General features: G+C 36.2%; 16 protein-coding genes, 1 long non-coding RNA gene and 3 pseudogenes across 21 annotated transcripts in view; 10 read left to right on the top strand and 10 right to left on the bottom strand.

The window, feature by feature from the left end:
* The window catches only part of LOC141825185 (SNAP25 homologous protein SNAP32-like), a 4,034-nt gene extending 1,130 nt beyond the window's left edge, over positions 1-2,904 (top strand). For both annotated transcript variants that reach the window (XM_074712571.1, XM_074712572.1), the window contains exons 2-6: positions 410-903; positions 1,277-1,370; positions 1,470-1,594; positions 1,676-1,773; positions 2,541-2,904. In XM_074712571.1, the coding sequence (XP_074568672.1) occupies positions 433-903; positions 1,277-1,370; positions 1,470-1,594; positions 1,676-1,773; positions 2,541-2,640 (888 nt within the window). In that variant the 5' untranslated portion in view covers positions 410-432 and the 3' untranslated portion in view covers positions 2,641-2,904. The remainder of the gene's footprint in view (positions 1-409; positions 904-1,276; positions 1,371-1,469; positions 1,595-1,675; positions 1,774-2,540) is intronic.
* A 7,525-nt stretch (positions 2,905-10,429) lies between these two features.
* Positions 10,430-12,027, top strand: LOC141823875 (auxin-induced protein 22D-like; annotated as a pseudogene).
* Positions 12,028-15,235: 3,208 nt separating this feature from the next.
* Positions 15,236-16,004, bottom strand: LOC141823874 (auxin-responsive protein IAA31-like; annotated as a pseudogene).
* A 1,498-nt stretch (positions 16,005-17,502) lies between these two features.
* Positions 17,503-19,493, bottom strand: LOC141824204 (putative N-acetyltransferase HLS1). Its single transcript, XM_074711445.1, has 3 exons — positions 19,050-19,493; positions 18,776-18,963; positions 17,503-18,692 (listed from the first exon to the last, which is right to left on the bottom strand). The coding sequence occupies exons 1-3, from the start codon at positions 19,263-19,265 to the stop codon at positions 17,822-17,824; spliced, it is 1,275 nt and encodes a 424-aa protein (XP_074567546.1). The 5' UTR covers positions 19,266-19,493; the 3' UTR covers positions 17,503-17,821.
* Positions 19,494-26,562: 7,069 nt separating this feature from the next.
* LOC141823873 (protein FAR1-RELATED SEQUENCE 5-like) lies at positions 26,563-29,981 on the top strand. The gene is made up of 7 exons (XM_074711079.1): positions 26,563-28,761; positions 28,855-28,918; positions 29,006-29,128; positions 29,210-29,252; positions 29,584-29,659; positions 29,715-29,830; positions 29,908-29,981. The coding sequence occupies exons 1-7, from the start codon at positions 26,597-26,599 to the stop codon at positions 29,979-29,981; spliced, it is 2,661 nt and encodes an 886-aa protein (XP_074567180.1). The 5' UTR covers positions 26,563-26,596.
* Positions 29,982-55,212: 25,231 nt separating this feature from the next.
* LOC141825397 (transcription factor bHLH122-like) lies at positions 55,213-56,122 on the top strand. The gene has a single exon (XM_074712780.1). It carries the CDS (start codon positions 55,368-55,370, stop codon positions 56,004-56,006), a length of 639 nt encoding a protein of 212 aa, XP_074568881.1. The 5' UTR covers positions 55,213-55,367; the 3' UTR covers positions 56,007-56,122.
* A 1,472-nt stretch (positions 56,123-57,594) lies between these two features.
* On the bottom strand, positions 57,595-61,041 carry LOC141823872 (mitochondrial phosphate carrier protein 3, mitochondrial-like; annotated as a pseudogene).
* A 7,471-nt stretch (positions 61,042-68,512) lies between these two features.
* Positions 68,513-70,020, top strand: LOC141825018 (uncharacterized). Its single transcript, XM_074712381.1, has 2 exons — positions 68,513-68,609; positions 68,689-70,020. Exon 2 carries the CDS (start codon positions 68,689-68,691, stop codon positions 69,817-69,819), a length of 1,131 nt encoding a protein of 376 aa, XP_074568482.1. The 5' UTR covers positions 68,513-68,609; the 3' UTR covers positions 69,820-70,020.
* A 2,166-nt stretch (positions 70,021-72,186) lies between these two features.
* Positions 72,187-74,189, top strand: LOC141825557 (protein ASPARTIC PROTEASE IN GUARD CELL 1-like). The gene is made up of 2 exons (XM_074712937.1): positions 72,187-73,735; positions 73,896-74,189. Exon 1 carries the CDS (start codon positions 72,204-72,206, stop codon positions 73,731-73,733), a length of 1,530 nt encoding a protein of 509 aa, XP_074569038.1. The 5' UTR covers positions 72,187-72,203; the 3' UTR covers positions 73,734-73,735; positions 73,896-74,189.
* Positions 74,190-75,759: 1,570 nt separating this feature from the next.
* Positions 75,760-81,017, top strand: LOC141823245 (uncharacterized). The gene is made up of 9 exons (XM_074710506.1): positions 75,760-76,059; positions 76,161-76,404; positions 76,548-76,717; positions 76,940-77,082; positions 77,256-77,433; positions 77,535-78,108; positions 78,318-78,430; positions 80,301-80,544; positions 80,649-81,017. Exons 1-9 carry the CDS (start codon positions 75,854-75,856, stop codon positions 80,871-80,873), a joined length of 2,097 nt encoding a protein of 698 aa, XP_074566607.1. The 5' UTR covers positions 75,760-75,853; the 3' UTR covers positions 80,874-81,017.
* A 446-nt stretch (positions 81,018-81,463) lies between these two features.
* Positions 81,464-82,681, top strand: LOC141825263 (uncharacterized). The gene is made up of 3 exons (XR_012601492.1): positions 81,464-81,583; positions 82,197-82,337; positions 82,591-82,681. It is a non-coding gene; the product is annotated as an uncharacterized LOC141825263 (long non-coding RNA).
* On the bottom strand, positions 82,423-83,631 carry LOC141825262 (uncharacterized). Its single transcript, XM_074712651.1, has 3 exons — positions 83,484-83,631; positions 83,322-83,397; positions 82,423-83,251 (listed from the first exon to the last, which is right to left on the bottom strand). The coding sequence occupies exons 1-3, from the start codon at positions 83,520-83,522 to the stop codon at positions 82,575-82,577; spliced, it is 792 nt and encodes a 263-aa protein (XP_074568752.1). The 5' UTR covers positions 83,523-83,631; the 3' UTR covers positions 82,423-82,574.
* A 2,826-nt stretch (positions 83,632-86,457) lies between these two features.
* On the top strand, positions 86,458-89,159 carry LOC141823246 (alpha-1,3-arabinosyltransferase XAT3-like). The gene is made up of 6 exons (XM_074710507.1): positions 86,458-86,693; positions 86,779-86,814; positions 86,907-87,005; positions 87,176-87,271; positions 87,393-87,557; positions 87,761-89,159. Exons 1-6 carry the CDS (start codon positions 86,558-86,560, stop codon positions 88,924-88,926), a joined length of 1,698 nt encoding a protein of 565 aa, XP_074566608.1. The 5' UTR covers positions 86,458-86,557; the 3' UTR covers positions 88,927-89,159.
* Positions 89,160-91,488: 2,329 nt separating this feature from the next.
* Positions 91,489-93,463, bottom strand: LOC141824328 (auxin-induced protein 5NG4-like). 2 transcript variants are annotated; one of them, XM_074711591.1, is made up of 7 exons: positions 93,220-93,459; positions 93,058-93,120; positions 92,822-92,938; positions 92,519-92,756; positions 92,143-92,284; positions 91,895-92,046; positions 91,489-91,817 (listed from the first exon to the last, which is right to left on the bottom strand). In XM_074711591.1, the coding sequence occupies exons 1-6, from the start codon at positions 93,411-93,413 to the stop codon at positions 91,916-91,918; spliced, it is 885 nt and encodes a 294-aa protein (XP_074567692.1). In that variant the 5' UTR covers positions 93,414-93,459; the 3' UTR covers positions 91,489-91,817; positions 91,895-91,915. The 2 variants fall into 2 exon arrangements, with proteins under 2 accessions (XP_074567692.1, XP_074567693.1); XM_074711592.1 differs by having other exon boundaries at positions 91,492-91,817; positions 92,126-92,284; positions 93,220-93,463.
* Positions 93,464-96,088: 2,625 nt separating this feature from the next.
* Positions 96,089-98,079, bottom strand: LOC141825538 (auxin-induced protein 5NG4-like). Its single transcript, XM_074712917.1, has 7 exons — positions 97,845-98,079; positions 97,692-97,754; positions 97,456-97,572; positions 97,153-97,390; positions 96,776-96,934; positions 96,537-96,688; positions 96,089-96,459 (listed from the first exon to the last, which is right to left on the bottom strand). Exons 1-7 carry the CDS (start codon positions 98,036-98,038, stop codon positions 96,327-96,329), a joined length of 1,056 nt encoding a protein of 351 aa, XP_074569018.1. The 5' UTR covers positions 98,039-98,079; the 3' UTR covers positions 96,089-96,326.
* A 1,639-nt stretch (positions 98,080-99,718) lies between these two features.
* LOC141825539 (16.9 kDa class I heat shock protein 3-like) lies at positions 99,719-100,419 on the bottom strand. Its single transcript, XM_074712918.1, has one exon. It carries the CDS (start codon positions 100,373-100,375, stop codon positions 99,902-99,904), a length of 474 nt encoding a protein of 157 aa, XP_074569019.1. The 5' UTR covers positions 100,376-100,419; the 3' UTR covers positions 99,719-99,901.
* Positions 100,420-100,982: 563 nt separating this feature from the next.
* On the top strand, positions 100,983-120,585 carry LOC141825537 (UPF0613 protein PB24D3.06c). 2 transcript variants are annotated; one of them, XM_074712916.1, is made up of 9 exons: positions 100,983-101,311; positions 111,830-111,906; positions 112,750-112,855; positions 114,578-114,670; positions 114,753-114,818; positions 116,190-116,335; positions 117,800-117,908; positions 120,151-120,215; positions 120,310-120,585. In XM_074712916.1, the coding sequence occupies exons 1-9, from the start codon at positions 101,102-101,104 to the stop codon at positions 120,455-120,457; spliced, it is 1,020 nt and encodes a 339-aa protein (XP_074569017.1). In that variant the 5' UTR covers positions 100,983-101,101; the 3' UTR covers positions 120,458-120,585. The 2 variants fall into 2 exon arrangements, with proteins under 2 accessions (XP_074569017.1, XP_074569015.1); XM_074712914.1 differs by lacking the exon at positions 100,983-101,311 and adding an exon at positions 110,355-110,656.
* LOC141825536 (auxin-induced protein 5NG4-like) lies at positions 104,377-106,333 on the bottom strand. The gene is made up of 7 exons (XM_074712913.1): positions 106,112-106,333; positions 105,964-106,026; positions 105,729-105,845; positions 105,426-105,663; positions 105,029-105,187; positions 104,791-104,942; positions 104,377-104,713 (listed from the first exon to the last, which is right to left on the bottom strand). The coding sequence occupies exons 1-7, from the start codon at positions 106,303-106,305 to the stop codon at positions 104,581-104,583; spliced, it is 1,056 nt and encodes a 351-aa protein (XP_074569014.1). The 5' UTR covers positions 106,306-106,333; the 3' UTR covers positions 104,377-104,580.
* LOC141824394 (16.9 kDa class I heat shock protein 3-like) lies at positions 109,251-109,971 on the bottom strand. The gene has a single exon (XM_074711677.1). It carries the CDS (start codon positions 109,931-109,933, stop codon positions 109,460-109,462), a length of 474 nt encoding a protein of 157 aa, XP_074567778.1. The 5' UTR covers positions 109,934-109,971; the 3' UTR covers positions 109,251-109,459.
* A 13,805-nt stretch (positions 120,586-134,390) lies between the features above and the next one.
* On the bottom strand, positions 134,391-141,007 carry LOC141824880 (uncharacterized). 2 transcript variants are annotated; one of them, XM_074712214.1, is made up of 4 exons: positions 140,968-141,007; positions 139,453-139,673; positions 137,354-138,137; positions 134,391-136,559 (listed from the first exon to the last, which is right to left on the bottom strand). In XM_074712214.1, exons 2-4 carry the CDS (start codon positions 139,669-139,671, stop codon positions 134,593-134,595), a joined length of 2,970 nt encoding a protein of 989 aa, XP_074568315.1. In that variant the 5' UTR covers positions 139,672-139,673; positions 140,968-141,007; the 3' UTR covers positions 134,391-134,592. The 2 variants fall into 2 exon arrangements, with proteins under 2 accessions (XP_074568315.1, XP_074568317.1); XM_074712216.1 differs by lacking the exon at positions 140,968-141,007 and having other exon boundaries at positions 139,453-139,720.
* Between the last annotated feature and the right edge of the window lie 747 nt (positions 141,008-141,754).

The raw sequence follows: 141,754 nt of genomic DNA, 5'->3' as shown, positions 1-141,754 counted from the left end.
ACCTGAAGGCCATTCATTCGAGGCTAATCCTAGTTGATTATGATGTTGTTAATATTAACAATACTTGTGCTTAGCTATCTGATATGATACTTCTTACTGTAGTTTGTTCTGTCTCATTGAGCATAACTTCTATACCTCTGACAATCTACATATTTGAGAATTAGATGGTTTTGATTATTTGTCCTGTTGTTTTTTGAGGATTGTTAAGCAATTGATTTGCTCCCTAATGTTAAGTTACATATTATCAATTAGCTAGGTTTTATTTTCTAATGGTTACTAGAGAAGACATGCAACTTTGACTCTACTTTAAGCAAACTTGGTTGAAGTAATGTTCAGCCTATCATTTTTTTTTCGAAAAATAAAAAGTATTATTAAGTTTGTAATATGCTGATATCTTTGTGATTTTCAGTTAATAAGTGGTTCCACATTAAGATGAGCAACAGAAGAACTCCCTGGAGCAACAAACAACAGCATGTAAAGCCAGGACTTTCTAGATCAACCCTTTTTGATTCTGTTTCTGACTCAGAACTTGAGGTAAACAGCGTGCCTGCTAAACCCTCCTCAGCCTCTGTGGTCAGCGCGGCCAAATTTAACAGCAATCAATTTACGTATGACAAAGATGAAGGACAAGGGGCATCGTACATGGGATTTTCAGTTGAAAGAAACAAATACAAGAATGACTTTCGTGATTCTGGGGGTATTGAGAATCAATCGGTGCAGGAACTTGAAAATTATGCTATGTACAAGGCAGAAGAAACAACGAGTAAACTAAATGGCTGTCTAAAAATAGCTGAAGAGATTAGAGAAGATGCTTCAAAGACTCTTGTTACCTTGCATCAACAAGGTGAGCAAATTACAAGGACCCATCAAAGTGCTGCTGACATTGACCATGATCTTAGTAGGGTATGCTTCTTTGTCAAATTTCTCTCCATTTCATTTTTAGTTTAAATAATTTTGATTATGGTAGTTTGTCGATAAAATTGAGTGTTAAGATAAAGATTTTTTGGTAATGTTATTTTTTCTAGCAGAAATTTCTCAGCACAACTTGAACTTTATCTTCCTTTTAACATTTACATGAAATTCGAAATCCTTGTAGTCAAACAATATGATATAGCACTATGAGGATTGTTCATATCTTCAAAGTGCTCTTGGAGTAAACTAGGACACTCCAAGCTTATAATCGCAATCTAAATTTTTGTGTATAGATGCTTAAGGATTGATCTTCTATCTCCTGATATGCATATCCCCCTTGACTAATTGGTGCATGGTCATTCAGGGTGAGAAACTTTTGGGAAATCTTGGGGGCTTGTTTTCTAAGACATGGAAGCCGAAGAAAGGCCGTGAAATAAAAGGACCTCTTCTAACAAGAGGTAACTTGAAACAATTTTTTGGTAGACTGCAAAACAAATCAGGGCAAGTTATTTCTCTATTGATTACTCATCCCATTCTTGACCTGTCAAATACTGTAGATGATTCTTTTATAAAAAGGAGTAGCCATCTGGAACAGAGACAAAAATTGGGATTATCAGGTCCTCGTCCCCGGTCAGAACCTCGACATTTTGCTGAGCCTACATCTGCACTTGAGAAAGTGGAGGTACATGTTATACTATTAGTAACATAAGTATGATATCTCATTGGATAGTGACAGTCTGTTAGGTTTATTGATTATCAACAGGTTGAGAAAGCAAAGCAAGATGATACGCTAGATGATATAAGCAACTTGCTCGGAGAGTTGAAGAATATGGCTCTCGACATGGGTTCTGAGATTGAGAGGTTAGTTGAACCTTTGCTTTCAGAGGTTTCTTAAATTGCACTATATGGCATTAGATCTTTTATATATTGGTTTTGTTGTGTATTTTCTGTTCAAGCTATGTTACTCAAACTCATCTATCCTCATTTTGTATACATTGGTGTTTGAGCTATGTTACTCAAACCCATCTACCTTCTCTGCCCTTCTCAGATATTCTAACACTGACACTCCCAAACACGCATTGACACTTAGATGATCGATTGTAGAGGGGTTTAACAAAATGAGATGTCAAATATTCAAATTCATGTTTATATATCTGATTTTCGTACCTGAGTTTGGGTAACATAGGTTGCAAGCCTCAACTATTAACTGCAGAGATTTCCACAGTGAATTAGTTAGTTTATATTTATGTACACCTTGGTGGGAGCAATTAGGATCCTCTCCTTCTCACATTTTACTTTCGTTAGCATTTATAAATCGGGATCAACATCGATAAAGGTGATGAACTAACTCCGATATCATGCTAAAAGCTAAGAGGGAGCTGAATTTAATCCAAAAGGTGGAGACCTCTAACTAAAACATATTTTAAGAACTCATCTGGGTGATGTAGGACTTATCCTCTCATTTGAATATTTGTATTATGTAATGATCATGCTGTATCATTTCAGTTTGGAAACTGATAATTTATATGACAGAAAACTACTTAAACTTTGAATACAAAATGATGTGAAGATGAGGAGCACTAAAATCTTATATTACAATCAATAGTGAAACATTCTGTGTGTTGCAGGCAGACTGTGGCTTTGGATGCAATGCAGGATGATGTGGAAACAGTGCGTACCAGAGTTAAAGATGCAAACATTAGGGGGCGCCGACTACTCGGTAAATAAATTGAATCGTTTACTGAAAGATTCATGTAGTGGTGTCACTTTTGAGTTCATGTTCATGTGTAGTGTGATTCCTGACTTCATAGAATTGAATGTTATAGCGAAACAAGTCTACTGTTTTACTGTCGATGATGTAGTTCGATTCACTTGTGCACTAGTAAAGGATCCTAGCCAACACGTAAGTAGGATTAAGTCCCTTGTAATTTGCTGGCTACAATAAGAGCCAATGAACTCACATGATTTGATTTACTCATTTGGTTCGACCAACTCATTCGGTCTATCCACTCTCATCGGCAATCTAGTCCATCTTATTTTATCGACTCTGTTTACTTCTTGCTTTTACTTTATAGGCTCATCTAGTTCATCATATTCAACCAACCTAATCTACTCAATCAATAAGCTTGCCTGTCTTCCCACTGGTCTATCTAATTTACTCATTTTATTTCTTGCTTTTATTTTTAAATGATAACTAGATTAGTAATATCAAACTTACGAAAAGTGCAATGAAATTTTACCACTTAAATTATGAGATTATGGCATCAATGGAATAAGTCATTCATCAAAATGATTCATTTCATCTCAATTATCCATTATAGAAAGAAAATCACAGAAGAAATATTTCGTTTTTATTCATTTGGTACCAAATGCACCATTAGAGCTTCATTAGTCTCTGAACTCTGCCATATGATCATTCACCACAGGTTAATAGAGATTTCAGTGCCATGTTATGCTTGTATGTAGTTTATGTTTTGACATGAGATACATGCACTAAGATTTTTAATAGGTCTGGTAATTTTTTTCATGTTTATTCAATATACACAACTTAAATGAAATAATAGAAACACTGAACACAAACTATATATATATATATATATATATATATATATATATATATATATTAATATATATAATTCATTAATATTTATGAATAAATATTATGAATTATTCATGAAATATATCCATTAATAAAATCAAACTTGTAAATAGATAAAGAAATTCTCAAAACAAATAAATTTGTAATATCTAACTCACTAATCAAATTTGAAAATATAAAAATTTCAAACAATCTAAGAGTTAAAATTTTCAAAGCTAAAAAAAAAAAAAAAAAAACACAACAACACCTTGAACATCTACTTTAATGGTTTAGTTCATTTTAAACTTGACTTGGTTTGATTCAGTTAGTTTATCATACAAGCTTGAACACAAAGTTTGACTTGGCTTATTTCCGGTCCTAAATTTCAAGATCTAGCAAATGGAACACAAGTTTGCCCTACCCATTTAATCAAGGAGCATTTTAAAACAAAGATAGGGTATAGAACCTTATTAGATTATTGAATTGAACAATATTTCAAACTGAAGACAGAAGATAAAGAAAAACTCATTCAGTATTGTCTGCAAAACACAACCAACAACAGGTTATGTAAATAGTTTGTAGGTATAGCTTATGTTCAAGTTCTAATCAATGCTGCAATAAAAGATAGAATCTGCCACCCAGTGGCTCCACACGGTCGGTTCCACGACCATCTGTGAGGAGGTAAATCGAAAAGTTACAGGTTCAAGTTCTAATCAAGGTACACTAATAGTTGGTTTGATATGACATTTAATGTGCCTTTCTTGATTGCTAGAAAGCCAAGTGATGCCATCAAAGAGGATGGTTGGATAAAACCTGCCAAAACCAGAATTCTCAAATATTAAGTCCATGAAATGTCAAAACTACAATTTGAGTATGCATTCATTCATAAAGCATTAAAAAAAATTAAGTTGTTTGAACTTGCAAACCTGCTAAAATTGAGATCTTACTCAGAAGCAAGGTTTCAAAAAATGAATGTATGCAGTATGTAATTGAGCCACAACACAATTATTAGAACAAATATATAATTGCATATGTGCTCTAACATTTTGACCATGATATATAACATGTTAATGAGTTTGTCTCAACTATTTGAGTTTTGACTGCATAAATCTTATCCTTACACTGATTCCTACAAGAATCTGCATCATTAATAATTTACTAACAAATACAACTCTTATAATAATAGAATCTGTTGGTTATCTTATCCATACCATGCCAAGCTATTTTTTATTATTTCATCATTTATTGGAGCAACACTTAGTAAAATAATCTAAGAAATCAATATGACAAATAGGTCAACTTGTGCTGTTGAATGACACAAGGTGTGTATCACAATCTTGATAAACTTGCAATAAAACATAAAACTGTTTCAAAAACCAAACTTCACAAGATCCAAATCATCCTATTTAAATTTTATTGTGCAAAAGAAAAAAAATTGATACATTATCTTGTTTGGAATTCCTGGTACAACAATCATGATCACCTAAGTTTTTTGCACTGGTCTTATAAGACAACAATTCTTGGTTTGGTGGGCTTCTAACAAAGACTTCCAACAGTTATAAATTATCATGCAATGCAAATAATTCTTTGTTTTCCCTGAAAGTAGGAACCATAAACATGAGTGGGCTTAAATAGTAAAGAATTTACTTCACAGTTGTTGTAAAAGAATCCTTGCAGAAAACTTGGCATTCTTATTATGTTATGTTATTTCCAACAGATATTGTGTGGACTGATAAAAGTGTAACTAAATTTATTTAGAAGCTCAGATTGTGGAGTAAAACCTTTAGAAACCATATGTTTTAGGATAAGTGAGATCAAAACTGGATATATGAAATGCAACTTTAGGTTTTCAGTAATAAGAAAAGAATTGATGGAATACTTAGGATGGATAGACATGAATTCTCTACAAGTAAACTTTTAGGTATCACAGATCTATATTGGATGCCAAAAGGAATATTGATGAATATATTATAAATTAATATAGTAGAGATGAAGATGTTGGGATGGACGTGTGAAATTTCTTTAAAATATAAATACCAATATACAAGTGCAATTAGGAGTAGCCCTAATAGTTGATTAAATGTAAGAAAACAATGTTGAAATAGTATAAACATGTTCAAAGAAGATCAATAGAATCTAAATGTCTAATAATTAGAAAAGTTGAATCTATTAGAGTGGAAGATGCAAGGGGTAGAGGGAGAAGAAAGAAACACTATTCAATACAATGAAAAAAAAATGATCTCATTAGTTTAACATTACCTGTCATGCAATCCTTGGAGAGAGCTCAACGGATAAATTTCATAGAGATGAGCTCAAAATAGATGGGAAAGACACTGCTTGATCAACATAGACATGAAAGCAAGAGGGAACCAAACATGTGGATGAAAAGATAAAACATGATACAAATTTGCTTCTTGAGACACTCACACCCACTTCTGTTATGAAATTCCGATAGCAGTCAAGTGGGTTCAAAACAAACAAAAAATAAAGTAAAAATCAATGCCATACAATTATCTCTGACTATGACATACAAAGGCGCAGTTTTCATACATAAAAGAAGTTAAATGCATGAACTATAGATTACTAATGTTGGACAGGATAGTGATTATCCTACAGATAATATTGATTCCGTTGATCGACTGCAAACATTAAAAATCAATCGTCTAATATTTATTGATTCAAAAGAATATCTGAAAATAGAAAAATAAATGACACTGTTAAAAATATTATTAAAATCAAAACTTCTCTTACATGAACTAAATACTTGTTTAAATAGATCTAAAATTCTGAGATGTAAAGAAAAGAAAAAAAAAATCCTAATCGAGAGACCAAATCTTAACGAACTTCAAATCTTAAAATTCCAAAAGAAACTCAAAATAAAAATAAAATATAAATAAAAATAAAATATAAAAATTACCAAAAACACTCTAAATATAAAAAAACTTAAAAATTACTAAAAAATACGACTAATAAAAAATAGTAATAAAAATTTTTGGATCCTCCTGTATCAGTCACCTTATGTTGAAAAAAAACTCATCCTCGAATTTAAAGTAGTGTTAGGTGGTCACTAAAGAGGAAAATCAACTGACATTAATTCGACAAAATCCATGTCATTTCCATTGTCATTGCGTCCGCTACTTGTCGTAGCTTCAAGATAGGCAAAGCGACGTGCTCCTCAAGCTCCTTGATTGTTGCAACGATTTGCAACCACCAGCCTGAGCTCTTCATACAGTGATGCACAACGAGTACCGTCACTACACATGCAACTGTAGCACTCACCACCGTTTTTGTCATCACCTCCCTTCCCATGATTACTAGAGGTCGTCCTAGCGGATCCGACGAGCCACTACCCACCTCCTAAGCAACCCAACGACTGAGGCTTGGAACTCACCTTTCAAGATCCTTATGCAGAATGTCAAAAAAGAAATTGGAGCAGCTACAGTAGCTAAAGCTGGCAATTTAATTGACATGAAATTTGAGAAAAAAATTTGACAACATATATGTATTGAAGAGGGGGGATATTGTTGAAGAGATAGTTAGTTTCCCTTGATTTCTTTTGTCTATAAGAATGCCTTCATTCAAATCACAATCATCTACTATTTTTTAGTTCCATTAGTTGAAACCTCTATTTGTATCTTCTCATGTCCTTCTAATATAATCAAAATATCTGTATTTTTTATGTCCTTGGATAAATCTGTTTGTTGTGATATCATGTTTATTGAAGCTAAATTATTTGAATAGTCAATAAAGTTTGGACAAGGCTTGGTACTTTCTTTGAAGGAGAAGTCTCTTGTGTAACGGAAGCACCGACACCTCCAGAAGCATTAGCAAGGGCATGATTGAGCAACTTGCCAACATCAGTGTTGAGATAAAGAATTGGATCACTGACTATTTCATCGATAACTTCATCATCGTCGTATATTAGATCACCAAATATTTTGATTTTGTCGTCTTTTCTGTTGCCTCTTGTGATCGGACGATCGAGAGAGTAGGACTGATCATACTCGATGTTGTTGAGACCCGCATCTTTATGGTTATCTTCGTCGTTGTAAGAGGAAGGGGGATGTAGAGGCGCTGCGGAACTAGCGTTCTCTTAAAGTTGTAGGTGGCGAGTGGTTGATCCCGAATCCCTCAAAACCAAACTTGCGCTTTTTCATCTCTACTCGATTGAAAATTAAAGAGTTTTCAAAAGAGGAATAAAAAAACTTACAACCTTTACGATCTTGTGCCGCTAGACATTGGGATAACTTTGTGACTTGTCTTTGTAGATCTTGAAGTATCTCGTCTCGAGTGCTATGATTATGGTGCGAGGTTTCCTCAGCTAGAACATGTCTGTCACGACTACGACCATGACCACGACGACGATCCATCGGATCTGAGAGCTCTGATACCGACTAACGCCGAGAGAGATAGCGATTATTCTGCGGACAATATTGATTCCGTTGATCGACTATGAACACTGAAAATCAATCGTCTAAAATCTATTGATTTAAAACATACCAAGAGATAGAAAAATAAACGGCACTGTCAAAAATATTATTAAAATCAAAACTTCTCTCTTACATCAATTAATACTTAAATAGATCAAAAACTCTAAGACGTAAAGAAAGAAAAAAATCCTAATAAAAGGACAAAATCTTAATGGGCTTTAAATCTTAAACTTCCTAAATAAACTAAAAAAATAAAAAAGGATAAATATAAAAGATAGAAATTATTAAAAATATTCTAAATACTAAAAAATTTAAAAATTATCAAAAAAATAAGAATGATAAAAAATAGTAATAAAAATCTTTAGATCCTCATACTTCAGTTGATACCAACTGACATCAGGAGGGATAACGATTATCCTACAGGCGATATTGATGTCGTTGATCAACTGAACCTATTAATTCAAAAGAATACCAGGAGATAGAAAAATAAACGTAATTGTCAAAAATATTATTAAAATCAAAACTTCTCTCTTACATCAACTAAATACTTGTTTAAATAGATCCAAAATCCTAAGATGTAAAGAAAGAAAAAAAATCCTAATAGAAGGACAAAATCTTAATGGACTTCAAATTTTAAAATTCCTAAACAAATTCAAAATAAAAATAAAATAAAATAAATATAAAAGATAAAAATTATCAAAAATACTCTAAATACTAAAAAACTTAAAATTTTCAAAAAAATAAGAATTATCAATAATAATAATAATAATATTCGGATCCTCCTACAACATTACCCAACATAAAAGGCCTATCTTTGAACTAGGTACATCACATACTCCTTGCCTCCATGACGCTCTTAACCTTCAGGCAATATTGATCCATTGATTGACTACGAATATCAAAAATAAATCGTCCAAAATTTATTGATTCAAAAGAATATTAGAAAATAGAAAAATAAATGACACTGTCAAAAATATTATTAAAACCGAAACTTCTCTTTTATAGCAACTAAATACTTGTTTAAATAGATCCAAAATTCTAAGATATAAAGAAAAGAAAAAACTAAATCTTAAAATTCCTAAATAGACTCAAAATAAAATAAAAATAAATAAAAAGATAGAAATTACTAAAATTATTCTAAATATAAAAAAACTTAAAAATTATAAAAAAATAAGAATGATTAAAAATAGTAATAAAAATCTTTGAATCCTCTTACATCATTTACCTAGCACAAAAGGCCTACCTTCGGACCAGGTACATCACAGGCTCCTTGCCTCCATGACGCTCTTAACCTTGGGAGCGTAGAGAGAGTACACTGTCACCTGCCTCTTCGCAACCTCTAGTTGAAAGTTTCCATTAGCGAAGGCTGCGCTGATAGGCGACTGACAATGGGTACGAAAGCCCGCAGTTGTCGCATAGCCCGTTGACTATCCGCCTCGTAGCATACTCTCGAATGTTGTATTGACGAACTTCCTCGTCGTGCAGAGGAGGGAACAGAATAGCACAACAACACCTCAGAAGCGACAGAGATAATGCCATCGTCGCTAGACTGAAGCAGAGCATGAAACCCTTGGAATACCTGAGAAAAATAAATAAATAAATTGTAATTTCCTTAAAAACACCTTTATTATTATCCCTAAGCCCTTAGGGGGCTTTGGTTGGGGTTATCGTTGATAACCTTAGTAGGTTATTAACGAAAGCCTTATTTGATTTAGATACTGCCACGTCAACAATTGAGGATATAACCTGAAATTAGAGATGTCAAACTAATTAACCCATGGTAGGGCTGGCCAATCTACCAAAAATCTGTCATATACGAAGCAGGGCAGGCTGGCCCACCAAGTTGGCGGATTGAAAAATCTCCAACCCAACCCAAGACAGATAGTAGGTTAGGCAGGTCAACCTACGAGTCTGTCAAAAAATAAGAAAGTATAGAAACTATTAAAAATAAGTTTGGATTACAGTTTAACTGGATCAAGTTGAAAATTTTAAGTTTGGATTACGATTTAGACGGGTTAAGCCCACTAGTCCATATAGTTTCCTATTTTAATTTTAAATTTTAAAGAAAAAAAATTTTCTCAACTTACAGACCAACCAAATCTCACCATGGGCCGACCCATGTGGGTTGCGAGCCTAGGCGGGTTGACCCATTTGAACCCATCTTAAAATGGGTTAATAAAATTTTAACTCAACCCGCTTAAATTGTTTAGCAAATGGGCCAACCCGACATGCCTAATACAAATTGACGACTCTACCCGGAATCGAAAAACCTCGGAAGCCTAGGTTTTCCATGATTTCGGGGTTAATAATAAGTTTGTTCAAAATTATCCTTTGTAGCTCACCGTGCATGAGGAGACGACGATGGCGAGCAACGACGATGACTAGCAGACAACGATCGTGGAGCAATAGCGGAGATTGCAGAGCAACGACAGAGATAGCTTGCGGAGGAGGCGACATCAACAATCGTACGGGTGAGGGAGCAACGATGACATAGGTGAGAATCAACACAATGAGAAGAGAGAATCAGCACAGTGAGAAGAGGCAGAGAATCGACACAGTGAGTGAATAAAAGAATTAAGTTTTTAATTATGTTTTAAAACATATATAAATTTATTTTAAATTTTAAAAATTATAAATCAATTATATTTATTTATTATATATACTATCAACTTATTAATTAATATTATTAATTTAATTTATTTAAAAAATAATCAAATATCAAATTGAACCAGGGTTAATATAATAAATTAGGTTATAACATTACCTATGTTGGATCAAATAATATTAGGTTATGTTTTATTTAATATTATATTTTATTCTCCATAACTTTGGTTATATAATTACTTGATAATCATATAACTAAGGTTATATATGATAACTTAAACCAAACACATCCTTACTTTAATACCTCATTGAGAAATGGGTCAAGTAAATTTTGTGTTGGGCTCAATAAGAATTTGACATTTTATCGAACCGCGTACTTAAATTTATATATTACCCAAAATGCGTACCTCATTTTTAAATTGACCAAATCACATATCTCTTTCTCATAATACCCCTCTTCCTTGTCAATGTTCATTTGAACAAAAAAAAAAAAACTCTGAAGCGCTTTATTTTTTTTTTATTAAAAAGATTAATCTCTCAGTGCTCCTCCTTCATCTATGTCTTGATGAGTTTCCTCCATCGTCCCCTTGACCTTTGCTTAGAGGCGCAAAAAGACATGACAAGTCGGCGATAATTTGAGATCAAGGTCAGAGCTTTAGATCGATTCATAGTGGGCTCTGGGTTAGTGGTGTTTCTGATTGAGATTTGGAAGAAAGCGAACGACATAGAAGCCGAGCTATGACTTGGTTTATCGGGCTCCGATGAGTCTGAAAAGCCGATCACAAGGGGCGAAAAATGAACGCTTCAAGAGGATAAGACTGACTTCGTTGATTATTCGCCAGATGGCAATTCCGGTCGCAAGAGTGTCGATGTGTCCTTGGTAGCGAAGTAAATTTTTTGTTTTGGATCAAAGATGTGAAGTTTGTCTGTTTTAGGTGGTTCTATTTTTTTTGATCGGTAGTTGTTTGATGAAATGCCAAAGCGCAATTAAAGGTGGAGATGGAGGCGGACGCCGCTTAGTTGTTTGTGAAGGTTAGCATGGATGGGGCTCTTTACTTAAGGAAGATTGACCTCAAGGTTTACAAGGGGTACAAGGAGCTTAGGGAGGCCTTTGATAGCATATTCAAATGATTTTTCCTAGGTAAGCAAGCATGACTTAATTGTTGCTACCATCGTAAACTGATATGTGTTTGTATTTCTTAATAATTATTATTGTAAATGATTGATTATCACATCTCTTTTAGGAAAAGTATCAAGAATAGAAGGTTGCAATGGATGTGAATATGCCATCACTTACAAAGACAAAGATGGTGACTAGATGTTGATTGGAGATATTCTTTTGGAGTGAGTGTCATGCACTAACTTGTGTATGTTTGAGGAACTATTATTTTTTCTTGTGAATTAATAGAAATATCTTTAATTGCTATTTGTAGAATATTTATATCTTCTTGTAAAAGACTAAAGATAATGAAAGGATATGAAGCAAGAGGTCTGAAATTATGACAACAAGAAGTCAATCAGTCGTACAAAGAGATACAAATAAAACTTAAATGTTTACTTTATGAAACTAATTGTATTGTCCAAGTTCATAGGCATTGAACAGAGAAAGGAAAGATTGGAAGTGGATTTTAGATCACCTTATCATCCCTATTCAGATAAGAAGTTAAAAATATGAAGGGAAAAATTACAAGACAATATGATAAACGTTGTACTTGAGATCTATTGTTGTTTGTCTATTGTAAATTGATATTTGGTATGTTATAAAATGATTTTATTTTTTTATTTGAGAAATATTTTATCTTAATCTATATTGGTATTAAATTCTTATTGTAAATTGATATTTGAGAAACTATCAGACGAGTACTTTTATAAAATTATCTTGATTTTGTCATTTTAATAAATTTATTTGTGATGTCGATCAGTGAGTATGACCGTCATGATCCTAATAATGAGCTTTTGATATCATTTCACATGTTTGAATTAACTTGAAAAAATCATTGCTCTCAATATAATGTATCACATTATTATTTGAGGGCATATATATTTTCAAGAGCATTAGACGAGTATATATGTCTTTGTTTGAAATCATTCCGATTTCTCTAGGTCCATTAGTCACTTGTAGATGAAACTAGCTGATGGACCTTTGTTATTCAAAAAATTAAAAATTTAATATCTTTGAAAAAATGAAACTCTAAGGAAATCATTTGTGGTATCGGTTAGTGAGTATGATCGTTGTGACCTTTATAATGCACTTTTAACATTATTTATCATGCTAGAATCAAGTTTAAAAAATCATTGCTCTCAATATAGTGTATCACAATGGTGTTTGATGGCATGAATGTAATAAGGAGAATACATAGAACTTTGTTTGGAGTGAATCAAACATCTCTAGGTTTATCAGTCACTTTTGGGATGAAATTGATTGATGGACCTAGGATATTCTAAAAATTAAAAATTAAATTTTTATCCAACATAGGAGTCTCATGAACTCATTTGTGGTGTTGGATAGTGAATATCGCTGTCTTACCATTTACAATGAGCTTTCAACATCATTTCTTAAGGCGAGAATGAGTTTAAAAAAATTAAGTTTAATACAGTGTATCACAATGATATTTGACGGTATGAGTGTAATAAGGATATTAAGACGAGCATATAAGACTTTGTTTGGAGTGAATCAAACATCTCTAGATCCATCAACCACTTTTGGAATGAAATTGACTAATGGACCTAGGACATTCGAAAACGTATCAATATGCCTTCATCTCTATGTCATTTTGTGCTGCTGATCTTCAAAAGATCAACATTATAATCTTATACAAATATGAATATTAAATCTTAAAGTTTGAGAGATCATAACATTTGACTCGGGTTGAATCATGGGATATACATATATTAAATCGAAGATCTTTGAATGAGCTTCGATTTGATATATTCTGCAACACATTATTACTGGTTTTCAGCAAATATGAATGTTAAACTCTAAACTTTGAAAGAGCATAACTTGTGACTCAGGTTGAATCATAAGACGTACAATATATCAAATCGAAGCTTGTTTAGAGATCTTTGATTGGATATATTGTACATTCTATGATGCAACCCGAGTCAAAAGTTATGACCTTTCAAAGTTTTGGGTTTAACATTTATATTTATAGAAGATTGTGTTGCTCTACAAATATGAATGTTAAATCCTAAATTTTGAGATGTTATAATTTTTGTCTCAGGCTGAACCATTAGATGTACAATATATCAAATCAAGATCTCTGAATGAACTTCGATTTGATATATTGTGTGCCCCATGATTCAACCCTAGTCAAAAGGTATGTTCTCTCAAAGTTTAAGATTTAACATTTATAGAAGACTGTGTTGTTGATCTTTTGAAGACCAGCAACATAGAATGACCTAGAGATGAAGGCAGATTGATATGTTTTCAAATGCCTTAGATCCATCGATCGATTTTGTCTCAAAAGTGGCTGATGGACCTAGAGATATATGAATCACTCCAAATAAAGTCCTATATGCTCGACTCAGTATCCTTATTACACTGATGCCATCGAATACCATCACGATACATTAAACCTAGTTTTTTTTAAACTCGTTCTCACCTTGAGATATGATGTCGAAAGCTCATTGTAAATAGTAAGACAATGATACTCACTATCCAACTCCACAAATGAGTTCATGAGACTCCCCTATGTCGGACAAAATTAAAATTTTAAATGTTAGAATGTCCTAGGTCCATTAGTCGATTTCGTCCCAAAAGTGACTGATAGACCTAGAGATATTCGATTCACTCCAAACAAAGTCCTATGTGCTCAGCTCAGTCTTATTACAGTCATGCCATCAAATACCATCGCGACATACTAAGTATGATAAATGATGTCAAAAGTGCATTATAAGGGTTACGACGATCATACTCATTTATCGACATCATAAATGATTTCCTTGGATTTTCATTTTTTGAAGATATTAAATTTTTAATTTTTTGAATAGCAAATGTCTATCAGTTAGTTTCATCTAAAAGTGACTGATAAACCTAGAGCATTTGAAATAATTTCAAATGAACACCTATATATTGTCTAATTCTCTTAAATATATCCATGCCTTTAAATAACAATGTGATACACTATATTGAGAGTAGTGATTTTTTTAACTCAATTTAAATATGAGAAATGATATCAAAAACTCATTATTAGGGTCAAACAATCATACTCACTAATCGATATTACAAATGAGTTCATTAATATATCAAAACCATGACCATTTTACAAAAGTACTTATCTAATAGTTTCTCAAATATCAATTTACAATAAGAATTCAATATCAACATAGATTAAGATAAAATATTTCTCAAATAAAAGAACAAGATCATTTTATAACATACCAAATATCAATTTACAATAGATAAACAATAATAGATCTCAAGTTGATAGTTTCTTTATCTTTCACACAACAATAACTCATCTTATATACAACATGCATGATATTCTCAGTTAAATCCATGCTTGAATAATGTTTAACATCTTGTTTTGTAATTTTTATTTTTATATTTTTAACTTCTTGTCTGAATAGGGATGATAAAGTGATATAAAATCCACTTCCAATTTTTTTTGTTCTCTGTTTAGTGTTTATGAACTTGGACAAAATAATTAGTTTCATGAAATAAACACTCAAATTTCATTTGTATCTCTTTGTACAACTGATTGACTTCTTACTATTTTGATTCCAAGTCTCTTGTTTCAAATCCTTTCATTATTTTTAGTCTTTTACAAGAATATATAAATATTCTATAAATAGCAATTAAAGAGATTCCTGTTAATTCACAAGAAAAATAAATAGTTCATCAAACACACACAAGTTAGTGCATGACACTCACTCCAAAGGAACATCTCCAACCAACATCAAGTCATCATCTTTGTCTTTGTAAGTGATGACATATTTCACATTCATAACAACCTTCTTTTCTTGATACTTCTCTTACAAGAGATGTGAGAATCAATAATTTACAACAATAATTATTGAGAAATACAAATACATATCAGTTTATGATGGTAGTAACAATTAAGTCATGTTTGCTTACTTAGAGAAAATTATTTGAACATGCTATCCAAAGCCTCCCTAAGTTCCTTTACCCCTTGTAAACCTTGAGGTTAATCTTCCTCAAGTAAGGAGCCTCATCCATGCTAACCTTCACAAACAATCAGGCATCGTCCGCTTCAATTGCGCCTTGATATTTCATCAAACAACTATCAATCAAAAAAATAGAACCACCCTTAAACATATAAAGTTCACATCTATGATCCGAAATAAAAAATTTACTTCGCCACTAAGGACACACTGACACTCTCGTGATCGGAGTCGCCCTTTAGTGAAGAATCGACGAAATTGGGCTCATCCTCTAGAAGAGCTCATTTTTCGTCCCTCGTGACTGACTTCTCTGATGCATCGGAGCCCGACGGACCAAGCCGGAGCTTGGCTTTCATGTTGTTCGCTTTCTTTCAAATCTCGATCAGAAACACCACTGACCCAAAGCCCATCATGAATCGATCTAAAGCTCTAACTTTGATTCAAATTGTCACCGACTTGCCGTATCTCTTTGCGCTGTTGGGTAGAGGCGAAGAAGACAATGGAGGAAACTTATCGAGATGGAGATGAAGGAGGGGGCTGAGAGATTAGGTTTTTCTAGCAAAAAAAAATAAAGCGCTTCAGAGTCTTTTTTTTTTATTTGGATGAACAATGAAAAGGAAGAGAGGCATTATGGAAAAAAAAAATACATGATTTGGTCAATTTGAAAATGGGATATGCATTTTGGGTAATATACAAAAACCAAGTACATGGTTCAATAAAATACTAAAAGAATTTATTTATATTAGTTTAATATATACAAAATTAATTAATTAAATCAATTTAAATAATACATATGCTTAATTTGTTAATATTTATAAATAAAGATTATAAATTATTCGTAAATAATATTCATAAATAAAACTTATGAATTATGTTTGACAACAACTCTCTTATCAAACTTGTATATAAATAAAATTTTCTTAAAAACAAACAAACAAGTTTATAACATCAAACTCCAACTAACAAATTTAAAATGTAAAAATTTTAAACAATCAAATAAATTCAAATTAAGAGCTCGATAACATTTAAATGAATCAAATTTTAAGTCAAATTCAAACTAAGCTTAGCTCGGAAATAAGAAACCAAATCAAGCTTGAACAACTATTCCAATGACATAATTTATTTTTAACTCGACTTGGTTTGACTCGATTATTTTGTCAAACTAGTTTGAAATTTAGCTCGACTTGGCTTATTTATGGCCCTAAATGTGATGTTAGAGGATCTAGGGAGGTTGAGAAAAGAATTAGCAAACAAGAAGTGGAGTGATTCAACCTTGGTCAAAGTCAATGGAGGGAAAGTAAGGTTAGAGAAGGTATGGAAAAGGATAGTGAATAGTTTTGAGGAAAGTGATGAGTAGTGATTACATGAGAGTGAGGAGGATGAGAAGCTTGTCGATGAGGTGAGGTGAGAGTTAGCAAAGCATAGAAGTCAAGGGTTAGTAACTTATGTAGCGATAGAGGAGGCTCAAATAGTTTGAGCAAGCAAAGGCTATAGGGGGCCATGCGAAGCATAGGGAAGGAAGGAGCTCCAACAAATGTGGTGAGGTAAAAGATGATAACATGAATCATGTGAACAAAATATGGTAGAGGAAGAAGAAGAAGAGGACATTTGTAATGACCATCGAAAGAAGGGCATCAAGATGACCTTGGCACTTGTTGCATATCTATAATATCTTAATTTGTGGTCACTTGTAGATATTTATCATTCGCAAAAAGATATCCTAAAATCTCTTCAATTGAAGAGTTGCCAACTTACATATCGGTATCCATATAATCTAAAGGCAAATGATTCTTGGTCGCATACCGAAATATACATACAAAAAGAAATACCACCATCAATCGCAAAGAACAAAGCGGCCACAAGAAATATGTAGATATCATGTTAAATTCCTTGTTACAAAAAGAGAAGAAAAAAGAAGAGGAGAAATTACAAGGGTTCAAGACCTCACAGTAGATAACAAAAGGACAAGTTATAGTTCTTTCATATCTTTCTTCTTTTGCTTTCATGGATTGCCTGCCATCTCTCTCTTTCTCTCTCTCCTTCCCAACCGTTACAAGGAAATCTAAAGGGAGAAAGGAAAAAAAGGACATAAAAAGCGTTATGTAAAAGGTCGTTTCGTGTCGCTTTACATAACGGATATCCCGTGACGCGGGTCCACCGTTACGTTATGGGATTAGAATTCGCGGGGGTCGACGAAGATGGACGGCGGCGGGGGAGCCTTGGTCCAGTCGCCGAGGGTTCCGCCGTCGCCGTACTCGCCGGCGAGGCGCTTGAGGCACCAGAGATCCTCGGCGCAGGAGAGGCGGCGCCAGTGGGGGATCTTGTGGCGGAGGGGGTCGCAGGCGGCCACCTCGGCGGCGACGACTCGGCAGCCGGCGTCGCGGCGGGCCATGTTATGCGCGTGGCGGAAGAGGGAGCGGGTGAGGTCGGGCGCCGCAGGGCCCTCTCCGCCGAGGCCGTAGACGAGGTAGAGGCCGAAGGGGCGGAAGAGGTCCGGCACCGACGGGATGCGGAGCCACGGGAGGGCCCGGTCGACGGCGCGGGTCGCCTGCGCCAGCGCTTGCCGCCACCGAGCCGCCCCGCGGACTTCCAGCCGGAACAGCGCCTTGGAGTTCCACACGCTCGCCACCGCCCACGACGGCGGCGGCGCGGCGAGGAAGGCCTCTGCTCCCTGCCACCGCCCCGCCGCGGCGCAGCCGGCCGGGACCGCGAGGAAGGTGCCGAGCGACAGGGGATTGCGGAGCACGGCGTCGATGTCGCGAGGGAAGAACTCGGTGCCGGCGAACCGGCTGCGGTAGAGCACCTCGGCGTCGGCCCTGGGGAGGAGGAGGACGACGGAGGCGCCGGGGAGCGGAATGCGGTGGGCGAACACGGGTTGCACGAGGATGGCCGGCGTGCGAAACTTGGTGTACCCGCACCGTCCGGTGAACAACTGGATCGACGCCTCATTGTCCTTCTCCGTTGCCATGTACGCGTACTCCGCCCCCTTCTCCTCGCACCACTCCTCCATTCTCTCCACCAATTTCAGCCCAATCCCCTTACGCCTAACGGAATCAATCCAACGACACGCAAAATTACTTCCAAAACCATTCGAATCATGGAGGAGACGAACAGGCGTGAGAGATACCGGTGAAAGGGGGAGACGCGGAGGCCGAGGAGGTAAGCGACCTTGGCGTAAATGGGAACAGGGGAAGCGCCAGCGGGATCGCCGGCGGCGAGACGAGGCTTTTTGGTGCCGCAAGTTACGATTTTGACGCAGCCGCGAATGATGCCTACGATTGCTCTGTTCTCCTGGCCGATTGCGATCTCCGCCACCTGCAGAAACATTTAGAACCCGATCAGAGAGAGTAAAACGGGGGGAGAAGAAGAAGAAGAAGAAGAAGAAGGGGAGGAGGACGAACGAGCATGAGGAATGACGGCGAGTGGCGGACGCGGCAGAGAGGGTCTCCGAGGAGGTCGGTGAAGAGGGACATGCCGCCGCCGTCGCTTGGCCCGACCTCGCACATGCGCTCCAAGTTCTCCACCGCTTCACGGTCGCGATCCGCCTCGTACTCCCTGATCAGCACCACGCCGGCCGCTCTCTCCTCCTCCACCGACGGCGCCACCACCACCACCATCTCTGCCCAATACGGCGTAATCCAAAGCTAAAATTTGCTGTCGTCTCCGGGAGCGGAAGGAAGAGAAGAAAGAAGGGATGCGTAACGCCAGTACGTAGGTGAGAGTGAGCTAAGCTTGTGAATCGTATGCCAGCCTCGGCCTCTGCATCCGCCGCCATTTATAGGCGAAGGGAGGGAGGAGAAGAGGAGAGATACAAAGATAGGTTGATAATGGAAATGAAAATGGCGGCGGCGGCGGTGGCTGCGCGATCGTGGGCCACTTCTTGCACAGCTACTTTTTTAAATTACCACCACCACCACCACCACGATCATGGTGATCGTAATCGTAATCATAATCATGCTCAATTGCTCATAGTAACGATTCTACAAGAAAAATCTCACTATCAATTTTTTTTTCTATAATTCAAATATTTAAAATTTCACCGGATTAATTCTAAATATAAATAATTTTTTTTAAATTCACACTCACTCAAACATCAATTTCTAAAATATTAAAGAATCTATCTCTAAAATTAATAAAAAATTTAAGTATCTGAATTATATAAAAAAAAAGAGACTATTTAGTTCTCCTCCTACCCCTGCACTCTATCAGTGGGGTAACTTTGCCCCCTAATTTAATGATCCTTTTAATCTTTTATTTTTACTTTATCACTCAACGTTTAGATAATTATCTTTTACTCCTTTGATTTTGGATACAATTCCAAAATAAATTAATTTTTTAATTATTAGAGGTAGAATGAAATTTAATAAAAGTTGATGGTATTATAATGTGAGAAATTTTAAAAGAATTAAGAAGCGATTTTTTTGAAAAATAATAAAAATAAAAAGTTAACTTTCTCTCATGAGATTTCATGGCTAAAAATCAAAAGAACTTAATTTATTGTCATTTTCATTAAAAATGTATATCAAAATAATGCCCTATTGTATTTTTTATTTCAAAAATATCTTTATAATAGTGTTGTTGTAGATCATATTTATTATAAAGTATTAAAGTATATCAATTTTTTCCTTTTTTGGTTCAATTTAGTTAAATATTATTATAAATCTACCATCTAAGTGCTAATTCGATTACATCCGTAAAGACTCAATTTAGTTAAACATGAAGTAACTTGTAGTCATTCAAAATTGCTCCAACTTCATCAAAAATTATAACAGATTGAGTATTATTATATAAAAATATTTTTTTTAGAAATTTAGTTAAAATTATTCAAAATTAATTAAGATCATTTCAACATATTACTTTACTATTGTTGTAATAGTTATGCTATCTACTACAATATTATTAAAGTGATTTTAACTAAATTAGAATAATTTTATTCTATGTTGTATTAATTATGACTATAGTTGTTATAACAATATTAGAATAAGAATATTTTTGAATGAAAACTTTAATAAGGTATTGTTTAATAAGAGACCCTTTTTTGATTTTAGACTAAATTTAATAAATCTTTTCCCAACACTTTCTATAGATTTGAAAAAAAATTATATGTGAGACACATTTGAAAACTAAATAATATTTTTAAAAAATAGGGCAAAATGAAAATTTTCTTTGATAATATTACTTTTAATGAAATTGACGATTAAGAAAAGGAAGTAATATGCCATAAAAGGTGTTATCGAACACTTGAGATGTGAGAACAGGCCACATATATAGAGTGTTCATCACATGAAATGTGAGGTGATAATTAACGGTCTACTCTTGATCATAGGGCACTCGATGGGCTTGTGATTGTGATGTTTATTATTATTATTATTATTTAATTTAAATATCTAGCTCTTTCTATTTGATTAATTTTAAAAGTGAACGGTCTGACTTCACAAAATGCTACCTAGATAAATTCAAGAAGTGAAGGTGGGTTCTGACAGGTAAATCTGAGAACCCTCATTGTATGGGAATCATCCTTGTCTCTTACCACTGCACATATGTTTAGTGATTGAATGAACACAGGAGAGATAGAACAATATATTAAGTGAGAGTCGATAAAACAAGATAGTTATATTAATTTCAATGATTTTCTTTTTTTAGGAATAATATTCCTTTAGTTGGAAGCCAAATTTTAATTTAACTAACCTCATCCATTTATTTTTCTAAGAAGATCTATACTTATACTAAGAAGTGTAGGGTACAAAATACCCTAGAAAAATTCAAAGGAATTCAAAAACTAGTAGCTAGCTCGCAACCATAATACATTATATTCCTCAACAATCTAGAGGAGAACTTAATAGAAGAACTAGGAGTCATTGTGGATGCAAAATACTAGAAGTGAATGCGTCTTTAGGGGACAAAACCACTAGATATTTTTCACACCCGAGAGATCATCCAAAGAGGGTGACTCCAAATCAACAAGCAACGAGAATCTAATCGTAAGACCATAAAATTATGGCCTTGAGATACTGTTTTGAACTCTATAAATCAAAAGGAGAAATTCAAGTTTGTCCTTTACTTTCCAATTTGCCATTCTCGAATCTCCAATTTGACACAAGAGGAAGTCAAGAGTAAACTCAACTTCAAGGCCCCTCTTAAAACATGAAGACTGAATGGACTCCACCAAGAGTTCATTTGATGTCACCTTTGCTCAACCAAGAGAACCGACCAAATACAATGTCAACTTTGATTTGGAATTTGAGAAGGTTGGAGGTAGTTTAAGAGTAAAATAAAAGTAGTTAGAACAACTTTAGGATGGGTATCACCAAGCAAGGGGACCGTCAATCTGAATATGCTCACCAAGCCGAAGTCTTGATCATAACCACATTAGGACTATGATTACATCCAACAGTCTTCGTCTTGATCATAACCACATAATTAGGGCTATGATTACATAAAATAAGCTTCGATAAGGTTTGATCATCATGCTCACCAAGTCAAGGTGTAATCTTACTTGATCTTGATTGTGCTAAGTAGTAAGTATGCAACTTGATTGGGCCAAATATAGGGCTCAATTGGATGAATTTAAAACTTAATTACCTTAATTTTGATTAAAAAAATAAAATACAAATTATGACATTATTATATGCCGAATTATGATTTTCTCCCAACATATTATTTTTTCTTCCTTTTGAATTCCCTTTTTTAAAATCCTTCTTTTCTTCTTAATGTTTTATCATAGGAAATAAATTCATTTTATTCCAAACTAATGCAATAATCTCCCAAATTTTAGAAAATAAATTTCACTCCTTTGAAACTCACTACTTCTACTCGATCATCCATCATATAAATATTGTGTGTGAGTAATTAAACAAATAGAATTCAATTTTTGTAGTGCCTATACTTGATTAAACAAGAACATATTATACTTGATTAAACAAGAACATATTATATATAGGAGTAAACTCAAGGTTTTTGTGATTAGCTTTCTTCAACAAATATAAGAAACTTACAATTGGAGGAACATCTCGTCTCATCCATAAAATCTCGAAAATGTTTCCATGTTTCCCATTTAAGTATTTAGATTAGGTCAAAGCAAATTTTTATTTATTTATTTTTGTTGAACATCTAGTTTGATTGAATTTCCATCATCAATTATTTAATCAAGTGAATTTACAAATCTTTGAAGTGATTTAGTGAACTCCTCTTGGTTCCTTCAAGATAAAAAAAATATCTTTATTTATTTTTTGGTGATCCATATATATATTCAATTTCATAGCAGACAGTCCAACGTTATAAATTTTTCAAACTTCTCAAGTAAATGTCTCTAGGTAAAATTTAAACTTTTGTTACCTAGGAAATCTGTCCTACCTCTTACCATCATACTATAGTTCCAGGGGCAAGAAGAATCTGATTAGGACAAAGGGAAATAGGGAATATACATCAACTATTTGATATCCACATTTCCCCGCATGTAGGCCATCTATTAAAATCTTTACATTAATTACAAGGACCAGATCCATCAAACCATCAAATGAAATGAGCAGTGTTGTTGTTTAATGTGGCAACTAATTCTCACCAAACAGTTAATATGATGATCCCTTAGCTCACTATTGACATTCCATGCCAACATTCATGTTTAATATTTACAACTAATCCACTACAACTTATAATCCGTCATCCCAACGTTCCCACATACGGTCGGCCTCACAATTATCTATGAGGAGGTAAATCGAGAAATTATAGTTGGCCACTACGACAGAGGACATTATCTCGGTTTTATTGAGATTCAACCCTTGTCCACTTCAACAACTCTATCTCGCAATAACTAATTCAACCATACCTGAGGAGCTATACCTAATCTAAATATTAGAGAGAGAGAGAGTTATTTGCTAATTAGTTACTTGTCAAACTTAATTGCTAAAATTTATGTTGGACTAGCATGATTAAGAGGAGCTTGATCTATACATATAATAGTTGATAGAGCAACTACATGGATTATATTATAGATTTCTTCGAAATAACACTCCTTTTTAAAAAAGCATCTAAATAACGTTTCCGCATATTTCATATTCCAAATAATGAATAAAGTGCTCTAACCTGATCAAAATTATTACATATATGAAACGTGTTTATATTAAAATAATCTTTATTAATTTGGTCAAATTGTTAAAACTTTGATCAAAATTATTTTAATTTGATTAAAATCACTTTAAACTTATTATAGTAACTATATGCTAATATGTGACATACCTAAGGTTCAAATTTCACTCGGAACATATTACATCTAGGGAGTTTGAAAAACTTATGACATTAGACCATCTATTAAGACCAATCAACTCTTTCCGATGTACTTTGATGGCTAGTGGGAAACTTCCATGTGGTCGGACTGATTACTTTCAAAATTAGTCGGATCATAAGATCTAGATATCTTGATTACAAAAAAAAACTATTGGACAATATTTATCAGATATAATAAAAAGTTACATAATAAAATTGTTGAATATTAAACTCACATTATCAGCAAGATGACCTTGACGTTCTAAACTCACATTGTCAAATTAGGTGCTTGGGAAAGCTGAACTACTAAGTGTTTGAGCCACCCGAGTGTTGAGTATCCGAGTTAGCCAAGTGGGCCAAGTTGCTAAGTGCCTGAATTGATCGAGTGCCCAAAATAGGAATGCTTTGCAAGTAGAGCTCCCATCTCAAGCCAACGTTTTCGTGCTAACTCGTTATTGAGAAGTTCTTGAGTTCAATCTCCCTTATTGGTGTAAGCATTTGAAGAAGTCAACATCCTTAAAGAAATTCCTGTAACTTCTTCTTGCTTTATTTTCGTTCTTATTGAGTTGTAATTATACTATAAAAAGGTTTCTCCGCTTTCGATTTTGGTCTAAAAAAGAGAAGATTTAGTAGAAGTAGATAATTCGAAGTGGACCCTTAGATTAGTCATCTAAGGTGAATACCAAATAAAATCAACATATTAATTTGTGTGTATTATGATATATCTTCGCTTTAAGTTTTCGCTATATCAAATCTCAACGACTAAGTGATTTGAACTATTCAATCCCTTCTACTTCGCAGCTTCTAACAAAATTAACTCAGCATCTTTAAAAAAAAAAACTTTAGGAGATAAATTTTAGGATTATATATATATATATATATATATATATATATATATATATATATAAATTTGATATACTACGCGCCGTGCCTATGCGATTCCGTCCGCGACTTCTCCCACCCACGCCCACTGCCGCCGCGATTTCATCGCCGTTCGGTCATCTCCGGCCGCCGGACCGGGCCCGATCGACGCGCCACTCGCCGGCGCATTGACCGGCATCGGTCCGGCGGCCGGAGATGGTCGGACGGCGATGAATTTGGCCGGAATCCGAGACCACAGTGACTGGCACGGATTCCGGCCAAATCACGATCGGAATCCGGCCATATATATATATATATATATATATATATACAGGAGCTCTATCCTGAGCACCGGTTCCTGCGCACCCCTGAGCACCGCTGACGTGGCTTTTCCACGTGGATATTTCGCCTGCGCGTCTTCGCCTCTTTCTTCGCGTGCGTGGACAAATCCGCGATTTTCAACTCCGCGCGCTGCCGAAGCCGAACCTAGGTTTCTCTCCCACGATCGCCGAAGCTCTCCTTCGCCTTAGGGTTTCCTCTCCCCTCTGCGCCGAAGCTGTTCCAGATCACCCTCTCGCCCAGCCGTCGCAACTCCGCGCGCTCGCCGAAACTAGGGTTTCCTCTCCCCTCTGCGCTCCACTCCCATTTTCAACTCTGTTCCAGATCTCCACTCCCCTCTTCTTCCTCGACAAAGGTTTTCGCCGGCCCTCTTCTTCCTCGCCAAAGGGTTTCGCCGGCCCTCTTCTTCATCTGCCACCACCAGCAAGGGCTTCGCCGGCCCTCTTCTTCCTCGCCAAAGGGTTTCGCCGGCCCTCTTCTTCATCTGCCACCACCAGCAAGGGCTTCGCCGGCCCTCTTCTTCCTCGCCAAAGGGTTTCGCCGGCCCTCTTCTTCATCTGCCACCACCAGCAAGGGCTTCACCGGCCCTCTTCTTCCTCGCCAAAGGGTTTCGCCGGTCCATCTCCAATTCTTCCTCTGCCCCAGTGTTCCGACCAGATCCACGACGCCTAAGAAGGTTTGTTGATCTACTCTTCATTTTCCCTACATCAATGTACACTTAATCATCACCTTGCTTGCAGCTACCGAGATCTCGATGCTCCGGAGGACGAAGTGACTGTTATGGATTACAGGAGCTTGTAGGACACTAAAACTTAGGAACACCCTATCGGCCATCTCTTCCGGTAAGATTCCTGTAACCCTGTATCCGTACCAATGTTTTATTGTAAACCCTGTAATTCGTAACAAGCTTTTCTTGTGACAAGCTCATTTGATCATCAACTATTTTCTCACAAAATCAGTACAACCATAATTGGCTCTTCAAACTGAATTCGTATTTCATGCTGAAGTTTCCTGCTCATTTTCATGTCGCTTCAAACTTAAATTTTTACTGGGTTGACATTATTGTTATTTCTTTAAGTTACAAGAAGTTATACGATTTCTGTTTGGGTTGCCTCTTCTAGATTGCTTGCTCAATTTAATTCGTTGTTTAGTAGGGAAGAAACAAAATTGTGGAATGAAATTTTAACATCAAGGCTCCTTTACTTGGGAAGAAAGCAAAGGAGATAGAAACCTGAAAAAAATGAGTGTTTATCCTGTCTTGATTGCACGCAAAAATTTATTTTTATGTTGTACACTTATTTTTGTCTGACTTGCTATTTTAACTGGCAGAATTGTCTATTATAATTAAGAGCTAGGTTACTTCTGTAGTTGTGTTGGAGTACTCACCTTTAGCATATAATGACCTGATTACAATAACCTATACAGGAATTGTTGCTGACACAATATTTAGTAGCTTCACTTATTCTAAATTTGATAATCCTCGGCAATGGAGGGAAATGACGGTGATAATCAGATATATATTCCCCAAGTTGTTGATGATCGGAAGCCCAAAGTTGGTATGGAATTCTCATCTATAGAGGAAGCATTTATGTTTTATAACCAATATGCAAGAGAAGCTGGTTTTAGTGCAAGGATGAGCACTAGCAAAAAAAATCAGATTACAAATGAAGTTGTCTATAAAAAATTTGTTTGTTTTAAAGAAGGTCAAACAGATAAAATGAGGGCAACTAGAGATGTCAAATGTGATCACCCAATTACAGAACGAGCCCGCAGTGATATTAGAACTGGTTGTAAGTCACACATCTCACTTGTAAAAGAACAAACAGGACCTAATTGGGTTATCAGTAACATCATGGAAAGTCATAATCATACCCTCTCGACTCCTTCAAAAGTGCATTTGCTTCGCTCACATCGTCATATATCAACAGCAAAGAAAGCATTGAGTAAACAATTTTCTGAGGCTAATTTGCCTACTTCTCAACAAATGCGAATATTTGAGATAGAATACGGAGGGCCCGAGCGGGTTGGTTGTACAGAAAAAGATCTTAGAAACTATGACCAACAACTAAGAGATGAGCTAAAGGGTATTGATGCTGAAACATTAATAGAGTTTTTTGCAGCTGAGAAGGAAAAAAATTCAACTTTTTTCTTTGATTATGAGACTGATTCAGAAAACAGATTTAGTAGGTGTTTTTGGGCTGATCATGTATCGAGGAGGGCTAACATTGTATTTGGTGATGTTGTTGTATTTGATACGACATATAACACCAACAAATATGGGTTGATTTTTGCACCATTTGTTGGAGTTAATCATCATCATCAGACAATTGTTTTTGGTTGTGGTTTTCTAAGTGATGAAAAAACTGATTCCTTTGTTTGGTTGTTTAATAAGTTCATAGATGCCATGCCTAGAGGAGCACCAAATGTGATCATTACTGATCAAGATCTTGCTATGACAAAAGCTATTGCACAAGTTTTCCCTAATACGGTGCATCGATATTGCTTATGGCACATATTGAATAAATTTTCAGAGAAATTAAATCCTTTGACTTTTCGTGATCACTATCAAAGCATAAAGAATGTCATTGCAAATTCTACAACTCCTGATGAATTTGAGAAGTCATGGGAAGACGTTATAAAATCTGCTAACTTGGAGAACAATGATTGGTTGTCATTGATGTATGAATTGCGACAAAAGTGGGTGCCAGCATATTTTAGCCATGTTTTCTGTGCTGGAATGTCAAGCAGTCAAAGATCTGAAAGCTCACATGCTTTTTTTAAGAAAGTCATCTCAAATAAGAACTCATTGATTGATTTTATCATTCGTTTCAATAGGGCATTGAGACACCTAAGACACAATGAGTTAGCTGCTGACCATGTTGATATTAATGAGCATCCCCGAACTAAGACAAATTGGCCAATGGAAATTCAAATGGTTAAGGTGTACACGAAAAAGAAATGGTTGGAGTTTCAAAGTGAAATTAGTGATAGTCACAGTTATTATGTGCAACAAGCGTCTGTACAAGATGATTTAGTGATTTATAATGTGATGAAATTTCAAAGTTCTTCTTCATCCATATCAAGATTACTCACGCATGACAAACAGAAAGACTACATATATTGTAGCTGTAGAAAATTTGAGTTTGAGGGCATTCCATGCAGACATATGTTAGCTTTTTTCCGCATCACCCAAGTCTTTCATTTACCTGAGCAGTATATACTCAAACGATGGACACGAGATGCAAAGGTTGGAGGAAATGATGTTTTGGGGGAAGACCAACTTTCCATCAATGATCCAAATAAGTTTTTGATGTCAAGGCTTTCAAGGTTATCCTATAAAGCTTCATTAGTAATTGATGATGCATCTTTGACTGATGAGGGAACATCCTTTTTTGAGGAACAACTAAATTGTATCCACAACAAAATTCGAGACATGAACATTAGTAAAACATGCAGCATTGGTAGTCAAAGGAAGAATTCCATGGATGGCACCCTTGGTGTTATTGATCCTTCTTTAGTAAGAACAAAAGGATGTGGAAAAAGATTGAAATCGTCAAAGGAGAAGGCAATCTCAAAATCCAGGTTATGTCGTGGATGTGGCCATCGGGGTGTGTCTCATGATAAGCGTAATTGTCCGATTTTGCAGCAAAGGTATGTGCTGATTATTTCTATATTTGTAGCAGAAATTTTATTTGCATAATAAATTTATTTCAAATTTTGTAAATATAATGTTGTTATTACCAGATCAACTATAGATGATCATGATAACAGCGACGACGACACAAACGAAGAATATTTGGCTTCTAGAGTTGGTATTATAAAAGTCCCAATTTAGGAAATTAAAGTCGTTAATTGATTGAGAAATTCAAGTTAATAATTGCCTTTATTGTTGCAGGTTCTAACAACATGCCTCAGAATTAATGATGATTTGGTACTGCTGGGAAAGTCCATCATGTTAGCTTGGAATGGAATGATTTCCTTCACTTCATTATTTGATTGTGTGAATGAAATGAGAATGGTACCTGCATTCCTGTATCATTTTAAATACCTGCATTTCTGTGGCAATCAACTTAAGAAATTTGTGGCATTTTTGTGACAGGGTTTTCGCTTCAAGAGTGTGCTGGACTGTGTACTGCGAATTGGTATCTGAACTTTGTGTATCTGACAGTTAGACTTTGGAGGTGACAGTTAACTTTGGTTTTTGTGGCAATCAACTGTGTATCTGACAGTTTGCTTGTATCTGATCTGTGTATTGCGAATTGGTATTTGAACTTTGTGTACTGCATTTGAATTGTTATCTGAACTGTGTATCTGAACTTTGTAATTGCAGTCTGCTACTTCACTGTTAACTGCAGATGAATTTGTTGCCAACTTGATATTTAGTCAAATGGTAATAATATTTGTGCACTAGATTTGTTTCAGCTGTGATCGAGAGGCTTAATGTGCTAAAGAGCAAGTAAGTCCTTATTCTAGAAGATGCTGTGATCGAGAGGCTTAATGTGCTGAGGGGGAAGGGGATGGCCGCCATGTATTCGTGGTCTTGCAAGAGGTAAGCTATCGAAATTTGAGATTGTGGCTTAATTGCTGATTGGGTTTTGGTGCAGGAGCTACAAGAATGGCTTCGTGTGGCATGATCTTTCTGTGGACGATCTGATTCTGCCGGCACAGGGAAATGAGTACGTGCTCAAGGGTTCTGAGCTCATGGATCAAACCCCTCCAGGTACATTGCAGACTTGTATCCTTCTCTAAATTTGACAGTTCTATGGCCGGATATAATAATGCGTTTGTTTGATTCAGATCGGAACAATCATGGAATGGGCAATGCCAAAATTCAGAATCTGAAGCAACCTCCTGAGGTTCCCCGAACCTAGACGAGTACAAAATCTGCAAGCCCGTGGCCGGATCTCAGGATGCTTCAACCCAAACTGAGGATGGAGATGTACAAAGAACCAAAAATAAACCGCGAAATGTTAGTGTCTCTTTCAGTGATGGTTCTCCACATAATGGTCATAGGATTCGATTGATGTAATGCTGGATAAAGATCTCTTGTTGGTAACTTGCTTTAGTATTGTAGGTTACAAGTGTTGATTAGAATAGAACTGTTCTTATGCAAAGAGCCTGATATCTTCGGATGTATGCTTTAATATGTTATAGCTACTTGCTGCAAAGTTCTTCGGATGTATGCTCAGAAATTCTGTGGTCTATAAGGGTACTGGACGAGATTCTGCTCAATATTTGACTCTGGAAGTTCTTTCAAATTTTCAGTTGCAGAAACATGAATGTGCTTTTAGTATCTGTTGGATAAAAGGCTTTCCTTTAAATACACTTGCAGTTTTGCTGGATTTTGTTACATTTACCTGCATTTTCTTTATCCATTTAGTTTGCTCTTAATATTGCTACAATGAGAGCCAAAATGAGCAGACTCTACGTTTTAAGTTGGAACCTGAGATTGTTATAGTTGGGTAGCTTTGTTCTGTGAATATGAAAATATCGTATGAAATCCATGCATTCTTGCAATAAAAACCGGTGCAAACATGAACCATGCATTCCTGCAATAAAAACCGGTGCAAACATGAACCATGCATTCCTGCATTCCTGCAAACATGAACCATGCAAAGATGTGTAAGGTTATGGTCGTGTTAATTGTATGATCTTGCTGTTAAGACATGAACCATGCATTCCTGCAATAAAATTACATGCATAGTTCACCTTTACAACATACCCAGCATAGAACCGGTGCAAACATAATATCAAAAACTACAATACTACAACAGTTTACAATACTACAACAGTGCAAACATAATATCATAAAACAGTTTACAATAAAATTCAAATAACAACTTGATACAATATATTTAATCCTTATCACTAATTAGGAGAGAATCTAATTGTTGTTTGATTTCGTCTAAAGTTTCTTTCATCTTAGATATTGTTTCTGACCGCGATAGGTTTCTTTCTGAATTTGAAGCTGAAGCTGAAGCTGAAGCTGAAGCTGAAGCTAAAGCTGAAGCTGAAGTAGGGGTAGAATTTTTATTCATATGACGTTCAAAAGCTTTTTCTGCCTCCTCTCTAGTCTTGAAAGACTGATGTATAGCGCCCTTAAAGCCAAGAACTTGACTAGAAGCTTCTATCCAAGTGTCATATATACCTGGTTGATGTCCAACAAAAACAACATATGCTTTTTTTCCCTAAAAAAAATATTCAAATTATTATATAACCAAGATATTAAGTCAAAAATAAAATGAAATGACTTACCATTCTTGCTACGAGTATAAATTTGGATTTACAACTCCAACCTAACAAGTAGACCGATAACTGTTAATCTTCTGAATTTCTAAGAAATCCATCCATATCATCTATCCAAATTTTCTCATTCAAACTAGTAAATCCAATTTAAAAATCAAGCACAAGATATTCCAAGCAATAGAAGTGTAAGAGGAAGTGTAAGAGGAAGTGCATGGAAAGAAGACAGACTCGCAATAGAAGTAGAAATTTTTGAGTTGTGGATTGCAGAATATTTCGAGAAATTTAAGTCAGACAATCATAGTTTTTGAACCATTTTTGTACAATCATAGTTAAAAGATCATGAGAAACTAAGTGTAGATGTTAATAGCTTTACAGAATATACATTCCTAGAGAACAACAATATGATTATTTAACACTCAGACTAAGTGTCCAGCCAAATGAAATCAATGCATCTGAAACATTAATACAAACAAATGCAGGTTGTAAAATACTATTCCTTTATCAAACCAGATAAAAAAATAAATTAGTTTCTTTCTAATTTACCGAAGCAACGTCCACCTCAATAATAGAACTCTAATAAATGAAGAAACGGAAGACAGAACCAGCATAGCCAAAACCAGATTAATCCAAATCTAAATCTAAATCTTAAAAGAAAACATACATAAGAAAAAATAAATCTCTGGCGATAAATCTCTGGCCTAACCAAATTGCACAGGTGATAAATCTAAATCTAAATCTAAATCTAAATCTCAAAACCAGATGTTCTTTAGCCTAACCAAATTGCACAGGTGATAAATCTAAATCTAAATCTAAATCTCAAAACCAGATGTTCTTTAGCCTAACCAAATTGCACAGGTGATAAATCTCTGGCGATATGCACAAACATACATAAGAAAAAATAAGAAAAAATAGGGTTAGGGACCTTCGGCTCGCGAGTAGCAGGGGCGCGTGGCTTCGGATCGCGAGTAGCAGGGGCGAGGCCGAAACTCTGTGACGAGGAAGAAGAGCGGCAGCGAGGAAGAAGAGAGGAGTGGTCCTTGCGCGCGCGAGGAGTGGTGAGGGCGAGGCTCCTTGCGCTCGGGGCGAGGCTTCTGTGGCGAGCTGGGGGCCGAAACTCTGCGGCGAGGCTCCTTGAGCTCGGGGCTGAAACTCTGTGGCGAGGGACCTTGGGCGAAGGAAGAAGAGAGGCGCGGCGAAACCCTAGATCACAGTGGCGATGGCGCGGCGGCTGGGCGAGAGGCGCGCCGAAACCCTAGATCACAGTGGCGAGGGGGCGACGGCTGGGCGAGAGGCGCGCCGAAACCCTAGATCACAGTGGCGAGGGCGCGACGGCTGGGCGAGAGGCGCGCGGAGAGAAGCCTAAGCGAAGGAGAGGGTGATAAAGCTTCGGCTAGCAGAGGGGGGAGTGGGAGAGAAACCCTAGTTTCGGCGAAGGAGAGCTTCGGCGATCGTGGGAGAGAAACCTAGGTTCGGCTTCGGCAGCGCGCGGAGTTGAAAATCGCGGATTTGTCCACGCACGCGAAGAAAGAGGCGAAGACGCGCAGGCGGAAAATCCACGTGGAAAAGCCACGTCAGCGGTGCTCAGGGGTGCGCAGGAACCGGTGCTCAGGATAGAGCTCCTGTATATATATATATATATATATATATATATATATATATATATATATATATATATATATATATACACACATACACACACGAAATTGCTATGCTGCGTGACCCATGCGCGATATCCGCGATCCACCACTGCTGCCACCGCCCTCGGACGCGATCGACGCGTCACTCGCCCGCGCTCCGTCCAACGTAGGATTCTGGCCAAATAGTGGCCGAAATCTGACGTAATTTGGTCGGAAACAACCGCCCCCACTGCGCAGCCACTGTCGACGCCGATCGGGTTGAATTTTGATCGGATCGGGTTGAATTTTGATCGAATCGTGTTCAAAAGTAGCTCGATCGGGCCGGATTCTGGCCGAATCGCGGCCAGAGATCGACTGAGGAAGGACCAACATGCGACGCCGGCCCTTCCTCGGTTGGTCTCCGATCGCGATTCGGTCAGAATCTAGCCCGATCGCTGTCGACAGTGGCCGCGCAGTGGGGGCGACTGTTTCCGACCAAATTACGTTGGATTCCGGCCACTATCCGACGTCGGACAAAGCGCCGACGAGTTGTGTGTCGATCGCGCCCAAGGGAGAGGTCGGCGGTGGCCGGACGGTGCGGCGGCAACGGCAATGGATCGCGGGTGTCGCGCATGGGCCGCACATTCCTCTTTGGGCAGCATAACATTTACACTCTGTTTGGATGGGGTGAGGGAAGGTTCATTAACGGAAGGGGAAGGGAGGGAAAGGAAAGGGAAGAGAAGTATTTATATTTTTCTTGTTTGGGACGAAGGGAAGGTTTATTAACGTAACATGTGCTACCTTGTTTGGGAGGAAGGGAAAGGAAATGAAGGTTAAATATATAAAATTATAAAAATATCCTTACTTGTTAAAATAGATCTACAATAATTTAAAAATAATTGTTCGTTAGGTATTTTATTTTATCTAATGCCTTATAACTATTCGTTCAATGAGTTTGTCAATCGAAATTATAAACTAAATATATAAAATTACAAAAATAATTTTATTTTTTAAAATAAATCTAGATGTGAAAAAATATATATAGCTCATAAGATTAACAAAAATTAATATTTACAATTTAAATAAATAAAAATTTTTAAAAATAATAAATAGATATATAAAAATATATGAAATACAGAATTTGTACACTTTGGTACGATAAAAGATAAATCAACATTTTTATATATATTTTTATAAAAATTTACTGATGTAAAAATTTACGACGAAGGTCGATATCGAGGAGTGCGAGTGATGAGATCCTGTGACGACTGTGTTATGTGACAAGTAACAACGGTGCAAAAATCTAATAGATAAGTTATTTTAATAATTAATATTTTAATATAAAGATAAAATTGGAATAAATATGTATTAACATTTCCTTCCCCTTCCTTACCTCCCAAATCGGAATGTAAAGAATTATATCTATTTATGGACATGCAAGGGGAAAGCTTACCCTTCCTTCTCCTTCTCTCTCTTTTTCTCACTTCTTTACAAACAAGGTTACAAATTCCTTTTCCTTTATTTACCTTTTCTTCCCCTTCCCTCACGTCCTCCCAAACAAGCCGTTATATGTATATATATATATATATATATATATATATATATATAATATGCCACGTGTATATATATATTTAATGAGACGATGGATGAATCCATACATGCAAATTGCAAAGCGACATATATGATTGATGGGCGGGCAGGAGGGACAGGATTGATGGGCAGGGCATGTGAAGGGAGGGAGATCTAGCAGAGGCAGAGGGACGCATGCGTTCGTGCGTGCAATGGCGGAGGTGTCGGATTCGGTCGGCCGCCTCGAGATCCGCCGCCGGTGTCGGCGTTGCGCCGCCATGCGCGACGTACGTGCCACTCTCGTATTAAAAACCCTGCGCGTTGGTCCGGCGGCACACCACGAGGACCGAGGAGGAGCTCAGCTGCATGTCGACGACGAAGGGGACCACCACATTAATTATATATCTATTTATTTATTTTAAAATTATATCGAAAGCTATTCCTCTACAGGCATGTGTCTTAATTCCATGCATGCATGGAGACTAGTTTAATTAAGTTACTGTTATATATATATAGTTAACTATTTGAGTTAGATTCGGTAAATCTTAATTTCACATGGATCATTTTTAAAAATATCTTATAAAACATCTTAAGGGTTACTTTTAAATAATTAATTATTTCATGTGTCGTGGTATAGAAAAAATGGAGAGGGAGAAGATATTCAGATAGGATAGAGTAATAACTAATAAATGAGGATAAATATTATATATATATATATATATGATAAAAATTAAAAGATGTTTTTATAGGTGTTTTATTCCAACCTTAATCAAAATTATTATAGCCTAGCAAAATTATTCCAACCTTAATTGTAGCTGCTCCAATATCAAGTAAAATTATTCCAATCCAATCAGAATTACAATAAATTGAATATTATTATATTAAAATATCTTTATTTATTTAATTAAAATTATTTATTAAAATCATTTTAAAATAGTATAACAACTATATTATAATACAATAATAATTGTTACAATATTATAACAAGTATAATTAGTGAGATCAAATGAGTTAATTTATGATGGGACGGACTAACCCGTCATATAGTAGGGCGGGGGTGAGCCATCCCACCATCTTGATGAATTGAAAATTTTCTAATCCAACCTAATCTAAGACGGTTTGGGAGTTAGACAGACCATCCTAGGAGCTCGTCAAAAAATATAAAAAATGTTAAAAATTTTGAGTTTGAATATTGTAGATTAGATAAGGCAAGCTAACAAATCTATCGAGTCTTTCACATTAATTTTTGTTGGTGCAGGGAGTATTAGTCTACCTCCAGGATTTCAATTATTGACAATATACTTAGGTCTGATCAGTTTGACTAAGGTTTGATCCAAATAAAATCTAATGTTTGGATGTAAGTGAAGTCTAGTCAGATTAGTTTAATCAGAAGACTAGCGAGAAGTTCTAGTCAGTTGAATCGGACAAGGAAGTCCTAGTCAATTGGACCGGACAAGGAAGTCCTAGTTAGGTTGATTGGGCAAGGAGAAATCCAAGTTTAGGCTAGGTAGGAGAAATCCTAGTTGGAAGCTAGGCAGGGAAAGTCCTAGTTGGAAGCTGGGTAAGAAGACTTGGTGAGTGAAGCTGGGCAGGAAGTTCTGGTGAGTGAAGCTGGGCAGGAAGTCATAATTGGAGGTTAGGCAAGAAAAAGTCCAAGCAGGTTAAGGGTGACCGGATGTTTAGCAAGTGGGAAGTGCTAGTGATTAGACCTAACTGGAGGTTAGGCAAATGAGAAGTCCAACCATGTCAAGGCTGATCGAATGTTTAGTAAGTGGGAAGTCTATCTAGTGACTAGTTCTAACTGGAAGTTAGACACAGGTAAATCTAGTAGGTTACCTACAGGGTAAGACTTATTTAAGTCTAGTAGATCAGACAGACTACAGGTAGGTTTAGGTTGCTTATTTGTACACTTATCTTGCAGGAATCAGGAGTTAGAATCAAGACTAAGGAAGCATAAGAGAAGTAAACAGAAGCAACCGAACCAAGTCTGAAAGTTAACTTAAGTCAAACCTGGTTGACTAGTTTTGGGCGCTCAGAATGGTCCAGACACGCTTTTAAGGTCCAGGTGCTCGGATTAGGTAGAATTGGTCGATAAAGACTGATGGAACAAGATCGAATCGATTCAGGGCGCTCGAAAAAGGATCTAGGCGCCCAAAAATATCTGTGTATGGCCTCCACGTCTTCTGACTCGTGTGATTGAGGAAGTTTCAGGAAGGGTGTGCTGCGCTCAAGAACTTTTGGATCGGCTACACGGGTGGTTTCTTTATTAAGTCTTATTATTTGTACTTTGTTTTATATTATTTGATTGGACTGTAAAACAGATTTATCCACCTCCGAAATAGTTCTAGAAAGGAAGATCAATAGTGGATGAGTGTTTTCCTGTGCATAAGCCTTGGACGTACTAATCCTTGGGTGTTAAGAAGGAACCAAATAAAAAACCTGTGTGTCCTATACTTGCTATTATTAATATCCGCTGCTAGTATCTATGATAGAACGAATGCACAACGAGCGTTATTCGCCTCTTCTAGCATGCATCGATCCTATAATTGGTATCAAAGCTGACTTGCTCTTGATTGAACTAACCGCCATGAAAGCACGAAAGCAAAGATGGAGGGGGAGAAAGGAATAAATATTAAAGTTCATTTTAAATTTTGCATAATCTGTTTTAAATGCAGAGAGAAAGGGTACTATAAAAATCAGTGCTCTACTTGTAAGACTCGAATGGCACCACCAGCAACAAAGGAGCAACCGATGCTAGGAGCCCAACGACCTTGGACGTACTAAGTCTGAGGGATTAGGAACCAAGTAAAAATCCACGAGTCCTCTGTCTTGTGATTTAATATTCGTTGCTAGTCTCTATGATAGAACGAATGAACGACAACGCTATTCATCCCTCTAGTGCATATCGATCCTACAATTTTAAATTTTGAAAGATTTTTCTTCTTCTCAATCTGAGGATTAATCTAAGCACACAAGCTCATTGAATTTTCACTTTAGTTTTAAATTTTGGGAAAAAATTTTCTCTCAGCCCGTGGGTCAACTTAAGCTCACATGCTCATTGAATTTTTCACTTTAATTTTAAATTTTGAAAGAATTTTTTTCTTAACCCGCGGATCAACCCAAGCTACCATGGGCCGACCTACGGGGGTCATGGACCTAAGTGAGTCGGCCCGCCTAAACCTGCCTTAAAATGAATTGATAAAATTTCAATCTAATCCGTTTAAATTGTTTGGCGGAGTGAGCCAACTTGATGAGTCTAATCCAAATTGACGGCTTAAGTATAATATAATTTTATATATAATAGTTTTAAATAATTTAAATTAAATTTATAAAAAAAATTTAATAAAATATTTTTTTCATGTATAATAATTCTAATTAAGCTAAATTAATTTGATTTATTTTAATTATAGTAGTTACAATTTAATTATTATTATAATACTTAAATAAGATATTTTAACTTTTTTTAAAAATATTTTTTATAAAAATAATAATAAAAGATGTCATCTTATTTTTAGCCGTTATATATATTAAAGGTGGCGGACAAGACAAAACAGGAGGCAGGACGACAGCTTTGTGGGTTGGATTGTGTCGGCCGTTGCCATTGCCGGCGGCGGCGGCGTGCTTCGCCGGGAGTGCACTCTTTTTTTTATTTACTCACTGATTTAATTTCCTTGTTAGTTAATACTTCTAGATTAGCTTTGTACTTTTGCTAATTAACTAAGTCATTAGCCACCAAAGCTGCCGTAATTTTAGGCCACTTAGCACAACGAGCCACATTGTGAGTAAAATATATAACTCATCCCATTTTTCCCCCCACTACTTTATGTTTCATTAATTCTTTAATTAAGTACTTTTTTGTTATTTTTATAGAGATCTAAATTCATGAACAATTGTGGATAGATATTAGTACACACAACAACAAATTGTAAGCTCTAATCAAATCAAACATATAAGTCGGCATCCAACTTGTAAACTTCGAAAGTATAAAACAAGTGAGAAGATCATGTGTCGCGAGGATTTAGAGGGAACAAGCAAATCTATCCCTAAAACATATTCACTAGTAATATTGGTGATATACGCGACAGTTTGATCTCATGTCGGTGTGGTCAACCATATTTGTTTATGTTATAAGTGATATGTGTATCTTTAATAATTTGTCGTGATGGATAGATTAGGAGTGTGAATCTTTGTTTAAGTACTATAGTTTGTAAATGAAGACATAGCTTAATGATCACACAACAAGTGTTTTTTGGACTATTAAGAGGTTCCATGAAGCATGGGTTTTGTAGCTCAATGTGTTTGTCTCGGTTCCGATCTTCGAGGATTAATATATCACATATAAGTGTGTTTAATGTGATGAAATTAGATTTGTTTTTGACTAAGTGGAAGTGCATTAATTAACAAATTTGTCATGATCCACTTCTTGATCTAATCCACGAGTTAGACTAATTAAATATCGTAATGGAAAAGGAGGTCATATAAACACAAACATAACTTACAAAGCTCCTACATGATTGATACGGTAAGAAAAGGAAATCATACGTGGGAGAGTCACGTTAATAGTTAAGTCTAGATGGAAGTCAACAGTCAAGACTCAGTAGAGGTCCAAGAGCCAATTTTGACCTCATTAGCTCGGTTTGAGAAACTTTTGATCATCCTTCGTTGACTCAACCATCTCGCTTAAAAGGACACAACCACCTCAACTCCTTCATTGACTCGACCACCTCAATTCTTTCATCGACTCAACCACCCCGACTACAAATGACACAATCTCTTCAACTCCTTCATTGACTCAGTTATCCTGATTTAGATGTTCTCCTACATACATATGATATTCAATCAATAGAGGAGCAAGTAATCACCATTGGATCTAGTCTCCCTAGATTGTAGATGTGGAAATGCTCTTTTAGGCGATTATATAAACTCTGAAGAAAGCACTTAACGGGGAGATGTGATTCTGTTTTCATTCTTCTTCTTCCTCCATGATTTTACTATTTTTACTTTTCTGATCAGCTTCTATTATAACTTGAGCGTTGGAGTGGCTACGCCAAGCTCCCTCGATGCCTATCTTAATTCCCATCGGTGTGTTATAGGTGCCTTTGGCATCTGCCATCTCTTCAAGACCTTCAACATCTCTACCTCCGATGTTCTATATTGCTGACTCACCAGATCACGATCTTAGTCAGGAACAAAATTGATGTTGTCTGTGGGAAATTTTTTCTCACCTGAATTGAGATGCTAAGATGGTGGTGAAAGAACTTGTAAATTCTAAGTCGCATAAGTTCTATAAATCAAATAAGAACTTGGATAATTAGAAATATAAGAACAAGGATCTAGTTTCAATTAATAACATGACTTAACATATTAAAATATATAAATAACGACAAAGAACTTGATTAGAGAGCCATTGTTTTTGTTCTGCAACGTCAACTGCTCGATCCCTGTGGAACAAGATGGAGCGGAAGTAAGAGGGTGGTCTTCCAAGGGAATAAGGGTGATGGCGCCGTAAAATCTCATCAATGGGAAACGAAGGTAAGATATTAGTTAAAAACCCTAAACCCTTAGGGTCCAAACCCTATATATATAAATCCAATCCGTTATCAGCCCATAGATAATAACGGATCGGGCTAACGGGTTTTACATATTTAATCCACATCCGATAATTCAAAATCCGATAAACCTTAGTTAGATCTCATAAATGAGTTCAGTTCGTATCCATATATACAAATTACAATTAATCTCACCTTAAGAGATTAAATCCAACAATCTCCTACTTGGGCTATATATGATGTGTATATGATATACGACTATAACTTTAGTTAATATCAAACTCTATAAGTATAAAAATACCCCTATAAATAATTTGGTCCATTAACTTCATTGGTATATGACTAAAGAGATCATAACTACTATATATGCTGTTACGAGATTAGGACAAACTCTATAAAAAATGACACATATATACTAAACTGCAATAGCAAATTATGATCCAAATCTTATGATTCCAAAAAAAATTTGTATCATATTTATAAATATCAAATGCTAAACTGCAGTAGCAAATCATGATATTTTATTTTAGAGCATCAAATAAATATATAAATACCCATCAATATTGTGAACTTTAAGTATGTACCATAATCAAAATAAAATATTTATCTTTATTAACAAATATAGAGCAATAAAATATATATAATTTTCTACTAGATGAATTCTTCTTTTATAAGGAGAACTCTTATATCCACAATATGTGCATGAAACATCTTGGGCACCAAGCCCTTGGTAAGTAGATATGTTAACATGGAATCTGTACTGATATGCTCTATCACCACTTAATGACTCTGAACTCTTTCTTTAACCATTAGAAACTTGATGTCGATATGTTTGGACTTCGATGAACTACAATTGTTCTTGGCATAAAGTTCTGCAACTTTATTATCACAGTTGATCCTCAATATGTCATCCACATACAAGACAAGTATAACAAATTTGCTCCCACTGAACTTGATATATATCCACTGATCAACATGATTTTCTCAAAATTTAAATGAGATGACCACTTAATCAAATTTCCAATATCATTGATGGGATACCTGTTTTAAACCATAAATAGACTTCTTTAATCTACATACTAGGTGATTTGAGTCTTCAGACTCAAAGTTCTATGATTGCATCATATATATAGACTCCTTAATGTCTTTATTGAGAAATGCAGTCTTTACGTCCATTTGATATAGCTCTAAATTAAAATGAGCTACAAGTGCCATGATTACTTTAAGAGAGTCTTTTGTCAACATAGGTGAGAAAGTCTCCTAGTAATCAATGTCTTCCTTTTGACTGAATCCCTTGGTAACAAGACGAGCTTTATACTTTTCGGCATTGCCCCTTCTTGTTTGGTTTTAAATATCCATTTACAACCAACGAGTTTTGTACTTTCAGGTAATTCAACAAATTCTCAAACATCATTGTCTGCCATAGACTTCAACTCTTCTTGCATGAAATTAATTCACCTTTCAGGATTAGGGTCGGGTATCGTTTGACTTCTTGGAAAGATACAGGATCACTTTTCAATCCAATGTCAAATTTGTCATCTTGGAGATAAACATAATCACGAGACATCATGGATTTTTGTTCCCTCATAGATCGCCTTAAATGCACTTGTTCTTGAGGTGATTGAGTTATTTACTCATCAATATGCAACAATATCTCACTTTGAGTGGAGGGATCCTCCAACTACATTGGAGATGTCACGGAAATATCTTGATTCGCTACTCTCTCTGGATGTGTAATATCCATGATGTGTGGTATGATAACTATACCGCTACTGATTGCATTAGTAGTGACCACAGGAGAATTGTTTACGCTTTCCTCAAAAATTATTTTTCTAATTTTATCACTCCCACTGTCCTTAATGAATTTGATATTTCCTGTTTCGAAAAAGGATCTATTAGAGGAATCATAAAATTTATACCCTCTAGACTTTTCAGAGTAACTCACAAAATTACATCTCACAGTTTAATTAATACCAAGAATATATATATAAATATAGATAATAAAATATGTAAATAAAGCATATAAATAAGTTATTTATAAGATACCAAATGTAATATTGTATTTTACTCTTTGAACTAAAATATAATTTATTAGCAGTACTAACTCAAACTTTAGTTAGCCACCTCATGAGCCCAATCTATTATTGCATAATTCAACACTTTATATGAGTTATATATTGGTCCATAATTTATATCAACCTTAATCAGACACGTAATATGCCTTCCTTTGGGCTGACAGATTTTGTGTATGATCTGAACAAAATAAATTTGTTCCATAGTTGTAAATTATCTTAAGCAGATATCTGACATAAAAGTAATTTTCCTTTAGGTCAATTACTTTTATCATAAATATACGTCTATCGTTATAAAATATACTAAACCTATTTAATGTGTCTTCCTTTAGACCGACATAATAGTTCAATTTAGTAATAATTGTGTAGATAGATCCAAGAAGAATTAGACTTATTAATCGATTAATACAATATGATAATCGATTACCTCAATCAATTCGAAAGCCTTCTGTATGCGACTTCCAAATTATCAATCGATTGATAATAAATATCAATCGATTGATGATGAGTATCAATCAATTGGTGTCAACCAATCAATTTCGCTAATCGATCAAAAATCTTTATGTGTTCGATATCTATCTCATCAATCGATTGTTGATTTTTGATCATCGATTGATAGTCATCAATCGATCATTTAAATTGATTACTAAAAATAATTAAATTAGATAATCAATTTTGTTATCAATTTAAAATTATTAATTATTTATCAAAAGAAAGAAAATTTCCCACGTTCCTTTCTAAGGAAATAAAAACAAAAAAATCATCATTTTTTTTCTTTTGCTTTCTAAGAAAATTTAAAAGATTCCCACTTCTGTAAGAAGAAAACGTCAATTTTTTTAATTTCTTTTGGCTTTTATTTCACGTTCCTACGTAGAAAAACAAAAACGTCTTTAATTTCTTTCTTTTTTGATTTTCCCATTAAAAAAATATGAATGAAATATTAATGAGATTTAATTGACCACAATTGCGTGGCCGCATCTCTGCGGTGGATGACTCGAGAATTTTACTGATATTGTTATTCTGTAAACGATGAAATAAAATAAGACTTTGTTACTAATTAAAAGAACTTATAAATTTTAAACCGCATAAATTTTATAAATGGAATAAGAATAATTAGAAATATAAAAATAAATATCTAATTTTAACGAATAACATGATTTAACATATTAAAAAAAATATAAATAACAATAAAGAATTTGATTGGAAAGTCATTATCCTTATCCTACAGCGTCAACTGCTCGATCCCTATGGAAGAAGATGAAGCGGAAGCAAGAATGTGATCTTTCAAGGGAATCAGGGTGATGACGTTGTAAAACCTTTATCAATGGAAAACGGAAGTAAGATGTCAGTTAAAAATCCTAAACCCCCAGGGACCAAACTCTATATATAGAAATTCGATCCATTATCAACTCATAGATAATAATGGATCGGGTTAACATGTTCTACATATTTAATCCATATCCGCTAATCCGAAATCCGATAAACCTTAATTAAATCACTTAAATGGGTTCGGTTCGTATTTGCATATACAAATTACAATTAAGCACATCTTAAGAGACTAAATCCAATAGGTGGAATAATAAAAAACTATCACGAGAAGATTTTCAAGCATTGATGTGCCAAGCAGTGCAATAACTTTTGCACAAACTTCCTCCTATGAACTTAGCTCCAGAAGTACCTAACGTCTCGGCCGAGGCGCCTGTTCTCCCCAATCGAACACCCATTGGTTCAATGTGACCTCTCCCTACTGCCTTCGCTAGAGGAGCATTCTGAGAAATCCATAGCCAGAGAAATTCCACTACCAAACAAAGGCAAGGGCAATGAACCAATTGTTAAGATAAAATCAAAGTCTCACATTGAAAATACATGAAAAAGATTATGAGTTTAAAAGATGGAAGATATCTCTATTGGAATTAGACTTTTTGGATAAAGTCCAAAAATAAAATCATGAGGACTTGGACCAAAAGTTAGCAATATCATACCATTGTGGAGATATGTTGATTCTATTAGTATTAACAATTGGTATCAGAGTCATGGTCTATGTAAAACCTTGTGGGGACAATAAAAAAAATAAAGACGGTAGGAGAGGCCCGGACCCAAACCATAAGGTAGGGGAGGCTTGGACCCATACCATGAGGATAATGATAAGGGGCTCCCAATGGTCCTTTGTTTGAGGGAGACCCTCAGGAAAAACGAAGGAGGTAGGAGAGGCCCGGACACGGACCATGTGGGGATAATGATAGGGGGCTCCTAGTGATCCTTTGTTTGAGGAAAGGATTATTGGGATACAATTAAAGCCCGACATTGAAAATACATGAAAAAGATCATGGATTTATAAAATAGAAGATATCTCTATTGGAATGAAACCTTTTGGGTAAAATTCAAAAATAAAATCATGAGGGCTTAGACCCAAAGTGGACAATATCATACCATTGTGGAGATATATTGATTCCATCGGTACTAACACCAATATCCGATGAACCCACGCCTTTCTCTACTCAAATCTTAAACAATGAACTACTTGGTAATTTTTTAGTATCACAGCTTAAGGAGTATAATTAGCCCTGAAGATCATTTGGGACGATTCAAGAAGAATGCAATGTTGCATCGCTACACAAATGACATTAAGTGTAGGGTCTTCTTAACGATTATATCCCCTTGAAGATCATTTGGGACGATTCTAGAAGAATGCAATGTTGCATCGCTACACGAATGACATCAAGTGTAGGGTCTTCTTAATGACTATATCCGACTTTGCTTAGCGGTGGTTCAATTGATTGCCATCTTTGTCTATCAACACCTTCGCTGATTTTGAGGTCGTTTTCCTATAATATTTTACCAGTAGTAAACGATATTATAAAACACCCCTCAACTTATTTGCCCTGAAATAAACAGCTAGGGAAAGTTTAAGGGATTACATCCACTGATTTTATAAGATGTCCATGGATGTGCCTTCGCCCACATCGGGTGTACTCTCTTTTCAGTATACTTCCTAACACCAAGTCCCATAGTCTTTGACCATTTTCGACGGGCAATCCACTAGTAAACTTGTTTCCTCACAGAAACAAGTTGAATCGATACAAAGATATCTCGATAAAACCAATATTTATCGGATCTACAAATTAAACTAAAGAACTTTTTACCCAAGTGTTGGAAGTCCTTGATCTTCGTTTGCATGTGATTCCAGCATTACAGCGGCATTACGATTGCTTATGGTTGCTTAGGGCACCGTTTCTAGTCAGGGTTTGCTCGTAGAAGATTAGAAGTTAATGTCTCGAGCCTCTAGTCGAGATTGCTTTTATTATGTGCTCAGGTCGACTCTAGCTGATCTCAGGTCGACTCCACCTAGACAACGATCCTCTTTCTCCGCACTGACTTCGCCTTCAAGTTAACTCGAGTCCCTACTAAAGTTGACTCGAAGCTGACGTGGAGCTTGCCAATAACTTTTGCCTTTTGCTGCATTATCCGGTGCTTAGGTCGACTGGAGTACCTACTCAGATCGACTCCAGTCGACGTGGAGGGTTTTTGATATACTTCGACTTCCATTTTGGTTATCCAAGCTCAGGTCGACTCCAACATCTGAATCTTGGATAACTTAGCCCGGAGTCTAAGTAATTTACCTCCCTAACTTGCATTGAAAGTTAGCTCCAAAAATATGTAAAGTATAGGTGGAGAGTCAGTTCCTAGAACTATCTCTTGGTCTTAACTTTAGGTCTCTAGTGAGACCTTGAGTTAGACCGACGCCTAATGTTTCCCTCGGGAACGCGTCCTGACCCACTCCTTTCAAGAGAGAATACCTAATGCCAATCAAATCCTCTAGACTTATTGGACTTTTGCTCGGCTCTGTCCTTGGCCCCCAAGGTTTGCTGCTGCAACTCGGTCCTCCAGACTTCACCACGTCCTCTGGTCTTCCTGATCGTATTCGACTAAATTTGGTCATGCTTCTAGATCCTCTGACACTGCATGGGCTTGCATCTGGTGCTCTTGACTCTGCCAAGACTTCTATCTAATCCTCCATATCAGAACTTGTCCTTGCCTAGCCTCAACTATGATTTTACTTGTGCTCCCTGTACACTTAGATCAACAATGTTAGCCCAACACACACTTAACTTGAACCTAGTGTCATTATCAAACCTAAGGTTCGATCATCTAGTGCTTCCCGCACCAACAAATAATACATTAGGGAGATTTGGTTCAAGTAGTCAAGTAGAGTAAGGAGTATCTTACTTGATTCGCTTAGCTAGATTGAACTAGCCAAAGCTACCTCGCCACATTCTAGACTAGCTAAACTTATGATCGAAGCTACCTCGCCGTCTCCCTAGACTAGCTAAACTTATGATTTCTTAAATCAATTTTGTCTTAAAACGTAGTCATTTTTCTCATAACTAAGAAGGACCCTGTGCCTCGCTACTGCCTGAAAACTAATTTTTGAAATGTAAGTTTAGAAAGTCGAGAGGTTAAACTTGAATCTAACTCAAGAATAATTAAATATAGATACCCAAATAAAAATTAAAGATAAAATTGAAAAGTCATCTCACAATACCTATAGGATTAATTGCTTGATTATTTAGAATTGGGTGAGATGAAGTAGGTAATAATTTATTTAAATCAACCTAACAAACCCAATTTTTTTACTTAAATTTAATTTAAATAAAATTAATTTTACTTAATTTCAAAACTAAATTAATATAACTTAATAATTTTTCTAAATAATTTTTTAACCTTAAATGTATTTTCAAAATAATTTTAACTCTAAATATTTTCAAAACAATTTTAAACTTTAAATATATTTTTAAAATTTTTTTTTAAATACTTAACTATATATTTTTAAAAATAATTTTTAAACTTAACTAAATTTTTCCAAACAAACTTAAAAACAATTTTCAAACTTAAAATAATTTTCAAAACTATTTTCAAACTTAAAATAATTTTTTAACTTAAATAAATTTTTCAAAAGAATTTTTTTAAAAAACTTAATTAAATGTTTCAAATAATTTTTAAACTTAAATAAATTTTTAAAATAATTTTTAACTTAACTAAATATTTTTAAAATAATTTTTAACTTAAATAAAATTTTAAAATAATTTTTAACTTAAAAAAAATTTTAAATAATTTTTAACTTAACTAAATATTTTTAAAATAATTTTTAACAAAAATAAAATTTTAAAATAATTGTTAACTTAAATAAATTTTTAAAATAATTTTTAACTTAACTAAATATTTTTTAAAATAATTTTTAACTTAACTAAATAAATTTTTTAACTCAAATAAATTTTTTAACTCAAATAAAATTTTCAAAATATATTTTTTACATTAAAACTAACTAAACCTTAGTCTAACATCATTAAAACCAATTAAATTAAAAAAAAAATCTGAAATCAAATCCTATAAAAGCAATTCAGCCGACTCAAATCGACTGGAACAAGTATTCTAGTCGACCTAACCTAATCCTAAAACGACGCAAACTTTTCCCACGAAAACGCTGTTCTCTAACTCAAGTCGACATGACTCAAGTGTTAGTCGACTTGCACCGCTTACTCAAGTCGACCTGAATACCCATTCCAGTCGACCTGAGTACTTTTATAAAATAGACCACGCAGCCCCATGCGGTAAAATCCATAATCCACCTTTTTACCCCTTTTTTTATTTTCTCGTGCTGCGTGAAGCCTCTTAGGACTCCAGAGACTTCCTACTACTACCAATATGCCCAAGTAACCCCTAAACCTTCCTAATTTGGTTAAATTTTTAGTTATTTCTATTAAATCAATAATTTCCATGTTTAGACAAGCAAAAAGGGGGCGTGAGGCAGGGACCTCTAGGACCCCTAGTACAGATCCTAGGTTTCCTACATAGGAGTTTAGGCATAGGTTTGAGGAGTTATCTTTTATCCCATCATCGCATTGTAAATATTTAGACAGGGGTTTTTTCATGAGATTTTGCATACCCTTTACTGAGGTCATTGAGCATTACCACTTATATAGATTAGTTTATTGTACAACCGCGGCCAACACTACTTTGTGTGCCGAGTTGTACAATAACTAAGTCTAGGCCGATGACCTGACTATATCCACCCAAGTCGGAGGGAGGGATATCACCATTACTCCCTCCATGATTAGTACATTTGTAGGATTCCGCCCCTCTCAGTCCACTTTTTTGTACTATCCACCTAGGGATCTACCCTTTGAAGATCCCTACTCTCATATCACTTTAGACACCATGCATACATACTTCTTTCAGGAGAACTGAACTCCTAGATAGGTTATGTTTCCATCTGACAGACTTAGGATACAGGATTATGTCCTGTATAGAGTGATAGTGAACTGCATTCTGTCACTCACCACCAGGGACCTCACCCCCATGAGACCCTTTCATTCATTCCTTTTATATGCTTTCATACACAGATTAGATATAGATATAGATCTACTTATCTTTCATACCATCATTTATGCGTCATCTGTTATGACTAGTAGGAGGATAAGACGATCAGAAATCAAGAAGGTCGTCAACAATTCAAAACCATCATCCACCGGCAAGACCGAAATGAAGTGCTACAGATGTGGTCGGAAAGGGCATTTCATAGCCAACTGCCCAAATCAGAAGAAAGAACGGAAGACCAAAAAGAAAGCACTCAAGGCGACTTGGGATGAGTCATCTTCTGAAGAATCAGACGAGGAACCGACTACGACTAGTTTTCTCGCCCTCCCAGCTCAAGATGAACCAAATCAGAGCGACAGCGACTCGGACAGCGACGAAAGCCACGGATCCGTATCCGATTCAGAAGGTTCGACCCCCGCTGTAAGTAATGAAAGATTACTTTCAATCATAATTAGTTTAACAAAAAAGTTAGCTAAGTCAAATGCTTTGGTTGAATCGCTCCAAGAGGAGTTAGTACTCCTCAAGGAGAAAGTCAACACTAAGCCACCGACTCAAGACAAATCAGTTGAGGATTCGACTCGAGTTCAACTCGAGGAAGAAAATTCTCAACTGAAAATCCAAGTCAGTGAACTCAGACGATCGCTTGAGCAATTCACCTCTGGGTCCAAGTATCTGGATATGATGCTTGGATCACAGAAGGTTGGATACAATCGATCGGGCATTGGGTATGCAGCTAAACATAGGACATTCATAGCACTAACACATAGAACACGAAACCAAACTAGAGTCCAAGCGTAGGTTCCTAAGTCAAAACTGGTTAAACCAGTTGGACTGAACCAATTTTTGGTCCCTAAGGATCAGGTTCACTTGATTCGACCAATCAAGGGGCACGATCCCCGGGGAACCAAAACTCATTGTTTGATAACCTGTTTAACTTAGCCTTTATTTTTCTGCAATAGAAATTTAGGTTAGATTAAGGACCAACTATTTGATTAACTCTTGCCAACCTAGTACCAGGGTGGGGCGAGATGATAGTACGTTAGGGAGGTTTAGGTTAAGTGGTCAAGAAGGGTAAGGAGTACCTGACTTGATTCACTTAGTCAAACCAAACTAGCCGAAGCTACCTCGCCACATCCTAGACTAGTTAGACCAAGGTTTATCAATAAATTGGTTAAGTTCATAATTTCTTAAATTAGTTTTATCTTAGAATGTGGTCGTTGCTCCGATAACCAAGAAGGCCTCTGTGCCTCGCCATTGCCTGGAAACTAATTTTTGAAATGTGAACTGAATCAATTGACGGTTAAACCTGAATCTAACTCAAAGTTAATCAAATATAGATACCTCGAACAATAAACAAAGATAAAATTGATAAAATCATCTCACAAACACCCATAGGGTCACTGATTGATCACTTAGACTGGGTGAGATGAGTTAGGTAATAACTTTCTAAAAATAACCCAACAAATTAAGTTTACTTAATTAATCAACTTAACATTTTTAATTAAGTTTAAAATTCTAATATCTTAATTAATTTTCAAAAACTTAAATTATTTTAAAAAACTTAATTATTTTTTAAAAAACTTTAATAATTTTATTTTCAATAACTTAAATTATTTTTTAAAACCTAAATTAATTTTAAAAAAAAATTAAATTATTTTCAAAACTTAATAATTTTTAAAAACCAAATTAAATTATTTTTTTAAAAACTTTAAATTAATAATATCAAAAACTCAATATTTTAAATCCATAATTACAAATTTATAAAGTCAAAATCCATAAAATCCAACTAAGTGTTTCATTATGTAGGAACATAAAAAATTGGACAAATGGATGTTGGACAGTGGATGCTCCTGACATATGACTAGAGATCAATCTAAATTCATGAAACTCAAGTTCAAAGACTTAGGGACCATTGCCTTCGAAAACAATGGCAAATTGAAAGTAATTGGTTCAGGTAACATCAAATTAGATTCTAATTTTATAATTAAAAAGGTACTATTGGTTGTAAAATTTGAGTTCAATCTACTTAGTGTAAGTCAGCTGTGTGACTCAGGTAAATTAGTCCAAACGTTTAAGCTTAAGCTTTGCTTCTCCTAAATAGAAAATAAAAAAAAAACAAAATCCAAGTACAATATGATACAAACATTTACTATATGGTTAAAACAATATTATATGATATAGTATCTACAAATCTAGTGTTTATAGCCACATATTTATATAGTATCTTGAGGTCGAGTTATAAAAATAATATCTTATAAAATATAAAATAAGACTTGCATACGCAATAGACTCCATATAATTTACAGTGCAGCTTAGCAATTGAAATCAATACATTATTTTACAGTGCAATCCAACAATTGAAGTCAAAGCATATAAAGTCAATCCAGTCCAGTACAATCTAAAACCCAATACAACCCAATAATTGAAGCTCAGGGTAATTAAAGATACTAGCTACGTCATTGCACTCAATATAATTTGACCTTTCCTACACTATACTATACTGGGAATACACTAGATAATTGAATTCCTCTTTAAGGGACTAGGAAAAAAAAAATCAAAACATAAAAAGGGAATTCAGCACGTTTATCACGTGCAGCTAGTTGGGATGGAAGGGAGGCCACATGGGTTGTTCGAGATCTGGGCCTTCTCATGGGCCCAGCCTATCAACTGTCTTGTCATATGACATGTCTAAAAGTTGTATCACAATTCTTGGCTAACTTAAATTTTTTAAAAAATAATAATAAAAATCATGTATTCATTCTCTGCGAATTGAATCACGAAATAAATTATAAATAGCATCTACATCCGAACAAAACGCCATGAGGAAATGCTATATTAGTTCCTATTTATCCAAACAGAAGAGTTAAGAGTTTTCACAGATCATTTATTCTTTTGCTTTTCACAAAATAGTTTAAACATGTAATCTGGTGGCTCCTACCTAATACAGAATCACTTCAAGTTTACACTTGCACCATGATGGAAGGTAGAAACAAAGACAAGGCAGTGGGCTTACTTGAAAGAAGCAGATGATATGATAGCTTGGTGGTCCTCCACTGATCTCGAGCTTCTCTGCAAACAAACGATATAAAATGCAGCTCCTAACTGTAAAAGCATGGAGTTTTGCTAGCTGCAGTGTTTTTACCACCAGTCCAGACCGAACGGATCAGTTCGACCAGGTAAAAATTTTGCAGTTTAACAAACTCATTAAAGATTACTCATGAACACTAAAAGTCTAAAGCCATGAAGCTTCGCGAGAAGTAGTGGTTTTCAACAACAGACCGACCAAAACTGCCGACTGATTGCAGATAAACTACATTCAAAGATGATTGATCCAGTCGTAAAAGCGACTGCACACGGCTAAATAAAAGAGAGGATGGGAGAAGATCATATAGTTAATAATTGAGATGGACCACTCCCCAAGTACCGAGAAAAACAGAGGGAAGAGGTAGCCGACGATGAGTATGTTGTTGGTTTGGACAAGCTACTCTATCATACCTCCTGTTGTTTTCAATGACTTAATGAATTTTTGGCGAGACAGGGAAAGGAATCGAGGTCCAAGGATAAGGTATGAGGTGAGAAGGTGGGAGAATTAACATAGCATTCATTATTGATTGAAAAAAACAAAAATGGGGAAAAACTAGAGGCACGCTGATATATATAATGCAGGCCAAGTCACTGAATATAATTGTGTTATGAATTTCAAGGAATAGAAAAGAGATTTCTTATCTTCCTGCGGCATGTTCTATATATGGTGAAAGTTGGTAAGCATCCTGCATTTGATAAGGAAAAAAGGTTAAGAATAATTCTCTAGAAAGGTGAAAAATGAACAGGGAATATTTACATTTTCAAACCACCAAATCTTTAATGAATACTCACTATCGTTGTAGCCAAGGTCACATAGATCCTGTGAGATTTAAAGAACCCACCCAATCCAGTGGTGATGGTCCCCTCGGAGCCATGTCCAAGTTCTGAGCATCCAGCAATTTATGTGGATGAACTGATGAGCATCCAACTTACATAATTATTGTCGTCAACCTCTCTTTTTTTCCTTTGCATGCTCCAAGTTATAATACACAGAAAGACCGTTACTTTCAGTAAATAGTAAGTAGAAGAACAAAGCACTATTTTCTAATAATTCGGCGATGGAAAGCAAATTGCTTATGAATATGACAGGTAGAGTGAGTGCACGTTATGTATTGCAAGGAAAACACAAGTAGAGAATTTGCTAATCATTACTTCAACAGATGATAGCAATATGTTTTCTACTCTAGATGCTCTCTCATGTCAGGTCAGGAGAAGATAGATTTAAAAACAACGGGACAACCATAACCACAGTGCATTCTTTTTTTTTTAATTCTCAAATCATAAGAAGAACAATCTAAATAAGAAAGGAGAGTACTAAAGATGCAGTAACTCGTTCATGAAATAACCCTGCTCAAGTCCTAGATGTATTCACAATGACAAAGCTTTTTAAAACTCAGACCAGAGATTGGATTGGCTTCTGGTTAGCTGATCTGTCAAATCTGATTGTAAAATACCGGTTTGAGAGTAAACACATAGACTCTGAACTTAGTTAACATTAATGATGAAACATACCATCAAATGAGAACTTGAATTGAGCATACAATTTTTTCAGTTGAAATGTAAGTTACTGCTGCTAAGGCCATGTTTGCGATAAGAAAACTTTTAAAATTTCCATATTCAATAAAAAGGAAATGTTGAGAAATAAAAGAGATTCAAGTTTTCAAAATTCAGAATTTAAAAACATGCTCGGTAAATCAAATCAAATATTGATTTTATGAACTTATCAAATATTTGATTACTGAGAAAACAACATATAACAAGAGCATATTCTGGAGAAAAAAAATTGTATAATTTTTATCGATTAAGCATTCTGTTTTGTTTTTTATTTTGATATTGCCACTATTAAACAAATAACGATAATAATATTAAATTTTTTTATCCTTTTACATATGCAGATTCTGTGAATCCAGTTTCCTAAACATATAATTGACTCTTGATAATTAATAATAGATAGCAAACAAAAAACTATTATAAAAAATGTTAAAAAAATTCCATCATTGTCATCTTTTGGAACTTTGTAAATAGAAAATAGTTCTAAAAACTAGTACAACTAGTTTTTACAAATTGAAATGTTTGGGGAGGAATTTATATGAACTCATTTTCCTTTAACTTGGCAGTTATATTTTTTTACTTTTTACAGTTATTATTTATTTTTCAGTTTTTATCAAAACTATTTTTTTTTATAAAAGAAAAACTTTAGTTTACTTGTTGGAAAGGTATTGCCACCGGCAGGATTGACTAAAATATATTAAAAGGGTAGGAATAGTGGATGCAGAACATAATAATTGATATAATCTATTAAGGATCAGAAGGTGACGCAGGATATGGGAAGCTCACCTGTGGGCCTTCTGCTCTACATCATTGCCACGTGTGGACTTTGTCATTTAAAAGCCTCAGCTGACCTTAGACTTCTGTACCTCTCCATGTGAAGCTTGGCTTCCTGGTGCATGCATCAGCTATTTTGCCCAGAAACATAAATAAAATATTCATGATGAACTGTCAAATATTAAGCAAAAACTGTCACAAAGCAGTGAGAAAATTTAGATTTATTCCGTGAGCTTTCACTGTTTCTCAGTTGGATCCTGAAATAGTTTACCTCTTGTTCTGAAGTTCTAGTTTCAACCTCTCATCTTAGCAGTTCAATGGACAAAATCCAGGAAGCCGATTCCAAATAGCTGATCCTAATGCTCTATGATTTAGTGTTATTGTTATTGTGTTTTTGTTCAGACAAAAAATTTGAACAAACAACTCTATATATTCTATATTTTCTCCAACTACATAAAGGTGGTCATTTTATCCAGATTTATAGTAGAATAGGAGAACATGGTGAAAAAGAGACCAACAATAAATTCAAGTGCATCCATTTTATCATACCAGATGCACCCGTTTTATCATACATACTATGTGCAATACTTAAGGGTGCACTAGTTTTTTTTTTTAAATTTCAGATGCTCCCATTTTTCTTCAATAACAGTTGCAGCTGTTTTCTTGTTAAGGGCCCTTGTTCTTCAATGCTGGTGAATCCATTCTTCGATATAAGGATCATTCGGTGGCGGAGGGCTCGGTAAAAGGAGCTGCACTTATAATGTTAGTTTTGTTCCTAAATTGATAGAAAATCAGGAGCCAACCAAATAGACAAAAATAACTTCACATGAAAAACTAAATTCCTCCTCAGTGCATCCTAAATTTGTATCCCAATGATTTGTTTAAGTGTGTCTGAATTTTTGAGGCTGTGCTAGTAGTTTGTGGGAGGTTGAGAAGCAACCTAGTAAGCATTATCACGCTACCAATAGTATAATACTACAAGCTGGCAATCATTTATTACTATGACAAGTGAGAACAGATGAACCAAACCAAACCAAGGTATAGTTGTGAACATAATATATAAATGACACAAGCTTATGAAAATGAGATTAAAAAAAAATACAGGTAAAATATTTTAGAATAGAAAAATAAAATTTGATAATACATATCTTGTATGAATAAATTCCATTCTTGATTATTATATAGTTTAAAGCATACTAGAGAACAGCTAAAAGCATATTATATAAAGCCTACTTCATTGGGATTGGGCATTCAAAGGGAAAGCTTGGAAAGCCATCAGATACACTCACCAATCATAGATATCTCCCGTCCGCGATCTTCTGAAACTACTCCCAGTTCAATCCCTTCCCTCCTCACTTTGCCCATATCCCTCTACTTTCTGAGCTCTAATTAGCCTTCGCAGAGTGATAGTAGAACTTCCGATGGATTTGGACTACGCAACAAATGCCCAGATGGACTTGGAGAAGGTGATGATGGAGATGGAGAAGCTAAAGGAATTTTCACAAACACCCGTCCTGCACTCCCATCAGCTCGGCTACTCCGGCGCCCTCCCGCCGGAGCTCCTCAACACAGGAGGGGCCTCTTCTTCCACGATGCAGATGCTGCTGAGCTCTCCGGCGGGCGGCCTCTGCGAAAGGCCGTCGGTGGCGGACATGAGGGAGATGATATTCCGCATGGCCGCGCTGCAGCCCATCCGGATCGACCCCGAGTCGGTGAAGCCGCCGAAGCGGCGGAACGTGCGGATATCGAAGGACCCGCAGAGCGTGGCCGCCCGCCACCGGCGTGAGCGGATCAGCGAGCGGATAAGGATCCTGCAGCAGCTGGTGCCCGGGGGGACCAAGATGGACACGGCGTCGATGCTGGACGAGGCCATCCACTACATGAAGTTCCTGAAGAGCCAGGTGCAGTCGCTGGAGCAGGCGGCAGCCACCGGGCCCGCCGCCGCCGCATCCGCCGCCCGCTTCCCTAGCGGAGGGTCACCCCACGGGAGCTACGCCTGCTTCGAGGCCCCGGATTCGGGATCCCAATTCCTCCTGAATAATTTCTCCGATATTTGCTGAGCTCCATGTGCAATTGATTGCACAAATACACCAATGTTCTAGTTAAGTTTTCAAACTCGATGACCATGCTTGGCTTTATAATATCAATCATCTCTTCTCGATCAACAATGACTGAATTGAACTCCATGCTGCTTTACCATATCGCCCACCCACAAGATCATCAACAATTAATAACCTAATGATTTCTTTATGTTGATTTCTAATGATTGAGAGAGTGAAGTGATTGATCTGCAACCTGTCAGCATATACGACGCCTTCAGTCACAGCTCGTGCGTGTGAAAGGCGTAGTAGCTTAAGTTGTTATTGCAAAAGCTCAAGGTGCAGTCCACACATCGCATCGCATGACAAGAACTTGGGTAAATCTTAATCTGTGCTTAATTTTTCTTTATGATCGATCCAATCATGATACCAGGGTTGACTTGGGCGGCGCTGACATAATTTTTCAGCTGACTGAACAGGGTTGGTCGTACATGTAGTTGTCCGGCCATTCATGTAGAAGAAATATAATAATTCCCACAAGAGAAGAGATATGAAACATTACGTATCCAACATGCAACTAATAGTAGTAGATGGTCGAAATTTATAGTTTATGAATAGAAGACTGTTGATTGATTGGTTAATTTTCCTACTAACCTGCATGCGCCTGAGAACTGCCATGAAATGTCAGCTTTGTGTTGCATGTTCTTCACTCGAATCGGTGGGTGGTGCAACGCCTCCAGCTATTGGCCTGAAGATTTAGTAGTTCCGGTGACATAATAAGACACAAATTAAGCTTACAGGCCAACAAAAAATCTGATCATAATTAACCATGCATCGTAGATTACTTCCCCATTGTTTTCCAGTCAGAATCCCAATCGTAATATAATGATGCGAAGAAGAAGAAGAAGAAGACCTCGGTATAGAACTGAACTTAGTTCCTTAAAATTGTATATCAAAGAGAAAGTGCAGCATCATTATATTGTAATTAAAAAGAACAATGAGACATTTGGGAGGCTCGAAAAGAACAATTCACTGACGGATAGTTTTTGGTCTTTCATTGTAAGAAGACATCGATCGATTATAACAGCAGAAATATGAGCAAAAAAGTGATCACAGCAGTTGCCTCGAGAAGATTATGAGAAAACAGGAATTAACATGATGAACTAGTTAACAACTGCAGAAAAGGCAAAGACCAAATAAAAGGTTGAGCTTAAACACATCTTTAACTAAAGGACAAAAAGATTGCTTCATGTAAAAAAGGTGAAACATGAAATGATAAAAAAAGTAATAGTCTAGCTAGCTAAAAGTTACATGAAATGATAAAAAAAAAAGAGTTATTTTCCATCCAGGTCTGACCTTGTGAATTTCATTGAGTATCTAGTTTGTTTAAGAGATGCAAAGTATGACAGAAATCCAGTTAACTCACAGCGCGTTCAAGAGGAATAAAACATATTAAGCTTCTCGACATTACTACGGTTTTCAATATTTCATAAAACATGAAAGAGGCTGGTTGAGTGCGAATGCAATAAAGATGATTTTAACAGTAAAGAATTACATTACCATATATATCAAAATTGTAGAAGAGATATATGTAAAGCATGTGTGTATTTTATATGACAAACAGATTGTTGGAAATGAATCGAGTGTGCTTACGAGGAATCTGACGCCCCCATAGTCGAACTAGTCCTTTATAAAGTCTGCAATTCCAATGCAACAGCAAACAAATCAACAGTTGAAGCTATGACTTAGCTGAAATCAAACGTACCCCGGAAGACCTTCTGATGCAACAAACTTAGGTAGTCCATCTCTCAAACCTTTAGCAAACCCTGGTTGAGTTTGGATCCTGATCTTCACTACTGCTTCCATGGGGCAAAGAGTAACATTAGCAATTATTTCAGCAGAAGCAAATCCCACAAGATAAATGGCAGTTTTATACTTCGATGCATGTTCTGGTTCAGCAAGCTCCGAGTATAACTTGAAGAATTCATGAAATCCAAATTTGAATCCACCCTCAGTACTATACGATGTCGGACAGGATAATAATTATCCTACAAGCGATATTGATTTTGTTGATTGACTGCGAATGCTGAAAAATAATCTTCTAAAACCTATTAATTCGAAAGAATACCAAGAGATAGAGAAATAAATGACACTATCAAAAAATATTATTAATCTACAAAACATCTTTAACATCAAATAAATAATTATTTAAATGGACTCAAAATTCTAAGATGCAAAGGAAAAAAATTCTTTATTTATTTAAATGGACTCAAAATTCTAAGATGCAAAGGAAAAAATTCTAACAGAAAAAATTTTCAAGGGACTCAAAATCTTAAAATTCAAAATATAAAAATTATCAAAGTCCTAAAAATTATTTAAAATGATAAAAAAATATCCGACGAATCCTCTTCATCACTATACCTTGCTCATTTAGTGAAATCATAAACTGTAGAATCAATAATAGCATCAGAGAAAGTGAATATCACTCGTACTTTCATCATTTTTTCTTTTCTATCATATTAATATAGCAGCGGAATATAAAAGAACTAAAGAAAAGAAAAGAGGACAATATTATTTACTTGTTCACAACCCTTAGGGTGCTACTCCAAGGCTTATGTATTTGGCATGAGTCCATTATATTCTTCTTCTTTTTCGGATATTTTTTAGAGGCAGAAAAATCTCTTACAAATTTCGTAAAGTACAAATACAAGAAATAAACTTAAAGCATAAGCATATAATAAAAACAAGCAAACTCGTGTTATCTGCTACGAAATCTTGAATGTCGTAACACTCCTCCTGACGCTTTCCAGATCACACGAGCAGAGCTTGGAAGACTTATTGAACACAAGAATGAAGATGATTACTTGTGTATGTTTTTTGAATCTCGGATCCAAAGGCTTTTTATAGATTTTTTCCGATTGACTGATCAACCATTATGGGTTGACTGATCTAAATTTGATCCTGCTCCATCCACTGTTCGAATCCGTTTTCCAATCAACTGATCATCTGGTTCAATCAATCGATAAATTATTGTATCGTCTCCCTATCTGAGATCATTGGCGGATCGGATAAACATCCCGCTCGATCCGCTTGTTCGGTTGCATGATCATCAGGAACAATCAACCGATCCTAACCTTTCCTTCCAGGATCGGATCGCATCCCGCTCAATCCGCTTGTTTGATTAATCGATCCACTAGAATAGTCAACTGATCATAATTTTTTCTTCCGAAAATAGATTGTATCTCAATCTATCTTATTTATAGTTATCGGTTGATTGAACATCCTCGTTCGATCGCCCAAAAAATCCGATCCATCGTAAATACCTTTCGACCGACCAAAGTCCTATTTCCTGCAAAACATAGTTAGCGCAATAGATAGATAGTAGTTATGCAAAGTAACATTGTGCTTCAAAGATCGAAACATGTTGATCCGATCGATCAAAAATCTTGTTTTGGTCTCTTGAACCTCTTGACCTACTGGTTATACTTATTCGTTGTTCACTCCTCCAAGACTATTCACTACCTAGGGTTTACTTTCTTAGTTTTTCCTTTGTTAAACATTTAATCACCCTTGATCTGCTTGAGCTTGTCAGATATCTGGTCATCCTTAATCTTCTTGGATTTTTCCTTTATCAGACATCCGGTCTGGACTTTCTCTTTCTCAGATATCCAATCAACCTTGACCCAATTGGATTTTTTCTTTTGCTAAGCATCCGATCAATTTTGATCTGCTTGGATTTTCTTTTTGTCAGATATTCAATCAACCTTAACTTATTTGAACTTCTCACTTACCTAAGTCAATCTTAACCTATAAGGACTTTTCATTTAAATGTCAAGCATTTGATCAATCTTGACCTAGACTTCTCACCAACTCACTTCTAAACATCTAGATAGTCTTAATTTGCTTGGTTTCTCTAGCTAATTTAATCAACCTTACTAGACTTCATTAAATATATTGTCAAGCATACATCAAAATCCTGGAAGCCAATTGTATCAACATAAACCATAAACCATGTGGAGATATTCTTGTACTTTTCTGGGTCAATTTGAATTTCACAAAGGAAAAGGATGCTAATCAAGAATACTAGTAAAAGAGGTTTTATCTCAAAAAAAAATCTACAAGTCTAACAAAGTACTAAAATTTTATTCAGGAAACAGAGTATCAATAAAATAAATAAAGCTGATGAAAATGAAGCAAACAAAACTAATGCTAACCATTTTGGCAAAACGAAGAATGCTGTGTGTTTGGATCAAATTCCAATATAAAACTTGAAATAATGACAACTCGAAGCCAAGAATCACGAATTTGATGAACAGCCAAGTGACATCTTTAAGGAAGAAGGTTCTGACTTTTGCATGCTAACTGAACTCAAATGATGAAAGAAGTAGAGTATACCCTCAGCAAACTGTGCACTCCCAAAAATTTCTTTAGAAATTACTTAGTTCTCACAGACATTTCATATTGCAGACCTAAATATGCGCAGAAAAAGCAACTCGATCAAACAGAGCAGACTCAATATGCAAAAGTTGCTTCATTCGAACTGGTTTTTATCTTGATCTACAAGTTCCATCAAAATTTAACAGGAGAGTCAAAAGAACGCACAAAGACCATGAATTGATTCGGATTGTAGTTACCATCAGCCAATCTTAAATCATCGCCTCGTTATCCCACCAAATTGCATAAACACTCATTAGACAATTGAAGGAACCCTAGCCCCAATCGAAACCCAACGCACCCAAAAATTCAAGAACCTCACCTGCGTATTGCACGTGACGAGGTCGAGCGGGGTGACGGCCATATGGGTAAGGCCGCAACTGGCGCTGCCGCCCAATCCAAAGACGAAGGCATTTCGTTTTTCCTAGGCTCCCTCGGCGGCTCGAAGAAGAACAAACCACGCAGATGGGATTTCTCCCTGAAATCCACATTCATCTGCAGCGAATCGGAGGGAAAGCTTCAGCCGCGGAGCCTCTCCTGCGCCAGTGACATATATGGCGGAGGAGACGGAGAAGCGGAAGCCATGGAGGGGCGAGCTGGCAGATCCTCCGGAGCCTCCCATGGACGGATCCTGAACCAGGAGTAGCGTTCCTGGATTCGATGGGATCGGCCGACCGACGACGGGACTCTCGTCGGCGACGGCCACTGCGGTGCGCTTGTGTTCTTGGGAGCTTGTGGGCGACAACGGCAATGCCACAGAGAAGAGGGCAAAGTAGTCGTTTGAAGAAACAACAAGGGTATTTTAGGTAATCAGCGAGTATATTCGATCGCTCAGTCGCCACGTCAGCTTTACTCAAACCGAGGCCGCAGAATCGAGCGGGGGAAGGGAAGGGTTTTATCAACGAAGCAACACGTGTCCTTGTACAGTAATAACACGTCGCATGAGAGAAGCGAATCTTTTGCCTCCGCAATTACCTGATTCTTCATTCGGTGCAAGAAAGTGGGCCCCAGAATCGGGCGGGGACCGGGAACGGTTTTACAGCGAAGCAACACGTGTTCGTGTATGTAATAACACGTTACATGAGAGCAGCGGAAGCGAATCTTTTGCCTGCGCAATTACCCGACTCTTCATTCGGTGCCAAAAAGTGGGCCCCAGTTTCACAATTCGACTAAATATTGGTTGCGACATTAATTAATGCAAATGGGAGAATAAGACGCGAAGATGGATAATCTAATTTGTTGTTTTGCAAATGGGAGAATAAGGCCTTCTTCGTAACTCCAATATAGTTTTTCCTAAACGCGGCCCGTTGGAATCCAACCGCTCGCATTTACTAGCTAGCTATTGGATCGGAACCCAACGGCTATGATTAGCTAACCGTTGGAACAAAACTATACAGCTCTTACAATGTGATATACTCGTAATAATCTATGATGGGCCGGTCGGTCGGGTTGAGCCATAATAAAAGAGAAATTAAGTTAGGCTCAATAAGAAGCTAAGCCCAAGAAACTTAAATTGCTCAAGTGCTAAGGAGACATTAAGGAATTCGTTCGGAGTCAGATGATGCTTGGGAGTCGAATCCGAAGGTGCTCAAGAAGTGGATTCGAAGGTGCTCGGGAATCGGATCGAAAGTCAAAACCAAGGTGCGTTCGGGAACCAGGTTCTGAGCTAGTCATAGGGTGTTTAGGAATAGGAAGCAGAATCATAAGGCGATCGGGATTGGGTTTAGGGTCAAATAGTACTTAACTTAGGAGACTAGTAGTTGTAAAAATGGCCTATGGCCAAACAACTTGCAGTATCTGAATATGAATTCAGGGAGAAGAACCAAGATTTGTATAGAGGATAGAAATAATGAAAGACATTGATAATCATTAACAACTAATTAAGCTATTACTAAGATAGAGGATTGCGGAACCATTATCGAACGACAAAATAATAAATGGTGATCGGTGACCGTTGAAACAAGAGGATATCAATATCATAATTAATATCAATACGAGATAAAACTATAAAAGAAAGGTACAGATGGTGGGTGCATGATATTTTTGATTTAATAATCAGGGGTTCAATTTCACAGGAACTCACAATCTGTCATTCACCCCACTATGCATCTCCTATCTGTATATTTAAATTTACCTCCCTTCATACCGGTGGGGTTTAGGGTTTAGGGAGATCACTAAGATAGCAAATCCATTTTTTTATATAAAAAGAAAGGTGATTATTAAAATAAAAAAGAAACTCATTCTTATATATTCATCTCTCTTAGTTTCGACTATATATATATATATATATATTTTTTTTTTCCTCTCACTATCTCATTAAAATATCGGAGGAGCTTTGTTGTGACAAAACGCTCTCTGATCATGTGTTGATCACTTTAAATAGAAACTCTTCAATTCGGTATAGAAAAGATGAGGTAAGTTTGGCCACCAATGTCCAAGAAGTACTTGATCAGGAGCTTCTGAATTCTACCATATCACTATGAAAGTTTAGAAAAGCTTATTAGAAAGGTGGCAGATGAGATTTGATACTTAAAGACGTCGTGAAGATATTTGAATAGCACAAGATATTAGACACAAACCTATTAATCTTTTGAAACCCTCAATCTCCAATTCAAACTCCTATTCTTATTAATAATAATAATAATTTGATAATATAAGTATTTAGATTTCGCTCGACTAATCATAAAAATAAGATGCTTTTTCTCCTAATTCACCTATTGAATAGATCCAGAGCACAGTAAGGACTCCTAAAAGATTAGGAGATCACAAATTAAGATCTTCGAAGATTTGAAAAGATAGGAACCGATGCATGCCGCCTTACAGCTGCACATGTACATGTCCAGTATCAAATCTGAACAAGTTCAGCTGTTCAAATCTGATGTTCAGGTCATAAAGCTCCCCTTTAATTCTGAGACTACTCATTGAGGGCGTTGATATCCTCCTATCCGATCCTGATCCGATCCTTTACGCGCAAAAACAACTCACACTTGACCATTGAAGTAGTTGTCAACTTGAGCCCACAAACAAATTAGCTTCAACAGCTCACAATAATCTTAATTTGTCAACTTAATGGCATACACATGATCGATCGATGCTTGGCTTTGTCTGCCTTGCATTCAGCTGATTTCATCAAGCTTAAACTCACAGGACCACTTCTCCACAAACCCTAATAAAGAGAGAAGAAGAATAAAAATATATATGAAAAGATAACTTTTGGACCGACCTCCATGCATGCATCAGTGTGACCTTTTACTTTGCATCAAAAGCTATGAATGGAGAGGTACCTCGTAGGCAAAATAAACTAACTCCAACTTGTAGCCGGCTTAATTAATTAATTAATTCTTTGTAAATTTATTATTGTATGATTTTATGATCACAAGTTCGAGTCCCAGAAATAGTCTCATAAGTTCGTGTTAATGGAAGTTTTATGTATCGAGCTGTCCTTTTGTAACTTTTCTAGCTACTCGTCTTGATCAGTGTGTGGGAGAGTTAGTGCAACAGGGCTTTTGCTTTGTGATGAGGAAGCTGGCGTTGGCAAAAGCACAGGAGACAGTAGATGTCCTACTGAATCTCACATCCCTCTTCTTTATCAGCTTGCATTTAACAGTTAAACTACCCACCCTAGATATTCTTCTCTCACTCACACTTCATTTCTTTGAAGCAAAATATTGTTATATTAAAATTACCTCACAACTTTTATTATTATTATTTATTATTATTATTATATATATATATATATATATATATTGATATTCTGCTTGCTGATGGGGGCATTGATACTCATTCTCTCTTAAACTCCACTATAGAAGTTTAACTTAATTAAGCATCTTCAGTACCCTCTAATGTGTGTTAATCCACGTAGGTCAACCACATTATATATATTAGAGGGAGCTTAATTAATTGGTTATTATAATCCAACAAGGAGACGGATTTTAGACGCATACTTGTATTATTAATGAGAAAAAAGACAAGAAAGAGTACTTAATCAATGCATGGATGAAGAGGGAGTGCTTGTTGGGCGGTCCATTAGTTAGCTAATCAATGTGATTTTAAGTTGAAAGTGAGTGTGTTGAAGTAGTGGAGGTGACCTCATTTAAGTGAGCTTTTGAAATGGATTGGTCAACTTCTTGGAGCATTGTATAATGCTTGTATTATTGCAATTAAAGCACCTTTTTAAACAAAGTGCTTTAAGTTAATGTTGCTTTAGTCTAGTTTAGTTGGAGTATTATTTTTACATACTAATTTGAATTGATTATTTCGTGTGCTAATGGATAAGCATCCATAGCTAGCTATTGTTAATGGACTAAAAAATATACATTTTGGTTGACATAGTGGTAAGTGAATTAGATCCTTATGATTATTAGCCAAAGGTATAGTAGACAATTCGAATTCGTATAATAATATTATAAGATGAGGATTAGTGTTCGTGGTATCTCTTGGTCACTAATCAATTACGAGTATTAATTAAATAATACAAATTTACATTAATAGAAAAAACATACTATAAGAATATTTTTGAAACTTTACATGAATTATTAAGAACAAAAAATTTGACACTACTTGTAAATTGATGAGTATGATGAAGAATAGATATCCAACAAAAGTATATTGAAATGTCATTGTCCTTGAAAAGAAAACTTTCATACTGTCTTCCACAACCATGTAATGACATTGAAGTTTCATGCTTTAATAAATTAATGGGAAATTAGATCGCGATGGACACTCTTTAGTTAGTTTTTTTTATCGATATATTGTATGTGTATGTTAATCGAACAAAAGACATGTTATTTAGAAGCAATTCAAGCCAACAGCCAAACTTACAATTGTGTCATTGAAGATTTTGGTACACATCTATCAATTGAATTAGAATTTCAAAATAAACTTAAATAATAAATTTGTATGACTACATTTGATGATTTCATCCAAACTAGACTTATCCAACTGAAGAACTCATCCACCGAAACAAATAAACATTTTCAAAGATAAGATATATATTTTCAAAATAAAACGCAAATGAAGAACAACTAGACCATCATACCTATGTTTCCCTCTCTATATATAGAGAGAGACACACGCAATAATGCTAATATATAATTACATTTGTTTATATTTCCTATACTTTTATATTTGGTATTTAAAATTAAAATTCATATTTTTAATTAAAAAAACTTATTTTTCTTCTTTTATCTTCTCATAAAAACTAACTTTTTTATGGGCTAAGATATCTAAAATCTCTAAGGTAAGGATTGATTTTTACTTTATTAGGACCATACAAATCTAATTAAATTGGATAAGGATTGGATGCCAAAACATTAATTAAGCTTTTCCTCCTCTAACTTTATCTATATTTACAGAAATGGTAATTCGGACCTGGCGCGTACTTAGCCGCGGAACACAACAATATTGGACGTCGCGTCGTGCCGGTACGATTAGACGACGTGTCGACGATTGCGGCGGGGTCCGTACACGTAGCGTACGGCCAGATCTATCCAGAATATTGCTGCAGGATTCGCCACTAGATTGCCTAGCTCTTCCGCGTCGTCGCCCTGGCCGTCGCCGTCGCCGTCAGGGTACGTACGTAGCTCCCCTGCTGCAGCATGCAGCCATGCATGCCATGCACTAAATTTAAAAAAACGTTGTAATGTAATTATCTACGTGGACTAACCATTTTTAAGAAATGGCAAAAATAAAAAAAACATCCTTCTTTTCTTTTATGCAAAAGGTGAAATTCATCATCCAGTGATCCCACACGATCGACTTCATGATCATCTATAAAAAGATAAATCAAGAAGGTACAGTGACTACGATGTAAGGGCATTGTCTCAGCTTTGCCAAGATTCAATTATTATCCACTTTTACAACTCTATTCTGTCGGAACTCAACATCCTATACCTTCCAAATCGAAGGGATGCCCAAATTTAATTTTTTTAAAAAAAATCTTTTATTTTATTGTTCAATTACATGTAATTATTCAATTGTTCTTCGTATTATCATCGCTCGTCCTAAATTTTTTATTTAATTTTTAAATTTGTTAGGTGTGTTGACAGCTATAAAATCGTAACTCCAACATATGTTATAACATCTATAATTTTATAATTATTATAATGTGAATGTTAGATGAGCATAAAAATCATACTACTATAACATGACTTCCTATTAACGTTAAATAGATTAAGTATGTATTGTAAAATTATAAAATCTTAATTACTATAATACATGTAATGACTATTTTTTTTAAAATAATGACTTTTATTTTTTTCGATTCCATAGCATAGCAAATCCATTGGCCATTCTTAGGTAGGGAGCCTAGATAATGTTGAATCCTAGTCACGCTCCTGTTATAAAATTATAACTAATATTATATATCAGATTGATTTAAGAATATATCCGATTGATTTAAGATTAGATGAAAGATAAGAAAGAGTAGTAAGAGAGAATAATTATTGTCTTCTTATTGTTTACTAGATATAAATCTTCCTATATATATATCCCTCATTGCTAATGGTCGACATTAATTATTGTCATCACAATCCTCGCTCTTCGAACTATTATGAGTGAGAACCTATGAGTAAAGAGTTATCGATCATACCAAAGAAATTAAACATAGTTAATCCCTCGATATATACACAACTCGGGAATTGATATAGTTAAGGTAGATATTAAATTTCTTAGAGAACTAAGCTCCTACCTAAGTACTTATTCATATATATTCAAGATTGATATTCATTGCTTAGAGAACAATACAAGAGAAAGGAGAGGAGTACTATTCTTATTATGTAGGTCCTTAAAAGAGAAAAGGAGACTAAAAAAGGGCTAGATATTAGGTTTGATAGGATGGATAGGAGGAGGAATATATTGGTGAGTTTTGAGTCTACCATCGAAGAGAAGAGAAGAGGACTTAATGTGTTGCTAAGGAGAAGGGGAGGTAGAGTGGGGTGAGAGGAGAAGAGAGACGCATTGCCATTTCTTGTTGATTACCGACGAGAATGGGAGGGAAGGAAGTGCAACGACAAATTGTGACTTGAATATGACATGACCACATTGGCCAAACTGTGAGCTTGCGGCCTTTACGATCTTGAGCCATAGCTAAGTTGCAAGCTCATGACATTCATGGCTACCATTTCATTGGGGGGAGTTAGGGAGGGAAAGTTTAGGGAGATATGAGGGTCACAATAATCTTATCATTGGAAGTTATTCTTTTTTCATAAGTAAGATACTTATTCACTACGATTTATGATTGATCGGGTGAACCCTTATTTATATATATATATATATATATATATATATATATATATATATATATATATATATATATATATATATATATATATATAAAGTCCGAGTAGGTTAACACCTTCCTCCACCACCCGCAGTGAGAAGGTTTGAAATTTGTTCTGTCTTATTTTGAGTGGATGAAGATTCTATTTGAATCAAAGTACGAAATCAATTTAAACCGTTAAATTAACAAATATTTAAATTGATTTCTACTCAATCTTCTTAATCACAGCCGGAAAGGGGGACTTTATTTTAGGTTCCTTTACCTTAAAGAATGAACTAAGACAACAGATAGAATTCAAAATGAGAGTCAAAATAATTTCCTCCATTTAATCAATGCAAAATTAGAAGGAAACAAAATATATAGAATTCAAAATCCGCCCGCAAATCAATTTTAACCAATTTTCAATCCACTCGAAATCGGTGGAACAAAGTTTCTCTCGTCTAGCATCAAACGTCTTGATCGTCTATAACTATTCTAAATCTTAAATCCTAAATTTTAAACTTAGAGCTCCAAACTAATCTATCACTAGTTCAAAGAGTAATGAGAGAGGGGAGAGGGAAGAAGAAAAGTTGGAGAAAAAAATCTAACAATATTTTTAAAGCTGTTGAAAAGGAAGGGGATTGTGGAGCGTGGTGGTGGTGGAGGGCCAGGGGCGGCCAAAAAGTTTCTCCAAAGCAGAGCAAGAGCGAGGGGAGCAGAGAGAAAGGATGCCTTTCCTCCGCCTACAAGTACCCTCCTCCTCCCATCTCTTCCTCCCTCATCAGTGACTGTGAGCCTCTTCCTCCACGAGAGATCTCAAGTTCACCCCTAGAACACTCTCTTGGAGTGGAAGCTTACCGGTGAAAAAGAACAGGACAGAACACTAGAACAGAGCGCCTCCCTGTTTTCGTCCGATTTCGTCCTTGATTAAGGTAATACAAAGTTCATTTTAAGCTTTTGAAGTGGAATTTAGAGTTGTGAGTTGAAGTTTGTGAGTTTGTGGTGGTGAAGATGACGGTGGCTGTGATGCAAACACCTGTGTGTCTCTCGGAGAAGTACCTGCGGCCGGCGGTACCACGCATTGACGCCGGAGAAGATGAACGGAGGGCGGAGCAAGTGGGTGCTTGGAGCGAAATTTGTAAGGCGGCTGATAGGGCGGTGCAGGCGCCTTATGTTCACCCTCTGGTGAGGCGATCGTCGAGGTCGATGAGCCTGGAGAGCCTTCAGATATGCACGGAGAGCCTGGGGTCGGAAAGCGGCTCCGACGGATTCTCCGACCATGAGTTTGGAATGGTGGAGGTGGAGGGAGAGGAAGAGAGGGAGGGAATTGAGTTCGTGGAGGAGAAGGTGGAGGAAGCAGAGGAGCCCTGGTTGATGCGCCGCCGGAGGACAGAGCTCACGGCGGTGAACTACCAATGCTCCTCCGGCAGCTGGAGGTCGCCGCCGAGGTGGTTCCCGCCGCCTCTGACCTCAATCTCCCGTCGCGACGGGCCGTGCCTCCGCATGAGGAGCCACCGCCGCGACGGCCGCCTCGTGCTCGAGGCCGTGCCCGTGCCGTCGCGCAACTATCTCCACGCCGACCGCGAGGGCGGCCGCCTCCTTCTCTCCATCGTCGGCACCACCGCGAGCCGCGGCGAGCGAAATGAAGAAAAGAAAGCGGCGGAGGCTGCTAGTTCCGACGGAGGAGTTGAATCAGAGGGTGAGGAGGAGGCGATGGTGGAAGAAGAGGAGGAGGAGGAAGAAGAAGAAGAAGAAGAAGAAGAAGTGGAGGTGGTCGACCGCGGAACCGTGGTGGAGGTCAAAGTGAGCACACAACCACAGCAACAGAGCACCGGCAAGAAGGTCCTCCGCTCCTCGCTCGTCATCAACAAGTTCGTCGGCGGCACACCCGACGAGACCTGTACCGATCCCATCCCACATCAAAGCAGGCTACGTCGGCCGACCACTGCCACCTCAGCGGCAGCCGCGGTGGTCGCCTCCACCATCAGCGCCGCTCCGGGAGACGCTCCGCCTGTAAGCCCGCTGCTCTTCACGTCAAAGCGGAGGAACCGTGAGGCGATGCTGTACAGCATGCGGCGGTGCAGCCAGCTCCGGCGGCCGCTCTTCTTCTGGGAGCCCTGTTTCATCGCGGCCTCCTCTTGAGTTCATCAGCCATCGCCTTCTATCAATTACCAATTATCCACTTCAAATTTAGTCATTTAAGTTTAATAATATGCTTAATTATATATCATTGACGTAATATTTGGCGATTAAATAAGTAATTAATGTTAATTAATTAAGAAAAGCGAGTGTCTACTGTGACAATCAATGGAGAATTTTTAATGTTATCGATTATTATGTATTGCTAATTAAGGATCAAATAATTTAATTTTCGATTGAATTATTTAAAATTTTCATTTCTATTCAATTTTAACTTTCTGTTCCATTCATTCAGAATTAAGAATTTAAGATTTGACTTATTTAATTTAATAGAATTAGAATTTTTAAAATCAAAAATCGAATTAAATTAATGAAAATAATAAATATTTTTTAAAAAATTAAATTTTAAAATAATTGGATAAACCTTTTAAATTTGAAAGATTAATTTAATTAAATTGAACTTTTAATTACTTATTTAGAAGTAGGTGTTTTCCAACGGTACTACGCTCATAGGGCACTTGGTGATTATTACAGGTTAAAAATATGGTAGTTTTTAAATTTATTTATAAGTAAAATTTCAAATTTATCTAACTATTTTTAATATTTTCAAACTTTTACCATTACACTCACAATTCTAGATGATACTTTGATAATTTTAAACTCAAAGGACATTTTCAAAAAGAAGACGCACTTAGGAAGAAAATAAAAAATTTCTTATTTTAAAAAAAAAGAAAAAGAGAAGGATAAATTAACATGCACTGTGCATTAGAATTTGTACTCAAACATGAATACGATGACATAATAAAGTTCCATTCTTTAATTAAATAATATTTTTTTTCAAAAATGTAAATAAAAATGGAATCCATGGTAATGCAAACTAATTTTTTTTTTCCACAAGAGCAAAATTGATGTCATAATTTTTTTTTTGATAATTTAGATATCTAAAATTTTCAAATCGAGTAATTATGAAGATGATCAATTTGATTTTATAGAAAATTTTCATGGCATTAAAATAATTTTAAAAATAATTTATGTTGGGCCCACAATGTCGCATGTTCAAGGCCTGAGACCCACCATAAACGGAAATACTTTTTTAATGGAGTTTGACTTTCGTAATCCAACAAAGATTTGACTTTTCATAATCCAATACTTAAAGATTGCGATAAATATCCTTAATTATAGTTAACGAACACCTAATGTGCTCCTAATTATTTATTTCTGACAAATAAAGCCCCCATTGCCTTTCAAAATTTGCTAGTAATTATAAGAAGACTAACTTAGCATGAACAATTATGAGCGAAAATTTTCATTTTTACTCCTATACTTTAATGTATTATCGTTTTACCCCTCACAGTTTCGTAGTGGTTATCAAAATTTTCTTATTGAGTTTTAACTCCTATAGCTATTTCGACAATACACAATCATAGTGTCCCGAAAGAGAGCGCAAAACGACAAACACAAAGTGGAAGAAGAAAGGAGAACAGAAAGAACCTAATGCATTTGGCGAATTGATTGAATCAGGCTAGCCAAACGATTTCCGATTGCGCATCACATCGGGGATTCGATCCATCAATGCTCTCGCTTCTCCTCTTCAAGTTGTGCAAGATGCTCGAGGCAGATATAGAAAAGTGAGCATAAAGCAGTGTAGTGATGCATGGACAAGGGGAATCTCCTCCATTCTTTGCTATGCCACTTTAGCTCTGCCTCTCCTGTTTTGCTTGTGCCATTATGGCTCTTTTCATCATGGAGGGGAAAACAAGATTAAATATTTGTTCTTGTCATTTTATGCTATTTTAGTCTAGACTTCCTATTATTTGAAATTCGAACTCTTGTTTTACTTTAGGGGCATCATCTCATCTCATTTTGTCTTGAGGTGCTTAACTTCGAGTCTCGGAGGCAAATTGCACATCGAAACATGCCTTTGCTTATTCTCGTATTGGTGGCAATGATTGGGAGGAGCAAAGTGTGATTGCGTTATCCTTATTTCGTGATCAATTGTAGTTTCTTAATTTAACTTCTTATACATGGTCGTGAGACCGATCGTGTAAGACTATTAGGGTAGCAGATTCCACCTTTTTGCAGAAGAAAAGTGTGATTGTGTCTATAGCTTCACAAAGGGTAGTGGCAATCTAAATCTCGGAGACGGATACTAAACGAAGATAAAGAGATGTTGTAACATCCATGAACTGAGACCAAATCATGAAGAACGTTAAATGGGCCTTCCTTGTAGAGCCCATTAAGGTGATTTGGCCGGCCCATTAACGAAGCTTCGGCACCGACGGCGGTACGGTGAAGTTACCCCTTTTTTCTTCAACTGCTTTAAATTACCTCTGCGGTTTTTTTTTTCCTTCTATCTCCCGCTCCTGCTCGTTGCCGTACCCGCTCTCATGGCGGAGGAGGATACCATTGCTCACCGCCTGCTTTCCCTGCTCTTTCTTTTCGTGCTGTCGACGGCCCCGGCGGTGTGCCGTCACCCACCGCGGCGGAGCACCGGATCTCCCGGAACCACCACTCTCGACGTCTCCGCCGGCCTCGCCCAAGCGCTCCGCGCCGTCTCGTTCGTTCCCTCCACCCATTTGTCAACGCACAACCTCTCCGCGGCGGCGGAGGCGGCTATCTCAATCTCACTCCACTCCCGCGATTTTCTCCCTTCCTCCGGTGGCCACCGCCATGCTGACTACAGAGAACTCACGCTCGCTCGTCTCCGCCGAGACGCTGCTCGCGTCCGTGCCATCACCGCCCGCGCGGTCCTCGCGGTTGGCGGCGTTGCGGCAGCCGATCTGAAGCCCGTGGCGGAAGAGAAGTTTCTGCAGAGCACCGCGGCGGAGACGATCGAGGGACCTGTCGTTTCCGGAACTAGCCTAGGAAGCGGCGAGTACTTCTCTCGGGTGGGCGTCGGCAGCCCGGCGAGGCCGCTGTACATGGTACTCGACACCGGGAGCGATGTGAGTTGGATCCAGTGCCTCCCCTGCGCCGACTGCTACCAGCAGTCCGACCCCGTGTACGACCCCTCCGCCTCCTCCTCCTCCGCCCCTATTTCCTGCGATTCCTCCCAGTGCCGCGGTCTCGAAGTCTCCGCCTGCCGGAATTCCTCTCCTACCGGCGATGGGAGTTGTCTGTACCAGGTCAACTACGGAGACGGATCGTATACCGTCGGGGAATTCATCACCGAGACGCTGACTCTAGGGGGCTCGAAACCGGTCTCCGGCGTCGCCGTCGGCTGCGGCCACGACAATGAGGGCCTTTTTGTTGGCGCGGCCGGGTTGCTCGCCCTGGGCGGCGGGCCACTTTCCTTCCCCTCCCAGATCTCGGCCCGCTCCTTCTCCTATTGCCTAGTGGACCGCGACTCCCCAGGCTCCTCCACCCTCGACCTCAGCACCGACGCCGCAGCTCCCTCCAGCGGCGCGGTCACGGCGCCGCTTCTCCGCAACCGCCAGCTCGAGACCTACTACTACGTCGGCCTGAGCGGGATCAGCGTCGGCGGGAAGATGCTCCCCATCCCGCCGTCCGCCTTCGCGGTGGACGACCGCGGCTCCGGCGGAGTGATCATCGACTCCGGCACGGCCGTCACCCGGCTGCCGAGCTCCACCTACGAGTCTCTGCGGGACGCATTCCGCGCCGGGACCTCCTCCCTCCCGCCCGCATCCGCCTTCTCGCTGTTCGACACCTGCTTCGACCTCTCCTCCCGGACGAGCGTGCAGGTCCCGACGGTGGGCTTCCACTTCCCCGGCAACCGGGAGCTATCGCTGCCGGCGAAAAACTACCTAATCCCGGTCGACGGCGCCGGCACCTACTGCCTAGCCTTCGCGCCGACCTCCGCGCCGCTGTCCATCATCGGCAACGTGCAGCAGCAGGGGACACGTGTCGGTTTCGATCTGGACAACTCCTCGGTGGGCTTCACCCCTAACAAATGCTGAGAGTAAGTACCAGCAAACAGCTCGAACCACCTTGTTTACTTCGACAGCAAACAGCGGTCAGAAAGCGCCAAAACCGCCAGCCTGTCCGACCTTTCATTTTTCCTTCGCCCACAATACAGCACAATTAACCGCTCACATTTTGCCTGCTGTTTACTTCGACAGCCGAAGACAGAAGGCCTGGAGCCCACTCGGTGAAGCAGCACGAAACGAGGGCATTAGGGCAATGACGGTAAGTAAAATGCAATTATTAATATTTTGCAATTAGATTTTATTAATTAAATGCACGTAGTTTGTGTGTATCGTCGGAATGCCTGTCCCGTGGTGTGGCTGTTGCATATTAATGTGGACCGGTGGAGGAATTAATAGTGGGGCGAGGGTTTGGTGGGGGGTTTAATGTAGTAGCCATTTAATGGATCTGCTGTAGCTCTTCGAACTGGGCGCAGCGTTTGCGACCAATGGATTTAAATTAATTAGAGGTTATTTAATTTAGGAGCTTGTAAATTAATTAGTGTTTTGTGAATTATATAGAATGGAAAGTGGAAAATGTGGTTGTGGGGATGACTGTTGATGATTGTTCTTGGTGGTTGGGGCCACTCACGTGGATAAACAGACTGTGTGGATCACGTCGTTCCCCGTGACCACTTTCATTTCACTGTCCAAGTCTTTGCTTGCTGCCTGATATTTTTCGTGATAAATTTCATAACACATTTGTTATTTATCATCCTTGAGTATAGTTGGGTTAATTATGACAGAATAGATTTACTAAAGTGGATAAGAATTGAATCTCGGTGAAATCGAGACAATGTCTCTTTCGTCTTCTCTTCATATATGATCGTGGAACCGACTGTATTTGATCATTATGGGGTAAATTCCTATGCCCCCATAAGTGTAACCTAATTGATACTCAGACAGGGCTTGCCACTAGTGAGGCATGGTTACATATGCAAATACTACTTCGGGTTATCTCGTGTCCCATGAATAAAAGTTCGTGATTTATCCTCTTTCAGAGTAGGTGGGGTCACTTGGAGGGACCGCCAAAATCTATTTAACAATTCTAATAAAAAGGGATTTTTTTTGCCTATTATTATTTAAGTAGTTTTGATTAGTATTAAAATAATTTTGATTATAATCACTTAGTAATTTTAAGTATGTTAAAACAAGTTTACTAAACCTGCTACTATAATCATGCTATGACATGAATTGCTCTTGCCTCCTCGCTTCTCAATCACTCTCTAATATTTGATAACTTTTTTTTTTTACAAAATACAATATTCTATGGATCGTTCTCAACCAACACAAATAGAAACTAGATCTCTCATCGCACTCCTAAACAGCAGCCGTGCGCCAAGTGAGAATCCGTGGCCTGTGTCGTGTTCGACGGTGGGGCCCACTCCACTCGCACATTTCTCGAAAGCAAACGTAAAGAATTATCTGAAAGATACGTATATTCAAATTAAATTATAAAGAAGAAATTTTTTTTAAAAAAGTTAATTAATAATAATAAAATAAATAAAATTTATTTAAATATCATGATAATATTTTACTAATAGATAGAGCTAAGTCGACTCATAATAGGATGAATTATGGATTAAATGAGCCAACTCATAAAAAAATAAAAAATCTTTATAATTTATTAAATTTGATGATTTCATAAATAAATATTTATAAAAAAACCTCCAATATAATTTTTAATTTTTAATTTCCCGCTTATATATTAGCCCAATTAATAAAATTTTATTATAAAAGTACACTTATTATTGTAAATTAATAATTTATTTTTTTTTTCTTCTCAACCTGAAGAGCCAACTCTAATTTACCACAGATAGATTAGCTTAGTTTCGTAATTTATATGGATTAATCTATTTAGATATTTTAGTATGAATTGATAAAATTTTAATTAATATATTTAAATTATTTAAGAAGTGGGACGCATCCAACTGATCCAATCAAAATGGACGTCTCTACCCTACTGAGTCCATTATAAAAAGGACGTCATTTGGTAGGCGAGATTAATCGAGATGCTGATTTCTCCGATCGAGCTTTAGGAACGCGAGGGTTTTCGCAGGAAGAGATCGGAGCGGAGAGGGGACAAGACGAAGGGGAGAGGCGAAGAAGCAGCGATGGCGATGACTCTGATGATGAGCAAGACGAGGGATCTGCTCGAAGATCTGGTAAAGGACTCCTCCTGGGCGCTCTCCCGCCGCACCTCCTTCCACAGCGACGACGACGAGTTCGGTGACTTCTCCCGCTCCCCATCCGGCCACCGGACTGACTCCATCGCCGCGCTGTCTCCCATCGCCAACCTCGTCGTCGCTCGATGCTCCCTGTACTGCACTGAACCAGCCCTCCCCCTTCTGTTCCTCTCTTTTTTTACGCTGCTTTTGTGCAATTTCTTCGCAAAGTTTTACTCTTTCTTTGAATTTCCAGAATTCTGGGTGTTTCTGTAGAGGATCTTCAGCGTAGCTTCTATGAGGAGGCGCCTGAGAGCGTGAAGGCCGCCTCTCATTATGCGAGAAATTTGATCGAGTACTGCTGCTTCAGAACGATCGAACTGTCCTCTCAAGTAGCAGGGCATCTATCTGATAAGAGTTTTCGTCGACTTACCTTCGATATGATGCTGGCCTGGGATTCTCCTTCTGTGGCAACACCTCCTGCTTCGCCGCAAGCTAAGGTAGCGACTCAGATGTTATCTCTCTATTTTCTGATTATGGAAACTCTAGACTAATTTGATTGGTTGCTCAAAATCAAACCTTGCTTAGTAAAGAGGGACTTTGCTTTTTGTTGGGAGTTCATCGTCATGGGACGTATTTGCAGGTTGATAAGGAGAGGACAGTTGGGTTGGATGCCTTTTCCCGGATAGCTCCTGCGATCCCCTCAATTGCTGATGTGGTGAGCTGTTCAAATCTTTTCAATGGTCTTACTGCATCAACTGGAGGGAGACTTTCATTTGCTAACTACGAGAAGTACTTGAGCACTCTAAACAGGTATTTATATCACTTCATATGCAATTCTAGTCAGTGCCATTACTTGGAGAAATTTATAACTCGAATGGTAGTGGTATTTTGCTTAGGCAAAAGAATGGTACTAGTCATGCTGTATTTAGATGTTTATCTTCTAAGAATAATTGTTCCTCTATCATTTTATGCACTGTGCTTAATGAATTTACAAATTTAATCTCTAAAATAGAAAGTTCGTCTGGTGTACAGAGCGATAAAGAAAATGAAGACTCAGTCAGAATCTTCTTTTCTCGCAGACCTCAGATTCCACAGAGGAGAAAGGATTCTTGATATGGATGGAACTCTGACCAGCCAACCTGTCCTTGAGCATGTAGGAATTTCTACATGGCCTGGTGGGTTTCTATACTTTTATACTTTGTTTTAGTGAGTAGAGGAACAAAATAAGTAAATTCTGTAACTAGCCCTCAGGGTAAATGACTTGTACATCTACTTGGTCATGACTATTTATCTAGTAGAGAGAGATTTATTTTATTTGGCAATTTATGAGAAATTCTGTTTGCTGCAGGAAGATTGACACTGACGGATCATGCTCTCTACTTTGAAGCTTTAAAAGTTGTGACTTATGATAAGCCAAAGGTATATGACCTTGCAGACGATCTAAAACAGTCCATCAAGCCTGAATTAACTGGTCCTTGGGGTTCACGCCTTTTTGACAAGGCAGTCATGTACAAATCCACAACACTGTAAGCTGTCACACTACGTTATCTTTTATGGGATCCTATTATACAGTTATTTTTTATCATGCCCTCGATTATGTTTTGACATGAGGTATTCAATTTTGCAGATCAGAATCTGTGTTTATGGAGTTTCCTGAACTTAAAGGTCATTCTCGTCGTGACTATTGGCTAGCAATTATGCAAGAAGTTCTTTACGCGCATAGGTTTATTAGGAAATTTCAGATAGAGGGTGTGCAGAAGGAGGAGACGCTTTCAAGGGCTATCATGGGCATTATGAGATTGCAGTCTCTTCTGGAGTTGGTTCCTTCTGAGGTGATTAGGTATGAGTCACTTTTAACATTCACCTTATGTGATCAGCTTCCTGGAGGTGATCGTATACTGGAAACAATGGCTAGTATAACAGCATCAAAGGGATCGGAACACACTAATAGATCCACTTCTGGGACTGGAAGTCCAAGTTACTCTGTTTCTGCTATGGGCATCTTGTCAAACTTAGGGGTTGTGTCACCAGTTTCGACTGGCGAAAGACTATGTATTGGAAAACTAATTGTAGGGGAAATGACACCCTTGGAAAAAGCAGTCACAGAGTGTGCAACTAATTTCAAGAAGATAGAACAAGCACAGGCTGCAGTTGGCATGGTTAAAGTAGATGGGCTTGATACCAATTTGGCTCTAATGAAGGTATTTTATCTGGTGATATCACTTCTCTTATGTATTTTCCTTTTGTCAAATGCAAACTTGTTAAAACCTTTAGAAGTCTTGACACTAGAAAAAGGCTAGTTAAGCTGTCATAAGTAGCTTGGGAATAATTGAAACTGATAATTATCTTTGCCATAGTTTCTGACCTTCTTTCCCATTGGCTCACTTTATTTCATGTTAAACCTTTGCAGGAATTGCTACACCCATTTGCTCAAATTGGAAGTTTTCTTGTGTCTGTGGCAAATTGGGACAATCCTGTCAAGTCATCTGTATTTTGTTGTGCATGTTTTTATGTTATTCTTAGGTTTGTCTCTATATATTCTCTTTGTTCCAAAAGTAATGCATCATGTTAGATTAATCCATTCTTGATTAACTGCTCTTAGAGTATTAGTTCGTTTTTATAATGTATTTATGCAATATTCCTTTTGTGTCAACTCCAACAGCTTTGGATTTTATATTAGCATGATGGCATCAAGTGGATGAATCTGTAGCTTGAACACTTTATAGCCGGAAAGTTTAACTACTTCCTGTGGCGAATGTTAATTGTGTGGCACCTATCTTAGTGATGAGCGCAATTGTAGGAGTATTTTGCTTGGTTAATCTTTGTGAATTTGTACTCCAATGGTTTTCCTGAGTATTAGGCAAGTGCAATTAAACCATTCTTTCATTATTAACTGTGTATGTAATCCTAAAAAAAGTTTCATATCCTGGAAGTGCAGTGATGAAGGCATCTTATTTATGCTTAGCTACACACATTTTTTAGAACCTTGTGTACACTATAGATTAACTGCATATCTTAGTTGATACTTGAGAATTTTATTATGTTGATGTAGCTTGTCTTATACTGATCTATTAGTATCATGTTGTGTACAATACCTGTGCTTATTTATTTGTATCACCCTGAAGATGAAGAGAACTTGATATAAGGAGACTGATGGATTTGTTAAATTTAGGGTGAATGGAAAATAACTTAAAATGACACTGTACTTCAATCTCTAAACTCAGCTTAGAGAGGCAGGTCTTTTGTAATAGCAAGATATGAAAGAAAAATACACTGACCAGTATGGAGCTAAACAGAAAATAAGGTGGCTTAACATATAGAAAATTATACTGCAGAACAGTTTGGAGTTGGGTACTCTGATATTTTATTCATTAACTGTATCTATTAGATGTTTTAGCTTTTGTTTGTCTTTGATTGTGTTTATCAAGTTTCAAGCATTTCTCTGCTTTTTTTCCTGGGCAATGGCTGTCATACCAACACATACTTCTGTCAAACCAATTTACCTCTCTTTTTTATCATTATCTTAGACAATAATGGTTAGTGGTGTAGCAGTAAGTTGGTTGCGATACTTGAAATGTGCGAGTTCAGTGATTAACTAAAATTGTTATTGCAGTTATGTGGAAACTGAAATTTTTGTTCTACTTTGGACTTGTTGATGATGGAAAATAGGTTAAAATGAGTCCTATTCTTACCAAAATTCTATGTATGTGCAGGGCCTGCATAACGGTTTGTACAGAGTATGTTTGAATATCATTATTGGGTGGGCTTAGTAATTTTTGGATGGATTTTTCTTTCAGACATGAGCCATTTTAGCTTGGCCAATTCTTTGAGAAACTGGAAAAATCATGTAGTGGAATTAGGACAATGTCAAACAAGTTATGGTCATTATCGATTGGCTTTTGTGGTAACTCACATATTACAAATTGTGAGAATATATATATTGAGGTAAATTATAGTCCTGTAAATTTTACCAATATTCTGTGTTCCAATAATTTTTTTCTTCAAAAATGTCAACTTTAGTCCATAATATAACTAATTTATTATACTTAACACATTAAGTGATTTTTATTCTTTTCCTTCATTCATAATGAACCGCCATACCTAAACAACATATGTATTAGGGATTAGTGTGTAGATTGAAAAAAACAAAGAGGTGACATGGAATACCAGTAAACTATAAGGTTTGTTCATATATTTTTCCATTCATCCAACAAGTTCACATTATTTATCAATAATGTTACACACAAAAAAAAAAGTTTTGTTATGAACAACAGTGTTTCTAGTGATATGTCAGTCATATTGTGCTGAAAAGGGAGTTCTGTTATTTTTAGCTGCTTCTATTAGTATGTTTTGGATCAATCGATGGAGTTATGTTTGATGTGAACTACTGCAGGGGGTGGCTTGGTTATGGACTTGTTGCACTTCTTCTCTTTGTTGCAATGTTTATACTGCTAACTCGACTTATCAATCAAGGAAGACCAGTTGATCAGGTCAAGGTGATTGCTCCTCCATCTATGAATACAATGGAACAGCTCCTCGCAGTTCAAAATGCAATTTCTCAAGTTGAAGAGCTTGTTAAGAATGGGAATATTGTTCTCCTTAAATTACGGGCGCTGTTGTTTGCTGTTCCTTCACAGGTTTTTGTTTCTATTTTTATTTTTACTTCTAATTTCCCTTTTACTAGCTATTTGAATGTCTTTGTTATTTCAACTTCTTTTAACATGTATGCCATGTTTTACAGGCTACCATTAACACTGCTTTATTGGCACTCGTTTTAATGGCTGTGGCTGTAGCCTTTTTACCGGCTAAGTGGATAATTTTCTTGATGTTTCTGGAGATATTCACAATGCATTCCCCACCGAGAAGAGAAGCTACAGAGCGAGCAGCAAGGAGATTAAGAGAGTGGTGGTTCAGCATACCAGCAGCTCCTGTACTTGTTGAAAGGAATAATGAAGAGGGGATGTAAATATGTATGTAATCTCTAAACTGTACATATAAATAAGTTGGTAAATGTAATCGACTGTATGAGAAATATTAGCAATACAATCAGATGTATTTCCCTTGTAATCTCTATTTCTTTCTATTCTGGTCATATTTTGTTGATAGATAATTGTAGTTAGTTGCTTCAATGACTAGCTCCAAGGCAGGTAATCTTTTTATAAGATTGAGTGCTTAAGCCATTAAGATCTCCAGAACTTACTACAATTTTTCATTAATCAGGTTGGTCGATCTGCAGCAAGAGCCGATGCAAACAAGAGACGCCATAGCAATGCAAAGCTACTCCACTTTGCAGGAGGAGGTAGCAAATATTCCCTGGCAATTCATTGTACATAGAAGGAATAGATCTTTTGTTTTTACTTTTCCTGATGAGTTGAAACGATTCTTCTCTTGTGCTAGTTCACTAAAAAGATAGACTTTAGATGCGATATATCTTTAATCTATCTGCAAATATCTCTCTGAATTGGCATAGAACCCTTCGTGGTCCTCGTCATGGCAAAGAAGAGAACACAATGCACATACAGCGGTGTGCAGTTAGAGGCTTCTAGTGTTCCACATGTACATTATGTTCAGGCTATTCAACTCAAAACTCAGCAGGCATTGCAGAGGAGCAAAAGATGCAGTCAAGAGTAACTTTCTGAGTTTCAAAGGGTCTGCAGGAACCATGTAACAGATCAGGTACCGATCGTCTGCCTTTCTCTTCTGATTGCATACTTGTGTCTTGCTTTCATGTTTTACAAAGAATGACTCCTACATGCATCTTTATCGACAGTCAGTGCTCAAGGGTATGTAAATCCAAAGACTGCACATGTAGAATACACTTGAAATTAAAAGTTCTACTTTGAGAGTGGAAACACTGTAAGTGCTAAAACCAACAGGACAAAGGTAGAGTGATCATAAAGAGTGCAGTGTCGAGCTTTAGCTTTCCACAATGTGCCACCAAGGAAGCAACAGATGAAGCTTCCTTGGAGCAATGCTCTCCTGGTGCTCACATGGCACTTTTGTCTCGAAAGCATCTAACTGATGCTCGTTATCATTGCAACAACATGCTTTTTCTTGCTCTTGAATTTCTGCAACTCATTTGAGAGCATGATTGGGTGGATGTTCTTCACTGTCATATCATCACATGTGCTTTTAATTTGTTCGTGGATATACAATAAATCCAATCACATGTGCAGTCTCTTATTTTTCTCTTTAACCATGAATAAATACGATCTATCTTTAACTACTCGAATTGAATAGGCTGGGCTGTTTCATTCACTATCATCATCCCTTCTTATGTAACTTGCAGCAGCCAGTACTTACTTCATTGGTGGATAGCACGTGCAAGTCGACAACTGCCCCCGTCTCCCACGTGCGGCTGTAACTTCCAAGCAGTAAATTTAGTCAGCAACTGAGGCATCACGCTTCCCTTCCTCTCCGTGCTTGAACGGTAAGCCAAGTTGACTTTGCTACAAGAACTAATAATTATTTAGTTTCAGAAAACTGCACATGGGATGCTCGCCATTAGGGCTGCATTCATTTATTTCTCTTATCGAACTTCTAGAACCACACAAAATGCTCAGTAATTAGCTAGCTTCTCATGCTACACATGCATCCACACTGTCAAATTCTGATATCATCATCAGTTATGATCAAATAACTCAACTCTCTACTAAACATGCTTCTTCTACATGATGACACAGCCTCTGGTGTTCTCATCACTGAACAAGTGAGTTATACAGTCATTGTAAGGCTGGTTGCTTTGGTAGTAATATGGACTGGGGTAGTAGCCAGTGTAAGGAGTCACCAGAGGTGACCTCAGATACATCATCTGCGGCGGCGGCTGCTGCTGCTGCATGTTGTGACCCCTCGCCATGGCCGGAAGATGATGAGCCTGACTGTGGTAGTTCACCGGCACCGGCATTGGCACCTGGCTCTGCAGTCCGAAGCCGTTGGGTGCGACATTGCCATTGGCATTGCCATTCATCATCTTTTGCAGAGCTTCCATGGTTGCATTATTGTTGGCGTCTCCATTTCCCCCCTTCTTCTTTGCATTATGGCTGCTCCCCTGTTTCAGGATTTTGTCGAGCATGCGCATGTCGTCGTCCGAGTCTTCGTCATCAGAGCTGTAGGAAGGAAGCGGCTTGTGCTGGACTTTGCTCTGCTGCTTGCTCTTCTTGTTGCTGCCGGGATTTTGCTGCTTGTTGCTGCTGTTGTTCTTGGCCGGCTGGTTGCTGGGTTTAACAGGCCACGCCTCTGCGTGCTTCCCTGCTCTTTTCAGCTTCTCGATCAGAGTCGACGAGTCCACATTTGCCTGCACTGTCACCTTCTGCTTCTCCACATCTACTTCCACCGAGAATACTCCTACAAATCACCTATTTTAGCCATCTTTATAGAAATCAGAGCACTTAAATCAAAGAGGAAAACGAAGAACCCTGGATTCTGTGGAGAAGCTTCTTGACTTCGATCTTACACCCGTCACAGTGAACGTTCACCTTCAACACATGCGTCTGCAACAATCAACAGAGCGTCTGTTTCCTCTCGTCTCGTAAACACAAACCTTAAAGAAAAGGAAAGGAAAGGAAAGAAAGTGAACCTTGAGCTTTAGAACCTCAAACTGCTCTTCTTTCCCCATTCCTGGTCGCTGCTATCAGTTCTCTCTGCAGCTCTGAAACCCTAAAATGGGTTTCCAATTGGAGCCACGCCAAGGTTCGCACCAGCTTCTCTATGTCGTTGGCAACTCTACCTCGCTATATATATATATAATATTCTATTCCTGTCATGGAAGCTCACGTGGCACATGGTGGGGCTGCATCTTTGTCCGGTGATGGTGCAAAGGAATAATGAATGGACGATCCCGGTAAATCGAAAAGAGTTTACGGTGGATAGTCTATTAGTCCAGTTCTTAGATCAACCGTTCATTTAAAATATACAGTAACGTCAAGGGCTAAGACAATCTTTCTAGTGGCTGTTGATGGGAGTGAATAATCATTAATTATCCAACCGATCGAATTAATTAAATCAAAATTGAATAAAAATTAATTTTTATTTTTTTTGACAAATGAATTAATCAAACTTTGTCATAAAAATAAAACAAATACAATAGATAAAAAATTGATTAATTTGTTTTATTATCGAATTAATCGATCTTTTTTAGTGGATGATTAATGTTGTATATGAGTCAATTATTAATAGATAGTTGAATATTGATATTTGATAGTTGAGTCGAAAAGTAAGATTTTTTGTCAAAATATCAATCCATGGCTATATTAATGTTAATTTTATTTAATCAGTTTAATTAATTTTAAAATTTTAAAATTGAGATTGAATCAAATAAATCAATTTTTTTAAAATAAAATTTTGAATAAATCGAATCAAACTTTTAAATTATAATTCTATTTGATCCATTTTTGTTCACCTTTAGCTGTCGATGATGTTTATTCTTTTTTTTTGAATTTTTTTATTTAATAAAAAAAGTTTATGGTAAATTCAGTCATAATGTTTTTGAATTCGCTATGCATTTAAATATTTAATTTATAATTGAATTTTATACTCTAGATAAATCTCATCATTATTATTATTATTATTATTATTATTATTATTGTGAAGATGGAAGGAGGCCAAATGGTCGAAAAAGCTGATGAGAAAGGCAGTCGTCGTTTTCTTCCTTCTGCTGCATTCAGGCCCTGCGCTAGCTTTTTGGCGTTTGGCATGGCGCGCAATTCCGGAAGCTTTTCCATTTGTTTTATAATCCAGATGTAATCATGAAGGCTAACAATCTTTTCCTTGTTCAAATAAGTGCATATGCGGGGAGTGGGTGACTGAAGTTTCTTAGGCACACACAACAACAACAAGTTAACTGAAATGAATTTGATTAATTAGTGGATGAACATGGGAAACTCATGGACAGTCATGAAACAGTAATTGATTGAATGATGAGCATATAAGCCAACCTTTTCCTCTCTTAATATAAGCTCTTTTTGTAGATTATTTACACTGCATTTGTTAAAATATTATAAAAGCATATGGATAAACAAAAATGATACACTTGTTGAAAAAAACTTGATAGGTTTAGCTTCTAAATAGCTGTTCTTGAACCATTTTAATCTTCCTGAAATATACCTTTTGAACACTACTTACAGTTGTGCTCAATATGATGTTATAATAAGATGGCAATATCAATCATGACTCTCCAATTTATCGATTTACTCCTTTGAGTAGTTGAGGTTCACTTTTCTATCGATAAAACCTTTAGTCAAGGCATCTCTTTAGGTACGAGCATCCTTTCATGTAATCTAGTGGTCGATGACTTTCTAATTACGCGATAAAAATCCCTTTTGAATACTTGAGTTACTTCAAACTTACTCAACACACTCATTCAAGTAGTCAACACACTCAAAGAGGAGATTTGGACTCTCTTTTTTAAAATGATATTTTTTGATCAAGGGAAGAAAAGTTGGGCTCTAATGCCACCTCCCTCTAATTGGGTTGTAGTGTTGCCTAATTGGGTTCTCATGCCCTCTCCTTTAGACCAATTCATTAGGGCTCTTATGAAGCCCAATTAGCAAATCAGTCGGTACGGTTAGGTTGGTTCGATCAATCCAATTAGGTCAATCAGACCAAGTGAATAGTCAAACTAGACGGGGTTCAATTGATTTGAGTAGGATCTTATTGGATTGGATGGTTCGGGTGAGATAGCCGACGTGGACTAGCTAAATTAATCAATTGGGTTGAAAGGTCCAATTCGATTCATTCAAAACTCATAGGGTTAAACTTACTAAAAAAGAAGTTATAAGGGGTAAAACAAAAATTTCCCCTTATTATTATAGACCGCAAAAAAGATGACAGCTAATCGTGACGTGGCCCACCGAGACTTCCGGATCCGTGTGCAAGATTCTCACCTAACCATCTAGATTTTGCGTAATAACCAAAACGCCCACGGACTCCTTAAAGGAGATAGGGAGATTAATCATTAACTGCTCACCGCTCGCCACGTTCTTAGATTCGGAAAGAATCTAAGTACTACTGTTACCATAAATGGAGCGGATTTACATTACTGTCCTCAACTTGGCAGTTAAAAATTTTATCAAAATTGGGAAAATAATTGACTTCCTGCAGCTGCAACTTGCCGTAGAGAAAGTAATCAAGATGACGATGCCTTTTGGCCCTTGACTTTGTCAAATTTGATTTTTTAAAATATCTTTAAAAAATATTTCTTAAGATGTTGGCAAGTCATCAAATCACTAAAGAAATTATCATCTTAGATCTATCAACCCCTATTTATTAAATATCAATTTAAAAATTTTAAATTGATTTTTTCCTAACTTTTCCATATATTTTTTAATTAATTATTTTATCCTCCAACTGCTACAATTGTTTAGGTAACAACCGGATGACGTGGCAAATTACCAACTCTATAGAATATTGGCACATATTTGTCGCCACGCTAGCCAGCTACTGGTGTTAATAGAAATATTAGAAATTCAGGGTGCAAATTGAAAATGTCCAACCACCTAACACGTACGTACGAGTCAAAGTAAGCAAGCACGGCTCGCCTTCTCATCAGCTGTGCTGCTTCTCCCAGGGCAAGCTCCAGCTTCCTTGTTTGGCTAAGAGGAGGAGGAGGAGGAGGAGCAGGAGGAGGAGGATCGGAGGCGCAGGAAGCTGGCGATGGGTTCCAAACTGAGGCTGGTTCGTAGCGCGAACCAGTCGCGGCGCTTCCGGTTCGTGTTCCTCATCGTCGGATGCTTCGTCGTCACCGTGACCTTCTTGGTCGTCTCTAAGCCTCAAGCGCTCGTTTCCAACCGTAAGCTTATTCCTTCCCCCTGCTCCTCGATTTGTGCCAGATCTACTCCTAAAACTTCGATCTTGACCACTCGTCGCTATCGCAGTCGGGTTCGGGACGTCGGCGTCGACTTCGCCACCAGGTCGGCTACAGATCTCATCTTCGATCCTCAGCTAGAACTTGATTTCCCGATTGAAAATTCGAATTTCTGATTTCCGCGATCTCGATCTTCAGTTGCAGATGGGGTTAGTAGCGATGACGATGGAGTAAATGGGGCTGATTCAGCTGCTGTGAGAAGGGAAGAAGAGGATGAGGAAAGAGGCCATGAATCAAGTAATCTACTTCTACCTTGAATCAATTTTGTTTCTTGGAAGTTAGATTCTGGAATCAAAGAGAAAAGGGGTTCTTTTACTTGGATCTAGTCTATTTAGGGTTTTGAGATAGCAGGTAGACAGTAGAATTGCTTCATGATTACTACCTTTTTTGGCCCCTTCATGGTGCAGAGAGTAATAATGAGAAAGAGGAGAATCTCTCAGGGGAGAAGAACATCCTTGTAGATGCAAATCCAAAGGAAGAAGTCATTGAGCATGAATTAACAGGTTTCAAGCTCATATATATTTCATCTGATTTAGGGATTTCATCAGTGAAGAGTATATATTATTTTTGAATAATCTGTAAGCTGATGGATCATATGAGAAATTTTGGTGAACTTGTTTGCAGAAAGCAGAACCGAAAGCGAGGCGAATAGTGCGAAATCTGATGATCCTGGATCGAGTCAAGATGATGCACCTGGTAGACTAACACTTCCTACTGTTTCCAACTATAACATTGGTGATCATCAAGCTCAACCAGAGAGTAGCACCCCAATTGTGTCTGAGAAATTAGGTCAGTCATTCATTGTAGAAACTAGAATCTTACTTAAATTTGCTGATAATTTGATGGCTTGATGCTTGACCATTTAGCTTTAGCACAATATACTCAACTATGCATGAAAATGCCCTTAGTTATATAATGATATTGTGACTTTCAGTCATCACATTGATAAGAGTTATGAGTTCTTGAGTCTTTTATATGATGTGGGGATGCAGGTGAACAGATCCAGACTCCCGAAAGAAAGCCATTGTGTGATAATTCAGACCAACGAGCAGACATTTGTGAAATGAATGGGGACATTAGGATTCATGGAAGCACTTCATCGGTCTTATTTGTGGAATCATCAAAGATAGAACAAAGTGAAGCTTGGCAAATCCATCCTTATGCTCGCAAAGGCGATGAAGCTTGCTTCCAGGGTGTTCGAGAACTCACAGTCAAGGCGAGTAATGAAGCACCTCAATGCACCACCAATTATGATGTCCCGAGCATAGTTTTCTCCACTGGTTGTTACGCTGGCAACCTCTTGCATGACTTTGCCGATCTGCTCATTCCACTCTTCCTGACTGCTCGTCAATTCAACGGTGAGGTCCAATTTGTTGTCACCGACCTGAAAAACTGGTGGATCACCAAGTTTAATCCAGTGCTTCAAAAACTCTCCAATTATCCGGTGATCAACTTCGACCTGGGCAATGATGTCCATTGCTTTAAGCAGGCGATCGTCGGTCTTCGTGCTCACAACGAGTTCCAAATTGACCCGGCAAGGGCTCCTAATGGCTACACCATGGTTGACTTTGCAAAGTTTATGAGGAGTGCCTTCTCAGCGGGTAGAGAAACAGTACCCAACATTGAAGATCTATCAGCTCGAAAGCCCCGACTGCTCATCATTTCGCGGAAACAATCAAGGGCATTCACAAACATAAATGAAATTGTGGCAACGGCTGAGGAGATGGGATACGAGGTGGTGGTGGATGAGGCAGATGTGTCATCGGGAATATCTCGGTTCGCAGAGATTGTGAACTCTTGCGACGTGATGGTGGGGGTGTATGGATCTGGTCTCACTAATTTGGCATTCCTCCCACAAAATGCAACATTGATTCAGGTGGTGCCATGGGGTGGATTGGAGTGGATGGCCAGTAACAATTACGGCGAGCCGGCCAAGCAGATGGGGCTCAACTATGTGCAATACAGTGTTGGCATGGAAGAGAGCTCTTTGCTGGAGCAGTACCCGAAAGACCATGCCGTGTTCACCGACCCTGCATCGATCCACAATCGCGGGTTTCAGGAGATGAGATCCACCTTCCTGGAGAAGCAGAATGTGAAGCTCGACATCAACAAGTTCAGAGATGTGCTGTGGAAGACACTCGAGCAACTAATCCAGTAGCTGATCGGATTCGACATGTATCCGCTTTCGAATTCATTGTTTTTGTAGGTCAGGGTATGATCGATCTTACGATGCTGGTCGAGGGACACCATCTGAGACTGCGCATTTGTTCTTGGTTGAATTGTATCTTTTCTATTCTATTCTTGTTTCATTCCACTTGGTTGATGGAGTTGTACCATGTATACATGACCTCAGATTATATTTGAGACATGGAAAACAAAGGTCTATCTTTAGAGCTGTGCCATTCATGCAGTTGATTTGTATGTCTTTCAACGAAGCATGCCCAAAGTAATGTAGGACTAAAGTATTTTTTGTTTAACGAAGCATGCCCAAAGTAATGTAGGACTAAAGTATTCTTTATAGCTTGGTTGTATGTCATATATAATTTTAATTATGTGATTATCAAATAATCATATAATTAAAATTATGAAGTATAAAATATAATTTAATATTATTTAATTTAATTTATTTATTTAAAAGAAATAAAATATAATCAGTTTAATATTTATTATATTATTTTTGATTTAAATAAATTAAATTAAATTAATAATATTAATAATGTTAATAAATTGATTAATATATCAAAAAATAAATATAATTTATTTATAATATTTTAAAATTTAAAATAAATTTATATATTTTTAATAAAATAATTCATTAAATTATAAATATAATTCATTAATTTTATTTTTTTTAAAATTTAAAATAAAATTATATATATTTAAAAAATAATTTATAAAAATAATTATTTTAATAAAATAATTTGTTAAATTAATAAATATAATTTGTTAATTTTATTTTAATAAAATAATTTATTAAAATAATTATTTTAATAAAATAACTTATTAAATTAATAAAGATAATTTATTAAAATTTAACATAAATTTATATATTTTTTAATAAAATAATTTATTAAATAATTATTTTAATAAAATAATTCATTAAAATAATTATTTTAATAAAATAATTTATTAAATTAATAAACATCATTTAAATTTATTTTTTAAAATTTAGCATAAATGTATATATTTTTTAATAAAATAATTTATTAAAATAATTATTTTAATCAAATAATCCATTAAATTAATAAATATAATTTATTAATTTTATTTTTTAAAATTTAAATAAATTTATATATATTAAAAAATAATTCATTAAAATAATTTATTAAATTAATAAATATAATTTATTAATTTTATTTTAATAAAACAATTCATTAAAATAATTTATTAAATTAATAAACATCATTTATTAATTTTATTTTTTTAAATTTAACATTAATATATATATATATTTTAATAAAATAATTTGTTAAAAAATTATTTTAATAAAATAATTTATTCAATTAATAAATATAATTCATTAATTTTTTTAAAATTTAAAATAAATTATCTCTTTTAAATTTATATATTTTTAAATTAAAATTTAATTAATTTGATTTCAATCAGATTTTATAATACATTTCAATTAATTGAATTTTGAAATCGAATGATAATATTGAAAAAAATTTTGTTGACCTTCAAAATTATAGAAAATCTTAAGCTGTCAAAATAATTATATTCCCAAGTTATAATTCATTTGTTGATGTGGCGATGATATTGTATTATTTGAGAATTGATCATAATTTAAATCAAACAAAATTATAATCGATAACTTTGCACAGATAATTAAGATTATCAATGATAACTCCTAATCAAACGTCTCTTAAAAAATAGATCCGCTACTTCAATAACTCTTCTAAATCGGCCCAACGGATACCTTTTATTTACTAAAGCATGCTCGTCCTTGACAAATGATGCAATAGTAATGTGTTCAATGATTTATTTAAATATTCATGATTTGGATCCCAAAATAAATGAATGGACGCCGTGAGGTCGCTTATGATTCCATCGATAGATAAATAAAGAAAATGATTTTAATTTTAATTTTTTGCATAATTCTATATACAAATCAAAACTTTCTTTTCACAAGCATTTAATTCTGCTTAATGTTTTCATTTTCTGTACCGGGAAGAGTCAAGCAAAATAATAGCCCATGATTTGACTCTTCTATTTTAATTGCAAATGTACATTTTCAAATATTTAGCTTACTGCCAAAATTGAAGAACTATATTATTTCGAACTATTTTTTTTATTTTTGGTTGAAAAAATGCAACAAAATTATAAAATTTACTTGTTTTCTTGATTTTGAACTATTTATTTTGTCCAAAATTAATATTTTTATTTCATAAATAAATACAGGACATAAAATATATAATTAAATATTGTGCAATAATACTTGTGAAGATATATAAGGACATATATATTTAGTCTTTTTTTTTTAATTTTATTTAAACTTCATAAATTGGAAAATAATATTCATGTGCAAATTTAGATAATTTTAAAAGTTTTTATGTATATTTTTTTAGATAAATCAAACAATTTTATACAAAATTGATATGCATAAAAAAAATCTCTCTCAACATCTTCAATAAAAAGACTGTCGCGCTCAATAATTAATGAATGGGGACCAACAAATACTTTTCAATCAAACCTCCTGACCAAATTACTTGATGGGATCTATGAAATATGTGTAAAAGAAAATAAGAGAGTTTCAAGAATTTAACTAACTCTAACATTATTAGTTCATCGTAGCATCGCAATGTTTATCGTCTACGTTACCGAACAATATATTATAGAAATCGACATTGTAATTCAGTTCATAGATATTTGTGAACTACCTTCACACTTGAACAATCGATAGTTTGTCTTGTGAGTTCCTACTTGCGCGTGTCGATTTGTAGGAGATGCCCCTCTAGCCCTTGGCTCATGTCCTGATTCGAAGCTTTCTCCTCCTTTTTACCCCACAGAACCAAGTATAGCCCCAACACTATAAGAACTGATCCAACTACCCTGAAAGCAAGACAAAAGAGCAATTAAAATCAATCCATGAATACAGTTGCAACAATCATCATTCACCAGTTATTTACCCTCCCAAGTATAAGTTATCGTCAAAGATGAGAACCGACAGTATGGCCACAACCACAATTTGCACTGGCCCGAAGACAGCAGTGAAAACAGGACCCCCTTTGTCTATGCACCATATCTGAAGAGCAATGGCAACACCCGACAAGATAAGCCCCTGTTCCCAAGTAGTTGAAAATCAGTTTGTGTTTAGGCACATAGAAGAAGCAAAATGAGAGGCATATGGCACAACATACTGCATAGAGAATTGTACAGAGCTGTTCTACTGAATGCACTTTCCACTTCTCGCTGTCAGGTTCAGAAATAAATGCTACAACAAGGCATTGCAGAAACCCGAAGAAGCAGATGAAGGCACTAAATGAGAGCCTAGCTGGGTACTTCTTCACCACTGGAACCTGTAAACACTGTAATTTTTTAATTTTTGATTGTTTTGATAATTCAGGTTAGGTTTCGTGACTAATCCTAAAATTAGACGGCCTTTCCCCTTTCCTCTAATTGCCTCTTGGATAAATCTGGAGTACAAACTATTCGGCTGACCTTCAAAATATTCATCCCTACTAAAGCACCACACTTGTGGAGGCTTCTTAATTTTTGATTGTAGCATCCAAAAGTGTTATTGCACTTATTACCTGAAGCACCATCCAGGCAGACCATGTAATGCAATTTCCAAGTAGGTAGGCACAACCTAGTTCCCAGTATGGTATAGAGTTTGAAACTAGGGGAGTGGCCAAAACATTTGTCGAAAGAGGTTGATGCAGCAGGGGAAGACCCTTGTATAGAGTGACAACAGTGGCACCTCCTATGCTAGTTACCGTGCCAAGCACCTTTGCTAACCCGTATCTCTTTGCGATGTGGGCTTGCTCAAACCTAAAGAAAGATGTTCATGAAGCCACATGAGATCAATGCACACTTAAGCATGGTTTTAGGATTACCTGAGAGCCACAGCCATGGCAAATGTGAGCGCCGGGGCCAAATTCTGGATCACAGCAGCATAAGTTGTGGGCACATAACGTAAGCCGATGAGTAAACATAATTGATTGATTGTAATCCTTCAAAGAAACAAAAAAGATAAGTATCACAAACAATGAGAAATTGTTGAGATACTGTTTCATTGCTCAAGAGTCCTAGTGACTAGTATATATGTAAATGTAGAAATAGATTTGCTTACCCACACGATGCTAGAAGGAAGAATTGAAGCAGCAAAGAAAGAGATAAAGAAGGTCGGTCTTCCCTAAATGTAAAAAAAAAAAAAAAAAAAAAAAAAACATAAACTAGTGTTGCACTTTGAATACCAATTGTGTCAGTGAATTAGTGAACTGAGATGACTTACCTCTCAAGAAAGTAAGCAAAAGGAGCTAGCAACGAGAAACCGATAACATTCCTATACACTGGAAAGACAAATTGGCTGATACCCGTGTCAAGTGCAACCTTAGCAACTATATTGTACCCTGCATAACATAGTTGTAGTAGAAGCACAGCTGCAAGAAGCTTAACCTTCTCTGAGGAAAATGATTCTCCTCCCATTTGCTTCTTAGCTCCTAAGGCTAACAAAGGAGAGAAGAAACAACAACTTTGTAGAAGCAATTGGATATGTGCTACAACTGTATCATGTGGTCCTGTTCTTGGGTGGACCAAGTCCATGAAAGCTAAGTTCAACTAAATAGAAGCGATTCATATATAATTGTATTATTAATTATCTCCTCTTTATTTTATTTTTGTTCAAATAAATTGCCTCTTCAAATAATTATAGTAAAATTTCTATGAAAATAGAAATAGAAAAATTTCTATCTAGGGGTAACTAGTCTTAAAACATAGGAGAAAGTTGACATAATTTGAACACTTCAAAATTGATAAACACATACAGTCTCAAATTACACAATAAAAATTTAAGGAAATGGTGATGTTTTTGGCAAATTCAAATATAAGTTCATGGCTGATACTACCTAATAAGATATTCTTTACACAATAATTCATGACTAGATAACTCGAACGTGTCAACGTTTTTGCGCTTGAGTGGTCACCCATAACCAAGCCAAGATTTAAAGGAGCCAAAAGGATCAGATTTCAAATCTTAATAGGGACACAGGAAACAAATAAAAAGATCAGATTGAACGAAACTTAGAAAAACAAACAAAATAATCAACTTTATATCTAAGTAAACATAAATTATGCTATGAATTTATCCTGAACCAATGAAAAAAAAAAATTGGAACATGAGATAGGAGTGAAAACCTTCTTATCTCAGTCTTTATTTCCAATGACTTGTGCCCTCTGCATATATATTAACTAATCCCTTCTCTTCCTCATGGGGACATGTGTTAGCAAATGCTACTCATCTGATCCTTTCATCCATTTAGATTCCGATCAACTCAAGGACAAGCTTGTTGTCTCTGAAACCTCTCCTCATCTACCACCAACCTCCTCTGTATCTTCTTCTTCTTCTGCAGCTTCTGTTTCATCTCCCAACCCTACTACTCATTCAGCATTCTCTTCTTCTTTATCTTCGTCTTCCTCTTCTTTTGTCGCGACGAGTGCCGAATCATCGTCGAAGAAGCCCTTGCCGTCCACGGAGATTAATCCGATCGTATCAGTTGATCCGCGGCAGAAGGAACAAGCAGAGAGCCAATCTGACCGCGAGCGTGCTCCTCCTGCTCCAAGGAGATTATTTTATTAATTTAATAAAATAATTTATTAAATTAATAAACATCATTCATTAATTTTATTTTTTAAAATTTAATATAAATTTATATATTTTTAATAAATTAATTTATTACAATAATTCATTAAATTAATACATATATTTCATTAATTTTATTTTTTAAATTTTAAAATAAATTTATATATATTTAAAAAATAATTTATTAAAAATAATTCATTGAATCCATTAAATTAATAATTTTATTTTTTTAAATTTTAAAATAAATAAATATATATATATATATATAATTTGTTAAAATAATTATGTTAATAAAATAATTTATTAAATTAAAATATATAATTCATTAAAATAATTTATTAAATTAATAAACATCATTTATTAATTTTATTTTTTAACATTTAAAATAAATTATCTCTTTTAAATTTATAAAATTTTAAATTAAAAATTATTAAATTAATTAATTCGATTTCAATTTCATAATACATTTTAATCAACTGAATTCTAAAATCAAAAGATAATAATGAAATTTTTTTTAACCTCCGAAATTGTAAAAAAATCTTAGGTTGCCAAGATAATTACATTCTTTATAATCCATTTGTTAATATGACGATGATATTGTATTACTTGAGAATTGATCATAACCTAAACCAAATAAGTTATGATTGATAATTTCAGACAGATAACTAAATTTATCAATGATAATTCTCAATCAAACACCCCTATAAAATAGATCCGCTACTTCAATGACTCTCCTAAGTTGACCCACATATACCTTTTGTTTATTTCAGTAAAAGATGGAATCCACCATCCAACGGGTCCACACGGTTAGTTCTACGACCATATATGATAAAGATGAAGTAAATTGAGAAGCTGCATATGGCTATGACAGAGAAGAACATTGCTTCGACTTTACTGAGATTTAACTTTACTCATGTTAATAATTATATTTTATTATAACTAATTTAATTATGCTCCGAAGCATCTTTTGTTTATTAAAACATCGATTAAAAAAGGAATTTTGGTGCTTGGATAATGATGCAATAGTAATATGTTCAATAGTTTATTTAAATATTCATGATTTGAATTTCAATTACGATGGATGGACTACTCGTGGCCGTGAGGTCGCTTATGATTCCATCGATAAATACATGAAAAAATGATTTTAATTTTAATTTTTTGTATAATTCTAAATACAAATCAAAACTTTCTTTTCACAAGCATTTAATTCTGCTTAATGTTTCAAGCAAAATTATAGTCCCATGATTTGACTCTTCTGTTTTAATTGCAAATGTACATTTTCAAATATTTAACTTACTGCCAAAATTGAAGAACTATATTATTTCGAACTATTTTTTTTAATTTTTGGTTGAAAAAATGCGACAAAATTATGAAATTTACTTGTTTTATCGAGTTTGAAGTACTTATTTTGTTCAAAATTAATATTTTTTATTTCATAAATAAATATAGGATATTTTGTTCAAAATTGATATGCATAAAAAAAATTCTCTCACAATATCTTCAATAAAAAGAATGTCGCGCTCAATAATTAATGAATGGAGACCAACAAAAGCTTTTCAATCAAACCTCCTGACCAAAGGGAAATAATAGAGTTCCAAGAATTTAACTAACTCTAACATTATTAGTTCATCGTAGCATCGCAATGGTTATCGTCTACGTTACCGAACAATATATTTTAGAAATCGACATTGTAACTCAGTTCATAGATGTTTGTGAACTACCTTCACACTTGAATAATCGATAATTTGTCTTGTGAGTTCCTACTTGCGCAGGTCAATTTGCAGGAGATGCCTCTCTAGCCCTTGGCTCATGTCCTGATTCGAAGCTTTCTCCTCCTTTTTACCCCACAGAACCAAGTACAACCCCAACACTATAAGAACTGATCCAACTACCCTGAAAGCAAGACAAAAAAGCAATTAAAATCAATCCATGAATACAGTTGCAACAATCATCATTCACCAGTTATTTACCCTCCCAAGTATAAATTGTCGTCGAAGATGAGAACCGACGTTATGGCCACAACCACAATTTGCACTGGTGCGAAGACAGCAGTGAAAACAGGACCCCCTTTGTCTATGCACCATATCTGAAGAGCAATGGCAACACCCGACAAGACAAGCCCCTGTTCCCAGAAGACAAAGTAGTCGAAACTCAATTTGTGTTTAGGCACATAAAAGAAGCAAACTGGGAGGCATATGGCACAACATACTGCATAGAGAATTGTACAGAGCTGTTCTACTGAATGCACTTTCCACTTCTCGCTGTCAGGTTCAGAAATGCATGCTACAGCAAGGCATTGCAGAAACCCGAAGAAGCAGATGAAGGCACTAAATGAGAGCCTAGCTGGGTACTTCTTCACCACTGGAACCTGTAAACAGTGAAATTTCTTTATTTTTGATTGAGTTGATAATTCAGGTTTCGTGACTAGTCCTAAAAGTAGATGGCATTTCCCCTTTCATCTAATTGCCTCTCGGATAAATCTGGAGTACAAATTATACAAAATATTCATCCCTACTAAAGCACCACACTTGTAGAGGCTTCTTAATTTTTGATTGTAGCATACAAAAGTGTTATTGCACTTATTACCTGAAGCACCATCCAGGCAGACCATGCGGTGCAATTTCCAAGTAGGTAGGCACAACCTAGTGCCCAGTGTGGTATAGAGTTTGAAACTAGGGGAGTGGCTAAAACATTTGTCGAAAGAGGGTGACGCAGAAGAGGAAGACCCTTGTATAGAGCGATGACAGTGGCACCTCCTATGCTAGTAACCGTGCCAAGCACCTTTGCTAACCCGTATCTCTTTGCGATGTGGACTTGCTCAAACCTAAAGAAAGATGTTCATGAAGCCACATGAGATCAATGCACACTTAAGCATGGTTTTAGGATTACCCGAGAGTCACAGCCATGGCAAATGTGAGTGCCGGGGCCAAATTCTGGATCGCAGTGGCATAAGTTGCGGGCACATAACGTAAGCCGATGAGTAAAAATACTTGATTGATTGTAATCCTTCAAAGAAACAAAAAAGATAAGTATCACAAACAATCAGAAATTGTTGAGATACTGTTTCATTGCTCAAGAGTCCTAGTGACTAGTATATATGTAAATGTAGAAATAGATTTGCTTACCCACACGATGCTAGAAGGAAGAATTGAAGCAGCAAAGAAAGAGATAAAGAAGGTCGGTCTTCCCTAAATGAAAAAAAAAAAAAAACAAAAACTAGTGTTGTTGCACTTTGAATACCAATTGTGTCAGTGAATTAGTGAACTGAGATGACTTACCTCTCAAGAAAGTAAGCAAATGGGGCTAGCAACGAAAAACCGATAACATTCCTATACACTGGAAAGACAAATTGGCTGATACCCTTGTCGAGTGCAACCTTAGCAACTATATTGTACCCTGCATAACATAGTTGTAGTAGAAGCACAGCTGCAAGAAGTTTAACCTTCTCTGAGGAAAATGATTCTCCTCCCATTTGCTTCTTAGCTCCTAAGGCTAACAAAGGAGAGGATAAACAACAACTTGGTAGAAGCAATTGGATATGTATCACAAGTGTATAATGTGGTCATGTTCTTGGGCGGACCAGTCCATGAAAGCTAAGTTTAGTTAAAGAGAAGCGACAAAAATTAGGAGTGCCAAGAAATCACATCACAATCATGACGAAAACAAATGTTTGTAAGACTTAAATCCAAGAAAGTAATACAAAAGGTTTACAAAAATTATAGAGATTCATATATAATTGTATTATTAATTATCTCCTCTTTATTTTATTTTTGTTCACGTCTCCCCATCTTATTTAATAATAATAGTGAAGTTATTATTATTATTTTTAAAAAAATTACAAATATATACTAATTTGATAAAAATATTTCAAATAAAGTATTTTAGTTTCATTTTAATTCTTTAAAAGTATTAGAGGTTTAGGTCTTAATTTTAGAGTTTATATTCCAATTTGATAAAAGTTTGATTATTGCTTGCTTATACTAGGCTCATATGTTGTTCTTCAAATAATTCTAGTAAAATTTCTATGAAATTAGGATTAGTAAAATTTCTATCTAGGGGTAACTAGTCTTAAAACATAGGAGAAAGTTGACATAATTTGAACACTTCAAAATTGATAAACACATACAGTCTCAAATTACACAATAAAAATTTAAGAAAATGGTGATGTTTTTGGCAAATTCAAATATAAGTTCATGGCTGCCACTACCTAATAAGATATACCTTCTGCACATATATTAACTAATCCCTTCTCTTCCTTTTTGTATTTGTATGGTCTTGGAGCCGACCATGGGGACATGTGTTAGCAAGTGCTACTCATCTGATCCTTTCATCCATTTAGATTCCGATCAACTCAAGGACAAGCTTGTTGTCTCTGAAACCTCTCCTCCTCTACCACCAACCTCCTCTCTCTATCTTCTTCTTCTTCTGCAGCTTCTGTTTCATCTCCCAACCCTACTACTCATTCAGCATTCTCGTCTTCTTTATCTTCGTCTTCGTCTTCCTCTTCTTTTGTTGCGACGAGTGCCGAATCATCGTCGAAGAAGCCCTTGCCGTCCACGGAGATTAATCCGATCGTATCAGTTGATCCGCGGCAGAAGGAAGAAGCAGAGAGCCAATCTGACCGCGAGCGTGCTCCTCCTGCTCCAAAGGCAACGAAGCAGCAACCGCTCGCGCGAACCAGCACCGTGCCGGCGCCGGCCAAGGCCAAGAAAGCCCATTCGTGTTCGCCGGCGGTGATCGCCGAAAGGAGAAGCTTTGCCGATTCCACACGCAGAGTAGCTGCTTCTCCGCCAAGGGTTCCGCGGTCAAGAAGCCTAATCGCGAGGAAAGAGAGCGTCCGATCGGCAGCGAGTCCCGGCCAAGCATCGTCGATGAGCCGGGGAGACATGGCTTTGTCGAACCAGACCGATCGCCAAATACTCCAAAAGGGATCAAACTCCATTGTCGGTGGAAGTGTTGCTGTGGAAGAGCTGGATAACCCTCTCATTTCTATGGATTGCTTCATTTTTATATGAGGATTCACCATTATTTCTTATTTCTTGGACGCATTTCCATGGATTACCTCACATCTCAGCAATTGAAGCACTATAAATTAAGGGACGAATATGTTCTTTTGAGGATCCCAAATTTAAGTATCAAATGCGATAGCTAATTATTGCAATACGGTCCACTCGTTTTATTTACAGGAACTGCTACAAGTTCAAGTTGCCGAAACGGACGCAGTAGTGGGACATCATTAGTCAAGGACAAGAACACACATCACGAAACACACTTGGGAATGGAACACGCACAAGAAAAGTAAAGTATATTTTGGGTGAGTAATGAACCTGAGCAATCAGTTCCCAGAGATCTCAATCGACTTGACATCGGACTTCTTGCCCTCCTCCTTGGGCACCGTCACCGTGAGCACGCCGTTCTCCATGCTCGCCTTCACTTGGTCCACCTTGGCGTTCTCCGGCAGCCGGAACCGCCGCAGGAACTTGCCACTGTTGCGCTCCACGCGATGCCACTTATCGTTCTTCTCCTCTTTTTCTCTGCTGCGCTCGCCGCTGATCTGGAGGACTCGTCCTTCCTCCTCCACCTCCAACTTCACCTCCTCCTTGTTGAGGCCGGGGAGATCGGCCTTGAAGATGTGCGCCTCGGGGGTCTCCTTCCAGTCGATCCTTGTGTTGGCGAAGGCGGAGGTGTCGCTGACGAAGCCGGGCCGCGTCTCGGCTAGCGAGCGGAAGGCGTCGAAGGGGAAGCCTTGGAAGGGATCCCAGAGGTCGAAGAAGGGATCGAAGATGTCGCTACGCCTCACAATCGACATGGTTGAGCTCGGAAGATTTGGGGATTCGATCGCGGTGCTTCTTGTTCGATGGTTATGCTGCGACGGTGTCGGGTGTTTATATAGGCACGGAGAAAGAATTCGAAACTTCGAGAACCCGCTTTTCATTGGGTCCTCTCCCGAAGCTTCTGGAAGATGCTCGAACGACGCCCAGTGAGATCGAGACGGTTCTGGAAGCTTACCGGGCCATGGGCTTTGTGGGCTGACTGCAACCGTTTTCTCATGCGATCTATATATTCCTCTATTCTTTATATCAGAGGTGATATTTTGTGCGATCCCGTTACGCGACCTTGTGCGCGACACAGCCAACTCCCTCAGCTTCCGGCTGCCGTTGCCGCGCCGTCCGATCGCCGCCGTCGCCGCATCGTCCGATCACTGCGCCGTCCGATCACCGCTGGCTTCGATCGTATCTATTTGGTCGGAAACGCGCTATATATATATATTTATTTACTTCTTATTAAATTAATAATGTAAATGTGCATTCTCACTTTTAGATTTAATTAGTGGTGTATTTTTAGTCATCTGATGATCTCATAGTGTACATATTTGTTGTATATATATATATAATTCAGGTTAGAAAAAAAGGGCGATTTTGGGCATTTGAATTCTGGGCATCTGCATCAGAGATCGTATCGATTGTCTGCTTCCTCTCTCGCGATACCCTACCGGATTCTGGTTGCTGAAGAGTCGGGAAGATAGATCTCGGGCATGGATCCTTCGGTGTCTTCTCCATCTTTCTCCTCCTCCTCCTCCTCCTCTTCCTCTTGGTTCCCAGGCATTTTCCGGTCTCGTTCGGGGAAGTCCGGCTCCGCCGGCGGGGGTTCTCTGCCAGTCTCGGCGTCCGCCGATGGGGTGCCGGGGAGTCGCAAAAACCAGCTCCGTGGCTATCTGTTTAAGTATGGATCTAAGTCTATTCAGGTATGGAGGAGTAGGTCATGCGCTTGTCTTCCTGGGTGTGATGTCTTGCTGATTTTGTTTTTGGATAAGCATAGCTAGCTCTCTGTAACTAACTGTGACAATAACCGTTTCCACGCGTGAATCTGAAGGCTTCCTGGTGTGATCCGATGTGTCGTAGCCTCTGGGCTCTGGCTCTTGAACACCTAAATCTTTTGTTAACCTTATTTTTTGTTTGATTTTATGTTGAAGGAAGATGTCTGAATTCTCTTGGGCAATGAATTTGAATCCTTGGTTTCATCTGAATAATCTAATATGTTGTAGGACTAGGGTAGTTATTCTTTAGAGCTGTGCCATTCATGCAGTTGAGATGTATTTCTTTTTGCTCTTGGGACACAGTTGAGTTGATTATGATAAAGCAGACTTGCTGAAGCGGACAATGGTTGAATCTCAGCGAAGTTGAGGTAATATCCTCTTCCGTTGTGGTCAGCTGTAATTTTTCGATTTACCTCCTTATAGATGATCGTGGGACTGGACCATGTACGGTCGTTGAGGTGGTAGATTTCATTTTTTGTTGAAAAAGAGTTATATGTCTTTTAACGAAGCATGCCCAAAGCAACGTAGAACTAAAGTACTTTTTGTTTACTCTAAAAGTACGTTTGATTCAAATTATTATATATAATTTGGTTATCAGATATAAAATATAATTTAATATTGTTTGGTTTAATTTATTTATTTAGAGTAAATAAAACCTAACTAATTTAATATTTACTATATTATATTTAATTCAAATAAATTGAATTAAATTAATATATTAATAATGATAATAAATTGATAATATACAATAAAAATAAATATAATTTATTTATAATTTTTTAAAATTTAAAATAAATTTATATATTTTTAATAAAATAATTTATTAAATTAATAAATATAATTTATTAATTTTATTTTTTAAAATTTAAAATAAATTTATATATGTTTTAAAAAATAATTTATTAAAATAATTATTCTAATAAAATAATTTGTTAAATTAATAAATATAATTTGTTAATTTTATGTTAATAAAATAATTCATTAAAATAATTTATTAAATTAATAAACATCATTTATTAATTTTATTTTTTAAAATTTAACATAAATTTATATATTTTTTAATAAAATAATTTATTAAAATAATTATTTTATTAAAATAATTCATTAAATTAATAAATATAATTCACTAATTTTATTTTTTAAAATTTAAAATAAATTTATATATTAAAAAATAATTTATTAAAATAATTATTTTCATAAAATAATTTATTAAATTAATAAACTTCATTCATTAATTTTATTTTTTAAAATTTAATATAAATTTATATATTTTTAATTAATCAATTTATTAATATAATTATTTTAATAAAATAATTTGTTAAATTAATAAATATATTTCATTAATTTTATTTTTTAAAATTTAAAATAATTTTATATATATTGAAAAAATAATTTATTAAAAATATTTCATTAAATCCATTAAAAAAATAAATATAATTTATTAATTTTATTTTTTAAAATTTAAAATAAATTTATATATATTTAAAAAAATAATTGGTTAAAATAATTATATTAATAAAATAATTTATTAAAATAATAAACATTATTTATTAATTTTATTTTTTAAAATATAACAAAAATTTATAAATATTTTAATAAAATAATTTGTTAAAATAATTATTCTAATAAAATAATTTATTAAATTAATAAATATAATTTATTAATTTTATTTTTAAAATTTTAAAATAAATTATCTCTTTTAAATTTATAAATTAAAATTTATTAAATTAATTAATTTGATTTCAATTTCATAATACATTTCAATTAACTCAATTTTAAAATCGAAAGATAATAATAAATTTTTTTTATTAATTTTTAAAATTGTATAAAATCTTTTACATTTCTTATAATTCATTTGTTAATGTGGCGATGATATTGTATTATTTGAGAATTGATCATAACTTGAATCAGATAAGGTTATGATTGATAACTTTGGACAAATAACTAAGATTATCAATGATAACTCTCAACCAAACACCTCCTACAAAATAGATCCATTACTTCAATGGCTCTCTTAAGTTGGCCCACATATATTTTTTGTTTACTTCAACAAAAAGTGAAATCCGTCACCCAGTGGCTCCACACAGTTTGTCTCACGACGATCTATGAGGAAGTAAATTGAGAAACTGCAATTGACTATGACAGAGGAGGACATTATTTTAGCTTCACTGAAATTTGATTCTTATCCACTTCAGTAATTTTATTCCGTTGTAACTAACTCAACTATGCTCTAAGGACATCTTTTGTTTATTAAAACATGAATTGATAAAGGAATTTTCTTCCTTGGGCAATGATGCAATAGTAACGTGTTCAATAATTTTTTTAAATATTCATGATTTGAATCTGAATTACGATGGATGGACTATTCGTGGCCGTGAGGTCGCTTATGATTCCATCGATAGATAAATTAAAAAATAATTTTAATTTTAATTTTAATTTTTTGTATAATTCTAAATACAAATCAAAACTTTCTTTTCACAAGCATTTAATTCTGCTTAATGTTTTCATTTTCTGTACCAGGAAGAGTCAAGCAAAATTATAGTCCCATGATTTGACTCTTCTATTTTAATTGCAAGTGTACATTTTCAAATATTTAACTTACTGCCAAAATTGAAGAACTATATTATTTCGAACTATTTTTTTTATTTTTGGTTGAAAAAATACAACAAAATTATGAAATTTACTTGTTTTCTTGATTTTGAACTATTTATTTTGTCCAAAATTAATATTTTCTATTTCATAAATAAATACAGGACATAAAATATATAAATATTGTGCAATAATACTTGTGAAGATATATAAGGACATATATATTTAGTCTTTTTTAATTTTATTTAAACTTCATAATTTGGAAAATAATATTCATGTGCAAATTTAGATAATTTTAAAAGTTTTTATGTATATTTTTGTTAGATAAATCAAACAATTTTATACAAAATTGATATGCATAAAAAAATCTCTCTCAATATCTTCAACAAAATAATGTCGCGCTCAATAATTAATGAATGGGGACCAACAAATGCTTTTCAATCAAACCTCCTGACCAAAGGGAAATAATAGGATTCCAAGAATTTAACTAACTCTAACATTATTAGTTCATCGTAGCATCGTAATGTTTATCGTCATTGTAACTCAGTTCATAGATGTTTATAAACAACCTTCACACTTGAATAATCGATAGTTTGTCTTGTGAATTCCTACTTGCACGGGTCGATTTGTAGGAGATGCCTCTCTAGCCCTTGGCTCAAGTCCTGATTCAAAGCTTTCTCCTCCTTTTTACCCCACAGAACCAAGTATAGTCCCAACACTATAAGAACAGATCCAACTACCCTGAAAGCAAGACGAAAGAGCAATTAAAATCAATCCATGAACATAGTTGCAACAACCATCATTCAGCAGTAATTTACCCTCCCAAGTATAACTTATCGTCGAAGATGAGAACCGACATTATGGCCACAACCACAATTTGCACTGGCCCGAAGACAGCAGTGAAAAGAGGACCTCCTTTGTCTATGCACCATATCTGAAGAGCAATGGCAACACCCGACAAGACAAGCCCCTATTCCCAGAAGACAAGTAGTCGAAACTCAATTTATGTTTAGGCACATAAAAGAAGCAAACTGGGAGGCATATGGCACAACATACTGCATAGAGAATTGTACAGAGCTGTTCTACTGAATGCACTTTCCACTTCTCGCTGTCAGTTTCAGAAATAAATGCTACAACAAGGCATTGCAGAAACCCGAAGAAGCAGATGAAGGCACTAAATGAGAGCCTAGCTGGGTACTTCTTCACCACTGGAACCTGTAAGCAGTGAAATTTCTTAATTTTTGATTGTATTGATAATTCAGGTTTCGTGACTAATCCTAAAAGTAGACAGCATTTCCCCTTTCATCTAATTGCCTCTCGGATAAATCTGGAGTACAAATTATGCACATTTAGAGTCTGCCCTTCAAAATATTCGTCCCTACTAAAGCACCACACTTGTGGAGGCTTCTTAATTTTTTATTGTAGCATACAAAAGTGTTATTGCACTAATTACCTGAAGCACCATCCAGGCAGACCATGTAATACATTTTCCAAGTAGGTAGGCACAACCTAGTTCCCAGTATGGTATAGAGTTTGAAACTAGGGGAGTGGCCAAAACATTTGTCGAAAGAGGGTGATGCAGCAGGGGAAGACCCTTGTATAGAGTGATGACAGTGGCACCTCCTATGCTAGTTACCGTGCCAAGCACCTTTGCTAACCCGTATCTCTTTGCGATGTGGACTTGCTCAAACCTAAAGAAAGATGTTCATGAAGCCACATGAGATCAATGCACACTTAAGCATGGTTTTAGGATTACCTGAGAGCCACAGCCATGGCAAATGTGAGAGCCGGGGTCAAATTATGGATTGCAGCGGCATAAGTTGTGGGCACATAACGTAAGCCGATGAGTAAACATAATTGGTTGATTGTAATCCTTCAAAGAAACAAAAAGATAAGTATCACAAACAATGACAAATTGTTGATATACTGTTTCATTGCTCAAGAGTCCTAGTGACTAGTATATATGTAAATGTAGAAATAGATTTGCTTACCCACACGATGCTAGAAGGAAGAATTGAAGCAGCAAAGAAAGAGATAAAGAAGGTCGGTCTTCCCTAAATGTAAAAAAAAAATACATAAACTAGTGTTGCACTTTGAATACCATTTGTGTCAGTGAATTAGTGAACTGAGATGACTTACCTCTCAAGAAAGTAAGCAAATGGAGCTAGCAACGAGAAACCGATAACATTCCTATACACTGGAAAGACAAATTGGCTGATACCCGTGTCAAGTGCAACCTTAGCAACTATATTGTACCCTGCATAACATAGTTGTAGTAGAAGCACAGCTGCAAGAAGCTTAACCTTCTCTGAGGAAAATGATTCTCCTCCCATTTGCTTCTTAGCTCCTAAGGCTAACAAAGGAGAGGAGAAACAACAACTTTGTAGAAGCAATTGGATATGTGCCACAAGTGTATCTTGTGGTCATGTTCTTGGGTGGACCAAGTCCATGAAAGCTAAGTTTAACTAAATAGAAGTGACATAAATTAGGAATGCCCAGAAATCACATCACAATCATGCCGAAAACAAAAGTTTGTATTACAAAAGAAAGAATGCAATTTATGAAACACGTGATTGAAGAAAAGAAAATAATATAAAAGATTTACAAAAATTATAAAGATTCATATATAATTGTATTATTAATTATCTCCTCTTTATTTTATTTTTGTTCAAATAAATTGCCTCTTAGTTACATTCATGTCTACCCATCTTATTTAATAATAATAGTGAAGCTATTATTTTTTTTAAAAAAATTACAAATATATACTAATTTGATAAAAATATTTCAAATAAAGTATTTTAGTTTCATTTTAATCCTTTAAAAGTATTAGAGGGTTAGGTCTTAGTTGTAGAGTTTAGCAAATTGCTTTTCCCACCCCCCATAACACCGCACCCCCCTTCCCCTCCTCTCTCTCCCCTATCCAAATGACTTTTATACCCCTTTTTCTTTGTTTTTTATTTTATTTTACTTATATATATATATATATATTTTAATTTTAATTAATTTTTATTTAGTTTTATTTTTTAAATTAAATTTGTTTATTATTTTTTCATTAATACTTATATATATATTTTTAATTTTATTTAATTTTTATTTAGTTTTATTTTTAAATTAATTTTGTTTATTATTTTTTAAATTTTATTTAATTTTTATTTAGCTTTATTTCTTTATAAATTAATTAAATTTTTTTATAAATAATAACTCCTAAAATTTATAACTAAAAATAAACAAAAGATTATAAATATATAAAAAAATTATTCAAAAAAATAAAAATTAAAAAAAAACTAATTAACAAAAAAATAAAATTAATAAAAAACTAAAATTAAAAAAAATAAATTGAAAAAAATACAAGTATTATGAAAAAAATAATAAATAAAATTAATTAAAAAATAAAATTTATATAAAATTGAAAAAATATAATAAAAAATTTGATTAAAAATAAAACTAAATAAAATTTATATAAAATTCTAAAAATAAAGTATTGATAAAAAATAATAAACAAAATTGATTAAAAAATAAAATTAAATAAAAATTAAATAAAATTGAAAAAATATCATATTGATGAAAAAAATAATAAATTAAATTAATTAAAAAATAAAACTAAAAAAAATAAAAAATATATATGAGAGCTATTTTTAAATAAAATTAATTAAAAACTAAAATTAAATAAAAATTTAAAAAAATAAAAAACAAATAAATATAAAGAAAAGGATAAAAAGGTCATTAGAAGAGGAGAGAGAGGAAGTGGGAGGGGGGGCGTGCGGTGTTGGGGGTGGGAAAAGCAGTGCTCTAGAGTTTATATTCCAATTTGATAAAAGTTTGATTATTGCTTGCTTATACTAGGTTCATATGTTGTTCTTCAAATAATTCTAGTAAACTTTCTATGAATTAGGATTAGTAAAATTTCTATCTAGGTGTAACTAGTCTTAAAACATAGGAGAAGGTTGATATAATTTGAACACTTCAAAATTGATAAACACATACAGTATCAAATTACACAAAAAAAATTTAAGAAAATGGTGATGTAATTTTGGTATATTCAAATATAAGTTTCATGGCTGCCACTACCTAATAAGATATTCCTTGCACAATAATTCATGACTAGATAACTCGAACTTGTCAAGCTTGAGTGGTCACCCATAACCAAGCCAAGATTTAAAGGAGCCAAAAGGATGAGATTTCAAATCTTAATAGGGACGACACGGGAAACAAATAAAAAGATCAGATTGAACGAAACTTAGAAAAACAAACAAAAGAATCAACTTTATATCTAAGTAAACATAAATTATGCTATGAATTTATCCTGAACCAATGGAAAAAAAAAATGGAACATGAGATAGGAGTGAAAACCTTCTTATCTCAGTCTTTATTTCCTATGACTTGTGCCCTCTGCATATATATTAACTAATCCCTTCTCTTCCTTTTTGTACTTGTATGGTCTTCGAGCCGACCATGGGGACATGTGTTAGCAAGTGCTACTCATCTGATCCTTTCATCCATTTAGATTCCGATCAACTCAAGGACAAGCTTGTTGTCTCTGAAACCTCTCCTCCTCTACCACCAACCTCCTCTGTATCTTCTTCTTCTGCAGCTTCTGTTTCATCTCCCAACCCTACTACTCATTCAGCATTCTCGTCTTCTTCTTCGTCTTCTTCTTCTTTTGTCGCGACGGGTGCCGAATCATCGTCGAAGAAGCCCTTGCCTTCCACGGAGATTAATCCGATCGTATCAGTTGATCCGCGGCAGATGGAAGAAGCAGAGAGCCAATCTGACCGCGAGCGTGCTCCTCCTGCTCCAAGGGCAACGAAGCAGCAACCGCTAGCGCGAACCAGCACCGTGCCGACGCCGGCCAAGGCCAAGAGAGCCCATTCCTGTTCGCCGGCGGCGATCGCCGAAAGGAGAAGCTTTGCCGATTCCACATGCAGAGTAGCTGCTTCTCCGCCAAGGGTTCCGCGGTCGAGAAGCCTAATCGCGAGGAAAGAGAGCGTCCGATCGGCAGCGAGTCCCGGCCAAGCATCGTCGATGAGCCGGGGAGAGATGGCTTTGTCGAACCAGACCGATCGCCAAATACTCCAAAAGAGATCAAACTCCATTGTCGGTCGAAGTGTTGCTGTGGAAGAGCTGGATAACCCTCTCATTTCTATGGATTGCTTCATTTTTATATGAGGATTCACCATTATTTCTTATTTCTTGGACGCATTTCCATGGATTACCTCACATCTCAGCAATTGAAGCACTATAAATTAAGGGCCGAATATGTTCTTTTGAGGATCCCAAATTTAAGTATCAAATGCGATAGCTAATTATTGCAATACGGTCCACTCGTTTTATTTACAGGAACTGCAACAAGTTCCAAGTCGCCGAAACGGACGCAGTAGTGGGACATCATTAGTCAAGGACAAGAACACAGATCACGAAACACACTTGGGAATGGAACACGCACAAGAAAAGTAAAGTTTATTTTGGGTGAGTAATGAACCTGAGCATCTAGTTCCCAGAGATCTCAATCGACTTGACATCGGACTTCTTGACCTCCTCCTTGGGCACCGTCACCGTGAGCACGCCGTTCTCCATGCTCGCCTTCACTTGGCCCACCTTGGCGTTCTCCGGCAGCCGGAACCGCCGCAGGAACTTGCCACTGTTGCGCTCCACGCGATGCCACTTATCGTTCTTCTCCTCTTTTTCTCTGCTGCGCTCGCCGCAGATCTGGAGGACTCGTCCTTCCTCCTCCACCTCCAACTTCACCTCCTCCTTGTTGACGCCGGGGAGATCGGCCTTGAAGATGTGCGCCTCGGGGGTCTCCTTCCAGTCGATCCTTGTGTTGGCGAAGGCGGAGGTGTCGCTGACGAAGCCGGGCCGCGTCTCGGCAAGCGAGCGGAAGGCGTCGAAGGGGAAACCTTGGAAGGGATCCCAGAGGTCGAAGAAGGGATCGAAGATGTCGCTACGCCTCACAATCGACATGGTTGAGCTCGGAAGATTTGGGGATTCGATCGCGGTGCTTCTTGTTCGATGGTTATGCTCCGACGGTGTCGGGTGTTTATATAGGCACGGAGAAAGAATTCGAAACTTCGCGAACCCGCTTTTCAATGGGTCCTCTCCCGAAGCTTCTGGAAGATGCTCGAACGACGCCCAGTGAGATCGAGACGGTTCTGGAAGCTTACCGGGCCATGGGCTTTGTGGGCTGACTGCAACCGTTTTCTTTATATATTATCTATATATATATATATATATTTATTTACTTCTTATTAAATTAATAATGTAAATGTCGAGATTTAATTAGTGGTGTATTTTTAATCATCTGATGATCTCATGGTGTATATATTTGTTGTATAAAATTCAGGTTAGAAAAAAGGGGGCGATTTTGGGCATTTGAATTTTGGGCATCTGCATCAGAGATCGTATCGATTATTTGCTTCCTCTCTCGCGATACCCTACCAGATTCTGGTTGCTGAAGAGTCGGGAAGATAGATCTCGCGCATGGATCCTTCGGTGTCTTCTCCATCTTTCTCCTCCTCCTCCTCCTCCTCCTCTTGGTTCCCAGGCATTTTCCGGTCTCGTTCGGGGAAGTCCGGCTCCGCCGGCGGGGGTTCTCTGTCAGTCCCGGCGTCTGCCGATGGGGTGCCGGGGAGTCGCAAAAACCAGCTCCGTGGCTATCTGTTTAAGTATGGATCTAAGTCTATTCAGGTATGGAGGAGTAGGTCATGCGCTTGTCTTTATGGGTGTGATGTCTTGCTGATTTTGTTTTTGGATAAGTATAGCTAGCTCTCTGTAACTAACTGTGACAACAACCGTTTCCACGCGTGAATCTGAAGGCTTCCTGGTGTGATCCGATGTGTCGTAGCCTCTGGCTCTTGAACACCTAAATCTTTTGTTAACCTTATTTTTTGTTTTATTTTATGTTGAAGGAAGATGTCTGAATTCTCTTGGGCAATGAATTTGAATCCTTGGTTTCATCTGAATAATCTAATATGTTGTAGGACTAGGGTAGTTATTGTAATCGGGTTCTATTAATCGCTTGCACATGCCTTTCTGTTGGGTTGAACTTCATATTTGAAGGGATAGCTCAAATTTTCATGCAGGTATCTTTTTCTCTTTATTGCTGCATCCATTTTTTGCTTCTTTGCCTCTCGAACTATGGTGAGCTTCAAATCACGTATTTCACATATATTATCATGTGACATCATCACCATTAACAAGTCGTGTAAGTCCCAACTATTTGGGAGATATTACATGGATGTCATCCCTCTATTAAGCTCTATGCGAGTATTTTTTTTTTTGTTTGCCTATTATTTACATGGAAGCAAGCCCCAATTTAGTGAAGCAGGTTTCAAACTCAGGACTAAGGTCATTACCAACTTGGTTGTAGGTACCTCAACCCTATGCACATATTAGTATATCTGATTTGGACACTTTGTTATTGAATAGAACTTTCTAGGTATATAGATGAGATTGGAATAATGTATAACTAGTAAACAAAAAATTAGTTGTAGGACTAGTCTAATAGAATATACTATAACTTCCACTTAACTTATATCTTGATCCATTAGTAGTCGCGGATGAAGACTGATATGAGAGAGATACAGGAGTGTGTTGATCACCGATTCTTACAGGTCAGGTCTTGTGTGAAAACTGAAAATCGCTGATGGGATAGTGGGATCTGTGATGGATTCCTTGGTTTGTCATCTGCTTTAAAATTTTCCATCATTATGGATAAGTAACTAATGCTTGTCCTTGGAACGCCTATGAATCATCTACCATCATGGGTATTTTACTTTATAAAATCAGAGCCAATTAGTGTTCATAAATATGTTTTTTCATCGATCAAATGATGCATTTTCATATTTTCTATCTGCATAGGTTGCATTCAAAACTGGTGAATTCAACCAGCAAGTCATTTTTATTGGGGGATTGACAGATGGATTGTTAGCAACTGAGTATGCCATTTTTCTTTTAGCATATGATTTTTTCTTGCCGTTTTTATCAAATAACTTCAGTATTTTGCTGTGTAAGTTTTGATTTGCCTATCTGTATTAAGATTTGGATTTGAGTGTTTGGGTCACAATGCAGAAATTTGTATGGAAACACACACCTCATTAGACCTGTTTCGACATTGTAACCAGTTTACACCTTGTTCTTGCTCTGCTGAAAACCTATTATTCTTCAGTTTGACTTTCCATTTGCAAGAGTAAATGAATCCTTAAAGAAAAGCAAAGAGAACAAGAGCAACAAGCGAGCCAGAAAGATGCTTACTGGCTACAAGTGCCTATCAAATACTTGTGAAATCATGAGAACAATAAAGATTCTGTAGGAAAGAGTGGATACTTTGGGAACACTTGCATGCCGCTTGATTGGTTGCATATCTTGCATATTGACTTTAAGATTAAAAAATCCTTAAAGAATGCCCCCCTAGACTTTTAAATGTTTGGATAACCTTTTGAATTGTGCATGACTCTTTAGGCATCATTATGGTGCACGGTTGAATTTAAGTATTCTAGACACTTATGTCGAGTTGGGCCCAACGAAAAGCATGTCAGCATGTTGTATGCATGACTATGATAATATCTATTGGGTTAATTTATACAGCTTGAACCATGCTATGGACAAATTTATACTGTTGATGTACTTACTATGGCACAAAGCGTAGTTTGCCAAAGCTTTTATTGTTGGGTAACTATATCTTTGTTGAAGAACATATATATATATATATATATATATATATATATATGTTGTTGCTTCCAGTGTATCATCCATAATCAGGAAAATCTTTCATTATACAGGTATTTGGAACCTTTATCAATTGTTTTGGAACATGAAAAATGGTCTCTGGTGCAGCCTTTGCTCTCTTCCTCTTATATCGGATATGGTACTTCTAGCTTAGATCAAGTAAGACTCTTGTTCTTTGCTTGTGTAATAGTTTTGATCAAAATTTCTTTAATTGAAATTTCTTGCATCGAATGCAAAAACCTAAAGTTTAACTTGTTGCTACATGCAATTCTACTATATCCTTTGTCAAACTCTTTTTCAATGTAAAGATTCATGTTTCAATCCCACATTTTTGGGATTTACAACTTGTAGTTTGTAGCACTATTTGAAATTTGCTACTTTCCGTTTTTTTAGTAAGTTAAATTAATAGGAATTGACACTGGCAGGGTATTTTTCAGCCACCATGGAAACTGGAAAATGATATACTGGTTTCGTTATCTCACTCAGCACTGACGATGATATTGTGGAATATAAAGTCACAATAGTGTGTATAATTCAATAAAAAATTATTATGGTTAACATTTTTGTTGTTGTTAATGTTTCATTATCAAACATGTTAGTGCAAGATTTCTTGTGATTTTACAATAAAATCTATTTGTACCAACAATACATTACAAGATTATATAGAGAATTTTTGTCAAGGTATCCTATGTGATTTTAGTCCTTATTGTGATTCACCTATGGATGTATCAAGCAACACCTTGGAGATTAGTTAAGTGCTAATATGGTAGGATGTGTTAGCATTTGAAATGGAACGACAATCAACTTCAATATTTTGCTGCTTATGTAAAGTAGGGTTATAGATAATGTAGGCAAGGATTGAAATCTCGAGTCATTTTGTTCGATACCAACGAAAATTTTCGTTCCGCCAGTGGACTGGCACTAGTGTTCTGGCTGGGATACCATCTGAAGGCGTCGCGCGTGCTTAGTCGCGGTCGCGGCATTGATTTTTTCAAAAAAAACTTAGGTTTTAATAATCAACTCCTAGCTATAGTTGGGGATAATTTAAATAGGTTTAATTAAAGTCTCATAAAATAATCCTATTATTTTTTTAAAAAATATTTTATTTTTTATTTTTAAATATTTAGATTAATTTTTTTATTTTAGTTAATATGTTTTATATTTTAAAATACCGAAACTATATTGGTATGGTACGATATAATATCGAAATTGTATCGTTCCGGTCTGAAACTGAAACTTTGGCACAGCTCGATATTTTAAACCTTGAATGTAGGTAGAAATTTGGTTGTCATAATGCATAAATATAATCACTATTAAGTGCCACCAGGGATCTCCATTAGTGTTTTAGGCAGTATCTTCTACTAGATTAATATTGGTGCAGAAGCATAAGAAATTGTGTTGCACTCCTTTTGTTGTCTGTCACCTAGATATTATATAAGAATATTTTTTGAAATTAATCATTCATCAGATAACCATTACTAAAATTAGAAAGATCACCACATATTTGTGCAAGAGCCATGATCATTTTGATGCTAAAGAAATTAACAAAGGCAAGGATTTGATTAGACTAACTATTATTCGATTTGATTGTTGCATGAGATGATTATTTTTCTAAATTGGATTGACTTGAATCATGTAGAATTATGCTCTGTGAAGTGGTAGAGATAGCTAATAAAAGGTTGTACCAACTTAAAAACTATGTATGAATTGGGTTTCTTAATTTGAATAATTGTAATCCCCTTGATAGGCATTATAGAAGAATGGAAATGTATTGATCCCTGCAGCTAGCAAAAGCAATTGGGCTCCTTTGTTTCAGCATAACCTTGATTTCCCGCCTTCTTTCTAGTCTTCAATACATTCATTTTTTTTATCTGTCAATAGGATGCAGTAGAACTGGATCAGTTAATTGGCTACTTGATCAATAAGGAAAATTCTGAAGGTGTTGTGCTACTTGGGCATAGCACTGGTTGCCAGGTTGGGATTAGTGAAAATCCATATAGAGTTTAACTCTTATCCATTTTGTCATTAATGTCAACACTTTGTTCATGTGCTGCAGGATATAGTGCATTATTTAAGGACAAATTCTGCATTCTCCAAAGCTGTTCGGGGAGTGATTTTGCAGGTAATTAATTGTATGTGTAACTGGTTATTTAGGATGTGGTAAAGTTGCGGGTAGTTTAAAACATTTATAAAAAAGGTGCTGTTACTCTATCTTTTTCTTCTTTGGCTGAAACTGGCATGTACCATGCTTTAGCTTTGAAAATAACTGTGAAGAACATGTAACAGAACTAGAAAAAGTGTTCTTCAAGCTCCAACCTTGGCGAGCACTTTCAGGATTTGTAAGGACGCTTTATGAATAGGAGAGAGTCTTCAAATTTGTGAAATTCACCTAGAGCTAGTAAGAAAATAGAAATCTGTGCTTTTATGAGGTGTGACTGATGGCTTCAACTAAGAAGGGGAGATGGTAGATTCTGTTGAAAGATTAACTCACAAAAAAGAGGGAAAGAATTACTAGGATATGGGGAGCCATAGTTATTTAATTCTGGTATACATCTCTAAAGAACTAACCTAAATTAACTTTTTAATTAAAGTTGTGCTAATATAATTTAATATTTGCACGCCCAATTTGACTTCAATGCTCAAAATCAAATTTATTGATTCAGTTCAACTCATTCTGCTTTTAATTTTTTTTTAAAAAATAATTTAATATGTGGAAAAATTAAATAGATGAAAACTCGATATCTAACAATTTTGCAACCTCTTCCTTAGTCAATGACAATTGTTTGAGACTTTGGCCTTTCTAGATCTTTTTATGAGTTTAAAAAGAAACTCTGGTTCCACCTTCACAAAGCTTTTTGAAGAAAAATTCCCTAAAGTTGTATTGCAAGTTGTGTGTCCTTGAAGATGCTCCTTCATCGCCGTAAAGAAAAAATTGTGGTCTTCTCACTCACAAAGAATAAGATTAACTTATATGATTTCTTTCACTTAACATATTTATTTATAACAACTAAGATTATTACATTCAGATAATAAATTAAATTAAACTTTGGAGAAACAAATTATAAAAAAGGAAACATTATTTGAATTTATCTTGATGCATGCCAAAATGTGTGTGGTGTCAGCATGGTACAATATTTGTTGACATGGTTTATAGGTGATAGAAGAGAGTTTCCTCATGCCGTTCGGTATCAAGTTTCACTATTTCACTAGAATAGTACATTTTGACCATGTTGTCTGGTACAATATGAGATTTCAAACCATGATCTTTTTTGGTACATGATTTTGTTTCGTTTTGAATCTTGTTATCCATAATGCTCGCTGAGTGTGCTAAGTAACTAGTTTCAATTGTTTTTTCCCCTTTAATTTGTTAACATAAAAAAGTCTAATTGATGGATGGTTGAGGGTTATGCATTATATAGTTGTTAGGGCATGATAAGATAATTATTGAAATCTTAAGAAGCTTTACTAGTTAACTGGCATATTCATTGATCAGGCCCCAGTAAGTGACAGAGAATATCGAGCCACTCTACCTGAAACTCCTGAAATGATAGATTTGGCTGCAAAAATGATTTGTGAAGATAGGGGAATGGATTTAATGCCAAGGGAAGCAAATCCAGATGCCCCCATAACTGCTTACAGGTCATTTCGTCTCATTTTCTCCATCTGTTTTATATAGCATGCATTTATTTTCTTGACAATTCATTCTCGTATCACAAAACAGACTTGCATAAACATGAATAGGTATCATTCACGATATCATGAATAGTTTTATTTGTAACAACCATAATACATTATCATGGATTTAGATTTCACATCAGAGCAAGTTGATACTACATGTATCATTCTAACAATATATCAAGGTTGCCACATGTTCAGGTTGTAAAAGTGAGGCATTAATATTTTATATCTTATCTACTTTATACGAGTTGGATGAAGGGATGCAAGATTATATGCAAATTCATCATATTTGCCTCATAGAGTAACAAAATATTCCTCAAATCTAGGATTTTCTTATATGTATACCTGATACATGCAAGAGACATTATATTCACATTTGGCCTAAAGCATCAGATATTTCAGCCAGAAAGAGTGACATCATAAATGATGCAACAGTGGTTCCATGTGATTAAGCAGCAAGTAAAAATATAACACCTTTGCCTTGGCATGCAAAAATGACAACAAAGACTTCAAATGCTCAAGTCCTGAGAGGATAGTTGGAAATTTTGATATCTGATTTGATGGAAACATGGGATTTGGGTTCATTAGTCAGTTGGATATCATGGGAAATAAGAAGCGACACAAGGATGAAAAAGATCATAGTTGCAAAGAGATAATCCTTGAAGGAGAATAATCTAGGTTTTTTTTTAAAGATTCTCACCCTCAACCATAGGAAGAGGGAGAAGAAGGGAGTATCAGTGGAAGAAGTTGGGAGAATAGGCCTACGGAAGTGAGAGTGGATGTACTGAACTTGCAGTGGTGGTGAATGTTACCAACAGCACATGAGAATGTTACCTAGAGTACTTATTTGCTGTGTATGATAAGGTATGCTCTTGCTCTTCTGGAATTTATTCCAAGTATGATAAGGTTATACCATCCACTGGCATTTATGTTGAGGTCATGGTTTGGCCGATATTGTAATGTTTTACAGTAGATTTAATCCATCACATGAACTCGTAGAATTCTCCATCATTATGCAATTTGATCCATATTCAAATCACACATTACTAGGTCTACTAGCCTAAGCTCTTAGGCCCCCAACATTGACAATTTTATTGCAAAGTATAATAAGATTATACCTTCCACCAGTGTTTTATGGACCAAAAAAAGGTTATGTTGATGTTCCAAATGATCAATGGGAGCAAGGGAAAATGTTCTGAACACATTCACAAGTTGACCTTGTACTCCTGTATGTGGAAACTGTCAAGTTGAACGTTGCTACATAGAGGTCTGGCATGCAAACTTAAGTAGATATTTAACCAATTATTATCATCTTCAAAATTGTAATGGCATAAATGAAATTCTGAATCACGGAACTAAAATACTATGTTTATGATAATGCTAATTTATCATGAGCTGTTGCTGATATTAAATGACATTGTAAAGGTATCACTCTCTTTGTGCATACACGGGTGATGATGACATGTTCAGTTCTGATCTTAGCGATGATCAACTGAGATTGAGGCTGGGACACTTGTCAAATACACCATGCCAGGTTCTCTTAATCTTTTTAATTTACAAGCATAATTTCCTATTGCCAATGTTGACATCTTGCTTATTTTTTACTTAGCAATTTATTTCTTTTGTTATTTTCTACCAGAAGTTTACTTATGACCTCCATATCCAATGATAAATCCATCTCTTACCTAACTTTTCGATAGGGAATTACCCACCGATATGTCAAATTATGTTTACCATGGTGTGAGTGAGCAATCCAGGTGCAAATAAACAGTGTGAGGTTACATTACATGAAAGAGAACTAAGAAAGTTAAGAAACACACAAGTCCATGTTTTGCCTTCAAAAGAAATCTGAAGTTCAGCATAGTGCACATGAAATCCAGGGCCCCATGCCAATTTTTTAAGCTTATATGGATGATTAGTTGGCTTGATAAGTGCAGATGAGGAAGTGGGACAAGACGTATAGCACATAGTTACAACCAGTTACCTCTTAACTTTGGTATGTTAAGCATGAATTTGATATTACAATGTTGTTTTAGTTATGCCAGTTCAAGCTAACAAGGACGTTGGATCATTATAGTGATATTGTTTTGTCATGATTTGACAAGTGGATCCTATGATTAGATCAGAGAAAAGAATAAGAAAAGCAACCACCTCACCAACTTACAATTATCTTGAATTGGATTATTAGATTAACATAGTAATAGCTAATTTATGTCATGCCAATTAAATGTCAACTAATGACTCCAATAACTAGGCTAACATTTTATACCTTAATTAAGCATAGTGGAGCCAATAACAATATCTAAATTTTATCATTTTACAGTTTGGTGTTTCTAGGAACTTCCATGCTTGTTTATGCATTGAAGTGAAGCTGTTAGGAAGTAATACATATAAAAAATTAATATAATAAAGATGAAATTTTAAGATGGAGGTGTCATGTTACAAGAAACATTTTTTCGTTTAAGAAAACTCCTAATATCCAAGAGCAATTAGTTGAAGTTGGAATTCGAAATAAATTATAAAATAAGGAAAATAATTTGAGATGATATGGACGTGTTAAAGGATGACAAAGGATTTAAAATTAGAAGAGTTAAATCAATTAAAATGAAAAGTACAAAAGTAGAGGGAGACTAAAAGAACTATTAGTAAATGCAATATAAAATGATTATTTTGATTTGAGTATTACTATTGATAGCTTTCTGTAGAGCATAAGTAGGAGCGTAATGATAGCTTTGGGTAGAGCATAACTAGGAGCGTAATTTTACACTTTTACTAGCTGCCAAGTTCTAATGTGACCTCACTTTGGACCTCCAAGGAGCTCTAGCTCGGAAGTAAACATCCAAAATACACCTCAAGTGAAGTGTTTCAGAGGACTGGGTATTTTGGCTGAACTCAGCGAGATCTACTTGTGACAATTCGGCCCGTCTGTATTTCAGTTCATCCAAACTCTATTGTATGCTTTCTCTAATAATACCCTGTATGTATGCTGGCCACGTGCATGGAAACCCACAATTTCATGGATGAAGTCAGAAATGAAACAACAATAAAGAGACAATGAAAACAAGACATGGAACGACTTCCTAAGAATCATGATCTTCTAATATAAAGGTTTGAAAATTGCCATTGTGTCAGCCAATGAAAATTATGCAACTATGCTAAACAGAAAAAGGGGAAGATGAGAAAGAAAGGGATCAGGGTCTCAAATCCACTGCGGATGATGTCGCCGTAGGAGAAAGCTGATGGAGGACATTGAAGGAAGCAATTTTGTAACTGTATTGATCACACACCTGTTCTAAGCTTTGCATGGGTGAGACACTGGATTTTTGGAGTTTAATTGAGTTTTACTGTCTACTATGGCTTAGAATTTGGGCCAAAATAGAAAAAAAGGAAAAATGTAGAAATTTGGGAAAATACTAATAAAATTATATCTTAAAAATTTGTGAAATTATAGAACATTCTTAAAAATTACTAAAAAAAAAGCATGTTTGTTTGATTCAAATCCCCATATGGACCAACTTAACCATCATCACAATAATACTGCTGATTGATCAGATACAATGTCGGAGCTATTGGCTTCGGATGGCTAACCCTGCTTTGGATTAAAACAACATACAAGGATGAGGCCTTTTACCTAACAAGTTGCTGTTTTGTTACTTTAAATTGTTGCTACTAACACAACTGACTTTTTGATGTGAATTGCGCTTGACTGAACTCTTATCGAACCTGTCAGACAAACTCGTTCTCGTGATTTTTTACTCTTATTTGTGATGTTTTAGGTTATTTTCTCCATGGCAGACGAATATGTGCCTGACTATGTTGATAAGAAAGCATTGGTGGAACGGTAGCACACTCTTGATTGAGAATACAATTGTTTCCTCTCATTCATTATTCACTTATTCTTCAAGGTAAAATAACATTGTTTTCATGACCCTCAGACTATGTCGAGCAATGGGTGGCGCCGAAAAGGTGGAAATAGAATGGGGAAATCATTCTCTGTCGAATAGGGTTCAAGAGGCAGTCGAAGCCATCATGGATTTTGTTAAGAGGGAGGGGCCAAAAGGATGGGATGATCCATGGAGCTAGCAGTTGCCATTCCCCCTTTTTTTTTTTTTTGTAATCCACTCTTTTGTTTTAATTACAAATTATGATTATCAAAAACTCTCAGGAACTTGTCTCAATTCTATTTGTGAATATATTTTTATTATTGCTTGTATTTGGTTGTCCATGCCCCTTGTTTTTAATGATAAACACATTTTAGAGTGGTGATTGCTTGCTGCACCTGGAAAAAAAATGTCTGCTCTGATTTTTTTTAAATTTTTTATAGTTCTTTAATATCCTGTTTACTTGGGAGGATGAATATAAAAGCCGAGGAAAACTTTTCATCCATGCAAAAAAGTTTGGTGATGTTTATTTTATGAAAAAAGATGGATTATTTATCATTTCTGTTGTTTATTTATTATAAAATAATAGATTGATGGAGAATTTTTAAATATTTTTTTTAGTTGTCAATTTTGCACGCGATCATCATAGGCTTCGTCTGTTTAAAGTTAAACGTTTTTTTTCTTGTTTCATATAATATATATATATATATATACATTCTTTTAGTTTCTCTTCTTTTAGCCTTTAAACGAACATGTTCTGAGCTCACGAACCAAATTATGCTCGAGCTCGGCTCGATAATATCCTCGCAGGCCTCGTAGGAAACATGGCCTAAATTCTTCTTTTACACTAAATGGATTTATTTTTCACAATATTCTATTTCTTTCTCTTTTTTCCATTAAAAGAAAATGAAGAAAAGTGCTCATAAAATATTTGGACGAAGATTTAGCAACGAGATGATTTTAGACGATATAAAACAGTAAGTTGATTTATACCAAAAAAAAAAAATAAATCCATGACCCCCGGGGGTGGCCGAGTCCCACAAAAGTTTTCCATCGACCACCAGGTAAATCGGAAAGCGGGGTTGTCCGATAAGGTTGTCCGATAAAGTTGATTTATACAAGTACATTGTTGTTGAAGATATTAATTGATATGGCTTGCAGAACGTGTGGATTTCATGGGTGGGAAAATTGACTACGTAATAAAAAAAAAGACTAAAATTATACAGTGAATAGTTGACCTTTGACTTCATAATTTTTAAGAGAAAAAAAATTGATCATACACACAAAAATAAATGTCTGATCTTTGACTTCATCAAAGCCAACTTAGACACTCCATAAAATATGGATAGTTTTTAAAATATTATCCATCATTTATTATTATTAAAATGTATTTGACTATCAATATATATATATTTATTTTATAATTGCATAGCACTCCAGTCGAGGGATTGGAGAATTCCATGATTGTTTAAAAGTAACTAATGTGAAATTTGAACGAACCTTTTTTATTGTAATGACCCGGCCCCTCGGCCCCTTGGGCGAAATTTGGCGACCCCTATGTCATCTTTTATCATAATATCGTAATATCTAAGGGCGTATTAAAATATTAATTTTTTATATTAAATATCTAATTTACACATATTAATTTTAAAGTAGATGATCTGATCTTACATTTTGTTCATAAAAAAAATTCAAGAAACGAGATGACTCCAAATGTAACATTCTAGCATCACTAGCAAAATGTTTATTTTTTTATAATCTAAATTTTTAATTCTTATAACCTAATTAATTATAGGGGTCACTATCATTTTTCTGCCATAGAAGATGTAATTTAATCGTGATATAAAAAAAATGAAAATTACCCTAATAAAATATATACAAGTCGTATTCTCTTGCAAAATTTTATTATATATTTTCAGATAACCACAAGCGACTCTTCGCGTTGACTTGTACGATTCACTGAGCAAACAATCGTTGAAAATTCAACATGTAACTTTGAAGATTCAATCTGCCGATTAAACTATCGATAAATCGACAAAAAGTGGGAGAGCAGAATCGTTCGTCAGGCCACCACATGCACAACCACTCCTACCCACCCCACAAATCTTAATTCATATAAAAACAACTTGAATGATTCAAAGTCCGCAAACGCATGCAAAGATGAATTGGCGGCCGACGGCGTCCAACAAACGGTAAAAGTCCAACTTTTGAATGCTTTAATTGGTTCATGAGAGATTGAAACGCACTCCCAAAAAAGCAGGGAATTGCCTCTTGTTCTTGGCCTTCCACATGGGGACTTGCCTCTTGTTCTTGATCCTTTCATGTGTCCTTCACGTCGGCTCCGGCGTCACCGATCCTCGAGACGGTAACTTGTGGCCCTGCAGGTGTTTGTCTTATTCCCTAGCTGGTATGTGTAGTTAATTGAGCGATGATCATTGCAGCTGCTGCTCTACGATCGATCCTGCAGGACTGGCAAAATGCTCCACCAAGTTGGGGGCAGTCCGACGATCCCTGTGGTATGCCTTGGGATGGTGTTATTTGCCAAAACTCGAGGGTGACTTCGCTGTGAGTATGCTACAAAATGGACCTATGCATCCTCATCATTTGTTGTTCTTCCATTTGCTTAAAGATCTCTATATCTTCTTAACAGGAGATTGCCATCGATGGGTATTCGTGGAACATTGAGCGCAGACATAGGTCAACTCTCAGCCTTGCAATTTCTGTAAGTTGCTTTTCCTCGAGCATTATGGTGTTTATCTTATGTCTTATTCATGTGGGTTTCAATCTGATTCCGGATTAACTACTTGAGTCGGATGAAAGGAGGTGGTTTATCTGTCAGATGCATCAGGTCTAAATTCAGTCAAGGGATACAAAACAAGTCTGCAGTAGTTCAAAACTAGAATTTGTATTACAAGCTTGAAGGTTTTGATACACTGATGATGTCCTTGATATTGGTGCAAAGTTGCTATGAAATGCGATAAGGGTCCACTAAAAGGATAAAGGACTTATGAAAAGAAAAATGGATGCTAGAGTCAGAGGAAATCGTCGGACATAGCTTGAAGATGAAAGATATATTTTAGCATTTGTGGTTTTTACCTTGTCTCCAAAACCCTAAATATAGACTATGGGGATCTTCTTACTAGTCGTCGATTTCATATAAAGGAAGCTACTATTCTCATTTGTCAGATGTAATGCGCTAACTTGCAAAATCCCAAAAATTGCCTCAAATCGAGCATCCTCACATCTCCCAATGTGCGTCAACATCGGATCGATAGCCATTTATAAATGAATAAGACAAAGTGAACCCTAGGAATAATACGCCGTCACGTGTATCTCTTGCATTTATAATGCGTATCGCGCATGTTACTGAGGCAAGTGGCAATGTGTACCTTCTCGATCCTTCTAACTACTTCATCACCTCAACCCCCTTGAAACTCAGCTTGCTCATAAACAAAGCAAGACTACCCATTCAAGGCTCCCTATTTCTCAACACTCATCGTTCATATATCAAACCCTTGAATTTTTATGCTTAAGTTATCAGTTATTGAGTATACACTTGGGTCCCTACTTTCTCGACTCATACTCGGGTCTTTACTTTCTTGAGCCTTTACTTGGGTCCCTACTTTCTCGAATCTATAATTGGGTCTTTACCTTCTCGAGTCTATGCTCAGGTCTCTACTTTCTCGAGTCCTCACTTAGGTCATTATATTCGAGTCTATATTGCTCAATGCTCGAGTTTTCATCCTCAGCACCAAGAGTCCCTTGTTTAAAGTCTATAGTATTTACACTCAACCCTCAACCCTCTATCTTCACACAGTTAAGCCTACAACAACTTCACATATATTCAAATTTGATAAATTCTTCAACAAATAATACTCGATATAGTAAAGGGAGAATTTTATGTTCCATTTCAAAAGTTATATGTTACATTCATAATCTGATAATTTAAATTACATTAAAGGCTTAAACTATTATACATCTTCTAAGTCATCTAGAGTCATTTCGTTTAGAATTTTTTCTAGACTTATAAAATTTATAGGAAAATTAAGGGGCAAATGTCCAGCTTCTATTGTAGCTTCTTGGTAGTCCCTGTGATTTCATACTTGTTCATTTTGAATACATGATCACCAAGTGCATCATAAATCTTATGCTTCTCCTCCGTTTGTCGCTGATCTTCTACAGCCTTATAGCTCTGGAGCTCTGCTTCCTTAGCCTTCAGATCATCCCTCCGAGCCTCCATATGACTCCCCAACTTCTCTATCTCTATCCTTCTCGATAGGGACTTGGATATCTCCCTCTCCAATAATGTTCGTGTATGCTGCAACTCGCCTTCCCGAGTGTTCAATTCAGCCTCCACCCTTGCTCGCAAGTCTGCGGTCTCCTCCTATTTCTTCTCTTGTTTCTCCTTCTCTATGACAACTTGTGCTGGTAACTTTTACATTTGAGCTTCACGTTGACACTTCACTGAGGTCATTTCAGTCTGAAGAGTCTCTACTTCTTGATGCCATAGGAGTACTTGCTCTGCCTGGACCTAAAGTACATCCTATATCCTCTTCACCTCCACTGTTGTCCCCTTCGATTCATGACTGGAGGCCAATCGAACCTCTAATTCGGCTATTAGAGGACCTCTATTTTCATTGCGTCTAAAGGGCATTCGGTACTCTGGAGGCAAATTCGAATGCCTCAACCCACACCTGCAAGATCAGTTAAGTCATAAGTAAGTTCACTAGAATATCAGGCTTACCTTTCTTTATAAATTCTTACCCCTGTTAAATGCTTTACTGTAGCCTTCGCTAGCCCGATGAAGGATCGTTGTCTTGCCTCCTTACGGGCATTGTGCTAGATTTCTGCCATATTGTTGAATAGTGTTATCACCTTGCCCCGCTACAACCCCTCACTAAGAATCTATATTCTTAGCTTCGTCATTGGTCAGCGAGTTGACAATTCGAGATAGTCTATCAGAGGTAGTAGGACTTTTGGTTCAACTGGAGGAATTTCGACCCCCGCCCCTCCATTTGAAGACCAAGGAGGCGACTATGGGCACGTCCATCTTTGGGAATGATTCTTAAAGGCAAGATCTTTTTCTCTGTGCCTGTTATAGTTCTTCTGACGACTCAGCTACCTTGATTATAAGAGGTTGAGATGAGGGATCCTTCATAGCTATGGTCATGTCGACCAGTAGTTCTAAAGATTGGACCTCTTGTTGGTCACTTGGTGGCCCGATAGTAGGGATGTCATATCTTTCTGCTTCTAGCGAAAGCTTCCTTAGCCGCTTGTTTAGGGTAGCCTTCAACATGATCTCGAAATTACATGATCACAAGTGAAAAAGTAACAAAACAATTAGCTAGATGTAGGAAGAAGATAAAGCCTCCATTTAGTACAGTGTTCGTCTTTATCCCCTCCTATATACTTCGAGAATTTCAATAATTGTCGTCGATCTGCATTCAGGTTATTTGTCCAGAACTATCAAATCTCCCATGCGAATTGATAATGATGGACTCCTGACAAAACTTCAATGTTTAGGACATGTGTCCATTGCATATTGATTGCATTTATGTGCGAGTAAGACAAATCGGCCGTAAACGTGATATGCCACCATACGTATCTCTGACAGTAACAACACACACATTCCCAATACACCCCACTTAGGAGGCAACCAATCAGTAGCACGTCAGCCCTACATACGGTTCAATGGTTATGCTAGGATCACATCAATCCAATCAGTCGAACATGCAATATGGTAAAAAAAAAGGAAAAGCTTGTGATATGATAAAAAAACAATCATACGTGACAAAGTCAAATCAATAGTCAAGTCTAGGTGGAAGACAACAGTCAAGACTTAAAGGGGAGGTCCAAGAGCCAATCGCGACCTCATTGGCTCAGTTCGAAAAACTTTGGCTCCTCATTCATTGACTCGGCCACCCAATTCTTGAGGACACAACCTCCTCAACTCCTTCATTGACTCAGCCACTCCGACTCCAGAAGGCACCGCCTCCTCGACTCCTTCATCGACTCAGCCACCCCGACTCAAGAGGAACCGACCTCCTCGACTCCTTCATTAACTCAACCACCCCGACTCTAGAGGGCACTGCCTCCTCGACTCCTTCATCAACTTGGTCACTTGACTCTAGAGGACACCGCCTCCTCGACTCTTTCATCGACTCGGCCACCCCGACTCCAGAGGATACAACCTCCTTGACTCCTTCATCCACTCGACCACCCCGACTCAAGAGGACATAACCTCCTTAATTCTTTCATCGACTCAGTTATTCTGATTCCAAAAGATATAGATTTCATAATTCCTTCACAACCTAATCATCCTACAACGGCCTACTAATGGTTACTGCAAATATTCCTAAGCATGGCACCATGAGCGAGCATAGGAACAATCATAAAGGTGTTAGACTTGATCCCCTAGATGCTCTCCTACATACATATGACATATAATAAATGGAGGAGCAGGTAATGACCGTTGGATCTAGTCTCCTTGGATTGCAAATGTAGAGATGCTCTTTTAGGCGATTATATAAACCCGGAAGAAAGTACACAACGAGGAGGTGTGATTTTGTTTTCTTGCTTCTTCTTCCTCTATGATATCATTGTTTTTACTTTTCTAAAACCCCTATTCAATTCTAACTTGAGTGTCAGACTAGTCACGCTGAACTCCTTCGATGCCCATCTTCGTTCCCATTAGAGTACTAATACAGGTATCTTTGTCATCTGCCATCTCTCCAGGACCTTTAGCATTGCCATCTCCGCTATTCTATCCTATTGACTCACCAAATCGCGATCTCAATCAGGAACAATGATCAAATTAAAACCCTAGCTAGGAACTAAAAATTAAACATTAGATGTATAAAGGATCGATCAAAGTAGAACTCATCAAGTTAAATTTTATGAGCCAAACTAAAATTACCCCCAAAGAAGGATTGATGTAGTTTGTGGTGGGGTGAAGATGAATAATAGCTCCCATGTACAATCGATGAACAATTAACATGCGATAGTAAAATTAAGAGACAGAAAAAGGACAAATGATTGCCCATATGTCTCTTTATGGTCCCTTAACTTTATTTTTATACATATATATAAATTGTCCATATCGAACATTAATTTTGGTTGGTGGGTATTTATATTCAATGATGTTCTTGGTGCGACTAGATTTCCTTTAATTAAATCGACTTTAATGGTCGGGAAGGAGTATATTTGTCATGTTCTTCTGTTTCCATGATCAATTATAGATGTAGGCCATGCCCAAATTTTTTCTAGAAAAAAAAACAATATTTTGCCCTTAAACAAGAGGAACTTTTCCTTTAGATCAAAGATGAACTAATTACCCTCGAGAACCATTAAGCTAAACGAGTAAAGTAGTTAAACTTTAAAGCTAAACCAATTAAGCATGGATAATTTTGATCTCTACTTGGAAGGTAAAGTCAAATGTCTAAATAGTTACACAATAATCGAAGGCTCGATCATGTTTAAGAATACATAAACTCAATTGAAAGGTGGGTTTCCTTCAGATCATCATCTAGTTTGCAATGCATATAAATATCATTAGAAATTTGAAACATTGTAATATTATTGCAACAACAGACCCATACCACAAACACATGTATGGATATATGTTTCAAAAGTATCAATAAAGAGTTTGAAAGGAAAACTTGTTCATGACCAAATGTCGTGTTGCCATTCCATGCCCAATAATAGTACCAAAATAAAAATAATAGGGCAAAAATTAAAAGAATGTCCCTTTTGTTTTGGAATTGTCAAATGGGGATTCCTTTTTCATTAATCATTTCTTTTTTAACTCAAATTATCTCTCCTTTGTAGCAACTATGTACACTTCGTAGTTGTTATAATATTGATTACTTGTAAATATATTATAGTAATTATTAACCATAACTAATATGATTTTGTAGCAACTATGATTTATAGTTATTAAAACATGTACACAAGTGATGCGTGCTAACTGCAAGTGCATGTTACCCTTTGGAACTGTATTATTGACTACATGTTTAGGTGCAAAATAGATTATCTAGATGAATCTAAATGAAGAATTGCTAAAATAAGGAACTAAATTAAAACTAAGAGAACTTGATGGAAAACAGTAAGAAAATCAGATCTCGAGACAATTTTAGAACTTCGATTTTACCATGATGATTATTAACAATCTAATTGTCATTCTCATTTTTATCTTAATGCTATATTATACTTGAAGGAGTTTGTTCTAAGGTAATCGATGTGTCTGTGAGAGAAAAGATAGAAAGAAAACTATCGATATGTCTATCTTAACACAACTCCTACCTTCGTATAGTAATTGAATTAGGACAGACCTTTTACGCTATATGGAAATCAATGGAATCCTTGAGAGGGTTTGAATTACTTTCACAAAAGAGCTCTCAAGTTTAGTTTTATAGATCTGAGATCAAAGTTCATTGGTAGGTTCGTCTCCTAATCTCTAGCAATTCTAAATATATGTTTTATATGCAAAGATTCAAGATTCAAGTTCACCTCTCGATCTATCTAAGAAAGATTACTCTTAATTCTAAATATAACTCTATATTGAGTTACCTCCTAATCCTAGAATAAAGAAAATTACTCCATAAGGCTAGAGATACAAGTCATTGATGTTGTAGCTCCTTTTGATGTCTTTGATATGGCATCCTCCTCGATCCCTTGTCATGGGATCGGGAGATCCCCCCCCCCCCCCCTCCTTAATCATCTTTAGAATATTGACAGAGTTTCCTAAAAATTAGGACAAACCTTAATATAATTTTCTAGATTAAAGGGGCATCTAATAAATTTTCTTAAAAAGAAGAGAGGCTTAATAGAATTTTCAAAGGCATCGTTAAAGAACCCTCACATGCCATGGTCATGGTGAGCACCACAGCCAAGCCATGGTGGGTGTTGGACTCTCCGAGTCGAAGGCACAGTAGGGAACATGACCGTGGCAAGTGCCACAGATGTGGATATAGATATTTGTATGAAAAGTCAAGTAGATCAAAGTTCACCTCTCGATCTATATGTTCATCCCCTAATCTCTAACAATTCTAAATATATGTTTTATATGAAAGAATTCAAAATTCAAATTCACCTCTCAATCTATCTCACAAAGATTACTCTTAATTCTAAATCCAACTTTACATCGAGTTACCTTCTAATCTTAGAATAAAGAAAACTACTCTATAAGGTTAGAGATAATAGTCATTGTTGTCGTAACTCCTTTTGATGTCTTCGATACGACCTCCTCCTTGATCCCCTGTCATGGGATCGGGAGGTCCCTCCTCGATCACCAGATGTCTCTAAATCGTTGCCCCTTGCCTCCTTTTATAGTTTTATAACCTTGACAGAGTTTCCTAAAAATTAAGGCAACCTCTAACATAATTTTCTAGATTAAGGGGGTGGGTAACAAATTTTCTTAAAAAGAAGAGAGGCTTAACATAATTTTCAAAGGCATTGTTAAAGAACCTTCATGTGCCATGGCTGTGGTGGGTGTTGGACTCTTCGAGTCAAAGGCACAATAGGGATCACGGTCGTGGCAGGTGCCACAGTTGATGTGGATGTGGATATTTGAATGAAAAGTCAAGTAGATCAAGGTTGACCGAATATTTGACAGTAAAAAGGTCCAAGTAGATTATAGTTGACCGAACACTTAGCGGTCAGAAGTCTAATAGGTAGTTAACAAGTGGAAAAGTCTAAGTGAGTTATGGTTGACCATCGATATCCGTCATTACTCTCCTTATCAAACACTTGGCGGGTAAAGTCTAAACAAGTCAAGGAGAACTAGATGTTTGGTAATGGTGAAGTCTTGATAAGTCAAGGTTGATCAGATGTTGCGCATGAGATGAAAAGCCCAAACAAGTCAAGAAGGATCGAATATTGGCAATGACGAAGTCTTGAAAGGTCAAGGTTAATCAAAAGTTAGGCATGAGACAAGAAGTCTTGGTAGATCAAGATTGATTGATACTAGATGGGTAAAGTCCTTGTAGGTTGAAGTCAATCGAATACTAGCCAAGGATGAAACCATAATAAGTCGAGGTTAATTGGTATTAATCGTGCAAGGAAGTTCCGGAGACATGAAAATCCTTTGGCATAAGTGAATTCAGTGTAAATAATATTTTCAACACTATGAACAGTATTTTCAGCATTGTGAATAATATTTTCAATATTATAAATAGTGCATCAGTCAATTGATGAACAATATCAGTTGATTGTGGGCAGTGCTTTTGTTATAGTAGTTTGCATAGTATAATCAATTGATGAACAATTACAGTCGATTGATGATATTGTAGCTATAAATAGAAAATTTGAAACTCGATTGTTACACTCAAGTGATTTAGGATTGATCAATTGACAAACAGTAATAGCTGACTATTGACATTGTTGTAATGAATAGAATATTTCTAGATCAAGTTGAGAACTCAACTAATGCAGCAACAATTGATTAGTGAACAGTAACATTCCATTGATATCATTGTTGCAGCGAATAGAAAATTTCTAAGTCAATTATGGTACTAAATTGTTTGGACATCAATCAATGGATAATAATAATCGACTATTCATGGTCAAATCAAAGTTAGTTAGAGCTGTTCTGCAGGTGCAACTATCAAATTTAGTGGAGTAATCAACTGATGGTGATGATCAATCAACTGATAGGTAAAAATTAGCCCCGATATAAAAGTTATAAAGGGAGAACTTTGTGAAGATTTTCATCGTCAATTATTAGATGTTTTGGAGGACAGTGCTACTACATTTTCAAACCTTAGGAGGCAAATCAAAACTACAAACATCGATCAAAATAAAGTTTTTTAGTGTAAATTGTTCATTTCAATTTCTTTTGATATGATTTATACACTTATTTTTTTGCTTTGCATTTGTTTGTAAAGAGCAAATACTATAAGAGATTTCTCTGCTTCCGGAAGGTCTTCGACAAGGAAAAGGATAATGGACAATTGCTAAGACTAGGTTGTATAAAGTAGGAATTAAGAGTTCTGAATTACGTAAAATCTCGATTTGTTGTGCATGTATTTTACTTTATTTTATATCTTTGTTTTTGCTATGTGTTGACACATTATAGACGAACACGATGATCAAGAATGATAAAAAAATAACTAATTGCTATTTATCCCTTTTAGCGATGCTATCGGTCTCAACAATATACTCATAGGTGTTGGTCAATATTGTTAGTACCGATGGAATCAAAATATCTCCATAATGGTATGATATTGTCCACTTTGGGCCTAAGCCCTCATGGCTTTGTTCTTGGGCTCTCCCCAAAAGGCCTCATTCCAATGGAGATACTTTCCATCCTTTTAACCCCATGATCTTTTCCATGTCCTTTAGATTAGGACTATGTTTGCACCCTTGCAACCCAACAATCTCCTCCTCAAACAAAGGACCACAGGCCCCCCCAACGTCGTTTTGATGTCTGAATCCTCGACCCACCAGGACTTTTTGCCCATCGGTCCACCCGACTTACTAGGACTTCCCACCTAGCCGCAGCTAGGACTTTTTGTCCCTCGGTCCATCCGACCTACTAGGACTTCCCACCTAGTCACAACTAGGACTTCTTACCGATGTCTGGTCCTCTTGTTTAGACACCCGACCTACTAGGACTTCTCACCTAGTGTTAATCAAAATATCTTCACAATGGTATGATATTGTTCACTTTGGGCCTAAGCCCTCATGGCTTTGTTCTTGGGCTCTCCCCAAAAGGCCTCATTCCAATAGAGATACTTTCCATCCTTTTAACCCCATGATCTTTTCCATATACTTTAGATGTGAGATTATGTTTGCACCCTTGCAACCCAACAAATATCATATTGTGACAACTACAAATTTTAGTTGTTGCAGCATTACAGCAGTTTCGAATTATAAAAAAATGATAATCCCAATAGCCACATCTCTGGGGGTTGCAGCATGACCATCAGGGTAAATCGGGAAGCGCAAACGGCGGCCAATTAAATGCCCAACATCCTTTGATTACGTTCCTCATTTGGAGGAGCAGTTTCGAATTATAGCTACTACAACATATGCACAAATGGTTTAGATTTCGATGAATTTGGATCTACAAGATAAAGAGAGATAATTTAGGTATCGAAAATAGTATATGGTGCTCTATTAATGATTAATAAAAGGGAGTGCCCCTTCAATAATTCCAATAAAAAAGAGTTTGCCTAAAATAATAAGCAAAAAGAATGAACAGCCTATAAGGTTATGGTGGGTCTTTTGAGGGAATTTGATAAGGTATGCCCTAATTAGATTTGCAAGATCTAAATTTAGATTTGCTGCGGGGTCACGATATTGCTTCTAAGCAACAAATAATACATCCTTTCATGCCCTTCCATTGTATAATTGGAGCCAACAAAAAGAGATAACTTATTTTTTAATCTAAAAGCTTTATTATATTATTAAACTTTTTGGCTTTGTGTATCTTAAACATAGAAAGTTAGGAAGATAATCTCTACTACATTTGATTGTAGTTTGATTTAATTAAGGGATTCAAATTGGGGGAAAAGTTCCATTTATTTTTTCTAAAAATCAAGAAAAAGTTATAGAGATAAGAACAAATGACAAGGGATGAGGTTGATGATGACATGTTCCATGCCAATGATGCAACCAACATATCATGTCATGTCATGCATGAAACCGTCCTTGTCACCCCCATCATTCGGATGGGGTGGGGCCCGCTGATGGCGTCCATTAGGAGGACAAGTGTACAGTGGTAATGTGAGTGAACTTAACGAACGAAAACGATCTTTTATTATTATTATTATTTTATTTTATTTTATTTTGGCAGAAAAAATTTAAAAAAGTTTTAATTATCTCTCTTTCAAAATTTATCTTAACAATGAGCATTTAGAACAATTTTCATTAAACTTGCATATGCTTTGTACTTTTAATAAAAAGTAATAAATAAATATTTTTTAAAATAAAACATTTTAATAATAATAAAATATTCCTTTTATTTTTAAAGAGTATTTTGTAAAATAGATTTTGATATTTATCAAAATACTATATAATTCATTTAATAATAATTAATGTGCTACAAGAATTTGATACTAAAAAATTATAATTTTGGGTGTGTAGTATAAATTGACAAGTCATAAAAAAATATAAAAAGCTATAAATATCAACTATAAAATATATATTTTGTTAAAATGATAGTGACGAATGGATAAATAATGTCCATGCTAAAATGATAGTGATAATTTATTAGAACTAAAATTTTATGCTCTATTTAATAATTAAAAATATAATTTTAACATAAGGATTATTCAAATAGGATGAGAGATTTTTTAATTGTATAAATATTTTAATAGCTTCTCTTGATGTTTTAGTGCATCAATAAAATTTAAAACGATTCTCATATAGAACATAATTTATCAAACTAATAGGTGAATTAAATGGTTCTTTTTTTTTTCATGATAGTTTTTCTTCATCTTTTAACTCATATGATTTAACAAAATATCTACAAAATCTTGCTAGTTTATGAATTACTTTAATGGTTAATTATTTTTTTAGCTTAGATAAAAAAAAAGGAGTATTTGAGGTTGAAGCAAGTAAGCATGGTGCAATCATGGTTGTCCCTTTCGTGGTCTCAAAATAGAGACGGCTCAATATCTTCATGTACATCTCTCACTTATCTTCTTGTTCCCATAACGATGCAACAAACTAATGCTCTTAAAAATCAAATTGTTTTTTATAATACATATAACAATAAAAAAATAGTATTTTAATATTTTTAAAATGAAAGATTAATTGTCAATTATTTGATGATGCAATTGGCAAGAAATTGTCTTTTTATTACTTTTGCTTTGATAATGATTGAATTAATTGGTGCTGTAGAGCAAGCCAAAAGGGTATTGAAATTATTGTCAAAATTAATTAAGAAATAATAAAATAAAAGTCAAATACTTATTTGTTTTTGAAAATATAAAAATAAAAATTGAAGTTAAAAATTTTTCACTGGGTAAATGGGCCTTGATGCACACAAGAACAGCTTCTGGGCCGGCCCATTTTGGGAATGTGAGTTGTCCAGCGTCAAGGGATCGAGTTGTCATAACCGAAAAAAAAGGAACTTCAGCACATCCTGTTCATATATAATATCAACAGTTCATAGTGAGAGTTTAGCTTGACAAATTCTTAGCAGTGTCTATAAACAGATTAACTTGAGACTTCACAGTAACTACTGAATCAATTCTGATGTATCAGCTTCATTCATACTCTTCTCCTTGAGGTAGAAATGCAAAATTTATAATGCAGTGTGACAGTATACCATATAAACGATATTGATCTATGCGATAACTTGTATAATGGAATGCAAGCATGGTGCTCTTTTCAAGTCGAAGCAGGGAGAGCACCAGGTGGGCATCTTTGTCGACGGAATCGGCTTGTTGTCCTCCCCCATCCAATCATACTTCTTTCACTGACCTGAACCTCCCCAATGGTGATGGCTAAGTCTCTAAGTTGCCTACTTGTTTGAGACTTCATTCCATTTCTGCATTTGTTTCTTCTTGTTGAACCTGTCTGCCAAGGCCTACCTGATGCTTTCATCATCTCCCCAATGTTTTGAAGATCCTCGATCACTTCGTGCCTTGATAATGATGCGAGGCCGGGGAGGATATCGTTCTGAAAGTCCCTTCTCTGCCTTCTCTTTCTTGCCTGGCCGCGCTGAGGCTTTGTGAAAAGTATTGAGGCTGCTCCAGTATCTTCCATGTCTTCTTTCTCATCTTTGTTGTTGATTTCCTTGGGCTGAGACTGATCCATCTTAATCTCTTGCAGATTTAGAGTCATGGCCTCAAATAGATCAAAACCATCATCACCTGAAGATTGATCTACACCATCAGATATCAGGTTTGGATTTTCTGCACTGCAGGATACAACAACCTCTGCAAACCATGACAAGGTGTCAGATGCAGGTTTTACTAACATGTTAGGAATGATTCTGTCCAAGCAATTATGGCAATCCATGGAGAGATCAATTAAGTTCTGGGCAGCCAATCGAAGTGTATTGCCAGAATGGACCAGTTCTTCTGAAGCATCTGTCTTGCGTAATGGAATATGGTTATGCTGATGCAAGCTGCCCATTTCAGATTGAGATATCGGCGCTTCCAAATTGATGACATAAGTTTTTGTAGATAAGCTTGGTGAAGAGTGCGACGAAGCCACTATCTCACAATCATGGAGTTCCTCTGATGCCATAGGATGATCTACACATGGAAACTCAACATTCAAATTAATGCGACTCCTAACCCTTTCTCTATTCTTTCCATCACATATTGCACTATACAAATCACTGATGTGAGTCTTTTTCTCCGACTTAATAACTTTTGCATCAAAACCCAATTCTGTAAGAATCATGTTGTCATTGTTTTTCAATATCTTTGTGATGTTGTTTAGATGTTCTTCCTTACCCGGAGAAATTAATCTCTCCTCTTCCCTCTCGACTTCTGGAGTAACAGCATGCGTCCTTGGACTGAGTTGCACATGTCTATTCAAGAAGCTATAATCTACCTTGGCAGAAAGCTGCTTCAAGTCATTGGACTCGCCCAAATATGTTCTACTGTTGAACCAAGATGGCAATGACAATTTACCATATTTGTTCTCGGCGAGATGATCACAGGTATCCACTCTGACAGAATGTTTGTCTTCAGTGACATCCTGATATGCTCGATTTAGGTCTGTATTCATTGAGGTTTCCAAGTCCCTTCTCAAGTAACCATTCTGATCATCCTTTGGTAGATTACTGTGAAGAGTTTGATTATGATGATCATTCTGGACTTGTTTAACATAGTTGTGCTTTAGATGTGTGGCGTCAGAACAATGATGAGTACCATGGCAAAAAAAATTTGTGCGAGAGTCCCAAATACCATGTTCGAGGCCTGTGATTGAGTTCCTAGAACTCCCACTCTTTTCACAAGTAATAGGAAATTGATTGGTGATAGACAAACTCTCATTACTAGGATTTGACGATGGACCAAAAGAAGGAAGAGCTTGAACTACAGCTGGCTTGTCATTCGTGCTTGTTGAAGGTTTTGCCCAAGATGAAACAAATGTAAGTGCAGGACTGATTAAGCCAGCATGCGGAGTTGTGAAAGAAGCAGGCACCGAGCTATTGAAGTGAGTGACTCTGGCTGATAGCTTTTGTCCGGACCATTTCTCTTGGCAATGAGCAAATGGAAAAGTTTGATTATTTCTATGTGTGTTAGTGTTCAGCTTCAGCTGCAAATTCCCATGCATCACTGCTGGGGTGTTACTATTAGCAGAGGTTTGAGCAAGAAAATCCACAGAACTGCTACTTTTACCTGCATTAATAAGGAGAAGATCATAGTTTGAATCAAGTGCAAAGAGTAAGCAGTCCCAATATTAGAGGAAATGCTTCAAAATACATTGAGACACAAATGCTATTGAGAAAAACAGAAAAGATACACTTGAATTTACAAGTTAAATGTTGTGTCGATATTTCTATATTCTGGTTGATTATGACATGTTTCCTTCTCAATTTTCTTTCAACTAATCATGAACAAGTTAAAATATATCCAAGTTTTTCCTGGTATTTTCACAAACAAAATATGAATATTTGTAACTTGGATAATACCACAACTGTTATATAACATTTGCTAATAAATTTTGCACACTAAAAGAAATAAACCTGTCACACAGCACAAAGAACATAGAAGCATAAAAACTAAAGCTTGGTTACGGCTTACGTCTTGTGACATGTCCTGATTCATCTCTTTATGCCACATAATTCAACAAGGAAGGGAAACAATGCCTAATAGACATTATTCCATGATATAAGATGCTAGTATATATTCATCATTTATCCAAGTTTACATTGGTTCCAACAAAAATTATAGTTGTAAGCTATGATTAACTGAGATTATGAGAAGAAACAACAGTTATGCTTTTAAGAGTTTATGCTAGACACCCATTCAATCAAATGCATCATAATTAGCATCTAAACTAAAGATAAAAACATGGTTATATTTAACAACTGACTGAAATGCAGCATCATATACAATGGGTTTATAGACGGTAAGGTATAGATCAAGTTATGAACATCAAAGTAGACAGGTTTACGGGATCAATGCATTACCACATTCAAGTCTAGACAAAGGCCATTCTCTTTTTGGAAGTACATCTGTATACAAGAAATCTGATGTAGTCTGTTGAACACGATGCCTGTCACTGATACTAGTACTTGATCTCACAGATGAATGGTGCATTTGATTTGATTCACTGTGAGTCTTCAAGCCAAGCAAGTGAAGAGATAGTGAGTTTGAAGGTCCTTCTGAATTTACACCTTTTGCAGGCTTATTTAAATCAATCATGCTGCAGGTTGATATGTTGATCTGCGTAAGCGAGTTCGACACACACTGATCTTCTTTATGAATACTCCCTATAGTTAGTTTTGTGTCATTCTCATTGGAGACAGAGTAAGTTGCATTCTTGGGAATACTAGGAGTGTATGGAAGCTCAGAAAATATCTTCTTATCTGATTCATCAGTATCTTCAATGTCTATATATACATGAGCTGGAAGGTGAAGGTCAAACTTTTTCCGCTTCTTACGGCCTAGTTCCTTGCTGTCCTTTTCAGAATCTCCATTCAGTAATGGGTTGGGATGAGATTGAACACTATCTTCCCTAGTGAAACTAAAGTGGAATTTATCATTACAAGCAAGAACTGCCTTTCCATAGCTGTTGTTTCCTACATGATGAGATGTTTGTGATCTCTTTTCAAGGCACTCAGATTGCATTGGAGATGTAAAAGAATTTGAATGTGATGCTTCTGCAACAATAGAAGATCCATAGAGTCCTCTAGTTTGAAACTCGGTCATAAGGTCCTTTTGTGTTTTATAGAGACGATGAAGTTCATACACCTGAGATATAAGTGAAACACCATAAGTTAGAAGACAACATAAATGTCACAACAGTTATATGAGACACCTGACCAAATGACTTATTAGGCTTAAAAACTAGTTCAAAATGCTAAAATCAAGTTAATGTTAGTTCACTATATTCTATATTAGCCCATAATTTATCATGTGGAACTAAATTAGAGTGTGGCAACATCCTCTATTTAATGTTTGACATCCTCAATATAACCCAACTTCCAGTTTATAATCCAGAATTATCTCTAATAGGGCTCCCATGATAGCTCCACTATTTGGGGAACAGTCCTTTGAATACTCCTCACATTCCTAGGATTTGGTCTAGTATGATGCCAAAATGTCACCACCAACCCAGATGAGAGAATTGGGACATTAACTTATTACCGCTAACCATTATTTCAAAATATTTAAGGTGAATTAGCATTAGTTCACTCATCTAAGCCTTCAAAACTCCCTCGTTGTTCCACCACTCGTGATGTGGTACTAAACTAGAGTATCACAATAGGTGAACTTGAGAGCGACAAGGTGGATCATTTAAATGTATGCAGAAAAAAGTTAACTACCAAATACAAAAACATCGGAGAAAGCCCTCTAACCCCCACTTTCTTATTAAAAAGGCAAACAAAAAATTGCAGGACTAACTGACAACTTTTAAACAGATGGTAGAAAAATGCATTAACTCTGTTGAATAATATAAACACATTTGTCAAGGTCTAACATATTACAACAACAAAAAAAACTATTGGTTGATATTCCAGTTTTTGCTCCACTTTTCTTGCTTTATAAGAAATGGATCAGGATACTAAAGACATAAAACTTATCCACAAAAAACAATGATGAATTTCATGGTCTTTAGACCTTTGGCAACTACTTCTAGAAGCTCGTACAATCAGACCAATTATGGGGACAAAATATATTTTTCAAGTTGAAACACATATAAATTAGCATCTTCCAAAAGTTCACCTGAAAAGATTTTGATGAATTTCAAATTGGACCTTGTAAGGCTAATGCCAACTCATCCACGTTATTAAACATGGGTACATGATCACACAAAAGTTAGGGACCCCAATCAACTATGGTAAAGGATAATTGACCTACAAAATTTGTTTTAAGACAGTTTGATATGATTAGTACAATTTGGTTATTCAAGCAACTAAGTGCAGATGAGATGTAACAACTCAAAAACACAGATGAAATACATGCCATTAAAGATATAAAATGAGACAGGATAGTCTAAACTAGACTGAGTTTATTCTCTCAAAACAGTTCCAAAGAATTATTTTTCTAAAAAATACCAAGCTACCTGGTTATGGAATATCATTTCATGTTCAAGCATTGTGTGTTTTAGCATTTCTTTATCATTTTCTGAGCACCTATTCACCAGACTTTGTACATCATTACTGCAGGGATGTGCGCTTGGTTTTTTATCTTGATAGCAGCCAAACCAGCTACTTGTGTCCTCAACATCCTGTGTGGAGCAATATCCTGGAAGGTAACTTTTAGTCTGCATTTTTGTTGCCATTCCTGCAAGTTCTAGATCAATCAGCAAAGAACATAATGACTCAAAAGGATTGACTCCAAATTTCTCCACCAAAGGAAAAAATAACAAAACCCAACCATGAAATTGCAATTTCAATCATCACTTTACAGAACTCAAATAGGTCACTGCTGCCTCATGCTTCTACTTGCTAGGAAAGTTAGCATCTAGGCATGATCTACAAGTTTAATGTTTTTGATCCCCAATTTAAATCTCTTTTTATATGCATTTTGGTCTTTCACTTATCTATGACATGGACACAGAAAGGAATATAGTAATTCTTATTCTACAATTTGTAATCAGAAGCAGAGCAGAAACCCCATTCCATCCCAAAATGATTATCCATGAGAAAAAGGAATGTTCTATCGATATTAGTGCAACATGAACAATTGCACTTCTCTATGTGGTACTATGGGCATATCAAGAAACCATGTTTCAACTAACCACCTCATGCTAGTCATCACTCAAAGGTATGGAGATATGAGTCTGGATCTGGTACTGGTACTGTATTGATGGAGCAGGGGATGCCCCTCCTAGTAATGCATAATGGACCATTACACTTGTTCATGCAGGACTATGGGAGTGGGGAAACCTTATTTCAACACATGTCATGCTTGACTAGGAGAGATTATCTAATGAAGCCAGAAGTTAGTCCATAAAATAAATTGTAATGAGAAAATTCAAAAGGAGTTATGCAACATTAGCTACAAGACAATCCAACAACACATCCACTAGGACAAAATTCTAGCTCATCATATTGCATTTTTGGCTGTAATATTGCCATCAAAATGAATGTGATTACTATAGAAAACAATTATGTATCTTTGGTAACCATGTGAAATAACAATAACAATAGATTTGTACAGACTGTTCAAAGAACATGAGCTACAAGGAAACCAAACAATTCATCTAGTAGAGCTAAATCCTAGCCCATCAGGTTGCATATTGACTATCGCCTTTCAAAATAATTATATCGCCAAAATACGTATTTTATATAACCATGTGAAATAGCAACAAGAATAAATTTGTACATACTGTTCAAAGTACTTCCGAAGCAAGTTGTAAATGACTGGCACGAATACACACAAGGAGAATAAATTAAAATTTTATTAGTCCATTCTCCATCTGTATTCATGCCAACTTAGCAATTAAAATGCCTAAAAATAATGCAAAACTTAGGCGGCTTTGTTTCCATAATTTCAGGGGTACTCGACCCACATTTATGCAAAGAAACAAAATTCAGTAATTAACTCAAAACTTAATGCCTTTATGGAGAGTTACTTCATTAGTTTTCTCTATCATCAGATTGTAACTTGAAGCGGGACCTATGGAATTAACAATCAAGGAAGGAACACACTGCTGCAAAATGGGGAAGAGCCTCTTTAAATCAAATTCCCAATGCAAGATACTTCCATACTGTAGCATCTGTCGTGAGTGATGTTTCAGGCAGCCTTCCTTCCGAAGTGCAATTCGACTTCTGGGTTCACCGTCCAGAAGTCTGGGATGATACTGAAGAAAAAATCCCGCCAATCTGGTCAATTTATGCTCTTTGACGATGTTTATCACTTTAGAAAAGATGCCTGTGTATTGCAAAACAGTACAAATTTACAACAAAGCCGTCAACCTAACTGTAGATGCTGTACAAATAACGTACACGAACAAGAAGATGAATGAATCTTTTTTCTTAGAGTTCAAACACAGAGCATCAGCTCGAAAAGCCATCAATTCAAAGAGACCAGAAGAAACAAATACAGAAAGTCGCAAGATTTTTCTAGGTAATCTAACAAAACAAGGAAACAAAACCGGAAAGCCTACACAAAGACAAATCAGAAACCAAGCACCAGCGGATTCCTCATCCGAACGCAGAGCATCCGCCGCCCAGCAAGTGCGGCGCCGCTAGAAGCACCTAAGGATCGGACTCGGGACCCCGAAAGGTGGAAGTTTTAGAAGAAGACCTGGAATTGCGCGCTGAAGGAGGCGCGGACGCCGATCGTGCGGGGGATTTCGATCCTCCGGGCCACGGAGAAAGGGAGAGGAGAGAGATCCGAGGAGCAAAAAAAAAAAAAAC

This window comes from Curcuma longa, chromosome 3, assembly GCF_044706935.1.
Source record: "Curcuma longa cultivar G26 ecotype Majalengka, Jawa Barat chromosome 3, ITB_CL_G26_1.1, whole genome shotgun sequence".
NCBI classification, from domain to species: domain Eukaryota; kingdom Viridiplantae; phylum Streptophyta; class Magnoliopsida; order Zingiberales; family Zingiberaceae; genus Curcuma; species Curcuma longa.
This window is presented reverse-complemented; position numbering and strand designations above follow the sequence as displayed.

What these genes read in the sequence shown, in the direction of transcription:
- LOC141824204 (XM_074711445.1), bottom strand. Translation starts at nt 19,265, where the DNA reads ATGGTGGTGGTGGTGGCGCCGTCGGTGGAGGAGGAGAGAGCGGCCGGC. An exon ending in CGCCGTCATTCCTCATGCTC is followed by an intron (nt 18,964 to 19,049) that starts GTTCGTCCTCCT and finishes ATGTTTCTGCAG; the next exon opens with GTGGCGGAGATCGCAATCGG. An exon ending in CGCGTCTCCCCCTTTCACCG is followed by an intron (nt 18,693 to 18,775) that starts GTATCTCTCACG and finishes TGATTCCGTTAG; the next exon opens with GCGTAAGGGGATTGGGCTGA.
- LOC141823873 (XM_074711079.1), top strand. Translation starts at nt 26,597, where the DNA reads ATGGAGGGAAATGACGGTGATAATCAGATATATATTCCCCAAGTTGTT. An exon ending in AAGAATATTTGGCTTCTAGA is followed by an intron (nt 28,919 to 29,005) that starts GTTGGTATTATA and finishes TTATTGTTGCAG; the next exon opens with GTTCTAACAACATGCCTCAG. An exon ending in GTGTGAATGAAATGAGAATG is followed by an intron (nt 29,129 to 29,209) that starts GTACCTGCATTC and finishes TTTTTGTGACAG; the next exon opens with GGTTTTCGCTTCAAGAGTGT.
- LOC141825397 (XM_074712780.1), top strand. Translation starts at nt 55,368, where the DNA reads ATGGATTTGGACTACGCAACAAATGCCCAGATGGACTTGGAGAAGGTG.
- LOC141825018 (XM_074712381.1), top strand. Translation starts at nt 68,689, where the DNA reads ATGACGGTGGCTGTGATGCAAACACCTGTGTGTCTCTCGGAGAAGTAC.
- LOC141825557 (XM_074712937.1), top strand. Translation starts at nt 72,204, where the DNA reads ATGGCGGAGGAGGATACCATTGCTCACCGCCTGCTTTCCCTGCTCTTT.
- LOC141823245 (XM_074710506.1), top strand. Translation starts at nt 75,854, where the DNA reads ATGGCGATGACTCTGATGATGAGCAAGACGAGGGATCTGCTCGAAGAT. An exon ending in GTCGTCGCTCGATGCTCCCT is followed by an intron (nt 76,060 to 76,160) that starts GTACTGCACTGA and finishes TTGAATTTCCAG; the next exon opens with AATTCTGGGTGTTTCTGTAG. An exon ending in ATGTACAAATCCACAACACT is followed by an intron (nt 77,434 to 77,534) that starts GTAAGCTGTCAC and finishes TCAATTTTGCAG; the next exon opens with ATCAGAATCTGTGTTTATGG.
- LOC141825262 (XM_074712651.1), bottom strand. Translation starts at nt 83,522, where the DNA reads ATGGGGAAAGAAGAGCAGTTTGAGGTTCTAAAGCTCAAG. An exon ending in TTGAGGTTCTAAAGCTCAAG is followed by an intron (nt 83,398 to 83,483) that starts GTTCACTTTCTT and finishes TGATTGTTGCAG; the next exon opens with ACGCATGTGTTGAAGGTGAA. An exon ending in GCTTCTCCACAGAATCCAGG is followed by an intron (nt 83,252 to 83,321) that starts GTTCTTCGTTTT and finishes GGTGATTTGTAG; the next exon opens with GAGTATTCTCGGTGGAAGTA.
- LOC141823246 (XM_074710507.1), top strand. Translation starts at nt 86,558, where the DNA reads ATGGGTTCCAAACTGAGGCTGGTTCGTAGCGCGAACCAGTCGCGGCGC. An exon ending in TCAAGCGCTCGTTTCCAACC is followed by an intron (nt 86,694 to 86,778) that starts GTAAGCTTATTC and finishes TCGCTATCGCAG; the next exon opens with TCGGGTTCGGGACGTCGGCG. An exon ending in GGCGTCGACTTCGCCACCAG is followed by an intron (nt 86,815 to 86,906) that starts GTCGGCTACAGA and finishes CTCGATCTTCAG; the next exon opens with TTGCAGATGGGGTTAGTAGC.
- LOC141824328 (XM_074711592.1), bottom strand. Translation starts at nt 93,413, where the DNA reads ATGGGAGGAGAATCATTTTCCTCAGAGAAGGTTAAGCTTCTTGCAGCT. An exon ending in GCCATGGCTGTGGCTCTCAG is followed by an intron (nt 92,757 to 92,821) that starts GTAATCCTAAAA and finishes ATCTTTCTTTAG; the next exon opens with GTTTGAGCAAGCCCACATCG. An exon ending in TCTGTACAATTCTCTATGCA is followed by an intron (nt 92,047 to 92,125) that starts GTATGTTGTGCC and finishes ACTTGGGAACAG; the next exon opens with GGGCTTATCTTGTCGGGTGT.
- LOC141825538 (XM_074712917.1), bottom strand. Translation starts at nt 98,038, where the DNA reads ATGGGAGGAGAATCATTTTCCTCAGAGAAGGTTAAACTTCTTGCAGCT. An exon ending in CTGCCTGGATGGTGCTTCAG is followed by an intron (nt 96,935 to 97,152) that starts GTAATAAGTGCA and finishes CACTGTTTACAG; the next exon opens with GTTCCAGTGGTGAAGAAGTA. An exon ending in GACAATTTATACTTGGGAGG is followed by an intron (nt 96,460 to 96,536) that starts GTAAATAACTGG and finishes TCTTGCTTTCAG; the next exon opens with GGTAGTTGGATCAGTTCTTA.
- LOC141825539 (XM_074712918.1), bottom strand. Translation starts at nt 100,375, where the DNA reads ATGTCGATTGTGAGGCGTAGCGACATCTTCGATCCCTTCTTCGACCTC.
- LOC141825537 (XM_074712916.1), top strand. Translation starts at nt 101,102, where the DNA reads ATGGATCCTTCGGTGTCTTCTCCATCTTTCTCCTCCTCCTCCTCCTCC. An exon ending in GATGGATTGTTAGCAACTGA is followed by an intron (nt 111,907 to 112,749) that starts GTATGCCATTTT and finishes TTCATTATACAG; the next exon opens with GTATTTGGAACCTTTATCAA. An exon ending in GTACTTCTAGCTTAGATCAA is followed by an intron (nt 112,856 to 114,577) that starts GTAAGACTCTTG and finishes ATCTGTCAATAG; the next exon opens with GATGCAGTAGAACTGGATCA.
- LOC141825536 (XM_074712913.1), bottom strand. Translation starts at nt 106,305, where the DNA reads ATGGGAGGAGAATCATTTTCCTCAGAGAAGGTTAAGCTTCTTGCAGCT. An exon ending in TTTGCTTACTTTCTTGAGAG is followed by an intron (nt 106,027 to 106,111) that starts GTAAGTCATCTC and finishes TTTTACATTTAG; the next exon opens with GGAAGACCGACCTTCTTTAT. An exon ending in TCTGTACAATTCTCTATGCA is followed by an intron (nt 104,943 to 105,028) that starts GTATGTTGTGCC and finishes TTCTGGGAATAG; the next exon opens with GGGCTTGTCTTGTCGGGTGT.
- LOC141824394 (XM_074711677.1), bottom strand. Translation starts at nt 109,933, where the DNA reads ATGTCGATTGTGAGGCGTAGCGACATCTTCGATCCCTTCTTCGACCTC.
- LOC141824880 (XM_074712214.1), bottom strand. Translation starts at nt 139,671, where the DNA reads ATGGCAACAAAAATGCAGACTAAAAGTTACCTTCCAGGATATTGCTCC. An exon ending in AAATGATATTCCATAACCAG is followed by an intron (nt 138,138 to 139,452) that starts GTAGCTTGGTAT and finishes CTTATATCTCAG; the next exon opens with GTGTATGAACTTCATCGTCT. An exon ending in TTTGTCTAGACTTGAATGTG is followed by an intron (nt 136,560 to 137,353) that starts GTAATGCATTGA and finishes TTATTAATGCAG; the next exon opens with GTAAAAGTAGCAGTTCTGTG.